This window comes from Asterias rubens, chromosome 18, assembly GCF_902459465.1.
Source record: "Asterias rubens chromosome 18, eAstRub1.3, whole genome shotgun sequence".
Classification (NCBI taxonomy): domain Eukaryota; kingdom Metazoa; phylum Echinodermata; class Asteroidea; order Forcipulatida; family Asteriidae; genus Asterias; species Asterias rubens.
Window position 1 is genome coordinate 1,809,508 of NC_047079.1, and position 144,179 is coordinate 1,953,686.

The window sequence follows — 144,179 nt, forward strand, 5'->3', positions numbered from 1 at the left end:
ATAACAATGATTGAAAAAACACCCTTGTCACACGAAGTTGTGTGCTTTCAGATGCTTGATTTCGAGACCTCAAATTCTAAAAAAAATCTTATGTCTCGAAATAAAATTCGTGGAAAATTACTTCTTTCTCGAAAACTACGTCACTTCAGAGGGAGCCATTTGTCACAATGTTTTTTTAATATTTGTTTATATATTTTTTGTTTATACTATCAACAGCTCTCATTTACTCGTAACCAAGTAAGGTTTTATGCTAACAATAATTTTGAGTAATTACCAGTGCCTTTAACATCATAATTAGAGGATCTCAATGACTGTGGTCCTTTTCGAACAACGACTTTGGCTTTAATACGATTCGGCTTCAGGCTCGTCCTCTCGTCTGAAGCCCTGATCGCGCATGCAAAGCACGCTCAATACTGTCAAAACAACTGCGGAGCCAAGCTAGCCTGAGTGTCGAATCCAAAGCCGAAGTCGTGGTTTTGAAAAGGGACTTAGGCCGTGTCCGAAACGACGACTTCGGCTACAGCTACGTCTAGATCAGCGCGTCTACCAGTGTTAAAGAATAGGCAGACGCGCGCAATCTAGCCGTAGCTGTAGCCGAAGTCGCCGTTTCGGACACGGCTTTAGATAATGAGGAAGCCTATTCTGAAAGAGCAGCCTGCTTGTAATGTAAGGGGAACAGCCTGTAAACAGAAACAACGAGGACTAACAACAACTCTACAAAGACGACTAGACTTGTAACATCAAAGATCTTCTTCATACAGGAGAAAGTCTTTATCCTCGCCGTTCTGCTGCATAGCCCCCCCCCCCACCCACCCCTCCTTCACAGGCCCCAACCTCCCCTCTCGAACTAGCCTTTAGTCAAGGCGCATGCGGCACACCGGATAGCACGCACAGCCCCCAAAAATGTAACGCCCGAAAAAAGACTATCACCGCGAGCGGCGAAGCCTCGAAGCGCCTTTACCAACTCGTTTTGGGGCCTTATGGTTTTCTTTACATTTGCCAACGATTTTGGTGGGAGAAAATGTAATGCATAATGCATTAGCGTAGTGAGTTGCTGGCCAATGAGAAGTCACAATTACTTGCATGACGTCACAAGAACGTTCGATGCAAATTCGTTAAATTTTCTCCCACCAAAATCGTTGGCAAATGTAAAGAAAAACATAAGGCCCCCCAAAACGAGTTGGTAAAGGCGCTTCGCGGCTTCGCCGCTCGCGGTGATAGTCTTTTTTCGTGCTTTACATTTTGGGGGTTGTGCGTGCCATCCGGTCTGCCGCGATCGCCTTGACTAAAGGCTACTCTCGAACTGAACAACAGCGATTGAGCATCCTCACATTACACGGTTTAAACAATCATTCAGTCCCGTCAAACAATCATTTATAATGACAGCAATGATTTGAACGTTGGACGTTCTTATACGTTTGTACATTGATCATAAATTTTGCTCTTTCAGTATTGGATATGGGACATTAACATAATGTGTACCGTGACTATCAACCTTGTACATCGATATGGGAATCTGAACATCAACAGGGGTTTCATAGTAGTTTGGTCAGGAGAGGGCAGCAGACAAATCTTCAAGCATCATCTGCGTACAAACTCAGTGTGTCGATATTGTCACTGGTAAATGAAACCAACTCATACTAAATTTAAGCAAACAAAAATGGTCTAAAGATGGTCTTCAACGCTGGGGCTCCAGGAAAATTCAAATAGGATTTGAAACTTCGCATGGTGGAAATACGACATGAAAAGGTTTGCGGTAACACCATGTACTGACTATCTCTAATGAGTTGGGGTGGTTCTGAAATGAACCGCAGGATTCTCACGGAGGACAAGGCTCTGCCCATGAGTTTCTCCCCGTGCGGTGCACCTTTTATTGATCTCGTAGCGAAAGGTCGGTGGGTGAAACACCCTCTATTGTCTTAAAAGTCCATTGAGTATTGAGTAGTGTGATCCCTTTGCAGCACAGATTTGGCTAAACTGGGATGGGTGCAGCGTGGCTTCACAGCCTTGAGGTGCAAGTAAAGAAAGAAAATAAACAAAGTGGGGTCAAAATAAAAAGAAATGGACAAAATACAGCAAAACTTAGGTGCAGGTTAAAAAGCTTGACTTGAAGATTTAGAGGAGCCTAAACCAACCGGTAGCCTTATCCCGTTAATGCCAGGCAGGGCGTGTTCCATCCCGCATTTGATATAATGGCATAAAAATTACTATTCCTCAAACTTATAGTAATTATACTAAGCCCGGGAAGGGACAGTGGTAAGAAAAAAAAATATGCAGGGGCTAATTCGTTCGCACGGTTTAGTAATCCGTTCGAACGAATTAATAATCCTATCGCACGGTTTAGTAATCCGTTCGAACAGGTTATTAATTCGTTCGAACGGATTACTAAACCGTTTGAACGAATTATTAATCCGTGTGAACGGATTACTAAACCGTTTGAACGGATTATTAATTCGTTCGAACGGATTACTAAACCGTGCGAACGAATTAGCCCCTGCATATTTTTTTCTTACCACTGTCCCTTCCCGGGCTTAGTAGATTGGTAAGTTTGCAATCGCTAAGAAGATTTTTTCCCCGAATTGAATCAACAGCGCCCTCTTGCTTAATCGTGAATACTTTAACAAAAAAAATAATAATATTATAGTTACAATTATTATTGAGGCGTCTAAAATGCGATTGCTGTTACTGAGACTGAATATCGCCCTCTTTGTGTTTCGAAGCGTTTGGTATTAGACTACCACATTGCATTAAGAGGAAATAAGCACAATGGAAACAGGCCTTTTTAGCTTATTGTGTTATCGTCGATAATTCCTCAGATTCCACTGTTGTTAATGATTCTCGTATGTATGAATTCTGAGGAGATTGTCTTATAAACTAAAAAGAAAAAAAGAAAGAACATTTACCCCATGCTTGTAGCCCAAACATCCGACGCCAATAATTAAAGTTTCGTTTAAAGACTCTGGACACTAGTGGTAATTGTGAAAGACTAGTCTTCTCACCACTAGTGTATCTCAACATATGCATTAAACAACAAACCTGTGAAAATTTGAACTCAATCGGTCGTCGAAGTTGCGAGATAATAATGAAAGAAAAAACACCCTTGTCACACGAAGTTGTGTGCTTTCAGATGCTTGATTTCGAGGCCTCAAATTCTAAATCTGAGGTCTCGAAATCAAATTCATGCAAAATTACTTCTTTCTCGAAAACTACGTCACTTCAGAGGGAGTCGTTTCTCAGAATGCTTTATACGATCAACCTCTCCCCATTACTCGTTACCAAGTAAGGTTTTATGATAATAATTATTTTGAGTAATTACCAATAGTGTGGGAGAAGTGCGGGCCCTTTTGAAACTACGTTTGGGCCCGTTTCGATGCCCCGTGCAGAAAACTGACGGAACCCATGCCGAAAGTCATGGATTAAAACACGCTTCAGGTTTAGTGTGTATTAAAAAGGAACATAGAGGGCGCTCAGCGCATTCACTGCATTGGAAAGCAAGTCATATTGGTTAGTTTTCGCGAATGAGAATATTAGCATATTATTTGTGACGTCAAAATTCGTATCGCATTTGCATGGAGCATGAACCAGGCTTCAAGTAGGCCCCAATTTGGGGAAAGATTACGGTTGTTGCCATATATGGTTTCTTGACCAGAAAAACTTGTGATAACCAACGATAAAAATTGAGATACCTCAATTAGGTGATTTTTATATTGCTATACCAAGTTAGTAATTAGATCATTAATTTACCTCAATTAATGAGGTCCTCGAAATAGGGGGAAATGCAGGGTAAATAGGGTCATGATATTTTTTGGGTAATTTCTAATTTCATTCATTCAGTCACATTTATTTCATTGTGGGATGGCGGTCCAAGTAGAGGTCTTTAGACCAGTGGAAACATGAAACCTAGTTTTAGCAAAAGTCCAGGGTCCAAGTTCGCAGGTTGGCTTAGCGGTGAGTTTTTTGGTTAACAACAACCCATACAATTGTATGCTTTATTGAGTGAAATAAGCAAAGATTTCATACGGCTGCACACAACTAACAAGGCAAACACAAATCCAAGATGGCCGCTATCGTGCCAAGAAATCATTTGCACCACCAGCGACAAATATTGAAACAGAAATATCGGATCTAATCAGTTTTAAGAAAGCGCCGAGAGTTTTCTCCCTGGGGATTTCTGAAGGCTAAAAGGTTTTGATTTAAGGCACAAAGATGCACTCAACACCCAGCAATAATCTCCCGTCGTTTATTGTAAATATGAGGCCCTAGATATTTTGATGGAAGACTGTGTCAACCTTGGTGTAATTGCTGTGGACGCAAGTAAGGGCAGATAGTGATGATATTGACTGCAAACTCTATTTTAGAGGCCCGAGAGGGAAGAAAAGGGGAAGGTGTGGAAGTATCATAGTCGCAAATTAATAAACAGTTATATAATGTTTTAAAATATGGATTCGATTTGTCCCTAGCTACCGGTTAATCTCGGTGGTCTAGTTGGTAAGACACTGCTCTAGAATTGAAAAGGACATGGGTTCGAATCCCACCCGAGTAGTATGCTAACACCCATCGACGTAGATGGATTACAAGCTTTGCAATGCACAGGATCGTCATATCGAACAGTGATTGGTTAGCTTAAACCTGAAAGCTCACATATACATTCATACCAGTGCTGATACTGAATCTAAAAGTTCACAGATTATAAAGTTCATACCAGTACCATTACTTAATCTGGAAGTTCATTGCAGTGGAACAAAATTCACATACCAGTACCAATCCTGATTTTAATAGCTCACTGATTATAAAGTTCATACCAGTACCAATCCTGAAACGAAAGCTCATTGTCTAATAAAGCTCGTGGCAGCCCAATCCTGATTCTGAAACCTCAGTGATTATAAACAATAGACTTTGTTAAAACTGTTGTCTTCATCATTATTCATATCTTAATTAGTGCAATGGAAAGGTCGGTCGAGGCGCCCTTTTCCACTCCAGTAGTCTTTGTCAACGAGACTAAAGGCCGTGTCCGAATTGGCGGCTACAGCTACGGCTACGGCTAGATTTACGCGTCATCATGCGTTGAGGTATAGGACTTTCTTAACAACACCCTTAGCAACAGTCACAGCCGTAGCCACCAAATCGGATACGGCCTTATATTACGGAGAAAGACAAATCCTCATGTTTCTCTCCAAAAAAAGCACAAAAGTTAGCACCTATTTCAAATGTAATATGACAGTGAATGTGGCTGTTTATCTAGAAAATCATGGGCAATGAGAAAGGGTAACATCCACGATCACAGATAATTTGTTAATTTCATATCAGTGAGTGAGGTAAGGTCGATACATCAACATATGCTGTCAGTTACACTCACCTCGTGGCTGTATCAGGCCATTGCAACAAAAATCATATGTTTGTCGTCTTATCAAACTCATAAAACAGACAAACAATTAGGGATTTATGTAAGAACTTTTGACTAAACACAACATTTTTACGCTCGTGGATATTCTCGGCCCATGGGCAATTTAACCGTTAAAACGGTAATGGCAGTGTAGCACCCGTACTTGTTTTCGTACTCATACGATACCACGTAGGCCTACTAGTACTTAAACTAGTACTACTTCTCTTAAAAGTATTCCCTCACACTCTTAGAACACGTACTCAGACTCCGTACTTTACTAGTGCCTACACTCGTACTCGTAGTTCCCCACACTAGACCCTGCAGTCGTACCCAAACGCTGTACTCGCCCTCACTTGATACTCTTTTGTCCTTCCCTCAATCGTACTTATACTCCCTGTCATTCGTGCTATTATCTAAAAAACTTGGGTTTCCCCAAACCCTTACTCGTATGCATACTCATACTTGAACTACTCACACTCACTTGTACTCTTAGTCATGATCTTACTCGTACTTATTGATTCATTAGAACTCAAACAATTAAAATTTCCTCCGTGCCCATACCAGTGCTTAAACTATTCATACCCATACTCGTACCCGCACTCGATGTCGTATACCTGTACCCTTTCTGCCGCTTTGTGCGCTTACTCTTACTAATTGTGTGGTAATACTCGTACTCGCTCCCGACTGGTACTCTAGTGCTTGTACTCATACTCTTACTAATTGTGTAGTCTTACTCGTACTCGCTCCTGACTGGTACTCGTACTAGTACTTGTACTCATACTCTTACTAATTGTGTAGTCTTACTCGTACTCGCTCCCGACTGGTACTCTAGTGCTTGTACTCATACTCTTACTAATTGTGTAGTCTTGCTCGTACTCGCTCCCGACTGGTACTCGTACTCGCTCCCGACTGGTACTCGTACTAGTACTTGTACTCATACTCTTACTAATTGTGTAGTCTTGCTCGTACTCGCTCCAGACTGGTATTCGTTACTCGTACAAGTACTTTTACTCGTACTCGCTCCCCGACCTGTACTCGTACTAGTACTTGTGCTCATACTCTTACTAATTGTGTAGTCTTACTCGTACTTGCTGCAGACTGGTACTCGTTACTCATACAAGTAATTTTACTCGTACTCGCTCCAGACTGGTACTCGTACTAGTCCTTGTACTAGTACTCTTACTTTTTGGGACGTCGTACTCGTACATGTTCCCGACTGGCACCCGTACTATTATTTGAACTCTTATTCGATCCTGACTGGTACTCGTACTAGTAGTTGTACTCGCACTCGCTCCTGAATGGTACTCGTGTTGGAATCTGTACCCGAACTCACTCCCGACAGGTACTCGTAGTACTTTCGTACTCGAGTGCTTTCCGGTGTGCTCTCGACTTGCACAAGTGATTTGTGTTGTTGTATTGGATTTACACTCATACTCAAGTAAAACAAGCTATGATTATTGCGCATTGTTTGAATTCTCAATCTATCCTCCCAAGCCCATCAATCATTTAGTACATAGGATTTGATTTGGAAGTCAGTCCTGGAAGACAAACAAAAAGGCAGATCATCTTAAATGGTGGGAATATAAGGGGAGAGAGGAGTGTTGGAGAAAACTGAAGGTAAATAGTGAACAGTGGGTGGGTCTCCATCATTTTGTTTTACCGTAGCCTTAATTTCCTGATGCACGGAGCGAGGCCATGCCCATGACTGACTCCGAGCCCCAGCAATCCGCGGCTAATGACGGCGCTATGGAGACCAAATCACGCTCAAGTATTCTCCTGTCCGAGTTAATCAGGAGCGCCATTACACACCTTTGGTAATTGGCGAACTATGGGGGAGATCTCGGGGCAAGAACCCCTTCCTGTAATCCACTATAATTATCTGGGGACTATATAACCCGTAGCCATAGCAACAGTGTAGGAGGTCAACCTTGAGATGGTTAATGTAAGAAATTATGCAACATTTGTTTTGGAACTAAGTGTTTCGCCTACACTCATTCAAACTGTCTATTTATAGACGAAATCAGCACCGTGAAATGAAATGGTAATATAATGTACATGTAATTAGTTCGTCAAAACAACTACTTGGAACAATAATGAAAAATCTGTTGACGTGATCTGAAGAGTCCAAGTCAGATACTGTGTGTTGTGCGGAAGGTTGATATTATTAGTAGTTTTTAATTTGTGGCAGTTAAATCAGTTTTAATGGGGGATGCATAATCTACTAACTAAGTCCCCATAATTGCTACAGTGAGCTAATGACGTTGGCGGTGATTGAAGAAAATTTCCCAATACGTTATTCAAGGACTGTAGACTAATGCTTGTAAAATTTAACTACGTTGTCAGAAAAGCTATCAATATTTTACAATAACATTATTTTCACAATAATTTTTATATAAGAGCAGATACATAACCTCGTAAAATTTGTGTTACTCGGCCACACCGGTGTCATTCAAGACTGCTGAGATGGGCTGGGTGCGGTTTTGCGGCAATAACCAATAACTGTTTCGGTAAAACTAGTGCCGTTGGTTGACCGATGACCATTGACCAAAACATTTATTGGTTACGACCGCAAGATCTACGGCTAAACGTCCCATCCAAAAGACGAAGCAATAGCGTAAGGCTTTATCCTAATTGACAGTTACGGCTACGGCTACACCCGTTGCTAAGGGTGTTGCTAAGGATATGGACGCATGATGATGAGGCGAACCAACCAGCCATAGCTGTAGCCGCCTATTTCGGACACGGCCTTTTCAGTGTGCAGCTCAATGACACAGTTAGTGCGGAGACTGGGAGCCGAACCCGCACTCTAAAACATTTTGGATCAAAATTGACCTGGATTCCGGGTCTCGTGGTGCCTGACCCATTTGTGGGTCAGTATGACGCATGATATGCGTCTAAATTACTAAGAAATGGGTCAAACTGATGCAGAGCCAGATTGAGTTGAAGTCCAATAAAACTAGCTCTGGGTCAGGTTGACCTAGACGTGTCGGGACCATAGGACCCGGAATCCGGTTCAACTCAGACCTGGACATTTTCTGACAACATCAGACCTTCGACCAGCCGCGTGCACTAATCTTTTGCACTAATCCACCGGGGCTGAGTTCACAAAGATAACCCTAACTTAAGTACTAATCCTTTGACTCTTTAGGAGCTATGAAAGACTTTTTTAAAAGGCTGGTCCTACATGTAAGTTAGGGCGAGTGTCCTAAGTTAGGACGAGTAACTCGTCCTTGCTCCAGATAAGACTAGTCTGAACTCTTTGTGAAATCCACTCCTCCTGTACACTCAAACCATCGACAAGTTCATATCGTTTTCGCACTGGTGGTATGGAAGGAGGGAGGGGCGATCAAGGCCCTCCCTACTCCCTGGTCGAGATGGGAGGGGTGTACATCACATAGAGTTGCTCTCCCACGGCTATTTCGTGTACGAATCTCAGTTCAAGTTGGAGAGGTAGTGCTTTCTGCCGCTCTACCAGCCGAGCTCCTATTGATGATACCCAAGTCTACACCCGTATGTAAGAGGGTAACCCTGTCTCAGCCCCAGGAGTAGGTGGCAACGGCCCCTGGAAAAATAGTTGATTGTAGCCCACACCTTGAAATGCCTTTCATGCCTTGTGTGTCTGGAGAAAAAAGTAGGGACTGCTGCAGATGTTTTTCAATGTTAAACAAAAACAAAAAATAATATTATTACTTTCTTTCTCTATAATAATCAACCACACTGTTTAATGTTTCATAACCTCCTCCCGAGAAACTCATGAGACCACATCCCGCACTTTCCTAATTTGAGAGCAGACGTTCTGTACAATTTAATTTTTTTAAAGGTGATATTATTATTGATTATTTTTTTCTTTCTTTCAATAAACAATCACATTGTTTAATGTTGTATAACTTCTACCCCTGGCAACTCCTGAGACCTCATCATGTACTTTCCCTAATTTGAGAACCTGATCAGATAATGGAATAAAATGCGTGGTGTGACGTCAATATATTCCCTGTGATTTCCCAAGAGGCAGTGGAGTTCAAATCCCAATTAGTCGCATTGCATGAATAATGGCTTCACCCTCTCTCCATTATTATGAAGAAGGCTTTCCTAAAAATATACATTGTTCTTGAACACGTTTTGTTTATTGTTTCTTTACCACTGACAGATTAATTTTGAGCACGATCGTAGTATAAAAAAACCTGAAATTGATTAAAATTTTCAAGGAACTTATTATAGCTCCGTGACACCGGGGAGGTGTTGTCTCTTCGAAGCATTTAGTAAGGTAAATCACCTTTGACCCCGTCTTGAAATAGCAGCATGAACGAGAGAGCATCAAACGACCGCGCATACAAGCGAAAGTAGTCAATTGAACTGAACACGGCGGAAGACTGAAACCGCCACACCTGCCAACCCACACACGACGCGCGGCCGTATATTTGTGTGCAAATTTGTACCTTTCAAAATTGCAGACCATGAACATACTGTAGCTATAGCTGCTTATCATAACATAGGCACAATTGCCATTTGCCAGTCTCGAGTCACTAGTGGGTCAGGAACCAAGAGACCAATGAGGGGGATACGTTGATTTAAAAACAAGATGTGTCCCTTTAACACTTTGTTTTGAAGGAATGTGATCTTCCTAAGAACAATATCTTTAATCCCTAATCTAACTTTTTTTGTAAATGTGAGTCCTTTTTTCCAAGCCTCTGCATAGGCTCAAGGCTCCGGGCTCCTGGCTCCGGGCTCCGGGAGGCAGGCCCCTGGCTCCGGGTTTTTGGGATCCAGGCTCCGGGCTCCAGGTTCCGGGCTCCGGACTCCAGGCTCCAGGCTCCATCCGGGCTCCGGGCTCCAGGCTCTATCCAGGCTCCGGGATCCAGGCTCCGGGCTCCGGGCTCTGGGAGGCAGGCCCCTGGCTCCGGTTTTGGGATCCAGGCACCGGGCTGCAGGTTCCGGGCTCCGGACTCAAAGCTCCAGGCGCCAGGCTACAGGCACCAACCGGGCTGTGGGCTCCATGCTCCTGGCTCCAGGCTCCATCCAGGCTCTGGGCTCCAGGCTCCGGCTCCTAGCTCCAGGCTCCAGGCTCCGGGCTCCGGACTCCGGACTCCGGGTTCCTGGCTCCGGGTTCCGAGATCCGGGTTCCGGGTTCCGGGCTCCGTGCTCAAGGCTCCGGGCCGCGCCCGGATTCAAGGTTCAGAGCACCACTTCTGACGAGTTTCCATGCAAAATACACACAGCTCCAAAATTGATGACGACGAGCCCTAGTCGGATCCTGAGCCTGGTCCATGGGTTAACTTATAAAAAAATGCCCCTGATTAAGTTCCGGCAGGGCATTTATCCATTAAGGTTGATACCGTTAGTCTGACGAAGACAAATAATTTACGAGGTGCGGATGAACCGAACGAGTTTTTTTGGCGTCAGGTGAGAGTTACATTATTATAATAGCTAGGTACGTAATAAAAACCGCAACGCTCAATACAAATTAATTTCTTTATGAGTCGTTATAAAACCCACACGAGTTAGCACTGCAAAAGTGTCTTCGTCGCCAACTTTTGGCAGACTCGTTCTGGAACGAGTATGCCCGTGGCTGGGTTGGGCACCATTTGCAACAATTTTTTATCTATACTTTTTTATCTATTCACTTTTTTGCATGCACAGTTTTCCTGTGCTTTTTGTCTGTGTTAGCCGTGCCCATAATTTTTGGATAATAATTACCTGATTAAGCTGCATGCCTAAAATATAGGCTTGACCAGTCATTTTATCATGAATTTATATTTATATCATTCACTACTAACAGTATTTACGCCAGACTCTAAATAATTGAGTAGAATCCACCGTTAAAATATAAAATGAGTTTAACCTTTACAATGTTCTGTCTTGTCCCATGGATGAACGACAACAAGCCGCGCTCTCCGTTACAATAATGACGTCAGAGTGTGCGTGGAATGACGTCACTCTATAGGCTCAGCTCTGAATACAAGTTGCTTTGGAGACGGGCCGTTGCTTTGGAAACGCTTCTCAAAGAATGCAAACACAGTCGATAGGATTCTTGCAGTGGACTTTAGACTCCCGACAAGCCGTCTTAAGCGACGCATATATAATACATTTAAGGAAAGAGCTTTTAAAGAGCCTGCGGGTGGAGGCTACTTTAAGAGCTTAATGTAGTCATCAATATTGTAGGCCTATTACAAATCATCAAATTGTAGGCCTGTCAAAAAATCAATGACCAGATTTCCGAAAGTACAGAAAACTTTAACAGAAAGCACACACGTACGCATTAGTAATTTTTTGGGCAAACATTATAATAGCTGCTACGTGACAGTCTAGACTACTGCTTTCGAATTTAAAGGATTCGGGTACTTTTTCAAAATGTCCACAGATTTACATTAAACTTACAGGGTTTGAAGATAATGATAGTGGAAAGCTTCCCTTCGAATATTACTAACTAAGTTGTGTAGTTTTTGAGAAATGAGTAAAACAAGTCACAAAATCATTTTGGTCTCATGAGACCAAAACTATTTTAGCATGTAAAATCCCCATAACCAGTTATGATATTATACCAAAACCATAGCATAACTGGTTAATACGTTTTTACATGCTAGAACTGAGACGAAAATTATTACTTTTACTCATTTCTCAAAAACTACAGCACCCCAGTAGGTAAAATGTCAAGGGAAGCTTTCTACTATCATAATCTTCAAACTGTGAAAGTTTAATGTCAATCTGTGGACATTGTGTTTTTTGTTAGGAAAAAGTACATATACCCTTTAAGCGCTGACATAAGTTGATTCCGAATCGTGTTGATGATGTATTATGCATTAAACAAAATAATTGGTAATACGAGGGCTACATACTCCTAAAGGAGTTGAAATGATTTGTAACGTGTCACGGTTATTTGAGGTAATGGTTAGTTAATGGCACATGTCGTGTTTACTGGCACGTCCACCGATGGTCATCTATTACGTTGACGTTTCATCATTCCAAACCTGTCCATCAAAATCACTCAGTCGGGCATGTAATGCACGTTCTAAAAACCGTTTATAACGACTATCAAACGTATTATAACGAAAAGACGTTAAACATCTTCGAAAGTTTGAGCCTAGGCCTATCTGGTTTCCAAAAAGTTGATTTTTGCGGAAATATTGTAACTGACTAATCAATTAGTTTTCTCCTTGTTGTTGGGCGAGAGGTTGTCTTCCTCCAACGCCATTTCGGAAACCTCTGATGGTCGTCTTCCACGCATCCCTGTACAGCATCATCGTCCTAAGCTCCTTGCGTTGCGTCCTTCTTCAGCTGATCTACGAATGTTAGTCTCCTCCTGCCCTTGCTCCTGTTTAATCCATGGGTTACCAAAGATATAGGGGGCTCACAGCTATAGCTTTGGATGGCGGACATAGGGGCCTTATTATTAATGACGAATGGCAGGAAAAGACAAAAGTTATGATAGATATTTCAACCCTCGAAATTGATAATGGATCTTATCTGTATAACACTAATCCGCAACAGATCAGTGAGCATTTACGGGCCTGTTTACTTATTTATTTTGTATTTTTACGCATTGGAACAGTAACCTATTGTTGTTTCAGATCACGATATTTTAGGGAGGTTTTAACTTATTGACGAATTACTGTATTAGTGAATAAAGTGCGAAAATATTGTCTTAAAAGATTACGGCACTATTTACGTAAATATGTAAGTAAAACGCACCCAGCAATTTATTTTTTAACAGCCTTCTTGGGTGTTCAAATAACACATGTATTTTTTTTTAGTTTTTTAAAACTTATGGTATGATTTTTGTATGATTCTATGTGGGACAACCCCTTTTTGTAAATTTCCCCACTTTTTGCCATGTACTTAAATACTAAAATATATTACTAGGCTCACTCATAGATGTACTCCAAAGTCAAATATAGGTCAAAGTCAAACCTTGAAATTGTAAGTATTATTAATGATGACACATCAGTTATTTGAGAAGTAAATACACTAAAGTATAGGCGTGATATCCCGGGTAAAGCAATATCTGTGATTGATCACGTAGATTATAAAGGCCCTAAGCCTTAACTACAAGGTTGTACTTTACTCTGTTATAAATGAACATCAACAATTGATGACTTCTTCAGGTTTTGAGCCATTGCATTGTGAGGTATCAAAGATGTACTTGAGTTTGCGGGTGCACAGGTTTGCTGCGTAGATTGTTTTTTATAGAACCTTTATAGAGCAGTTTCATAAAGCATGTAAGAACAAGCTGCTAAGCACAGGAAATTCTTGCTTAGTAATTGCAGATTACCAGCCAAAATGACATTAAGTGTACATTGTTGTGACTGTTGCCCCACCCAAGTGTTGTTTGGCAAAGAACTTTGTCAAACTGCCGAACAGCTTTATAAAATAAGGCCCTTTCCTGCTTGTCCATGGCCCAATTTAAAAGGGTTGCTTATGCAGATAAAATTACTGAACAATTTTCTGTTCAGCAAGAATGAACAGGAAACCAGTCACAAATTGTACTTGTGATATAAGTTTGACTGTTCACCATATTCTGGGAAGCACGATTTTGTTGTGCTTAGCTACTTTGTGTGATTAAGCTGCTCTGTGAACATGAGTCCTATGTCAGCAGGACATGAACACTTTAATCTGAATTTATTGTGAGAGAAATGTGTAGTCTGTGGCCAATAAATGAGTTTATAACACCCACATGTGCAGTTTACTCTAATTTACTCTGCGGAAGGTAGAGTACCTCAATAGTGTATTAGAAACATGGTTAAAGGCACTGGACACTTTTTGTAATGTTAGCATAAAAACTTACTTGGTAACGAGCAAAGGAGAGCTGTTAGTAGTTTAAAGCATTATGAGAAACGACCCCCCTGCAGTAACGTGGTTTTGAGAAAGAGGTAAAAAAAATGAACCTGAAAATAACTTCAGGCATGAAGCCTTTTTATCAGGCATCTGAAAACACACACAATATTGTGCAACAAGGGATTTTTCTTTCAATACTTTCTTGCAACTTTCTTGTTCACAGATTTGATTTGTTTGTGCAGAACATGCACAAGAATACACCAAGTTAAGAGGGTATACTGGTCTTTGACAATTACCGAACAATTACAGTGCTTTTAAAGAGCATGAGAATTAGAGGAGGCAACTTAAATGGTAAGCTTTTGTATATTAGGGTAAAAGTGAGAGGAGGAAGGATTGCTGACCAAAATGTAGATGACCGAATACCCGAGGTGGGCTCAAGTGGAAGCCTATAGGACTAGGCCATCTCCACTAGCGGGATTTTAAATGTTGTTGAGGATTCAACGGGGAACGATAAGTGGTCCAAACATTCAAGAAATAGTATTTAATTTACAAATTGTCTTCATTTATTTGCAACCACAGGACAATACAAAGTATGTTGGATTGAAATACAACAATCTAAATAAATATCAAGGCGCTTACAATACAGGAACGTATCTATTAAAAACAAAAACCCCAAAACAAAAACAAAAACATTACCAATACACCTAAATTAAGGCAAGTATAGAAAAGGGAAGAGCCAATAAAGCCACTTAAGAGAAAACAAGAATTGTAAAAGTAATACACACAAAAAAACACTGGAGCGAGCGGGTCAAAATAGGTCAGAAATCTCAAATAAGTGAAAGTTGCACACCAACCACTTTTTGCCTCACAATCAGAGGTTTCATCATTTAATACCACTTTGCTGTTGTGTCAGTAAATTTGTAATTGATGTGTACGTGGTTTGTGCTGCCCCCACGCAATCACTTGCCAATTACATTCTGAAATCCGTGACTTACGAAAAGGTCAACTTATTTGTGTAATTTGCAGCATTATCAATCGCTAGAACCACTCCCTTAGGCTCCAAATGCACTTCAACGGATAATAATATTATAAACCACATTGCTAAGCCTCGTACAGGCTGGTTCAATGCCTTTCCCAAGAATACTTTTTTATATAGCTCATTCCTCAAAGGAACGTCCCAGAATTGTGTTTTTTTTGCTAATAAAACAGTTGATGACAGTGTCACTTTATGTAATCCACCATTACAAAAACTTACAAACCTGTACAGGTTTAAGATCGATCAGTCATCTGGGTCACAAGAAAATAGTGAAAAACCGATTACACATTTTGCACAAAATCGACTAAAAAAAATAATTAAACGCTTACCGAGCGATAAACTCCAAAATGAATATAATAAATAAAACTAATTTACAGTTTGGATTGTATCGCCCAGTGAGTGTTGTTATTCATTTTTGTTTGTTTGAATCGATGTCATGCAAAGTGTGTACTCTGTTTTCACTATGATTTCTTTCTCGTGACCGAGATGGCCGATCGCCGCAAACTTCTACATGTTTATGTATATGGTGGAATACTTAAAGTGCTTACACTGCCGGGAACTGTTTTGTAAGCAAAAACCAATTATGTAATGTTCCTTTAAGTTTATTTTAATGCTTTGCAAGGTTGGCAAACAATCTAGAAAGTATGCACTGGGAAGTGGTTATTCTTTTCCCTCTGACAAGAAAATTGTTGGTTCTGAAAAGAACCGGGCGGCGTATAACATAGATGTTTTCTACAGTTTACCGTGGTTGTATTCACACTATATCCAAGTAAAATAAATAAATATCCACGTATCAGAAAAGAATGAAACATGCAATACGCCAATTTATAGAACATTTAAAAATGTTCTTCTTATTTTTGTTGTTGTTCAAATCCGACTAAGCTCTTTTAAATTGAAGTTAGGGCAGTGACGCAGAGGTTTATTTGTGTCTTTGTTAAATGTTGTTCTTTGACAAAAAGAAAATTCCCGTCTAGTTTGTCTACTAATTAATAAAAATCTTCATAAAATATGCATATTGTGTAGATTTAATCATTTCATCGGTGATAAAGTACAGTCAGATATTAATTTTGCGACGTATGATAAACACTGTACTATACTAAGTGCTTTCTGAGTCCTATCTGTGGGGGGGGGGGGGTAGGCCAGCCTTGTGCCTATGATTGCGTCTTCTGTCAATGCAGAAACAGCATGACAAAATGGTTGAGCAAGGTAGTTTGTAGCTTAAAATATCCGGTCATATTGAAATGTTATTGAAATAGAAATTGCTAATGGCAATATCTGCAAGTTGTGAAGGTTCCCGACTTATTATATGCCAAAAATAAACGTCCCTTTTATAATGAACCCTCCACTGACATTACAGATTTCTCTAGAGGTTATTATTTTGTTCGACTATTATAATTGCAAACAGTGGTTTCCGCTCAAAGGTTGTAGGGCAAGGAAAGAAGTATGAAGATTCTAAGACATATTGGTTTTCTTATATAACCAAAATTAGCGTGTTGGATAATATTTTACATACCCAAGGCGGAAAAAATAGTGTAAACATATAAATGAAAATGAAAAGAAAAAATCAAATAAATTGTTCAAGGTTTCACGGCAATTGTTTATTCTTATTCAACCTTAGAATGAGCGTGTTTAACCAATGATTCGCTTATGTGGAGCCATAGTAACAAATAACTTACAAATAATAAATAAAGTAAATAAATATATAAAACGAAAAACCAACCACTGCCGACTTTGCTATTTAGTATTTTTAAAGGTGAAACAGACTGAACAAAATTTTGTCTGTTCGATTGATTTTCTCAACTCGTATTTTAGATGAAACTATTTTTCTAGAGGATTATCACTCTGGTATCTCTAAGGTTGAAACTTAGAAGTGATAAGTTTGAAGCCTCTTTTGGAACCGAATATTATTTGAATGTTTTTAATATTGCTGAATTCTGTTGTAAAAATTCTTTCTTCTGTTTTTACTTAAATATTCTGTACTTTCTATTAATCTTTAATTATTAATTATTTTTTAATTGTACAGCGCTTTGTGATGTCTGTTACATTGAAGGCGATTTTGTTTATTTTGCGGAATAACGTATGTCACACTAAAGACTTGTTCATATTTCCTGACTATGCGAATACGAAATTTGACGTCACAAATTCGCTACGAGTTTGGAAAAGTAATTAAACATTCGCAGCACTGAACATTCGCAGCGAAAACACGGCTGTGACGTCAAAATTCGCTTTACATTGGCATTCTCAGGAGGTCAGCTCTGAGTAGACAAAAATACTGAATAATATTAACGTTGTCTATAGTGTAGTAGCGGTAAGCTCTGCATGTTTTACACGCAATTAAGGGCAGCGGCTGAGGCACGAACACGCTGTGCATGACGTAAGATTCGTTCATGGTGCTCACGTATCCAACGAAATAATCACCATAATGATTGGTCAATGCGGACCTGATCGTCGTCATAAACCATAACTGTTTGTTGTAATTTCCACATTCTATTCCACATTTCGCAAATAAAATGTTTCCGCTGTGCACGTGGCACGAGCTTAGTGAATTATACAGCGCGTTACTGTAAACTTGCGTTACTGTGACGTCATATGCACGAAGCGCTTGGCTTTTAGCACTAGACCAAAATTAATCCATGCGTTAACATCTCAATAGACCTAATTAATATCATCCTTTCTTACCCATACCGTTGAACCATAATCGACAATGCACAGGTAAGAACGTGGCGGCATGGTCACCTGGGCCCAACTTATTTGCTCTGCTTACCGCCGAATTCCGCGGTTACGATCACAAGTCACCGCTTACCTGCGAGCGCCGAATTTCTGCGCTAGCTGTGTATTAAGCGTAGAATGCCTAGTAAAATGGAGTCCGCATGCGCACAAGCCAAAATTCCCGCTAACCCGTGAAATACGCTTGCCCGTCAGCGCAGACTCTTTGCTTACGGTAAGCAGGGCCATGAAATTGGGCCCATGTCATTTCAACAAGGTGAGGTGTTCCCACACGTTAACCAATCAATACGCTACGAGCATCAACAGAGTGCCTCGTGACACTCTCCACACACGTGTTCATAATCGTTCACGGACGACACTGTTATCCATTCGGTGGGAAAATGCATGCCAAATCAACGGGGAAGATTTTTGTTTTGTTTTTGTCAGTGAACGACCACCACGCTCTGTATACAAATGCAATTCAGTCATGAAAAATCGTCGTACATAATGAAGAGAAATAGCTGACGGTGAGGCTGTTAGTAAAATGTGGATTTTCAGGATTATTTGTTGCTGTTGGTGTGACATCATTTCTGTTTCGCCTGGTGCATTGAAACAACTGTGTCATCAGTGTACGGGACACTCTTGTCAAGTTCATCGTCTGTTGCCGTATGATGGATGAACCGGGCGGTGGTTTGCTAATTGCTTCGTGGACAACCTCTTTCCCGCACTCGTTCTCTACGTTGAGTGTATGTGTTTTTTAACCCATCGCCATCCACATTCACAAAGGGATGAATCACGGCGCGGTAATGGAGTAATTCGTCACAATTATACCTTAAAAACAAATCAAATCAAAGTATCTTCCATGCAAGTGTCTGCGCTATCGCAAAATGGCGTCGACAGATTGGAGGACAACTTCTGCTTCGGTTTCCACCGAGCACGTTCCAATTTCTTTCACTTCAACAACACCTCCCGAACTATGGGAGACGGAACACGTTACAACAGACAACGTTGCAGTAAATACAACGACAGAGGATATTATTACCTTGGAGCATACAACATCTACCCGTGGAGTAACAAATGAAACCCAGTTCGATGAACAGTGGTCGACTTCCCAGACGACTATATTGGGCAACAACACGTTTCACCAGTCGTCAAACTTGAGCACCACAACGCTAACCACTGAAGGAGCAGACGAGAATTTTACAACGCCACAAGATTTTGGCGGGAGGTCTGTTTTCACTTCGTCTGTGGTGACGGCAACATTTTCTGAGATCTTAAATGAAACTGATGTTGCACCTACGACCAACTCGATGACAGCTTACGGTAAATTGCATAAAAGAATTACATTTATCATAATTTTCTTGTATTTGTGTGTGTGTAATATTTTTGTTTACATGGGACGATATTAAAGGGGAGTCGACACTGTTGGGAAAACAGACTTGTATAATGCATATTTTCGTTATTTTCATGTTGTAATGCCTTGGAATCAAATCGTCAATGATAGAGAATGCCTCTCAAATGGCTGTTCTCGTTACATAAGGGTAGAAAATGGTGGACGCTAAAGCCCTATATTAATTTTGTTTTACTGCTTTGCGAACTCTTGAATGAGTTAAAACATTGTGATGATGCAATGGCTGTGATGCACAAACTGCTGTGTACGTTTTGGCCAATGGTTTTACCAGAATATATTCATTGATCTCCGTTATACTAATGCAACGTGGTTTCCCTACGAAGGCACTGGATCCAATTGCTCCATTAATGAGTCATGTATTGTACTTCGCTGACCTGGGAAAGAAACCCTTTATTTATTCGCATGTCTTTTGCATACATTGTTTTTACATTCCTTGAGCGTCCTCTTTGTGTTTCTTTATGAATATCCTTTAATTTGATCTGAAAAATCCACCTAACCTGCACGCTATTCCCAGCATTTGGTGTGTGATATGGTGTATTTCCCTCATTATTATTGTGTCTCAGTTGTATACGATGAATCTCGGAAGTTCGTGAGATGATTTTAGGGTTTGGTACTTCCGTACAAGAGGGAAAAGGTGTTTTAAAGTAATGTGAACATTTTCGGATACCCTTTGTCACATATCATGCACCGTATAACTCTTCGCATAGCCAGGCGTACATTTGTTTAGTAAAAACTGCTCCTTGGCTAGCAAACACAACCTATTACTTGCGATGTTGGCTACTACAAACTGAGCAACTTGTTTTAAATGCTCATACTTCTTCCATTTAGATGTGAAGAGCACATTTTTTAAATGTGTTAATATGAGTGTAACTTTTTTTGCCTATACTGGTTGTGATTGCTACCATTAATGCATCATATCTTCATTTATGACAATACATGTTTAAAATCAGGAGTACTAAATATTCCTGGGGCAAGTAATACACCCACAGTTTATGAGCCCGGTTGGCTATTAAACAGGTATTTGGCCGAATTTGTTTTTGACAGGAATGCTATCTAATCTTGTTAATGTGTTTGTTTACCATTTAAATAAGCTTTGATATTTGAACACTTTTGAATTTTTTGTAATTGTCGTTTAAAATATCAGGCCCAACCTCAAAATTTTGATAATTAAAAACACTTCAGCCGTTGACAGCGTGCGTTAAAATGACAATGCTTTGACGTCATGCTTGTGAATTTGCTTTTGTTATACCTGCACACGCTGCAACAAAGTGGCTATACAAATTGAAGATCTAAACTATGACATAACATGAGTGGTGAGTATGACGTGACAGAGCTTTTTGCGAACCTTTCAGAATAGCACTGGATCAGGGTATTCGAAATGATTGTTTTTTTGACACAATTTAAATTTGTTTGTAGTCGTATTATATTATATGACTCGATTTCTTTATTGATTGAAAACACTTCAAATGAATATCAGCAAAGATCACGATTTGCCTTTTCGCTTAAAGGCAGTGGGCACTGTTGGTAATTACCCAAAATAATTATTAGCATAAAACCTTACTTGGTAACGAGTAATGGGGAGAGGTTGATAGTATAAAACATTGTGAGAAACGGCTTCCTCTGAAGTGACGTAGTTTTCGAGAAAGAAGTAATTTTCAGCGAATTTGATTTCAAGACCTCAGATTTAGAATTTGAGGTCTCGAAATCAATCATCTGAAAGCACACAACTTCGTGTGACAAGTTTTCTTTTCTTTCATTATTATCTTGCAACTTCGACGACCGATTGAGCTCAAATTTCCACAGGTTTGTTATTTTATTCACATATGTTGAGATACACCAAGTGAGAAGACTGGTCTTTGACAAATACCAATAGTGTACAGTGTCTTTAAGAGCTAGGTCTGGTCAGTGTAATCGAGTCCAGTCATTTAGCCCCAGTTTTCCACATGACGTTCAACAGTACTCATTATGCAATCCATTTGTCATGAATAATGATTTAGTCTCTCATCTGAATCCATATAATGGAAGACGGCTTAAATGGATGCTCTAAATAAAAAAAAAGGCTAGTAATGTAAACAAACCAGCGATTACTGTCTTTTGCAAACCCAAATAAGCAGAACTACTGACGCTTCAAATGTTTTTTAATGAATTGTTTTGCAACAGCAATAATGGTTCGGTCTTGTGACAGAAAGCCATTTGCGTCATCAAAATATTATAAATAAGTCAAGAAAACAAACTTGGAATATATTCTGTGTATTTTTGACTTTAGTTTTACCTGACTAATGCCGTAATTGCCGGACCCAGCCTGCGGGTATAACTGGCGCCGTCTCACCGGGTTCAAAACCACGGAGTAAATCCGTAGAGTTGGGGTATTGGTGGCAGAGATTTATAAAATGAGATGTGATCGACTCGTCTGAAGACGAAATTGCAATACGCACCTTTAATTTATTATTTCTTTCATACGAAATACATTTCTGTTGCTGTTTGAATGCTTTGCTGTTTGAGTCTACTCATATTTCGTCGACTGATTTTAATTTAAAAAATATCTATCCAAAACGTAAGGACGACTGAAATTGAACAACCTCATTTTAGCCAAAGTTTTCAACATGAAGTTCAACATTACTCAATACGCAATCCATTTGCCAAAAATACAGAATTCGCCCATAACAAATAGTTCAGTTTGACATAGGCCTATGATAAAACAGTTTCAAAATAATTGTACCTCACAAAAGATGGACCTACATCCACCCGCCCAACTCATAATTTTTTTTAAGGCGGTTCAAAGCCACTTGTTGGGTAACTTATCCCCTTTGATATAATGCTGGACACTGTAGGAGTTGGGTCTACAGACGCATTGTCTCAAGCCTGACATTGTCCACACATCTCAACTTGCAATGGCTTATAAATTTACGATTTGTTGTGTGTCGCGCCACGTATCTCCGTTTGGTCCTTGTTCAAACACCTTCAATCTTGGCGAAATGACCCGATTATTTGGTTTGCTCAAGTAGAGGCTCAGTTTCTCACTCGGCAGATAACTAGTCAGTTGACCAAATTCTCATATGTTGTTGTTTCATCATTGCAACCCGAAATTGCACAGGAAGTTAGAGATTTGTTAATTTCCCCACCTGCTGAAAATCCATATGATAACCTCAAGATAGAACTAGTAAAACGTACCTCAGAGTCTGAACAAAAAAGACACACCAACTACTAATCTCTGAAGAACTGGGAGATAAAAAACCATCCCAAGTTCTACGTCGTATGAAACAGTTGCTTGGCGAAAACAACTTGGAAGACAACATTCTTAGGCAGTTATTTTTGCAACGGTTGCCACAAAATGTGCAACTCATTTTGGCTTCCTCTAGTGATGCTCTTGACCTAGAACAATTGGCTCTCATTGCAGACAAGATTCTAGAAGTAGCAGTTCCACATTCGGTGTCCACTGTCAATGTAGGTGCTGCAGCTACTCAATCAATGAGTGTGCCGCAGTCATTTGATTCGCGCTTAGGTGAACTTCAATCACAGGTTTCACAATTAACCAAGTTGGTTAAAAATCTATAGATACCAGTGAGACCATCAGCCCACACTCTAGATCATACGACAATTGTGGACGTTCCCAAGAGCGCCGTTCCCAAATGCCTCTCGTTCACGCAGTAGTTCAAAGTCGAACCAAGAACGAGCTAGTACAGAATGCTGGTATCATTGGCGATTTGGTAACAAGGCACATAAGTGTGTAAAACCATGTACTTTTGTTGAGAATGCACAAACTCAGGAAAACTAGAACGCCAGTAACTTAAGGCGACAAGTGTGTCTGGCAATCCTCAAAGTCGTCTCTTTTATATCACAGATAGGATATCTGGTACTAGATTTTTGTTTGACACAGGTGCCGAAGTTAGCGTGTTACCCCCAACTAAAACGGACAAAAAGAACTCAAGTCCTTATACTTTACAAGCAGTAAAAAAATCCTCTATTGCCACCTTTGGTGAAAAGTCTATGACAATTGACATTGGATTAAGACGAGCATACATATGGATTTTTATTATTGCTGAAGTTCCCTTCCCGATTATAGGTGCAGATTTTTTTAGCCAATTTTCCTTGGTCGTGGATGTAAAAAACTATAAGCTGATTGATTCACAAACCGAACTCGAAATTTCTGGTAACAAGACATCAGTTTTGTCTCCCAAACCAATGTTTTCGATTCCCGAAACAGACAATGTTTTTCTCGATTTGCTTAGTCAGTTTCCAGAACTAACAAGGCAAAATTTTGATGGAACTGCTATCAAGCACACTGTTACACACCACATTCGTACAACCGGTCCACCAGTGTTTTCTAGACCTCGGCGACTTGCCCCAAATAAATTGCCAATTGCTAAAGCTGAATTCAATCATATGTTAGAGTTAGGCATAATTCGCCCATCTGAGAGTGCTGGGTCATCATGTTTGCACATGGTCCCAAAGAAAACGGGAGATTGGCGACCTTGTGGTGATTACCGTTCATTGAACAATATCACAGTTCCAGATCGGTACCCCATCCCACATATCCACGATTTCACTGCTTCATTACAAGGCAAGACAATATTTTCCAAAATCGATCTTGTTAAGGCCAATCACCAAATTCCTATTGAGCCATCAGATATTCCCAAAACTGCCATCACGACACCTTTTGGTCTTTATGAATACGTTCGAATGCCAGTTCGTTTGAGAAACGCTGCACAACATTTCCAAAGGTTCATTGACCAAGTACTCCATGGACTGGATTTTGTATATGCCTATATAGACGACCTATTAATAGCAAGTGTAGACCAAGAAGAACATCAACAACACCTCAAAGTAGTTTTTGAGCGTTTGCGAGATTATGGAGTAATAATCAGTCCGGGAAAATGTCAGTTTGGCGCTAATTCATTGGAATTTCTAGGACACAACATTGACAGAAAATGGTATTTTACCATTGATGAATAAAGTCAAAGCCATTGAAGATTTCCCAATTCCTGATTTCATTCGTAAGTTACGAGAATTTCTAGGGTTGATTAATTTCTACCGCCGGTTTATACCGGACTGTGCAGAGATTCTGCAACCTCTAACTGATCTGTTGAAAGGTAAATAAAAAAATCAATCAATTGTACTCCCTGATACAGCTTTACAAGCCTTTCAGAGAGCCAAAGCAAGTCTAGCCAAAGCTACTTTGTTAGTGCATCCCGACTCAGAAGCTACACTTTGTCTAATTACTGATGCATCGAACATAGCAGTTGGAGGAGCACTCCATCAATGTGTTAATAATGTCATGAAGCCCATTGCTTTCTTTTCGAAGCGTTTACAGCCAGCAGAAACTAAATATAGTACATTTCGTCGAGAGTTGCTAGCTGTATATTTGTCAATTCGACATTTTAGACATATGTTAGAAGGTCGAGAGTTTTATATCTTAACAGATCACAAACCCTTGACATATTCTTTTTCGATTACGTATCACAGTTTACTACAGACATACGGTACGTGAAAGGTAGTGAAAATTGGGCAGCAGATGCACTTTCCAGATTACAAATTGAAAGTGTAACTAAAACGATCACACAAATCACTGCAGTGAATTTCGGTGCAATTGCTAGTAAACAAAAGACAGACGAAGAGCTTATTAAGCTACGTATATCGTCAAATCTTCAATTCAAAGAATTGCCACTTTTCACTACCCATGGTACTATAACATGTGATATTTCCACTACTTATCCACGTCCTTACATACCCAAAGAATTTTGGCGTGATGTATTTAATTCTATTCATAGTATATCCCATCCAGGAATTCGTGCTACTCAACGACTCATGACTGAAAGATTCATCTGGCCTTCCATTAATAAAGACATTAGAACATGGACCAGAAATTGCGTTCAATGTCAACGCGCAAAGGTACATCGCCACTCAGTGACACCGTTAGGTACATTTGACACACAACACGTTCGTTTCAATCATGTTCATGTTGATATCGTTGGTCCATTACCACCATCTCGTGGGTTCACTTATTTACTCACATGTATTGATCGATTCACCCGTTGGCCTCAAGCAATTCCTATTTCTGATATTTCCGCCGAAAGTGTTGCAAGAGCATTCGTTGATGGCTGGACAGCTAATTTCGGAGTACCAGCGACTATCACTACCGATAGAGGTAGCCAATTTGAATCAAAGCTTTTTGAAAGTCTATCAAAACTTTTAGGTTGTAATCGAACCCGCACAACATCATACCATCCACAAGCAAATGGAATGGTAGAACGATTTCACAGACAACTTAAATCATCGTTCAAAGCTCAGACTGAACCAAATCGCTGGACAGAATCCTTATCACTGATATTATTGAGTATTCGAACATCACTTAAGACTGACTTAGGCTGCAGTGTAGCAGAACTAGTGTATGGTACCACACTCAGTCTACCCTCAGAGTTCGTAGTTCCGTCTGTGGATTTGGAATCTGTTGACCCAAGTAAATATGTTGACCGTTTGCGTCAGCACATGTCAGAACTTCAACCCAAACAACCTAGATACTCTAAACATTCAAGTCATGTTCCAAAAGAATTGCTTACTTGTACACATGTTTTTATTCGTGTTGATCGCGTCAAGAAGCCATTACAACCACCGTACAATGGTCCATTTTGTGTCATCGAAAGAATGGACAAATATTTTATCATTGACGTTAACGGCAAACATGACTCGATAAGTATTGATAGGTTGAAGGTTGCACATACAGATTTCGAATCCACAGTACCACTTCCAGCTACAGCTGAATCATCTCCTAAATCCAACACTACTCCACCATCTCCTAAACTGAACACTTCTCCAACATCTTTTACATCAAACACTATTCCAGATGAATCTACAAGATACACTCGCTCAGGAAGGCGCGTACACTGGCCAAGTAGATATTTAGATGCATTTTGTAAATAAACCGCACATAGTTGTAAATATTAAAGGACTACTTTCATTCATTTATTTAATTTAATTTTCCGATCCCATGTCAAAACTCATGTGATCTGGAAGGGGACTAACGTAGTGAATTCCTTTAAGAATAAATAAAGCTTTCTTTGTGCACAAAAGACGCACGCTTTTGTTCCCTTCTTCTTTTGAAAACTGCTGAGGTGTAACGACAACGAGGGGCGCATAGCAAATGCTCGTCCACTTCATCGTCAGCTCTGGTCAGAGAAGGTTCTCAATTATTAAGGCAGTTTTCTTCGCTACTATTTTTCTTAGCCAATGTAGCAGGTTTGGACTTGGCTTGGTGGTGTTTGCCCCTCACAGGGATGAACCTGCTCATTGGTTAAAGTTGTAAGTAATAGATATTAATTATTGTTAATTAGTAATTACCCCGCCTAGGCAGTTGCAGGCATTTTCCCATAATTTAAGGCCTCGGCAGTTGCAGGCCAATCTAATTTGTATTGTTGGTAAAGTTATAAAATTACTGGACTCTTACCACAAAAAATACACCAAGTGATAATACTGGTCTTTGACAATAACCAAAATGAGCCCAGTGCATTCAAAGACAAGGAAGGGAAACATTTGGAAATTATCGTAACAAATGTTCAATTTGAAGAGAGTTAGTTTTAGTCACAATCCATAATGACTTTAGGCTGTGATCATCTAGTAATAATAAAATAATAATAATAAGACTTGTAATGCGCACATATCCACTGTGTGTTCAAGGCGCAGTAAAACCAAAAACAAAACACAACACAAAGAAAAACAGACACAACAAAATTAGTCATTGAAAACCTGTGACATAAGATAAGTTTTGAGAAGAGACTTGAATTAGCAACCCCCCCCCCCCAATTATACACGAGCATCTAGTGGCAATTACGTCAAACTTGGCGGCCATGCTTCAATGAAAATTTTTTTTTTGCCCGGGAATTGAAATGTGGAATTTGGCCCAATCCCCATAGACGATTTTCAGAATGATTGCTCAGGACGATTAGCTCGCGCATCTCAATCTTGCGCAACACATTACCAGATTAAATTTCGTGACCTTGGCCCGTTATTTTCTCCTGACTCCGATGACCGATTGAGTCTAAATTTTCACAGGTTTGTTATTTAATATATAAATAGTGGTAAACGAAGTGTGGGCCTTTGGACATACTGTTTACCGAAAGTGTCCAATGGCTTTAAAGGCAGTGGACACTATTGGTAATTACACCAAAATAATTATTAGCATAAAACCTTTCTTGGTAACGAGTTATGGGGAGCTGTTAGTATAAAACATTGTGAGAAACGGCTCCCTCTGAAGTAACGTAGTTTTCGAGAAATAAGTAATTTTCCACGAATTTGATTTCGATACCTCAGATTTAGAATTTGACTTCTCGAAATCAAGCATCTGAAAGCACCCAACTTCTGACAAGGGTGTTTTTTTCTTTCATTATTATCTCGCAACTTCGACGACCGATTGAGCTCAATTTTTCACAGGTTTGTTATTTTATGCATATGTTGAGATACACCAGGTGAAAAGACTGGTCTTTGAAACTAACCCATATAGTGTCCAGTGTCGTCATGATCAAAACATGAACCTATATTTTCAAAGAGTCGCTGAAGCAGAAACGGTGCTTAACAACTTTCTGCTAAAAATAAAGCAGAAATGAGCAGAATACCAGCCGCAAATTGTACATGTGTAATGGTAAAGTTTGGCTGGTAAGCATAATTTTGTTGTGCTTAGCTACATTTTATGAAATTGGCTGTTGGCCTAAATGGAAATAATATGAATACAAACTTCAACACTCACATATATTTCTTCTGCTTTACTCTTCTGAAAATGTCGCATGCTTGAATTCAGAGAACCACCTTAAGTGGCAACTATACCACATACAATTGCCTAAATAAAATACACTACAATAAGTATTTATATTGGTTGGAATATTCGATTAGATGCTCGATGTATACTTTAGAATCAAATGATCAAACAATGTTAGTCGTTAATTAATTGACACTTACGGACATTTTTAATGTACGGGTCTTGTCTTAAAAGCTCGAATAAGCATCAATGAAATTTAATACTCTGATCCCTAAGTGAATTCCGATGTAAACGGGAAAGACGTTTACTTTACTATATAAAAAGAAAAAACCTGGCAACAGAGTCTTCAGTGCGTGTTTCCGAGCAACCACCATTTCAATAAAACAAATATCAGGGATTTGACAAAGACAGGGAAGTGAGCATTTAACCTCTTGTTATATTGTATGTTATGAGGAAAACCTATTGAAAATATTATACTCAAACTCAAGGCAAATGTAGCATTAAAGGATTTGGGTACTTTTTCAAAATGTCCATAGATTTACATTAAACTTACAGGGTTTGAAGATAATTATAGTGGAAAGCTTCCCTTCAAATATTACTTACTGAGGTGCTGTAGTTTTTGAGAAATGAGTAAAACAATGTCATGAAAATACGTTTGTAAATGATTAAAACAATTTTCGTATCATGACACAAAAATTATTTTCATGGCATTGTTTTACTCATTTCCCCAAAACTACAGCACCTCAGCACGTGATATTTTCAGGGAAGCTTTCTACTATCATTATCTTGAAACTGTGTAAGTTTAGTGTTAATCTGTGGACATTGTGTTTTTTTGTCCTACAAAAGTTACATAGACCCTTTAACTTGTACCCTTTAATAATACCTATATGATGTTTTACTAAGTTCTTTTATGGACTGAAATTTGTAGACTTAATTTAATTGATTTACTTCCAAAGTGTTTTTTCTTTTCCTCAGTTGTTGTGATCAATGAGTAAAATTAGGGGGTTGGGGGGGGGGGGGGGGAGGGTTGAACACAATCATGCTGCAGGAAACAAGCACTCCATACATGCATGGTGACGCGGCGATGCAGCCGTAGCCATAGCCGTGAACACCCATTCGTATATGGTCTATTATTCGTGCACAATTTTCATTTGTAGCTTTCAAATTCGTCACAAACCTCTCGAGAGTCAGTATTTAAAACTTTAGAGTGTGATTATTAAGTTTGTCCGCCACCTTGAAGTTGCAAGAGATAATGAAATGAAGTCTATAAATGTTTGAGTGAGAAATTACAACTTTCTCATAAACTACTTTACTTCAGAGGGAGCCTTTTCTCAGAATGTTTTATTTCATAAACTTATCTCCATTCCTTGCTACTTAGTAAGATTTTTTGCTAACAATCACTTTGATTAACTACCAATGGTGTCCAGTGCCTTTAAGTTTTGTTCAAGGTGTATTTTTTTTAAACAGAGCTTGAACTAAGTTTTGGAAACTAGCCCAAGGACTTTGTGTTTTGCGGCACCTAGATTCATAATAAAGGGGCAGTTCGTGAGTATCACAACCTAAAACTGAATTGAAACGTAAACCATGCTGGTACATTGAAAAACAAACTCAATTATGTTCTACTCTCTAGTTTCAGTAACAAATACATTATAGTATTATTAAGGGTGTATGGTTGGGATTGGATCACGTTCTCGATCAAACACCATGGTGTTCATTTAAAAGTGCTAATAAATAGAATATTAAATGCTTTGGGTACTTTTTGTATGACACAAAACACCATGTCTCAGGAGACGAACATTATATTTTTGGAATTAACAAGTTATTCGCGATCGACTCATGAAGTTGAATTAATTCTACAGGTAAATTATATTACATACATCGTCATTCACAGTTAGTTATTAGGGATTCATGTCGTTGTCAACAAAATGATCTACAGAAGGTATGGGCCTATACCCTTTAACAGTGTCATGTTAATTCATTGAAAAAAAAAACCTGGCACATAATAATTTTGTGATGCCCTCAATAAGCACCGAACCTGATTTATGTTGAAATATTCATAGGTTGGATATGTGTAACAAACTAGGAAAAAACCCATTTGCGTCACCCCTTTTACGTTTTATGTTATTTGCGTCATCCCCTTTTACATCTTATGTTATTTGCGTCACCCCTTTTACGTTTTACGTAAATAATATATCGGTATCTTTTTATTGTATTTTTACCAGATGAGTTCAAATTGGCGCTATTCGTCACGTTATCAATTGTCATCGGCTGCTTCGCCATCACAGCCATATCACTCCGCATCAGGTAAGAGTATACGCCAAAAAGAAACCCGGTGTAACGTGCTGTTATATATCACACTGTTCACCCTGTTACCTTGCTGAAACCACGAGTTGGGATTGCGCTGGGGTTTGGGATCGGGCTTGTGTTCCGGGCTTTGGTTCCGGGCTTTGGTTCCGGGCTCGGGTTACGGCTTGGGTTCCGGGCTTGGGTTCCTGCCTCGGGCTGGGGCTTGGGTTCCGGGCTTGGGCTTGGGCTGTGGCTTGGGCTAGGGCTTGGGTTCCGAGCATGGTTTCTGGCCTGGGCTCCGGCTTGGGTTCCGGGCTCGGGCTGGGGCTTGGGATCGGGCTTGGGCTGGGGCTTGGGTTCCGGGCATGGGTTCTGGCATGGGTTCCGGCTTGGGTTCCGGGCTCGGGCTGGGGCTTGGGATCGGGCATGGGTTCCGGGCTTGGGCTCAGAATTATTGCTTGGGCTCAGGGTTCTGGCTAGAGCTAAGGTTTCTGGCTTGGGCTCCGCTTTTAGTTCTGGCTTGTCAGGCTCCGGCTTAGGCCACGTTCGCCTGTTTCGAAGCAACTCTTTGAAGATCTTTTATACGACAAACTCAAAGCACTTTGTCATCATTGGCACAGCGATTGTTAGGTGATATAGAAACATTGCGATACCTATTACATCAGTGGGTTTCAAACTGTTGTTCATAGAATGGACACGAAAAACACTCTATGATCATGTTTGTGGCAGTGCTTGCTGGCGATATCGAATAGAGATTACAAAGTAAACCGCCAATATGGGGTCGAGGTTGTAATCTTAACCGTTCTTCTGTCTGTTGTTCTTATTCTGCAGGAGTAAATTTAAGAAGAGGAAACAAGGTGCGGAGGAGAGCAAGAAGAGGCGACCCAGAGAGGTAAGATCATTTATGCATATGTTAGGATACACCAAGTGAGATTACTGGTCTTTGAAAATGACCAAATGTGTCCTGCAGTCGTTTTCACCAAACTCTTCCTTACTTAGGATTATTCTGAGGACTTAGGACGAGTCCCAGCCCAGCACTGTAGCATGCATACCTTAAGATTTAATCCTAAGTTAGGACGTGTTACTCGTCCTAACTCGAAATAGGATTAATCTTAGCGTTTCGTGAAATCGGCTGCAGAGCCTTTAAATTACTTTTTGTTTGTAGTTTATTCACTCCTGTTTTTATTTTCGGACGGGGTGCAAACATTAAAGGAACGTTACAGAATTGGTACGTAACAAAATCACGAAGATCACAGATTTATATCAAACTATCACGGTCTAATGATGATAGTAGAAAATATCCCTTGAAATATTTATGACTGAAATGTTGGTGAGAAATAAATTAAACTAATTATCGCTCAGTGAGCATTTTTATTAATTGTTTTCGTCCATCGATGTCATGCAAAGATGTGTAATCGGTTTTTCACTATTTTCTCGTGACCCAGATGGCCGATCGATCTCAAACTTCTACAGGTTTGTCAGTTTATGTATATGGTGGATTACATGCTTACACGCCAGCAACTGTTTTGTTAGCAAAACCAATTTTGTAATGTCCTTTAAGTATTGTAACTTCAATAGATGAAATGAGTTGCCTGATACGATTTTAAATTAAGAAACTACCCTCTCAATGTGTATGTGCGTGCACTTTTAAGAAAAAGTTTCAGAAATGGAGTATTGTGTTCTCGACCTCAAACACTCAATTTTTCTAGTCCATGTCTAAACGAGCTTCCAAACCAAGGAGCCACACAGCCTAAACAAGATAAATAAATAAATAAAATACTAAGAAACGGGGCGTGTGAGATTTACAAAAATGCTGTAACCACTTTAAACAATTACAGTTTTTCAGAATCGTCGAGCGTAAACGGAACGCAAATAATTGAACGTCTTAACAACTCGGATAAGCGCGAAGGCACGGAGATTTGGGCGGCAACGGTACGAGCGTTGTTGGCACATTGCTATTTTTTTTCACCAGTGTATTGTAAATTGTTATTCACGAGCCAGCAACAGCTGCAATGACGTATGCTTTTTGTGTCTTCCACTTAGCCCAACCGCAATAAATTATTTCAAGCGAAGTGCTTCAAAATTGAAATACTGACATCACTATCAGTTGATGACTAACTTTTACTCGGTTCTATATTATACAACAGACACAGACAATGTTTACGAATTTATATGTGTTCTGGGCATTTTTCGGGTCTTGAAGCAAAAGCCGCCGAAATTAATCAAGTGTTTGATTTGTGTACAGCATTACCCGGCCAGTTTTCCGGTTGTTACATGGAATGTTCATCATTACTGATTGCTAAAGACACTTATTCAAAGGGTTCTCATATGAAAGCGAACACGTTTTCACTGAGTCAGCATGATATCATAAAATCGCAAACCCTTTTCACTCGGCGGCCTCTTGTATACAATCTCGACCTTTTGTTTTATTTCCCGGGGGAGGGATGAGTTTATTACGACACCTAAACCCCAAGTAAAGAGACATGGCAATGCAGATAGTGTTTTTTCATTCTTTGATCTAATTTGTAGGACTTGAAATGTTTATTGCGGGATTGCGTCGGTTCACGATGATCCGTTGAACATTTGTCTCTGTAGATGGCGCAATTATGCCAGCTGTTGGATGGACACATCTTGGTAATTACTCAACATGATTTTCAGCACAAAAACTTACTTGGTATTACGTGCAATGGAGAGTCGTTAATAGTAAAAAACCATTGCGAGAAACAGCCGTCGATTTCACAAAGAATTAGGACACGTCTTATCTCGAGTTAGGACGAGTTACTCGTCCTAACTTAGGATTAATCTTAAAGTCTGCATGCCCAGGGTTGGGACTCGTCCTAAGTCCTAAGATTAGTCTTAAGTTTGTGATATCGACGGCAGCTCCCTCAAGTAACGAGTTTTTTAGAAAGAAGTGCAACACTCTAAAAACAGTCCTTAACACATTTATTAAACATAAGCTTTGTACCCACTTTTTCCGCATGTTTAGCCTTTACATGTTCAGATTATTGTGTGTGTGTGTTTGAATCCTACAAACGTAAGCAGGTGTCAACATGATAAACATGTTTATGTTTAACAAGTGTACACCAAAATAATGTGTTTAAACTCTAAGCACTGTTTTTACAATGTAGTTTCTCAATCAAAAAAGATGGTAACTTTGATGAACAATTTAGCCCAAAAGAAATCTTCACAGATTTGTTATTCCATACTAAAGTTTGGATACACCAGGTGAGAATACTTTGTCTTTGACAATATCCAGCAATACAGTCCTTGTAACATCTGCAACCTTGCGTTAAAAACAGTTTATACCCAAAGCTTCATGTGCAATTTTTGTTACAATCCAAAATCTCGACTTAACCTTACACTTCATGGTCTGTACATTTGTGTACAGGTTAGTTCATTCATGAGTTTTGATGATTATTAAATCAAAACGGCACTGATTAATTGTTCCTATCGTCTGGCGCGAAAATTCGTCTTGGGTAATGAACAATCATATGACGTCATGCTTCAAATGTTGCTCTGAATGAGTATCCAACGTGGGAACCCACGCTGGTGTTTACTGGAAAATGGGTGCTTCTCGCTAAAACTTAATTTTATCTTGAAGCCACTCTTCTTTAAATGCAGTGGACACTATTGGTAATTACCCAAATTCATTATTAGCATAAAACCTTTCTTGGTAACGAGTAATGTGGAGAGTTGATATAAAACATTGTGAGAAACGGCTCCCTCTGAAGTAATGTAGTTTTCGAGAAAGAAGTAATTTTCCACGTATTTGATTTCGAGACCTCAGATTTAGAATTTGAGGTCTCGAAATCAAGCATCTGAAAGCATACTACTTTGTGTGACAAGTGCGTTGTTTTCTTTCTGGCAACTTCGACGACCGATTGAGCTCAAATTTTCACAGGTTTGTTATGTTATGCATATGTTGAGATACACCAACTGTGAAGGTTAGTCTGTGACAATTACCAGTAGTGTTCAGTGTCTTTAAATATAGCAGGAGTAAGATTTTGAAGAAAAACAAAGTTATGCAAAAGGATAACAAGTAATCAATTTTACAGTGCTGATTGTTTGCGTTACCCGTATTGTGCAAGTTACATGATTTTGTACTGGCTGGCCTCTGTCGACACGCAAAACTCACGGGGGTCTAGTGGTTGGTTTCAAGGCACTGAAATTGGGAAATGTCAAAGACCACTATTCTTACTTGCTGTATCCCGACACATGCATAAAACAATAAACTGTGACAATTTTGACTCAATTGGCCATGGAAGTTGCAAGAGAATAGTGAAAGGAGAAAACACACTTGTTGCACAAAATTGTGTGCTTTCAGATGCCTAAAATCATTAAAATACTTCAGGCCTATAACATTTTAATTATGTTAGAAATAAATTACCTCTTTCTTAAAAACTAGATTACTTCAAAGGGAACCGTTTCTCACAGTGTTTCTCCATTGCTTGAAAACAATTAAGACTTTTCGATAAAAATAGTTTGAGTAAAAGAGAGTCCAGTGCCTTTAAACAAGACATCGGCCATAGGAAACAGAAGGTGACCTCGGAAAGTACGGAGTACCAATTACTTAATCACTTAACGGTGCGTTGCAAAACGGCTACATAAAGTAATTAGATTGTTGTGGCGATATTTGCGACGACAGGAATTGTGTATTCTGTTACCTATACGGGAAAGAAAAATAAAGAGAGAAAACACATTATGATGGCCCTGCTTCTTGGTTGGGTGGGGTCAGTGTACCATGATGTTTGGGATGCGTTTGCGGTGCGCTTTGTACACACGCCCACTTACGGGGTACTTTTGGAACAATGCTACCCCACAAGGCTTTGTTTGTTAAAGTGGTACCCCACAGATAATTTCATAAATAAGGGAAATAATAGAACAACAATAGCAGGAACCCATATAGGCCTACCATATCCGTGTGTGCGTGGGTAGGTATCCACATTCAAACCGGGGACCTATAACAAAAGGGACACTAGGTTCACGATTGCTATCACAAAGGAAATCATTGTGGTCCCCCCCCCCCCCACCCCGGTTGCTATAGATTGCAGGTGTTTGAGTAGGTATATTCATTTAAATCAGGGAGCTATGTCAAAGGAGGACAATAGGGTCCATGGTTCGGGAAAGGTTCACAGTTAGAAAACGTGTACAAAACCAATGGAGATGTTGCATAAAGTGAAAGTATAAACAAAAGAGGTACAAAAGTCCACGGTTGCAGTCGTGTCCGCACGTGTCCGCTCCCAGTTACGGGTTCTGATTCTTGGTTCTTTTTGGATAATGTGAATCATTGTTATACAATTACAAGTTGTATATTCATTGCAACAGGAGAATAACATGGCGTCATCCACGGACCAAAGGTCCCCTTGTGATTGACATTGAATCAAATGATAACCCAAAGACAACGGCGCCCTTCCATTTAAAAATCAGATGATAAACTGCTCCCAAAGTGACTCCATTTGGGGATGTTTGTCTTCATTAAATATTATGTCGAGTTTGAGGTAAAATGGACGGTGCTGTGTTTGCCAACCAGCCCAACAAATAAATCATCAATATATTTAAATGGCAGTTCACCATTAGCGGTAATGGCGGCCTTCGGCGTCGCAGCATGAGTGCACAAAAACAATTAGATCATCATATATTTTACGGTGCATTATTACCTGAAAGGGTTTACACCAAAGAGTTATACTAATGAGGTTTTCCTTAATGGAGAGGGTGGCTCAAAGCCGAAGACAACATTAGAGTTTGTTACTGCCTCGGGGCCATGCACCTTAATGAAGGCTAATTGTTTTAAGTGACCATGAAAACGGATTGTGTTGTGACTCGTAAAATCTCGTTTTTTTATCATTAAAAATTGACGAGCAGTTTTTTATATATAGGTTTTCTCGGTCAATTTCGGAAAATGAGCAGCCAATTTAACTACCAGCCTATTCTATTTCGCATGAAATCGAATGCTACTGAAAAGGGTCATTCGATTTCGTTTTATGATTAGTCAAATGTAATGTTGCGTCATTCGATTTAACAAAATAATCATTCAATTTAACAATTCATCAAAGCAGCATTCAAATTCGCAGACGTTTCTTGAGGTGTGTGTGTCACGAAAAAGAATGACGATACGCTAAATTGAACAGAGTGCTAAAGGAATTTGACTCGACTCAAAACGAAATTGAATGACCGATATCTGAATTTGAAACGCAGTAAAAACCGGAGAGGCAAAATAGCTTTTATTCGAACGCATGAAAATTAAATTGGCTGCTCATTTGCCGAATTTGACCGAGAAAACCAATAATAGAATTGAAAAATTTAAATACATTAACAATTATTAATAAATGCCTCAAACAGTTTCGCTATTCTAATTGGTGGAGAGCGCGTCACGTGGGGGTGTTTAAACCTTTGATAATGACCAGTGTTTATAACCGCATGCAAAACACGGACGTCGTACATGTACATGTAACATGTACATACCATGGAGGCAGAAACATACAGAGCTCGAGCACATCGGAAACGGATAGGTTTTACAGATTTTTAAAAACTTTACTTCGACTTTTAACCAAAAAGGTATTTATAAATGGGAATAAAAGGGTAGCTACTAGTTTGTTCACGGCCGTTTAAAACAGGCAAGGTCAAATTGCCGTGTGATAAAGGCCTAGGCCTACGCCCGTAAGATACACACATTGCATTTGAGGAGAGAGTGTTCAAAACTACCACTTGCTGTACAATGTTGATATCCAAAAGAGAAAGATCTAGAAATAATGTTTGAACTGCTTCACATGAATAGAGCGAAGAATAGTAACTTAGAAATTGAACCAAGTCTGGCAGTGATCAATCAGTGATAATAACGTATCGAACTAAGACCATGCTGTGATGAATCTCATATCAGTTGCGGATGCATGTACTCCTCGTCCATCATAGTTTTATAAAACACTATGCACATATTATTATACAGTCTTTCCCGCACAGCCACGGCCCATTGAAAAACTCATCTACTAAAGGACTGAGTCAATGTTCAAAGCAAAGCTTTGTCACGAAATCAAATCAAAGAGTCTACACCGAAATGCCTACGCAAAAGATAACATGATCAGGGTTTGTTTCGTAGACGTAGTTTTAGCTGTTTTCAGGGGAAAAAACTGTTGACTTTGATTATGAAAGAAACGGCTCAAGTTGAAAAACACCCGCCTTGTTTTTTGTGTGCACTTGTTCGCAACACCTCCATAATTAGCCTTGTTGAGATAGCTATGGTGGACACGGTTATTCATTGTTGGTGTATATTCCCCCACTCAAACTATTATGGACAAAGTATTATGTACCCCATGATGGCTTATTGAAAGCTTGTAACTTTCTCGGATCTATAAAAAAAAATACATTTTTAAAGTTTAAGCCCATTTTCGGACCCAGCATCTTTAATTGGCCCAAACCTCCAAATACAAGAGTCAACACAGCTGAAGCTTTAACCGATAATGACCATAAAATCGAAAGATTGACAGCAGAGCTTAGGACACCCTTCCCGAGTCGACATAATGGACCAATCTGCCCACAGCCTCACATTTTGTTCTATTTCAGAATTTCTTGTCCATGCAGTGTGGACAAAATCAGTGTCTGGTTTCGTGCACTATTAGAACCCCCGGGCTCTATGACAACGATTGTTGGGTGTTCTAGAGTTTGAAGAGGTCTTGTGAATTCTCGAGTTTCCTTCATGATCAATCTCCGATCTTCAGAAATCATTACGGCATTCTCTATGCTTTCCAAGGCGCAATTCGAGAACTCTGTATAAGCGAGAACTCTGTATAAGCATGGTTAAAAAAAAATCATCTGAGATCATCACTCATTCTGCCGCGCGTCTGTTGTTACAGCAATGGGTTTGACGGGGCGGGAGTTATGTAGACTTGACTCAAGTCACATGCGAGTCCTTTTGCTATACGGCCTGTTTTCTATTTGGCGCGATATGTTAACTGTGCCAAACGCTAGGATTAATCCTATCTCGAGTTAGGACGAGTAACCCGTTCTAACTTAAGATGGGTTCAATGCGTCCTATGTATTTGGACACGGAACCTAACTCGTCCTAAGTTCTAAGATTAATCCCAAGTTAGGAAGAGTTTCGTGAAATCGACGGCTGGATATAAAGTGTAAGCAGAGGCCTACGGGGGTTCGGATGAGTGAGTTGTGGAATTGGTGCCGCGTCTAGTAACTGTTGTTTTTGAAACAACGTATTTCAATAAACACAAAAATATTCGATTTCATTTATTTCCATTCTCAGATAAGGAGCCCAACAAACCTCGAATAATGACCAGACATGAATATTAAATCAAAATTATTTAGCAAAATTTATTACTGATGTTCCTGAATGATGAAATAAAATTACAATATTCTTTAAATGATTTGAGGTTGAACTAAAACAAAATTAATTGAGTGGGACTCAAACAAACGACCACCGGTTTAACGTGCCGGGCTTCACCAACTAAGTTATGTTTGCGGTATCTCTTTTTTGGCAATATCTTTGAAGACGTGCATGTTTTTTTTGAGCGTGGGTCTCTTTATTAAGTTGCTTTATGATGCAAATCTGACTGTCAATAAATCTGGTCTCTCACAAAATTAAAAATTTCTGAATATCACTATTTCGTTTTTTATTAGACGGTCGTAAAAAAGATGGAAATGATTGTACGTATTTTCGACAAAATTACTTAAGGACAAATTATACAAATGTAAACAGTGTGGACAGAAAGCACATGCAACTCTCTGGGAAATCAGTTAATTGAAGTATTCTTTAAAGGCAGTGGACACTATTGGTAATTACTCAAAATAATTATTAGCACAAAACTATACTTGGTATCAAGTAATGGGGAGAGGTTGGTAGTATAAAACATTGTGAGAAACAGCTCCCTCTGAAGTGGAGTAGTTTTCGAGAAAGAAGTAATTTTCCACGAATTTGATTTCGAGACCTCAAGTTTAGAACTTGAGGTCTCGAAATCAAGCATCTGAAAGCACACAACTTCGTGTGACAAGGGTGTTTTTTCTTTCATAGTTATCTCGCAACTCCGACGACCGTCAAATTTTCACAGGTTTGGTATTTTATGCATATGTTGAGATACACCAAGTGAGAAGACTGGTCTTTGACTACCAATAGTGTACACCTTCTTTAAAAGAAAGAAAAACAGAAGAAGAAGAAAAAATATAAATACACACAAACAAAAAGAAAAAATTGAAAGGAAAAACAATCTGTGAATAATCCTCTTGTGTGTGTTAAGTCATTGAATACAAGTAAATGTTTGTTTTGAAACAAATTCTGATTGCACATTATCGGCCGTCATTTTAATATACAATTTCAAGGAACGTCTGTAAGTAACAAGTAAAACAACGCCACAATGGACATAATGAAAAGCACACACACGTTGTATTTTAAGATCAATTCTTTATGAAAGTTCCATGAAATCCACTGACAGTGTAAGCAATAGTTGAAAATTTAAAGCCCGAGGAAAATGTACAATGAAACATTGTTTTTGTGGAATTTTCCGAGAAATATATTCCCAAAAGAACCACTAATTATCAAATGCCCAATGGTAGGATTAAGTGACGTTTACAAACATGCATTCGGTACTTGCTTGAGTTAAAGGGGTGTGGTTGAATTTCAGTCACTGTGTTATTAAAACAAAATTAGTTTAGCAAAAGTAAAACATTAAAAATGATGGATGTGGCACCAAATGTAGAGTCGATCATCACTCAAATATTTGTGGCGGGAAATTGTTGTTGACTGCGTGCCTTTTAGTTTTAATGTCTGACACGTTTCAATGACGTCACCGTTTCTATGACGTCAAAGTCCATCGTACATCGTGAGAGATGACTCCACGCTTTCTTTGTTTGCCTTTTTTTATTAATCTTTTAAAAAACAGGCTTAATGAATAGTGGCATTTGGTGTTCATTTTAGGGAGGACTTTTATTGAAGAACTAGTGCGTTGTTTGGTGTAAATAATTTATGCCAACTTGTTTACTAAAAAGCACTGAAATGATGCGGCTACTACAGGAAGCTTTTATACAGAACTCATCACTTGATCTGTAGTTAATGCAGGAAATTTCTAGACAAAATACTTATATTTGTGAACAAACATGTTATTGCCACACCTTCAAGAACTCTGTACCAGGTTACTGCGGAAATCAACCATAAATGCTTCTCTCCACCCATGAGTGCATTCCCCCTCTCCTCAGCGCACTCTTTGTGTTGCCCGTGTGTTTGTATGGGATGACAGCAATGTGTGTTCCTTGTATCAAAGTTGCTTTAGTCCGATTTTCACAAAAAAGTTTTTCTTTGAACAAATTTTGACAGCAAGATGCCGTTTCAAAACGAAAGGAAGAAACAAAACAAAACATGAAACAATCTTTCGCATATATAAAATTGTAATAGGACAAAGTATACGTTAGGATAGTTTAAACCTTCTCAAATCTATAAATAAAGGTATTTCAAATAATCAATTTTGCGGTCCAATCGGACTTGGCTTCAAAGGAAAAGTCTGTAGGAAAAGGTCCACAGACACGGGTGGGATTTGAACCAGTGACCTTCATTAATCTTGTTGCACTGGATGCTATTGGTAGTTACTCAAAATTATTGGTAGTATAAAAACTCACTAGGTAACCAGCAATGGAAAGCTTTTGATGGTAACACATTATAATAAAACGGCTCCCTCTGAAGTAACGTAGTTTTTAAGAAAGAGATAATTCATTAAAAAGACTTCATAATACCCAGCCTGATCATACCTGAAGTCTTTTTTCGGCATCTGAGGGGGCGTTTTCCTTTTTATTCTATTGCAACTTCGATGACCGATCGAGTCAAATTGTTCACAAATTTGTTGTTATGCATAATGCTGTTAGACACAAAGTTAGAATACTGGTCTTTGTCATTTACAAAACATGTGCCCGGGCATACAGTGCCTTGAAATAAAACTTGAATTTGCTGGACACTGCAAGAGAAGCAATCTGGTGTCAGATTGGTGCCGTGGCAACCAACACATGGAAAGAGGAGAATATAGGCAGAACCAACGATTCAAAAAGATACGTGACATGTGAGGACAATACGTGACATGTAAAGGACATAGGCGAATGCATGCTAGACATGACCATTTGGTGGAAATCATTGCAATACATAATTGAATGGTTCTGTTTTCTTCTGTTTTGCTAACCATCCATATCTCCTCTCTCCATGTGTTATTCCATAATTGCAGGAATCGTCTCCTAAAGAGGGGAAACCACCAGTAAGGCGAGTGACCATAAAGATGGGAAGGCGTACATCTTGTAGCGCCAAGAATACCACAAAGCCTCTGAGACGCTCCCATAGTCCATCATTACAGTCAAGGGCCAGGATACCTAAGGTACAGGAAGGCACCCACTAATACCCAAATGCCACCCTCTTGTACCCAACATCCTCTTGCACCCATTTACACCGAGATGTGTGTACATGTAAAACAAGGTGACCAAATACACATGCCCACTTACTAAACCCAAATACCCATAAAATCCATCGAAAAAGACTTGAAAATTCAAAGATGCTGGTATTTGCTGATTTAAAAGAAGGCACCAAAAGGGTATATAAATCCCAAAAACCAGGTGGTAGTGTAGGCATCTTGAGCAAAGGCACCATCAGGGTTATGTACACTATTGGTAATTACTCAAAATAACTTTTAGCATAAACCTTACTTGGTATCGAGCAATGGAGAGCTGTTGATAATTTAAAACATAGTGAGAAACAGCTCCCTCTGAAGTAACGTAGTTTTTGGGAAAGAGCAAATTTCTCACTCAAATATTTGAATTTGATTAGATTTAATAGAGGTCTCGAAATCAAGCATCTGAAAAAACTTTGACAATTACCAATAGTGTCAAGTGTCTTTTAAAGGGTTAACCCTTTTCAAGGCACATCTGATGAATCACAATCACCCGTACAGATTGGGAATGATCTTGACATGAAAGGAACCCACACCTACATAAAGCCAAGGCAATAAAAGATAAAGCACCAACTACCTATAACCTAATCGAATGCATTCTCTTCACAAACTCAGGTACACGTTGAGAACAGTCTAGATCGTAACCGAACACTGGATGCACTCCTTGATGCTGGGACCTACCCATCTCAAAACAACAGTTTCCCCCCAGGGGTCAGGCAGCATCGCACCAACAGTGACTTATCATCATCCAAGACCAAACTCTTGGCCAAGAACCTCAGCCATGATGCCAACGAGCACGCCTATGATAACCCAGCCATCTCCTTAATCGAGGAGATTCCGACTGAGACGTCAGTTCTAAGCGAGGAGAATCGCATACCTCTAGGACTAACAAGTGATGTTGATGTTCACCATAGCAACTTGGTTGCCATGACGAGGGACGACTCAGAATCGGATGATGCCTCTCTAGAGGAGAAGAGCACCTGCATTGAGAGCTCCGAGACGGAGAGCTTGAGCGATGCTAAGAAGCGCTTTAAACTCAATCAGTACTTTGGGATGCGATCCAACCAGCGGAACGACTCAAAAGACTCGGGGTATGTTGAGAGTTTCATTTCACAGGATAGTTTGCGACTGAGAGCAATGGCTTCTTTGGAGGAGGGCAGACCTCTTGCAGATGACCGAATGTTCTCTCACAATCACGACAGAATCATGTCGAGACTTGGTTCAATCGATCCGGGCCTCTTCATGGCGAGTGTTGATGAGACCTCGGCGAGTATTAACCTCAATCGATCCAGCTCGGTGAAGTCCGAGTACCAGGAACGGTTTATCTCACCGAGTAGCATCAGCGTGGATGGAGTCATGGGAATCAGACGATCCCGCTACAGCGTCCCATCCTATCCAAGTCAAAACCCGTACTATTTCCAAAGAAACGCACCCAATAGTCGAAGTCCCTACCATGAGACATATAGCACTCCCTATATGCCATACCAGACCAGTTTGAGGCATTACCAAAGCAGTGACAGTAGTGTGTATGACTGTTACTCAACACAGAGCGACTATGGCTCTATGAAGAGGAAACACAGCCATGGCAGCCGGGTCCTTCCCAAGAGCCTCAGTTATGACATGGCTCTCCACAACTACCACCAAGCTAGTACCTCGCCACGTCGCAATGGCTCTTATCAAGAGTGCGCAATGAACAGACGAGCCAAGCGTTTTGTTAAACGCCGCAGTCTCGGAACGCAAACGGCAGACCCTGACCTGAGCCAGGATTCCACTGTTAAGTCACTGGTGCAGTGGGACTACGACAGCTTAGGAAACCTTGTCGCAAAACGGATAGAAGGTCAGGAAATGGATTTTATTGGACCCGTTTACATGGCAGAAGAACTCCAGGAACCTAACAGGCAAAATGCAAATTGTGTTATTGAAATTGATGGTTCTATCGATACTTCTGTTTAAAGAAAATAGAAACAAAAAATTAAAAATTATTATGAATTCTCTTAGTGAATCAAGATAAAGCACATTGGTGAAGTTATAGAGCACCATGACTTGCCTGCCCCAAATTAGATTAAAACATACTTTAAAATGCGCAAGTGAATGGAACGATTCATAAAATAGCCCTCCCCTAAAAACATAAAATGATGTTGTTGCCCCCACATGAAAATGCCGGATTACTGCATAGGTCAAGGAAAATGCCAATTAATAACACAACATGAACATTTTTGGATCGATATATCCTTCATGGCAAAGCTTCACAGCGAGGTGGTGATATTGGCAACACAAATGAGCAAGGGGGTCACCGGAAGTAGCGATGTGGGCTGCCTCATTATTGAATTGGAAGGGTACTCAGGAAGATTACTCCTAGTAAGGTTTGCGGTAACACCATGTAAAGATGATCTCTAAATAAGTTGGGGTGGTTCTGAAAAAAACCCATAGGTTTAAACTCGAAACTGATGATGCGGATTAGCTTGGTGATGCACGAAGGCGGTAACTGGAGCTTGATGACGCTTCGGAACACTGGATCCTACCCAGGTTCCTTGGGCTCATTGGTGCTCAGAATGCTTAATACAATCTTATACAGACACCAGTCATGTACTGTACCTTCCATTAAAGCCAATTACGTTTATTTCTGAATGTTTAAACTAACAAGCCTTAATTAACAAAACTGTGTATTCAACGAGTGCTGATACGTTTTCCCAGAGTGATGTTGATACAGTTGCTCAATGTTTATAAAAGGCCTTATGTGAATTAATTTTTAGTACAATAATAAGTTGTTTTCAGTTGGGGCATTCTTTAATTTCATGAGGTGAAGTAGATAACTAAGACTTTTTCATTTTAGTGATTTGGGGGGGGGGGGGGTGCCCTAAACCTTACCAATAGGAAACTATCTGCAAGAAATGCAAGGCTTTCAACAAACTTGTGATTGTACTGATTTTTCAAAGGGTGTTATTTAGTTTACAGGTCTATGTACAAAAGATGTTTATAACTACTATTTTTTCTTATCACTTGCCTTTTATATTACCATTATTTGAGAAAAAAAAAACACGTCTACATTGTTGCATATACATGTAATGTCCACATGTAAGTTGGATGGTGTGTTTATTGTAAAGCTAGAGAGTAAAAACCAATTCACTCTTTCAAAACCCAGTGTTGTGATTACATTTTTAAGAAGACTTGTGTTAAAGCCATTTGACACTTTCTGAACAGAACAAAAATTAAAAGTTCACAGATTTACGAATAACTTACAGGGTTTACAGAAGGTAATGGTGAAAGACTTCCCATGAAATATTATTCCATGAAATGCTTTACTTTTTGAAAAAACATTAAAACAATTATCAATTCTTGATATCGAGAATAACTGATTTATTTTAAACACATCTCACGACACAGAAATACGTGCGGAAACAAGGGTGGGTTTTCCCGTTATTTTCTCCCGGCTCCGATGACCGATTGAGCCTAAATTTTCACAGGTTTGTTATTTTATATATAAGTTGTGATACACCAAGTGTGGGCCTTTGGAAAATACTGTTTACCGATATTGTGCGATTGCTTTAATTTATACATACAACACTCATGCCGTGTCAATAGTCGGAAAAAGAGCAGTGACAAGTGCTCTTTTCAAAGTATATGCATGACAGATCGTTGCATCAAAGTATATTGTACAGACATCTTTAATTTCAAGTGATATTCATTCATACTGTATAATTGTTGCCTTCTGTATCTGATATCTTCATGCAATGTTTCATGATTACATTATTGTATACATTTTATTGTAGCTACTGAAAGTGACCTTTTTTCCTGTACCATACTTTTAACTTTGTAAAAAGAAAACAGTTATTTACCTCTTTCAATTTAAAAAAATGATTCTTTATTGTTAATGTATTTCCAATCATAGTTGTTTTCATCTTGAAAATAAAAAAAAACGACAAAAATACAAATATGATTGTTGAATTATTACCATATTTTGTTCTTTCAAGTTGTACAAGTGTTTGATGGAAACTCAACAGTTAACAATACCTTAAAGGGTTTGGGTACGTTTTGTACAACATAAGAATTCACAGATTTACTTTTGTAAGCGACTGGACACAATGGGTAATTACTCATAATAAATATGTCAGGCCTGAAGCCTTTTATTATGCATCTAAAAGCACACAATGTTGTGTGATGTCTGACTGTGTTTCATAAGTTAATTTATAAGAGATGTTAAATTTGCATCGGGGATAAAGAATATTATTTTTTTGTTTTTTTAACCATACAACCGTACACCGATGTGTGTTACCACTGTATACTCAGTACTTTCCCGAGTCTTGTGAAAAAAAAAAAAATGTTGTCGTGAATAGTCGTGAGTGGCACAATTGGTTCACCAAGCAAAAAATCGTGACTATTTTTGTAGTAGTCGTGGCGGCACAATAAACCGAGTAGTTAAAAAACAGTAGTCGCGACTTGACGAAGCAATCAACAGTTGTGACTTCAACACTAGATGCCTAGGCTTTAACGATGATCAAGCTATGTACTTCGGACTAGATGGAAAGCACATGTTAATGAACCTAACTCACTTCTGTGGAAGAGTAGGGGCTAACCCCCAGTGTTTCTGTTTCATTGCAGGCACCATTTGTCTAAAGCTTTCCCCAGGCTTCCGAATTTATACATGTAGCTTACTTTTGAGGCATCCTCGGTTTCAATTTAAACTAATAATAACAATAAAAATACAGTCTAAGGTTTTAATTCTATATTTTATTTCTCCTATATTTGTACTGAAAGAATGCACACACCACAAACAGAAGAAGACACATGTAATTTCACAGCACTACTGGTAATAATAAACCTGGGCTGGAATTAACACATTGTAAACAAAAGCTCAAACAACACTGGAGAAGTTCTTCAAATTGTTCATATATCTCATACTTTGACTATAACAATTAGTGCATCAGAAAACTCAGATTGTTTTTTAAAATTTTATATATTTAAGATAATTTCTTTTCAATAGAACTTTTCTCTTTGAGTCAGTAAAAATAGACTTGTTACCCTTGGGGAAACAATTATTTTGTTTTCAATGGCCACAAAAACTGCAAGGAGCCAGTGCTGGAAGTCCATGTTTTACAAACATAAATACTGGGACACTTTTAATATACAGCTGCAGAGCAATCAGGTCTGCTGTGCTTTAAATCTTCCCAAGAAGGTGTTTCAATAAGTATTTCTCTCAAGAGTAATAAATTATTTTCTGTTACCCCTAAAAGAATACCTTCTAATCGTTCTTTCCAACCCATCTTTGAAATATTTTCCTTTTAGATTATCTTTTCTGTAATGGAAGTCTTTTGGAAGGGCCTAATGGCAACCTGTCATGTGTTAGGCTAGGCTCATACTTCCTGTGAATGTGTATGCGATACAAAATTTGACGTCACAATTAATTCGCAATGAATAGATAGCAGTTGAACTGCCACGAAACATTCGCTGCGAAAATAGTCATGTGACATTAAAATTCGCATTGCATCCCATTCGCAGGAAGTATGAACCGGGCTCAAGCTGTAAAAAATAACTGTTGCAGGAAATACTTGCAGGTCAATATTTTTAAGAGACCTGCACAAGTTATTCTCAGTCTGATCAACATATACTGTACGACTCACCCATAGTACTACAAAACACTGTAATTTACACCCCCAAAGCTTGAAAAACTTTAACGAATTACTTAACAGAGCTACATGTAAAACAAAGCAAGCTGTGTTTAAATTGAGCTAAGTAGGATTTGACACTGCACAGTGGAATAACAATATGGAAAGGTTTGCCGTAACACAATGACTATCTCTTAAATGAGTTGGGTGGTTCTGAAAAGAACCGTTGGTTTCAACTCAACCTTTCGATCAGTTTGATCTGATTGTTTTCTGGAGAAAAAAAAGAGCTACTGTGGCTAAGGCAGGCTGACCATGCAGCAACAATATATTAGGGCTCGGAATACCCACTGGTCCACTCTGGAATGGGTACAGTGAACTTAGAACTTACATGTACTGTGGATCTAAACATGTCTAGCAGTGGTACCACTGTGTTCCTCCCAATGTAAAAACATGACACGCTACATTTGAGTTTGACTGATTCATTGCTTAGGTTTTCAACCAAAACAAGTTCTCTAAAGCTTGGCAAAAGGAAGACATTATTTCTGTTGCTGTAAGAATAGTTCTGGCCAAGTGAAAGTTCTGAGATGCAAGCTCTGCGGTCATGTGGATATTTCCTTGAAAATATTAACCCCCATAAATTGTGAGTAAAAAGATCCCTCCTGACAAAGCCAAAAAGCTGTTAAAAAAAACTCAGCCTTACAATAAAAACCTAAGCAAACAAGCTAAGCTGGAACAGTTTCTCTACAACATGACTTTTTTGCTTACTTCATATAATTTGATTCAGTTAACACATATTCGTGCAATATTTTAATCCTTACGAGCAGATCAAGCTTATTGCGATGGTACAAAATTAATGTACTACATTAGAGACGTTTACCAATTCATCAGTTAAGTACGATTCAACTCGACAAATGAACCTTCTGTTTCGGAAACAAATTACCAATGACAAATCGGACCATAGAGCAAGGAATATGGCTATACATGGTCTAACACATAGTCACAAATGTTGAAAATGTTTGTTGCTAGTTAACTTAAACGGCAATTAGATTAAATGGCGTCTCTGTGATTAAGGCTAGAGTCGTAAATCCCTCTGTTTTAATTTGATGGTGATCATGGCTATGTATGAATGCCACACAACATTTGTCAAAAAGAATTACACACGGGCATACTTGTGGTTCCTACTTGGGTTTGGGTTGAGTATGAAAAGCCCATATTAAGTACAGTGTGACTGACTCAAGAAGCTAATTGGGTTGTTAATTCTCCTTATATTGATAAAAAGTTCTACTTTACTTCTCATGTAATTATACCAATACTATTAATGTATTAACATCCAAGTTAAAAACCCAGGGGTTTTGCTGGAACAGGTTTCAATCACAGTCGTGACAGGAAAGAAAGACTATAAGACAACAACTCAGGAGCACAGCAGTTCCAACAACAAACTTTCTAGTTTCTTTTAAATTAAGGTACACCGTAAATCAATAATCTACACAGACTGGTACCTTTACTGAGAGTTTGGTTACACAGTAGCAAATGGCACAGGTATAAGACCAATTAACATGGCTGCAGCACAGCAGACCCTAACATTACTGTTAAATCTATTGCCATTTATTAGGGTGGGATTTCAAATTATTTTTTTACTATTCCCTATCTCACCTTTTTGGTTTGAGCCAACTACAATGGCTATGGTCAAACTATGCACACTGGATTGTACCACTTTCCAACTGAGTGATGTTCATCTCTCTATTTCAGAGGGTGTCTGAATTTTTCACCGGCGTAAACAGCATTTGCTCCAAGCTCCTCTTCAATTCTGTAGTTGACAGAAATTGTTTTAAGAGTCACAAAAAAGACATGAAACAAGGTCCGTCTTTGAATAAAAGCCTACATGGTAAATTTGTTTTTAACAAAAACAACAAATGAGAAAACAAACTTCATCTGTAGCAAACTGCTTACCAACCAAAAGGAACCTACAGTATAAATGCAACAAGTAGGTAGGCCTAGTGACCCAACGTTTTAACCCTTGCAGAGTCTTTCTCAAACTTTGTGTCAAACAATAATTTGATGGTGATCATGGCTAAAAGTGTTGATCTCCGCCAAGGAAATACTGTCCGGTTACTTCTTGCCAAATACTGTCCATTCCTGTAATTTCTGCACCCTGACACTATTTGTGACACCAGACACTATTTAACACCACGCACTTATTGCACCAGACACTGTTTGGCACATATACCATAATTTCCTGCGGATAAGATGCTTGGCGGATAGGATGCAGTACAACAAATCTCTGAACAAAATATTTTAGGTCCCAATGTATAAGGCGCATTTCTGTACAAGACGCACCATGATAACCGACGTAGGCTTGGCAGGTCCCATTCACTACGTGTACATCAACACATACAGGGTCACTGTGATGACAAGAACCCACGACTTATGCAAAGAATGTATGTTAGGTCACATTATTACCTTAGTATCTGGTTGTACTTGGCCAGGCGTTCAGAGCGGCACGGGGCACCGGTCTTAATCTGGCCGGTGCACAGCCCAACGACCAGATCAGCGATGAATGTATCTTCGGTTTCACCGCTGCGGTGGCTCACCATGACACCCCATCCATTAGACTGAGCCAGCTTACACCTGCAGTCAAAAGCAAGAGTAATCATAAAGAGGCATTCATAGATATGTACGGGGTAGGGGATTTTGAGGCATGGCATGGTGAGGTATTTATATACATTTGGTTTGCGGTAACACCATGTGTGTATCCACTTGCTAGGTACATATTGTTCTTTTGAGAACTTGTCTAGCTTGATATTCTACTACTGCAGAGTAGATTTTCGGAATTCGGGAGACTTCTCAGTTCTGAAATGAACTGTCTAGTAAGCGCCCAGGTAGTAATTAAAAACAGGACAGTTCTTTTCAGAACTGAGATGTCTCCCCGTTAGATTTTGAACCGTTTCATGAAACTGTTTAACTCATTTCTCAAAAACAGCACCTCGGCAAATAATATTGTAAGGGAAGCTTTCTACCACCATTATCTTTAAACCGTGTAAGTTTAATGTAAATCTGTGGACATTTGTTTTTTGTGCCGTACAAAAAGTACCCAAACCCTTTAAAGTTGGGGAGGTAGTTGTTTCTGCTCTACCAGCCAGGCTTCTGATGGATGAAACCCAAGCCTGCCTCCTATGAACTGTAAAGGGGGTAACCCTGTTTCAGCCCCGGAAGTAGGTGGAAATGGCCCCTGGAAAAATAGTTAGTTGTAGCCCACACCTTGAAGTGGCCCTAGGCCTTGTGTGTTTGGTGACATGCGTACCCCCACCCCCTAAAAAAAACCCCAGATAAAACCTTTTACCACTGACATGACAGTATAATTAATGTTTGACTCACGCTTCAATAGACTCCGTCACGGATCCGATCTGATTGACCTTCAGGAGGAGACAATTGCATGATTTCTTCTCGATGGCTGTCTTGATTCGTTTTGGGTTAGTGACGGTAAGATCATCTCCAACAACCTGAATGTCAGTACGGCTGGTGAAGTCAGACCAGGATTCCCAATCGTCCTGATCATGGGAGTCTTCGATGGAAACAACTGAAATAAGAACAAATCTGTTACGTTATCTCCACTTTTTTTTTTTTTTTAAATGCAAGTTTGTCCCAAACAAGGCTTAAAGCCACTCTATGTAAGCAGGTAAGGGGCTTCAAGAAGAAAATGGTTTAACATGAAAACAACTCAGGAGAGCTGGAGGCAGGAGTTGATATTCTTCTTAAAACAGTCCAGATTGTAGGATGGGGGGAAACATCCATCAGGCAAGGCGTTCCAAAGAGATGCAGTATGCGGCATAAAGCTGTTGGAATGACTCTTTGTTCTACATCTCAACAAATCAAGAGTGTATGGGTGAGAAGAAGCAGAAAGTCTGGTTTCACGCTCAAACACCCTCATAGGAGGAACTAGGTCGGACACACTGGTGGCACAAAATATTTGTAGAGAAGACAGAGGCTGGCTACAGACCTACGGTGGGAAGAGGTTGTAACGTTGACCCCAACACTTCACCAACAAGATTAACAATACACTTCTGCACCCTATCTAATAAAGATAAATGACAGGCAGAAGCTCCAGCCAAGATGTAACAACAGTATTCCAATAGGGGACGTATAGTTGTCTTATACAGGTAGAGAGAGTTTGAATGGTGAACCAGTGGACTCAATTATTAAGCAGAGAGTATCAGAGCTCAATAGATGACAAAGTGACCAACCAGTGTAAATTGAACCTCCGTGGTTGTTCTTTCATCAGAACCTACCTGGGTAATCTTTGATGAAATCCAGGTACAAAGCTGTCAGCTCTTTACCAGTCAACTGTAAGAATAAATCAAACAGTCATAATAATTATACATATGTATATGGTTTAACCAGAGAGCAGAGCTCAATCGATGGGTTGCATTACGCGTCATCGACCGCCATCTTTGATGTAAAACAACGGAAAAGTGCCACATATGGAGACGCCTATTGCCACCCATCTATAGATGATAATATGGTTTGTTTAAAAAACTCCTCATTTCATGTCTACTTGCCAGGGTTGTTTAGTTTCTTACTTGAATCAAAAGGCTTGTTAGGCAATTGCATAAGAGTTTTTAATGTGGATAACCCGCAGTAAAAGCTCTGAAATGTTCATGGGATTTGAGGCAATGCATGGTGAGTATCAGTATTAGGTTTGCGGTAACATGTGTGTATCTACTTGCCTTGTAGAATATGTTCTTTTGAGAACTTGTCTTGCTTTATATTCTACTATCGCAGAGTAGATTTTTCGGAATTTGGGCGACTTCTCAGTTCTCAAAAGAACTGTCCTGCTTTTTAACTACTACCTGGGAGGAAGGTAGGAAATCAGCTGGGACTACTACTTTTGCTTTAATGGATCAAGAGGACTTCTTGTATTAACCTCACTACCTCATCAACGTTTCAATTAGCTTGCTCTAGTCATCGTCAGGAGACTATTAGTTGTACTTACGAATTTGGAAGGATCGGAGTCCTTGTTCTTGAAGTCCAGATCGTATTTTTTGTCACGGTGGAACTCGGACGCAGCAACATCCATACCGATCTTGACCTTGTCTGTGTAGCCAGCTCTTGCAATGGCTTCCTTCAAAAGCTCAAGTCCTGTCAGAAAAATTAAGACTAAGAGTTTATCCCTTGCTCTCAGGCATGTGTCAGGCCTATATGCTTCGTTTTTGAAGGGGCAAGGGCACCGAGGCATGTTCTCTTTGGTAAAGGGCATCCGATGAGTACACAAAATTTCTACTGTGGAGAGTATTTCTAGGGCACCTAGGGAATGACAAGGAGGCAATCGCCTTCGTTGCCTCTGTGAAGTATCAAAGCCTGTGCTTTTTTTGACTGCATTCTACTACTTTTGATCTTCATGGGGAGTCATGGCCGAGAGTTTAAGAGCAACACATTCAAGTTCTGGATGCTGAGTCAGCAAAAACAAGACAAAAAAACCTGTGGATGTTTTTATCAGGGATTTTATGGAAGCACACGTACATGTTTCTTACAAATGCGAGTCAAAGTTTTTACAAAATTATTTCTATAAACTTTGAACGAAAATTTCAATAAAGTTCTTGACAAACCTTCACGATTGTCCTGAATGTTGGGAGCAAATCCACCTTCATCACCGACATTGGTTGCTAGGGAATTAAAACAAAGTATCAAGACCACGTCAAGATTAATTTAACCATCTAAGTTCTTAAATTTAAGATTTTAGATTTAATATGTTAAATTTGAACTCACATCATTGTAAGGGTAAAACAAAAATTAACATTCTTTTTTTAATATAAATCTTTGCGGTACCTGCTGCTAAAATGTAGGCTTCGAATAGCCTATAAAAGTAGAATATAATGATCCGCCCTGTAATGACTCGAAATTGAACGGTTTTCCTTATACCATGAAATTTCAAGGCATATTTGTGTGGAACATTGCATGTATATTCTACTTTTAAAACATCAGTCTAACCATATGCATTTCATAAAAAACATTTTCAAACACATTTCATAGACCAACACGTCAAATCCAAGGCATAGTGTCCTTTTAAGCTGTTTATACATTTTGCCTGAAAAAAAGTTCAGGCTCTGTGGCTCTTTTGTATGTTCTGTAAACAAGTGATGTCACCCTTACACAGTCTTCTGTACAAAACTTGCCACTTGATGTAGCACAATGTATAGTACCATGCATTCTAAGCCATGAAACGATATGGAGTAGTCAGACAATAAGAAGGTACAATGTTATTTTGACTTTACCATCTTGTCCGTATTTACTCTTGATAACCGCCTTCAGGTTCTGGTAAATCTCAGCTCCAATTCTCATGGCTTCCTTGAAGGAGCCAGCACCTGATGAAAAGGACCACATATTTAAAATCAGTTCTCGTTATTAGATGTTTCTTGCATCTTGCATTGTTGTACTCTCCTACAAGCATTGCTGCTGTCCTAGAGAGGGTGGGTTGCAAAATCTCAGTTGTGTTGTGTGCTTGGTCTGTCAAGATTGTGCTTAAGATGGTGATTTTGTCAACTTATTGTACCGCTCAATTCTCACCTGGTGTATCCCAACAAATGCATAAAATAACAAATCAATTAAAATTTGGACTCAATTGGGCATCGATGTTGCAGGAGATCTATGAAAGAAAGAACACCCTTGTTGCACAAATTTGTGTGCTTTCAGATGCATAATAAAATGCTTCAAACTAAAAGTCTTTTATTAGTTTCAAATATTAATGTGAGAAATCACTTCTTTCTCAAAAAACTATGTTACTTCAGAGGGGGAGCCATTTCTCACAATGTTTTATATCACTAACAGCTATCCGTCAAGGGTCGTGGGTTCGAATCCCACACGAGTAATATGCCTGTGAGATTTGTTCACAGGACTCGGGGAAAGTACTGAGTATACATTGCTAACACACATCGGTGTATGGGTAAAAACCAATATTAATAGCTCTCCGTTGCTCATTGCAAAGTAAGTTTGTTATGCTAATAATTATTTTGAGTAATTACCAATAGTGTCCAGTGCCTTTTAGACTCACCTGTTGGAAGGAGCATAAACTCCTGCATGGCAAGCTTGTTACCGGCATGGCTACCACCATTGATCACATTGAAAGCCTGCAAGAAAGTGTTTTAAAAAAATTAATAAAAATTAACAGAAATTGTGCGCACGTGTACTCCACGTCACTAAACCATTCTACGAGTACACAGCTACAAATGTACATGTACATGCAGCACAGAAATTCAGCACTTGCACATAAGCGGAGAAAGGTGATCCTAAGCACAGAGTTTGGCGTAAAGCAGAGCCATTAATTGTGCCCTGATGTATTGTTCCCTTTGGGCTATGTCATTGAGCTCCATGGTCAATGCCTGATTCTTTTTTAGTTTGGGTTGTCTACCCTGCCATGTCTACCCTTCTGAATCATGTACAGATGTAGGAACTAAATAAATGCATGTGTGTTTCCATGACACAAAGAAGCTTTTTAAAGGGAAGATACACGTTTGGTAAGTGTCAAACACCAGTCTTCTCACTTACTGAATCCCAACATAAGCATTAAATAACAAGCCTGTGAAAATTTGAGCTAAATTGGTCTTCGAAGTTGCGAGAAAATGATGAGAGAAAAAAATCCTTGTTGGGCAAATTTGTGCGCTTTCAGATAGGAATAAAAGACTTCTGGCTTCAATACCAAGTCAGTTTTTAAGATATTTGTTTTGAGTAATTACCAAACATGTACCTTCCACTTTAAGCTTCATTGTAAGGTAATCGTAATATATAACTAAATAGTCTTTTTAAAGCCGTACACTTCCTCCTTTCCAGGACCTGTAACAACACAAAACAGCCCCTTTCACCCCCCCCCAACAAAGAATAGAAGAACAGGAAGCAACTGGATACAAGATTAGGGGGGATTTGTTTGTACTTACTGGTACTGGAAGGATAACTTGTTTGTTTCCAGCAAGTTGAGCAATGTACTGGTACAAGGGCACACCAGATGAAGCAGCCCCAGCCTTGCAGACGGCTAGAGATACACCCAAGATGGCGTTCGCTCCAAGCTTGGCTATCAATAAAAACAAAACACAAAATAATCAGACATGCAACTTTCTAATGCACTTCACCTTTGTACAGTGTTTTTCAGCTGAAAAGTTGCATGCCTGATAAATACTTGTAATGACACTGGAGTTCTCAATTCTCAATGCATTCTCATGTTTTTCCCCTTCCAGCATTTGGTTTTGGTTACATTGGTTAAAATTGCAGAAAAACAAAATGGATGCAGTATGATAAATGTCTAATTCAAAAAGGAAGCACCTTTAATTTGTTATTCATTTTGTTGATCATTATTTTGATTAAAAAAACACTTGCAGTAAAAGTGCTGAATTATTGTCTCTATTGTGCAATACGATAAAAAGCAGAAAACATTAAAATGCATAATCGAAACAAAACCCCAAAGATAAAAAGGGCAAATGACCCAGAATTAGACAAAAAGAAAAACTTTGTGCAATGTCTAACAGTACATGTCAATAAAATGGTTACCAGTTACTGGCAATCTCAGGTAAGACAGAACATTCTAGTTGAAGTATTCTTTCATAATGAATGCTCTGGATTCATACTTTATGAAAAAATTGAAAGCAAAGAGAGGTTTCCTGAACTACATGGATTGTTTGCGCCAAGACAATTATACTCTGCTTTCTGTTTACGTAAAATCTCACTAATGATTCTTTTGGAATGTCATGGCTGTTCGATCCGGTACATCGGACTCTAAGCCAAATTCCATTGAGCTGCTTTAAAGACTGTGGACACTATTGGTAGTTACTCAAAATAATTATTGGCATAAAAATTTACTTGGTAACGAGTAATGGGGAGAGGTTGATTTATAAAACATTGTGAGAAACGGCTTTCTCTGAAGTGACGTAGTTTTCAAGAAATAAGTAGTTTTCCACGAATTTGATTTTGAGACCTCAGAATTAGATATTGAGGTCTCGCAATCAAGTATCTGAAAGCACAAAACTTTCTTTCATTATTATCTCGCAACAGATTTGTTATTTTCTTTAAGCAGGAAACTATGGTTAAAAGCTTTCTGCTAAGCAAAAATAAGCTAGTCATAGATTGTACAAGTAGCATGGTATTTTGGCAGGTAAGTAAAATTTTTCTGGTAAGCAAACAACTGTTTAAGCTAGCTACATTTTGCATCTAGGAAGCTCTATGAAATTAGCCCTGGTTTTCAGTGCCAAAGTGTGTTTTCAAGTCCTGGTCAAGACACTTAAAGGCAGTGGACACTATTGGTAATTGTCAAAGACTAGCCTTCATGTCCAGTTGGTGTATCTCAAAATATGCATAAATAACAAACCTGTGAAAATTTGAGCTCAATCGGTCATCGAACTTGCGAGATAATAATGAAAGAAAAAAACTTGTGATATAATAATGAAAGAAAAAAAACACCCTTGTCACACGAAGTTGTGTGCGTTTAGATGGTTGATTTCGAGACCTCAAGTTCTAAATCTGAGGTCTCAAAATCAAATTCGTGGAAAATTACTTCTTTCTCGAAAACTATGGCACTTCAGAGGGAACCGTTTCTCACAATGTTTTATACCATCAACCTCTCCCCATTACTCATCAGTAAGAAAGGTTTATGTTAACAATTATTTTGAGTATTTACCAATAGTGTCCACTGCCTTTAACCATATCTGCTTCATCCTTGGGACGTAAAATGAAGGATTCAAAGTTTTGCATTTTAACTTACACTTGTTTTCTGTGCCATCAAGACTGAGCATAAACTGATCCACTTCTGTCTGTTTGGTAACGTCTAAATTCTGAGGAATGAACAGAATTGTACAAACATATTTGTAATTATAAATTATCAACAACTATGTCAACAAAGCATTTATAATACAGTATTGCTGATTATTCAGGAGGTCCAAAGCCTTTAACAGAAACAAAGGAAAATTGCGTTGAACAAAGAACAAATTATTACAGCTGGGTTTGAACCCGGACCTCCCAATTAATGTGCCAGAAGTCGCGGGTTCAAATCCAACTCTGGTAAGGTTTACTATTCTTTAAAATATAAACTATTTGAAACAGGGTCCCCCAGAACTAACCTTGGCAATCAAAGCCGGAGCGATGATGTCGTTGATGTTCTTTATGGCTTTATCGACCCCCTTGCCAAGAAACCTCTTTGGATCTTTGTCTCGAAGCTCCAGGGCCTCATAGATCCCAGTGGACGCACCGCTTGGCACAGCTGCCCGGAAAACCCCTATTAAAAAGAAGGACTTAACTTAGCGTGTTGAACAAAGAGAAGTTTGTTTGTTTGTTTAGATGTTCTCCCCATTAAGGGAACTCGGCAAGGTTGGTGTAGCCCAACATTATGCATAAAATCCGAACCTGTGAAATTTTGAGCTCAATCGTTCATTGAAGTTGCAAGAGAAATGAGCGAAAGAAAATGTATTAGGCATTTGAAAGCATACAATTGTGCGACATGGGGATATAAACACCAAGCTGGCAATAGCCAATCTCTCTCATACATTGTAGACGACAATACTTATTCTAGTCATTGTGAAATCAGCAGTTAGCTTGGGGGATTCGAACCCACAACCTTGTAATTGCAAGGCATGCAGTCTAACCACTGGACCACAGTGACAAGTTTACTACAGTGGTGCTCTACCAACTGCTAGCCCCTAGTGTATGTTGCTGGTCTCCCTATTTTGTCAATATATTTGTTTGGGGTGCTACTTGTCAGTTTAGCCATCCCTTAGTAACATGTAGCTGCCATCGAACCAGGAATTGCACCAACATTTACAATGCACAATATATAGAGGAGGAGTTGCAGCCAGGGAAAAAACCTTCATGCTCAAGCTTGCTGTATGCATCAGGGGAAAGTATGCACAACAGCACTGTTTCATTTCTGGCATAACTTAGGTAATATGAGATTTCACAATGTGAAAAGTCCAGGAAAATTGCTTCCTGATCTGGAATCCCTCTTGTTCTATACATTAAAACCTCTCAGATGTTCTAATTCAGGAAGTTTGCAGACTCTGTGTATCATTGGAAATACAAACTACAGGTTTGGACACAATGTGGACAATTAAAATGTAACTATTTCTCCCTTTTGTAATTGCTTTACTTTTTTAAGGCTAAAGGAACATTAGAGAAGATCTTGAAATCAGGAAAAATCCTGTGAAATCACTTGTACAGAGCCCGGTTTATAGAGCTGCTGAAGCAGACAACATTGCCTTCAAATCTTCTGCTAAGTAAAAATCAATAGTAATACCAGTCATAGTTGGCATATGATATGATATCATTATTGGTAATCTTATTCTGGTTAGTATTTTGTTTTGGAGTTAAGCTACTTTGAATGCAGCACCATAACTTGGTACAAAAACTGCCTACAGCTTTTTGTCTAATATTTTTGACATTTGCAAAGGTTTTACCCCTGCAAAAAAAGGAACGTCTGGTAAGCTTTAGTGAACACTACACTATTTGTACAAATCTCCGTATTTGGAGAATAATCTAACGATAGGTCTGTTCACTAAGGGACTTTGTACTTAACCCCATTATATATTGATATTCCCAACTTAATAAGAAAAAGTTTTCTGATAACTGAATATATGAAATCATTTTTTTTTTCTTTACCCTTTTCAGTTGTGAGGTCAACTTCGACTGTTGGGTTGCCCCGACTATCGAAAATCTGACGAGCGAAGATCTTTGTGATAGGCATGATTGTTCAGTCTAGCTGATCTGAAAAATAAGCAATAATAATACTGATAATGATAACAAAACACATGCATGTAAAGAAATACAAATTACCAATTAATTACTACATATTCCTTTGAATTCTTATTTAAAGTCACCTGGAAATATAATTTTTTTTCTTTCAAACATAAGAGTATATGCTTACGAACAATAATTTTAACAATTTTTTTTAGTAATTGTTTGTCACGATTTATATGTTTAAAAAATATATAAAGTTGTTTGGGGGGCTGACTCCGCCTACCCCTTTTGTGACGTCAATCGAGGCAGACTTTGCCTGCAATGCGTAAAGTAAACACACGTGCAAAGTACATGTACGTCCAAGTCGTGAGTTGGTACATTTCAAAAAGTGTTTTTCTGCATTCAGCAGCAATACACCTGGTCGGCAATGAAACTTACAAACTCACGACTTGGTCCGTACATGTACTTTGCAATTGTGTTTACTCTACGCATTACAGGCAAAGTCTGCCTCGATTGACGTCACGAACAGCGCCCTCTCGGGTCGGGTCTACTCTTAAATTTGTAAATAACATAAGAACTGATTTTTTAAAACCTTAGTTAACTGTTTACTCACATTCCACTCATCAAAACACATATTTTAGTGACAAAAGCTTTATTTTGAAAAAATACCACTTCCAGGTGACTTTAAACATTCTTGTTAAATTTATGTAGTTTTTTTGCTTGGGTAAAACCATGGTAAAACAAGCCATCAATTAATAAATAGCCCAATAAAATGAAGGCAACTGCTGGCTATAGAGTCATACACAGAGTCTCGAAGAACACTTGTAGTCAATGCAGATGTTTCTTCCATGTACATGTATGGCTTCACCGGGAAACCATACTTTCTCGTTTGCTGTGAAAACAGGAAAAACTCAAAACAAATGGGGCCAGTTGAAGTCATCGAAGATCGGTGTGTGGTGTGAACATTTCAATGTCCATCAAGTTTTAAAATATGTTTGCATACTTCATATTAACAAATGAAAATAATTAGGGCATCGGTTGATTTAAATGGCATCATTATTTTTTCCCAATTCAAAGAAAAAGGCATAATACTAACAGCGTGAAAACTAGAAAGCGGAGGATATATAAAATTAAAAGTTTAAATTTAGTTACAAAATAAAATGAAACAAAAGCTAACATTAAATTAATTTAACAGTCAATACGGGTAATCTTCCGGTCGTCGCCACCAATTTATCCGCCGTTAATTAACTCCAAAACCACTGAATTTTTTTCTTACCTGAGAAGAAGGGTTAACGCATATATACAGTCAGACAGAAAATAGTTAAACTCTACACTACCATATCGGCCGCATACCTTTCCCATGTAATAAATGCAATGGTACCCGCAAGCGCTATCTGCGCTATACCCGCAACACCAGGCATCCACCATTGCCCTATTTAGAAAACTAAATTTGGCACGTACGCCAAGATAGAAGTGCACACCCAAATATGTTACCGGCTTCACAAAACTGACAAAAACCTCTAAAGAAAAAAAAAAAGCATACTCCCAAACTTAGCAAATTTAAACACCGAATTATAAACAATTGTAGTGTTGAATATAAAACAATTTAAAGACCTAGTTTACCTTTTTTTGTTGATAATCACAAAGAGTGTTCGAGCTTTTCTCACGGCTGATCTGGATTTTTGAGGCAGAGAGACCGGTAGGTCGCAATCTTTCACCCTTGACCTTTAATGGGCTTTTAATATTTCAAAAGTGTTAAAATAATCAAAAATATATAATCTAAATAAATAATTTTAAATCAACAAACCCTAATGTAAAATAGTGTTTTAATGAATGTGTTAATTATATTGTGGAACTTGTCAAAATGTAGATGTAAACATTTCTTGCGGTGTTCAGAAAAAAATAACTGTCTGGAACGAGGTCACTACGTGGAACGTGAAAGTGTAGAGTTTGATCCAAAAAGTGGTTCAGATTGGTAACGTTAATCTTACTTTTTCTACGTGAGCTATACTTTTTCTGTACTTGTAGTTTACACCGATAATATAGATGTATTTTGATTGTATTTTATTCTCTCAATCTTTTCAGTAAATTCAGTTTAGTATAAAAAACTTAGTGTTTTTATCCGCTGTGCATCGTCGTGTACGTAAAAATCTGCATCATGATTGATGTAGTTGCGATAATCGTTAACCCTCCATCCTCCCGACGGTCGGGAGGATGGAGGGTTACGATTATCGCAACTATGATTGATGGTGCATGCATCATCCTATTCCTAGTTGCGATAACGTAACCCTCCTGCCGACGGCGTAGCCGGAGGTTTACGAAGCAAACGCAATGTGTGCAGGGCGAAATGGTTAAAAACGTACAATTTCGACAGCTAGTCAGCAGATTTGCTGCATTTTTACCACTTTTGAAAATCATGACACAAATTCTAGAAACATGAACTTGATCCTCAATAATCATGATAATAGTCAATGACAATGTCTAACTCTAAATGAATCCTACAATTATTACAATATCACTCAATAAAACACCATCGAGGAAATAATTTGAAGAAAAGGCAGAAAAACTTACCAGATTCCCGAGCGAAAGACCCAGGTTGAAAATTCGAACCTGAGGGTGGTAAGTTTTTGTCGTTTTCTTCAAATTATTTCCTCGGTCAGTAGTCACAACAAACAAGCCGACATTGCATCCCAACCGCACTAAAAGCTGACAACTGACAACGCCTGACGACAACCGCAGTAATTTGTTGGCTTTTAAAATTAGTGCGACCCACGCATTCTCTATCTGTTACTTGTTCTATAAAGTGTCTCGACCCTGTTTTGGATTAAGGGTGCTACATGTATGTACAACAAGGTGTTTATTTTATTATTGTCATAAATGACAATTTTGATTTGCTATTAATAAATACCTTGGACGGTTTCAAGTCTCTGATTGGTCAAAACCCGGTCACGTGTGGGAGTGTTAACGGTGGTAAAAAGACCGGCTTTGGAAAATAGTGAAGAAGTGGCCACTAGATCAGCATACATTTTGTTAACCTTGCGCGTTGCACTGTATCGCATGCTTATTTATATCCCTGTTAGTTTCATTGCAACTTCGCGCACTTACGCTTACGCGCGCTGCAATTGTATCAATTTTGAGTGCGCGCGTGTAACATGTGCGCGGGTATAAACTCATGCGTGCGTTTTAATGCACAAGGAACAGCTATCGTCCAATCATTTGCCTTCCTTTGACCCCAGTGAAGGCGCTGAACAGATCATTATTTAAAAGAGTCACTGGTCTCAAAGATCAGTTATGTGATTAACGCACGAAAGAGATGGGAACCATCAAAAGCTCAAATATGGCCCCTGAACATGTGTGGAAGTATCGCCGAGAGAAAAGTCACAAAATTTTAGCCGTTTAATTCGCTAAAAAATGTATTTATTAATGGGAATAACAGTGTTCGTACCCGGTCTTCACTGCATGGTAATGACCTTGGTTGGTGGCTGGCGCTGTTAACAGACCTCGCGGAAAAGTTTCCGTATGGCGCCACCACTTTTTCATTCGATATAAAATAATATAGGAACTTATTTACCCGATTGATATATCCCTTTTTGTAAAAATGAGTGAAAAAGTGGTGGCGCCATACGGAAAGTTATCCGACCTCGCCTCCGGCTCGGTCTGTTAACGTCCGGCTCGTTCCGTTAACAGCGCCAGCCACCAACCCGGTCATTACCACGCAGTGAAGACCGGGTACTCGCACTGTTATTCCCTAATTAATATCAGTAGTAATAGTAATAATAATGTATTTGTACAAATGGGAAAATTACTCCCTGTGATTTTTACCATTGCAGCTGGTTTATTAACGTCTGATCAGAAATAGCAGCCATGGACGGCACGGCAACCACTCCTAGCGATTCATCGCCCAGCCAGCCTGGCTTCATAGTGAGATTCTTCAGAGGGATTGGCATGGTAAGAGGAGTTCTAATAATTGATAATAATATCAAAACCCAAGCTTATTGCAGCCAAATATAAATCATTCATTGGTTTTGATATTATGACGGTATTGGGGTAATAATCTTGGCCGAGTTTTAGAGCTGCAAATGCTGCATTAACCTTGGCAGTTTCCAATCATGGTGTTGGCCAGAAGAGTGTCAGGGTGTCTAGATCTGTCATTTATATGTAAATGTATTGTAAGTGAACAATTTGGATACTCAGTTTTTCAATTTTAAGCAAATTTGGACACCCTTGAACACTAAATTCTGGCTGACACCTTGTCTCCAAATTTCTATTCAGGAAGTTTGTATGATGGTACTGCTGGCCCAAGTAACGTTGGCCCTCTCATGCCAGTGGTAAAGTGCAAGGGAAAAAGGGGTTTGTCCGTTGTGCCTCACACTTATAGTGATCTCCTGTTCACAACGACTCATGCGTAATTGCGTGACACGTACGGTAGTTCTTGGAGTGTCAAGTTGCTGATTGAAGGCTCAAAGCATTTAAGGCAAGCTTGGGCGGTTCCAGAATATTGGGGCTCGGTTCCGGTTCCGAAAAAAAGCTCGGTTCTGAGACATACCCGGTTCCAATTCAATATAAAACATAAGCCGCCCGTCCCGAGCTCACACACACACAATTGAGCCGATCTATTTTAACTGAAAATAACCATGTTAATCAGACATCGGTCCCGAGCTCACACACACACAATTGGAGCCGATCTATTTGTAACGAAAATACCAGAATACCCACCCCAAGTCAATCAGACATCGTGCCACCGAGCACCTATTCTCCCTGCATTTAAACAAGTCTTTGATTTTGCCGGCAGTACGTCCGTTGTGTAGCAGTACGGACGTAGTGCAGTACGGACGTAGTGCAGTACGGACGTAGTGCAGTACGGACGTAGTGCATGCAGTGTGCCGTCTCTGTACATACAAGTGTACATGCCTGTACATGCATACAGTACTGTGTGTTTTGTGCATGGGGCAAGCTTTTATGAATATGGATATATCGGCAGCCAATCACAACGTGCTGTCTATTTGGACTTTGGACTCTGTACATGTATATGTATATGCATGAGATACATGTATACATGTATACAGGTGGTGGTTGTGGATGCCTATGCATTAGAGGGGGCTGTGCACTGTGTATGCAGCCACACGTGATAGTTGATACTCATGTCGGCTTGAAGCCTTTGCACACTGTATCTGCGGTCACCGCTTTCAACATCAAGTCTCAATTTGTAGAGCTGGTTCGTCGCAGGGTCGGCTCCACAGAGTCTTTTATAATTGGGACTCGGTCTTTTAAAATCGGAACCGACAAAAGCGGGTACCCCGGTCCGGTTTTCAATTTGGAACCGGGTAGAACCGGGTAACCGAAGGAACCGCCCAAGCTTACTACATGTACACTGTATGTGTTGCGAGTTTACATTCAAGGTTCAAGGTTCAACTTGCTGATTGAAGGCTCAAAGCATTTAAGGCTACATGTACACTGTATGTGTTGCGAGTTTACATTCAAGGTTCATTTTATTTACCACAGTATCAACAAATAAAATACATTAAGAGCAATCAGTTTAAAGAATACAATACAGTAAAGATGTGATCCATTCAGAATTAGAGCTTATAGGCAATGGTCCCTAAAAGACATTGTCTGCCATGAAGATTATGGATGCCCATCAAATTATGAATGCCCTTTGTCAGATAGGATCAGACGAAAAAAAAATATCAAATGGAAATGTACATTCTAACCCATTTGAGAAAATGACTGTAGATTGTCCTTTTGACATTATGAATGACTAGCTTGGTGTATGTGTTTTACCAATAGGCATTATATCCATATACGCATTCACACATTAAAGGCATTGGGGGTGGATTTCACAAAGAGTTTTAGACTAGTCTTATCTCGAGTTAGGCTGATTTACTCTATCTAGCTTTTAGTTTTTAATATCTCCTAGGACTACACTGTAGTCCTATTGTAAGCTAGGACTAGTCGTAACTGTTTGTCTCTTCCAGGTTGGACTGACACACCTCTTGGTGACAGTGCAGGCACTTTTGTCAGTCCTGGCAAACCTGGATTGTTGATGTCTTTTTGTTGTCCTCAGTCGTGTAGTACTTTGTCTTCTCTTTTACTGCCTGTCCTCCTTTTTTATATCTTGATGTATCTCCCTTTTTAATGTTTTCCAATCCAGATGTTTATATTTATATAGGCCTATTTAATGTTTTTAAGAGCTTTATATCGTTTACGTATAAAATTTTTGTATTTTTGTATTTTTATGTGAATTGCCGAATAAATAATAATAATAATAATAATAATAATAATAATAACTGTTTGTGAAATCGACTGACTGGACACTTTTGGTAATTACTCAAACTAATTGTCGGCATAAAAAATTACTAAAGGTAAAGGTGTCCAGTGCCTTTAAGAGAAAACCTGTTGATTAACTTCCCTAATATTGGACTACAGGTACATGTAGTCACTGTTTATAACACATGGCATTTGTGCTTCTGTTGCTACAAAAATGCTGTGAGGATCCTAGAACCCAATTTCATTCAGTTTTCCAGCACAAGATCGTTTCATACAGAGAAATATTGCTTACCAGTACAACAGGAAACAGTTTACCAGCCCCCAAAATAATGTGATGTATCATGATTGTGACTGGTATACAAAAGTTATGAAAATATTCCCATTTTCATAGAGCTGTTTAAGCAGAATAATGTTGTTTAAAAATGTTCTGCTATGCAGAAATGAGCAGGATACCAGTCACAAATTGTACTTGTGACATGGTGGTTTTGTTGGTAACCTAATTCTGCTAAGCGTAATTCTCTTTTTGTGCTTAATGAGCTTTATGAAATTGGGCCTTGGTGCTAAGATTCTACTAACCATTTGGTATATGACTGGCCTATGTAGGTTTTATTTCATATTCCATTCCAGAGATACCAAGTTCTTCTGGACAAGTCAGTACCGAAGCCAGTACTCAGATGGGTCATCTCAGCCGTCTTGTTAATCATTTATGTACTCAGAGTATTTCTTCTTCAGGTAAGACTTTGAAATAAACTATTAGGAGAATGACACGCACAAAAACACAATGTCTACAGACAAAAGTGCTCTGGCAACTTAAGGCTTGGAGTTACATGGCGACCACTGGGGCCAGTGGTTTCAGCTGCCCTAGTCCTGGCCTTGCTGCCCCATCAAAAAAATTAATTTTTATGTTTTTCGATATCATGTTTGTTGCAATGTGAACAGGGCCTCGCCCTCAGTCACAAAGATGAACTTCAAAGCCTGAAACCGGGAATCTGAAGGTCCCGTGTAGTGTGTACTGTGTAAAATACAAATGAAATAACTCAGTTACTCTTATCGCTAAAGAGAAGGGGTTTGCCCTGGTGTTTCTGGCAGTGGTTGCTGAATGCATCACAGCACCTTGTAAACCCTTATTTAATGCTACATAAGACCAGTTTTATGATTCGAAAATATAAAGAACATGTCTTTGAATAGGATGTGAAACTTTCCATGGTGGAAATACAATATTGAAAGCAGGCTGATGGAAAGGTTTGCGGTAACACCATGTAATGACTATCTCTAAACATAGACGATCAGAGCATACTGATCGAAACGTCCAGTTGAAACCAACGGTTCTTTTCAGAACCACCCCAACTCATTTAGAGATAGGCATTACATGGTGTTACTGCAAACCTTTCCATATGTATGTAAATATTCATCTGCATTCAATCGCCTTAAGTTCCTTATTAGTAGATACTGTAATAGAAACGCTGTTAATATTTTGTATGATTTGTGTTCCCAGGGTTGGTACATTGTGACGTATGCGCTTGGGATATACCATCTGAATCTCTTCATTGCCTTCCTGTCACCAAAGATTGATCCTGCTCTAACCGATGATGGAGGTATGCCTTAAACCTAACCATCCCAAAAACCTCTTTATATCCTCTTTGCCAAAATGAAGTAGTGGGAAGAAACTAGAACTTATAAGGGCTGTAGGCCCAAATAACAACTAGGGTTGGGCAATTAGTTGCGCCTTCAAAATCAAGGTAAAAATGTTTTACTTTTTGTTCATTTTTTGTTTTAAAAGCTGTACTGTGAATTCCGAAGCATTTTAAGTTTTTTTTTTCATGATTTTCGTGAATTGGATTGAATTTATAGCTTGAGCATCATGCATAGGAAGAACCCTGGGTATATTCGTATGAAACTGATTTCAAGTGAGCTTTCAGATGGAAAACTATAACTCAGTTTTGATCATTTTACATCCGAAGTTCTGACCAGATTGTGGTCTGTTTCTGAGCTTTGCTCTGATAAGTCAATTAGATTCAGATGATCGCTAACTCATTCCCATCTCTGTAATATAGCACCATGTCCATTTCAGCATAAACAATATTCATGATATTCATACTTGAGGTTGAGGGTCAGAGGTCAGCCAGCACCCCTTGAATTGTTCATTTGTTTTTTGGTTTGTTTAGTGGAGGATGGTCCTTCATTGCCAACAAAATCCAACGAGGAGTTTAGACCTTTCATCCGGAGGTTACCAGAATTTAAATTTTGGTGAGTGAAATAATTTGAGTTTTGGGGATTAATGTTAACCAGAAATAGGGATTACAGTGCTCTCCCCACCTTGGTTGACGCCAGAAAAGCCAACTGGCACTAAGGATTCCCCAACCACCATTGGAAGAATTTTCTCTGTTTCCAACCACCACACATTTTCCAAATTGCAAAATTACACTGCATTTTCCTTTTAAAGGTTTTCAATTTGATGATTACATGAAGCCACAAATTTTGAGGCCTTGTTTGATTTCAGTCTATTTATATGATCTATCATGTACAAACTGATCCATCTCGCAATGGTTTCCAGGGCTTGTGCGTGTGCCTACTCCACGTTACTAGGCATTCTATACTTATACAGCTAGTGCAGAAATTTGGCGATTGCCGTGCAAGCGGAGAATGATGATCGTAAGCGCATAATTTGGCGGTAAGCAGGTAAGCATAGCCATGAGCCGCGTGTGGGCCTTGGGGTTTTCCTCACACATCTAAAACTGAACACTTCTTCTTGTTTCTTATTCACCATCCTGTTATTGGCGCTTGTACTGCTTCATGCCTATAAAATAAACAATCTGAATAAATATTATTGTTTTGTTCTTTTCCCCTGCTTTTCTGTACAGGCTGTCTGCAACGAAAGCAATTGTCGTAGCAATGTTTTGTACATTCTTTGAAATTTTTGATGTCCCAGTCTTTTGGCCTATACTTGTTATGTACTTCATCATCCTATTCAGTCTAACAATGAAACGGCAAATAAAGGTAAAAACATTATCATTTAAAAAGTCACCGGACACTTTTGGCAACTACTTAAAATATTAGTTAGCATAAAATCTTACTTGGTAACGTGCAATGGAGAGCTGTTGATAGTATTGTGAGAAACTGCTCTCTCTGAAGTAACATAGTTTTGAGTAAGAGGTAATTTCTCAATCAGGAAAGCACATAAATTCGTGCAAAAATTATGTTTTTTTCTTTTCTTATTCTCTTGCAAAATTTGATGACCAACTGAGTAAAAATTTTCACAGGTTTGTTATTTTATGCGTAGGTTGGGATGCACCAAGTGCTGGTCTTTGATAATTACCAAACATGTTCATTGCCTTCAAAAAGTCTTGATCTAGAGTTTTAGTTTGGGAATTTTGTTGTTCATTCCAATCAAAAGTCATTAAGTAGTCTGGTTGAGTCTTTTCAAGTATCACTTGTGCTAGGGTTTTTCTCATCATGATGAAACTCTGTGCTTCTTGCTCAAAGCACTTATCGAAGGCAATTGCTTAAAGACACTGGACAAAACCAGTCTTTTCACTTGGTGTCGTTTGTATCTCAACATATGCATAAAATAACAAACCTGTGAAAATTTGAGCTCAATTGCCCTCAAAGTTGCGAGATAATAATGAGAGGAAAAACACCCTTGTCACACAAAATTGTGTGCTTTCAGATGCTTTATTTCGAGACTTCAAAATCTAAATCTGAGGTCTTGAAATTAAGTTGCTGTAAAATTACTTCTTTCTCGAAAATTATGGCACTTCAGAGGGAGCCGTTTCTCACAATGTTTTATACTATCAATCTCTCCCCATTACTCTTACAAAGTATGTTTTATGCTAATAATTATTTTGAGTAATTACCAATAGTGTCCACTGCCTTTAAGTATAGGTTAGGAAAAGGTCCTACAGTTCAGTCAAAAGTCTAAACAGGCAATGCATGATCAGTTCTCCACAGTTTTTAACAGCAATGACACTTGTGCCCTTGAGCAAAAAGTCTGCATTCACGTGAAATGCAAAACCATTGCCATAAGCAACAGCTGATTATCTGCCATTAATTGGTGGATTCTCAGAACAAATCATTGTTTGTATTACAAAAGGAAAAGGGAGATTTTGAGCGTGAAATCCAATACCACTGTCCCTCTTTGTAGGGGGAAACAAAGTGTAGCACAAGTACTACATGCCTGTGCACGCTAGACCATGTAGACTATGGAATGTCCAGGTGAATAAACACATCAGTCGGTCAACTGACAGCTGAAGAAAAAAAAAATGCAAAGGGATACTTCAAAGTTGTTCTGTGTGATTTTAAACATCCACTGTGAGCCAGTTTGAAAAAATTGTGTGTGTGCACGTTATCCGACATGATGTGGTAAAGTCTGCTGCCACCCAGTGGCCCTGAAAGTCTTCTATTTTAACAAAATAGTATTGACTCTTTTGAGTTCAATTCCAAAGAATGACCAATGCACTTAAAATATTATTACCTCTCGTCATTGGGCCATATTTTTAATTCCTGAAACAATCTCAGATCCCCGGGGAGTGTACAACCTGTTCTGCAAGTATATGTAGTGCACTAAGCTAACTCAACCAAGAACCATCTCTGCCCTCACAGGTACCCATTTACCTCTGGGTGATGAGAAGCAATTATACAGTTGCGTGTCTTGCTCAAGGCTAAAACTGTCAAAAACAGGATTCAAACCCACACCCTGATGACTCAGCAACCAGCCCTTGAGTCCAATGCACTAAATTACTTGGTCACGACACGCCATTCAAGATGTACATATTGTTTAGAAAACAAAAAATAATTGCATTTTTAATTTTTATTTTGTTGTAGCATATGGTGAAGTACAGGTATCTCCCATGGAGTCAAGGCAAGACAAAGTACCGTGGCAAAGAAGACACGGGCGATGTGATTCGCTAAAATCTAGATCTTCAGTAGTAGCCCATTTCATAGATCTCCTGATAATCACTGAGCGGAGACATCTGCTTAGCAATTTTACTTGGTCACCACCCAACTCTTTAAATCTGTGTAGTTTTACATATGCTTCGGCTGGCTGTCTGTCTGTTTCATATTACGTCCTTTTGCGCCTATAGGCAGGTCTATGAAATTGGCAACGTTTAATGCTTATTGTTTTTTGTAAATTTTATGTGTTTGGCTAAATCAGGATAGGAATCTACACTCTATCCCACATATGTAAAGCCCTGTCATACTTTATAGAAATGAAAAGTTTATGTAAATTGAACGGTGTCGCCAGATATTCTGTAAAATGTTTACAAGTTGAGCACTATTGAACTTCAGCAGAAGTGTTGGCTTGAATTTGAGATGTTTGGCATTTGCATTTGTGATTCAGTATGAACCAGTTATTACTGTTTTTCTGCAACAGTTCTTAGTTGCAAACATAGCATGAATCGATAAGTAAGCACCAGTATGGACTGAGGCACTAAGGACTACCAACACCCTTCTACAAGCCTATGTTTAATTGCAACACCATTTTCAAACACCCCTTGTTTCTGCACCATCATTTTCTAACATCCATGTGTTCCAACACACCTACATGTTCCAACACCCATGTTCAAATGCCCCTATGTTCAAACACCCCATGTTTCAACATACCATGTTCCAACACCCCTATGTTCTAATACCCCTTTGTTATAACACCCCATTATTCTAACACCCCTTTGTTCCAACACCCCTTTGTTCCAACACCCCATGTTCCAACACCCCATGTTCCAATACCCCTGTTGTAACACCCCTATGTTCCAACACCCCTTTGTTATAACACCCCAATGTTATAACATGGTTATAACACCCCTATGTTCTAATACCCCTTTGTTATAACACCCCATTATTCTAACACCCCTTTGTTCCAACACCCCTTTGTTCCAACACCCCATGTTCCAACACCCCATGTTCCAATACCCCTGTTGTAACACCCCTATGTTCCAACACTCCTTTGTTATAACACCCCAATGTTATAACATGGTTATAACACCCCTATGTTCCAACACCCCTATGTTCCAAACTCCCACATGTATGTTCCGACACACCTATGTTCTAACAACCCTAAGTTCAAACACCATTATGTTTCTACAACCCTATAATGGCATCAGCATTTTCCAACACTCCTGTGTTCCAACACCCTATATTTCAACACCATCATTTTCTAACACCCCTATGTTCCAACATCCCTAATTCCAACTCAACTACATGTGTGTTTCAACACCCTATGTATGTTCCAACACCCCTATGTTCCAACACCCTTTGTTCCACACCCTAGGGCCTATGTTCTAACACCCCTATGTTCCAAAGTCATGTGTCTAGCCCAAGTTAGAATGGCTTGCCAAGTTTGCAGCCAACTGTTGTCTAAAATTGTTCAATTGTTCATGTAAAAATTATATTTTTGGGGAAGTTTAATAATTGCAGCTTTAGTTTTTCTACACTGGTGGACAGTTGGATGTAGATATTTAAAATATTTAACATTTTTGCTGTATAGGATTAACGTCTGATAAAGATTGTGTGTTTGGGATATGTGTGGGGGCTTTATACAAAACATTTCATGCACAGTTCTTTATTTAAAATAATTATACCCTCGGAAGATGTAAATTTGTAATTGTTTTTTATTGTTAATTTGTCTTCCTTTTGGTTTGTTTTGCAACCATCAGTAATACTTTGTGAAATAAACGAATAAACCAAAAGAATACAGTCACAGTATAAGCTATGTTAATATGCTGCCTGAATGTTTGTTATGAGTACAAGCACTATTACTGAATTTCATTGTAATGTATGAAAAAGGGACCCATCTACTAGCCCACCTTGATGAGCTGTTAATTGCTCTCTTTTAACATCGGTCTTATCACAGTCGCCATTACACTATGATGAGACAAATGTTAAAAGAGGGCCATTTACAGTTCAACAAGGTGGTCCATCTACATGTACATCTATTTCCCCATCTTGCCTTGCTTTGAAGGAAAACGAAGATGGCTGGTTTGCTAAATTGTGTATCAAAAGGTCAGTACTTCAAGGTCCTTAGTTGCATTTATGTTTGTCTGTAATCATCAAAATACTTCAAATATGAAATGTCTATCAATCTGAAATAGAAGACAATCAAAAGCCACAACAAACCTTGCACAACATGCATTTTTCTTTGTGCAAAAGAAAGTACATGTACATGGAGACGGTAGATCTACCGTCTACATGGTTCAGTCCATCTACTAGACCTCAAAAAGATGCAAATGAAATTTAATATTTTTAATTATATTTTTTTTCAGCAAAATAAAAAACTAATGCATTTGTATGAATTTGCTTTTTCAGCTGAAACCATTATTCTATTCAAATAAACTTTTAACCCCAGAACAATAGGCCTACCAAGGATTTGATGGTAGGCTTTCCAAACAAAGGTTTTCAGATGATGTCAGACATCCCCCCTTCACCCCTAATACGAAAATAAGGCGTGTCTGCTGAGCTTTAGCTCCGAACACACCAAGGAATTGCATGAAAAGAAAAACTAAAAGTAAAACGAAAGAAGAAAAATATTTACACAGGGCTTGTCCGGGAATTGAACCCGGGACCTCTCGCACCCTAAGCGAGAATCATGCCACTAGACCAACAAGCCGATGTAAAATGAGGTTGGTGCATTATATTTATACCATGAAATGAGAATCGATTTATATTTCAATATTTCAAATAATTTATTTCAGTTATTTCCCCAGGCAAAGTTTTGATAATGATTTATTTGGATGTTTTGACCAGAACAAATATTGAAACTACGCATTTTCCAACTCGAATCTCATACCAGCTGTCAAATAACAACCTTGTTCTCCTGCGTCAGAGCTACACCGTTTTGTTCACGCAAACGTTCAAGAGGTACGAAGAATGAGCCCGAACAGCGAAACGAGGTTGATAAAAGTCACATGATATATTTGTGTCACGTGCCTCTAGCTTTTCTTTAACAAAACTTCGACCGTGTGTAGTGTAGGTCACGTCATGTCCAGTGTAAAGAGCTGCAGTCGAAGTCATATCGGTCATGGTCATATTATCTACAATCTAGACTAGTTTGTGTTGTGTCGAAATCCTACCATTGTCTTGTCTGTCACACATAGTGTATGTCCTTCTACGGTAAGTAAGTGAGTTTGTTTTAGCAAATAAGTACAAGACACAACAAGAACTAGTAGTAGAAGAGTTAAAAGTGAGCGTGATTTCTCCCTCCCGGACCCTGAGTCCCTGACACGTGACGTGCACTGCTGACTGACTGAGGAGTTTCTGAACTGAGGCCTGACTGAGGTGAGTGAATGAAACCTATTCATAAGTACCCCAGACAGTTTCTCCACTCCTATTATTGGTGGAGAGCGCGTCACGTGGGGATGTTTAAACGGTTGATAATGACCAGTTGACCAGTGTTTATAACCGGCTGGCTTCCGTGCGCGTGTCACTGTCAGGCGCGTAAGATTATCACGCGTTCAATCTACTTCTAAGCGCGCGCGCATAACCTATTTCTAAGCGCTACGCGCACGCACAACCACACAACCCACGCGCAACAGACTCTTCACAAAGTTTTTGAAAAAAATATTTCAAACCTCAAATTTTGAACTGTCAACAAAGTGTCTCTAATTGTATTTTTTTAACGTTTTTTAACAAAAGGGCATTTATGAATGGAAATAAAAGAGTAGTGACTCGTTCCTAAATGCCATTTAAAACCTTGGCCCTTGCAGGGTCGTTGTTGTGCGCTAAAGGCACTCGCCTTCGGCTCGGGCCTTCATTATCACACGGCAATTCGACCCTGCTGGCTGCAAACGGCCGTGTAAGAACTTGTCGCTACCCTTTTATTCCCTTATTTAAAACTAGGCTATTTTTTATAATTTTCGGCTCCCAAGAAATAATAGCAACATGTGTGACCTATGAGCCGCTAGGATGGGTACCGGTCAACTTGGTCCCAAGCCAACTCGGTCCCAAGTCAACTCGGTCCCAAGTCAACTCGGTCCCAAGTGAGTCAACTTGGTCCCAAGTCGATTTTTTCCTTTGACCAACCTTAATGTTTGGTAAATTATTTTATTGGTTGGTACTGTTTCGTGTAAAGTTAACTAGATAGATAATATTATGTTTGTGTAAGTTTACTTACTTATTGTTTTCAACCAACCTTTGTTTTATTTTATAGTATTTTATTGGTACAGTAGGCCAAGTTTTTTTGAGTTTTTTAATTTTTTTTAATTATGTGTAAAAAAGAAGTTAGCTAGAAGTTTTGTTTATTATTATTTTTAACCAGTTGACTTGGGACCAGATTAACCAAACATTGTTTTTCTCATGGTTTAATTATTAGAAATCAGACTTTATTTTATATTATTTATTGCATGTGTTTTTTGATATACCCTGGACATTGGGGTGCACACTTATCTCATTTCATGTAAATTGTACAAAGTCAAAGGACATAATTTGTTTTTCCAATTCAAAGAACTTTCCGACCAACAACCATACGGTCCGAGTTGACTTGGGACCGAGTTGACTTGGGACTGAGTTGACTTGGGACCGAGTTGACTTGGGACCGAGTTGACTTGGGACCGAGTTGACTTGGGACCAAGTTGACTTTCTGGTCTATCGATGCCTATTCTAAAGATTGTTCAGTTGTTGCTATAATGTGCTTTATATCTTTTTTTACAGAGACGGATTTGTTGTAAAGTAAGGCAGTGTGTGTTGCATCTTGTATTCAGTGCATCATTATCAGTCAGCATGGGTTGGACTCCATATCAATTCTTTTTAGCCGGTATGATGCTTGTGACTGGCTCAATTAACACACTCAGCACAAAGTAAGTTGTCCATATGTAATAATGTAGGCTTTAGGTTTGTTTGTAAATTGTGAATTGAGGTGGGGTGGGGGGTGGGGGGCTAGGTGTATGTTTATTGTAACAGTTTGGTATTGTTACCAAGTAAACACAGTAAAAGGTCCATACTTTTAATTCTGATACTGACAATTGACATAACTGAGGCTAAATCAGATTCGGATAGGATGTAAAGCTGTTGGTCCCGTCGCCTCATACTTCAAAGACATTATAGCTCCACATGCCTCGCAGGAAATAGAACTACTGTGTGCTTTGATATGCCCCTAGGAGTGTGATTTTAAGCACTACACTGTTTATAAGGACATTGTAGTATTATAGTGTTTAAGTGTTCACTCTCGTAATGTACATGTAATCTTCTATTTTCTCCTCTCTAGATGGGCGGATGTTCAGACAGCAGTTGGAGATCCCAAGTATGGCAATGAACCACACGCATTCTTTCATCCGTTTTTTCAGGTGAGATGTTAGTAATAGTAATAGATAAATAATATTAGTCATTTATAAAGTGCCTTTGCCGACAGATTATAAGCGGTTCATGCTGTCATCGTCAAGTCAGAACAACTATCATATCACATGCTGTGTGTTTTGAGGCATCGCTTTGTGAGGCATCAATGTATATTCAGTTTGCAAAAACACAATGTTGTATACATACTGCTTTGCTATACGTGTATGTATATTTGTTCTTTGATCCTGTTAGGATTTGGAATTTGGAATGTAGATTTAAAGTGTAGACTTGAAAAAAAATTGCCTGCTTATTTACTTCTACAAGCACCTGGGCGGAAGGTGTAATACGTCGGCCAGGACTGTACTTCATTTGCTTTAGTGGATCGAGGTGGCTTCTTATTAATTTCACTGCCACAGAGTGAGTTCTCAACTTGTCTCAACATGTCCACAAACCTGCCAATGTCCAAAGAGGAAAGCACTGTCTAACCCTCAGTGAAGGTGGTAGAATGTTCCAAAGCTAGGCACAATGGGGGAAAAAGCTACAGTACATATCACCTGCTCGCGTTTGTAAGCTACAAGACTTTCTGGTAATTTGTTGTGTACATTGTAACTTGAGCTACTTTTAAAGAAAAGAAGAAGGATTTTGAACGAGTAGATAGACCCACCTTGGCCTCAAAGATTGACCAAGATTGACAAAAACAAGCCTCAATACTTTTGTCATATATCCAGAAACTAGATCAATAAACAACATGAACAATTGCATATATATCGATCTGTACTGGATAGGCAAAAGTGGCACTCAATCATAATCAGGGTCACAAAAGGTCAGTCCTGACTCATAGGTCGACGACGATGATAATAACAATGACAGTTTTTTGCAGTGTGCCATATCTGTCAGAAAGACACTCCTGGTGGATAGAAAAAGGAACTCTGCTTTTAATATGATGATACTACACCTCTGAAATTGAAATTACAAGTCCTTTTGTAGCTTTTGAGTGGGCAGCATAGCAATTATCAGGGGCAATGCATGTTGAACACTGCGTTGGATTGTACTTACTGGGTTTTAGGCAAATCCTGAGATGGACATTTACAGAGTTGATAAGGATTTGATTCAGTGATTGTTTGATGTGCAATCCTTTGAGTTTAACAAACCTGTATTATCTACCTACACGACCTACATGTACTATACATGAACATAAGCTTGGGCGATATTGATTTATTTTATTCACGATATATCGCCGACAATATATCGCGATATTCGACATCATCAGTCTTCAAACTCCAAGTGAAAGTTGTAGAAGAGACAGTCATAGCATAAGAGAGGTGTTCTAATGACCTATTCTTCTGATTTTACTTCAAACCTATGGGGTGCAAGATGTCTCAGCTAGCAAATGCATCGCGATATTTAATCGATATCGTGATATATCGCGATATATCGATATTTCGATTAAAACCAAATCCATTCGATATCGAAATCGTTTCCAAATTAATATCGCGATATTTGATAATATCGTGATATCGCCCAAGCTTACATGAACACAATGTGTGTATTGTGTGAACACAATGTTTGTTACTTTGTACAGTTGGCCTTGGTAGGACTATTGTAACCCAACTCAACAAATAAATAAATGTAGATTGATTGTCCTTTATCTTGGATTTACTAAGAGCTGAAGGATACAACTTGATTTCCTGTCCAAAGATTTGTCTTAAAGGAAATGTAGAAACTGCTAAGCAAACACTAGCAGGAAATAAGTCATATCACACTGTTTAAATGTGGAATGGTAATGTTGTTGGTAAAGTTATTTCAAATACTACTTTTTATACAGGCTATTTGCCTCCGTACCCCAGTTTACATTGGAGCCCTTTCTCCCAAATTGCCATCAAGTAGGCTACTTGATTGGATGATTTACTTGTTGGTTTTAGACCACTCTATCTGACCACTATAAAAGTACGTGGCCAGCCCTTCAAAAATAAGATAACCTGAACTTTACGGTAATTTTATGGTCACAATTGATAGCCTTCAAATCATTACCAAATTTATAAGGCTGTAAAAAACACAGTCCCCCAGTTCGGTTAGCGGAGAAAAGCCTTCGAGCAGGAAAACAAGCTTTTAAAGAGTGACACAAAGGTCAAATTAAGTTTTGTGTGCACTCATTTTCCAATTGAAAGGTTCCTTGTGAAAGCTGCAGATGAAAGTAACAAGTCTCTATCTGTACACAAAACAATGTATTTCATAGTTCACACTTGTAAAATAGTTTTTTTTTTTTTTTTTTTGGGGGGGGGGTAATCATCTGATGACACAAATGTAGCCCACATTTTTTATTTATTATTATTACTTTTTTTTTTTTGGGGGGGGGACATCCGATGACACAAATGTAGCCCACCTTGTTGGCCTGTTATGGCTCCCTTTTCATTAAAATACACCATGAAAGAGAGCCATCAGCCCAACAATGTGGGCTACATGAACCAATGACATATGGTTCAAATGGGTCTGTCCGTTTCTATTTTGTAAATCTTCATTTCGTTCCAACCCTTCTACATGTTCTATACTCCTAGGGAGCCAAAATGGTTTAAAGGCAATGTATTAATAACTGTTGTTTTTGTTTAATTAACTGTTCGGTTTATGAAAGTCCTATGGAATATATTATATTTCCGCCTAATAAGGTGCTAAAAGTGCATGAAAAGAAGAAGAAAAAAGAAAACAATTAAAAATACAAAAAACTACTGAAAACCTAAAAAATATAGAACTTTCGTACATGAACATTAACCTGTGAAAATTTCGTTTCAAAGGCTTTTGAGATTTGACGAATTGGAATACACAACCGTGGTAATAGTTAATCAGGATAATAACTCGGGGGGAGAATCAAACCAATAACCTTTGCCATGCTAGAAAAGCAGATGTCTTACTAGTCACTATCATGTAAAGGCAAAACACAAAAACAAAACAAAATATTATTCTTTATCCCCGTCGTAAATTAACATTAATAATAACCTGTTTTTTTATATAGCGCTTTTCACACCTGGTGGGCGTCCCAAAGCGCTTCACATTATGACCCTGGTCACTGAGCCTTAAATCACACCTTAAACCATCTCAGCTCCCTGGTGGGGAGTATGCAGCCTATATATGCGCTACTCGGCTAAATCAATCACAAGAACCATCTCTGCCCTCACAGGTACCCAAGTGTCTCGACCGGGATTCGAACCCACACTCTGCTGAACAGAAGCACCAGAGCTTGAGTACGGTGCTCTTATCAGCTCGGCCACACACCCCACACTTAACAATAAGTTATTATATTTTTTTGATTGTAAATTTGCTATCTTTTCCAAAAGGCTTCCTGTATGTTTCTTGGAGAGCTATCCTGTCTTGTGGCGTTCAAGATGCTTTTCTTCTACCATAAATACAGAAAAACAGACAAGGATTTTGGGCCGCAGAAATTTAATCCTTTGATTTTGTTGCCGCCAGCTATGTGTGATATGTGTGCTACTTCCTTGATGTATATCGGTAAGCAATTAAGACATTTTTGTCTAGTTTCTGTTTCAAAGTTTATTTTTCTAGTTTACTGCTGGCGGTATGTCATTGTTGTCTATATGTAGTGCATCAGGCTCAATTCAGGGTTCCAATTTGGTGGAAAAACCCAGAAGACCACATGGCTTGTACATGTAGCTCAAAATATTGACTCGACCAGAATTGTTCAAAGTTTCATAGAGCTGCTGAAGCAGACAATGGTGCTGAAAGGCAGTGGACACTATTGGTAATTACTGAAAATAATTATTAGCATAAACTTTACTTGGTAACGAGTAATGGGGAGAGGTTGATAGTATAAAACATTGTGAGAAACAGCTCCCTCTGAAGTAAGTTTTCGAGAAAGAAGTAATTTACCGCAAATTTGATTTTGAGACCTCGGATTTAGAATTTGAGGTCTCGAAATCAAGCATCTGAACGCACACAACTTCGTGTGACAAGGGCTTTTTTAATTTAATTATTTACCTCGCAACTCCGATGACTAATTGAGCTCAAATTTCCACAGGTTTGTTATTTTATGCATATGTCGAGATCCAGCAAGTGAGAAGACTGGTCTTTGACAATTACCAATAGTGTCCACTGTCTTTAATACTTTTCTGCTAAGCAAAAGTAAGCATTACCAGTCGCAAATGGTACAAACGTGACATTTTGTTTTGGCTGGTAGCCATCTGGTAAGCATGATTTTGTTGTGCTTACCCACTTGTTGTTTCCTATGAAATTTGGTCCTGTGCAGTTGAATGGTTTCAATTGGTTTGTTAACTCGCTGGCAAAAGTCACTGAGAGTGTAGAACTTTTTGGAAAGGAATGTAGAGTTTGGTAAAAAAACTTTCCTTATTTATTGTCATGGTGAAGACTAATTAAAGAGACACTTTTTACTTAAATTTTTGGGGTTGAACAAAGAATTGTCTAGAGTGTGATTCGAACCAAAGACCTCCGGAATAACGTGCCGGCTATCTAGCCCTATGTTGGCGGTGTCCCTATTTTGTCAATATCTTTGTTCGGGGGTGCCAGTCAGAAGCCATACAACCGTTAACTGCTGTGTAGCCAGGGATCACACCCAAATTAGGATACAACCTGGGAAGCGGCAGCTAGGGGATCACCTTAAGGGGCCGGATGCGACTTTTTGTTTCAGATATCATCATAAACCACTGAAGGGAAACTGATTTGGTAAATTTTGAAATGATTTTTGGGGTTGAAAAAAGAATTGACTAGAGTGGGATTCGAACCAACAATCTCCGGATTACTTAGCTGTAATTTTTTGCTCCCAAATCCTTTTTCACAGGTCTTGCATTTACATACGCCTCCAGTTTCCAAATGCTGCGAGGTGCAGTTGTGATCTTCACTGGTTTACTCTCGGTAGCCTTTCTCCATCGTAAGCTGCTTGTTCATCATTGGCTTGGGATGCTGTGTGTTTTACTAGGCTTAATCCTGGTTGGATTAGCAGACATCGATGAGTTAGAGAGTGGAGACCATGATATTAATAGTATCATCACAGGTAATGTAATTAATAGTCAAAGAATCCTATCACTAGCTGTGCCCTGTATAGTTAGCCTGGGTGACTAGTATACAAATATTGACTGCTATGGCTAACACTATGACTCCTGAGGTGATCGGTGTGGGGATCACAGAGGGAGTCAAGAGTATTAACCATAGCGAGAGTTAAAGTAGTCAACCTTTGTGTTATAACACCCCAACAGACTATTTATCATCCTCGTACAAGTAACGTTCGTATGAGCATTTCAGATACACAGATTGGGCTTTAAGGCAGGTACATTGTACTGTGCGCGCCATGTGATAGTTTTGGACTAAACATGGCAAACAACTATCACACCGCCGCCGAGTTTCTAGTCAAACTACATGTAAGACGTACATGTACCATGTGACGCGCTCTAAACCAATGAAAAGGCGGAAAATTTGTGTAATGCGTGTTACAATGAAATTTACTACTCGGTTAGTTTGCATCAAATAGTTTATCGAGACTACTTTTTAATTCCCAATATGCATTGTGGCATAAAGTTTACTGCAGGTGCATTAAGTGAAATCGGTGGTGAAAGGATTGAAGGAGTGTGTCACTGATGTCTGGTTGTGTTTTGAAAGCAAATTTTGTATTTGTCCCCGATGCAAATTTACATTTAACATCTACATGTGTGTTAAATCGTTTGCAGTACCCGCTGCTAAAGCAAACTGCCTCCAGCTACCTGGCAACCTCAGTGGTCTAGTTGGTATGACACTGCTCTAGAATTGCAAAGGTCGTGCCTTCTCTAGCTGACTGAATATCTCAACTTTCTTCCCGCAGGTGATTTATTGATTATCATGGCGCAGATCATCACAGCAACTCAGATGGTCGTGGAGGAAGCATTACTGAAGAAGCACAAGATACCAGCTCTGCAGGTCGTTGGCTGGGAAGGTGTGTAAAACCCTCAAAATCAAACATGTACTTGTAAGGTGTCATGTTCTGTATCTGTATCTGTTCGGTACTGCACACAAACTCCACTAGCGTGATATCAATGGTGCAGGGATATCAATGGTGGTCGTGTGGTTAAAAGCATCAAATTCAAGTTCTGATGTTTATTAAAGTCATCTGAGTGTGTTTGGGTCCTGGGGCCACTTTACTTAGCAACTACAATTGATTTGCAGTTAAGATCAATCTTAGATTTTTGTGAAATCAGCCCCTGGTCATGACACTTGTGTCCTTGAGCAAAATACTTTACTATAATTATAATGTATTTGCTTCTCTTCACCCAGGGATATAAATGGGTACATGCGGGTGCAGAGGTTGATATTGTGTATGAAAAAAGCCTTAAAGGCAGTGGACGCTATTGGTAATTACTCAAAATAATTATCACCATAAAACCTCACTTGGTAATGAGTAATGGGGAGCTGTTGATGGTATAAAACACTGTGAGAAACGGCTCCCTCTGAAGTGACATAGTTTTCGAGAAAGAAGTAATTTTCCACGAATTTGATTTCGAGACCTCAAGTTTAGAATTTGAGGTCTCGAAATCAAGCATCTGAAAGCACACAACTTCGTGTGACAAGGGTGTTTTTTCTTTCATAGTTATCTAGCAACTCCGACGACCAATCAAGCTCAAATTTTCACAGGTTTGTCATTTTATGCATATGTTGAGATACACCGAGTGAGAAGACTGGTCTTTGAAAATTGCCAATAGTGTCCAGTGTCTTTAAGAGCGCTCTGATTTCCCAGGTTGTATACACCCAAGGGAGCTGAAAAAGATTAAAGGAATGTTATTGGTCCAATGACCAGGGCACTAATGTAAAGCGCATTGAGACTATTGTTGTGAAAAGCACTATTATAAGAATTTGTTATTATTATTTTTATACTTGGGGGGGGGGGGGTGGGGACAATGACCGTAAACACTAACCATAAAAACATTTGAGCTTCAGTCACCATTTTCACTATTTCTGAGTGTACAGTACGGCAATGATACATGTACGTACTTACTCAAACAAAATTACGAACATATTTTGATAACTGCCACTAAAGTCGTGTTCCAAGTTGTAACAAGTTGACCATACAATAATTAACAATAAGAACCGTGTATCATACATGTATGCTAGTAGATGCTTCAATAACAACTGCTTGCAAAGTCTAATAAAGCTTTACGCACATACATGTAGAGCGCTAGATTTTGGGAAATAACATAAAAAAGGCGCTTGTAAATGACAATAGTCGGTGTTTAGCATGGGTAGGGTAGCTGGTTCCTGTTCAGGAATTTTTTGCTGCACAACGTGTAGATTCTGTTTATGCAAAGTGTGGTAAGCCGAAGCTGGGACCGAAATTTACAAAGTTATAAAATTACATACTACAACTTACAAGTGATTATATTATAATAATGATAAATCTTTGGTCCTGCCAGCCTAAATGCCACACAAAATGATAAAATAAATGTAAAAAAAATTAGAATAAGCTGAAGAAGTTCTTGTACGTGTACAAAATGTTAAAACTGTCTCCGCAAGAATCAAGCCACTTTTGAATCAATGAAAATATTGCAAATCTGAACATGACTAACAACTGCTGTACATCCTTTTAAGAATTTGTGTTATTTGAATAAAATCCAGGTTTCTTTGGGTTCTTCATCCTGTCTACTCTTCTTGTGCCTTTCTACTTCATCAATGCTGGCCAGCTGAGTGAACTTCCTGATCATGTCTTGGACAACGCCATCGATGCCTTCTATCAGATCAAGAACAACACTTTCATTCTGGTCGGCACAGTTGGCACAATCGTTTCCATCGCCTTCTTCAACTTCTCCGGGGTCAGCGTGACAAAAGAGATGAACGCCACCACGAGGATGGTGCTGGACAGTCTGCGCACCATGGTTATCTGGGCCGTGTCGCTCATCGTAAGGTGGGAGAACTTCGAGTGGCTGCAGTTGCTCGGCTTCTTCAGCTTGATTCTGGGCACCTTCATCTACAACGATGCTGTATTCGCCCCGCTGTTACGGAAGTTCAATATCTTACCTCCTTTAGCCACAGAGGAAGATAGCCTGCGGGAACCCCTACTCAGCCCATCTGAAAATGATATTAATTACAGTACAAATGGTTTGAAGGATCACGAGACGAGTGGAAAATACCTACCGATTAATTAGGCGCGTGGTAGAAGTTTGATGGGTTTCTTGAAATATTTGCAAAGGACTGTTGGACTGATTTTTGTTTTACTTTGGGTGGGATTTGAACCCATGCGTCACCATATTCTTAAAAACCCACACAAAACACATTGATACATTGGCTGTGGCAGTCTTGCAACATGTCCAATGGGAGACTTTTGGATAGTCCTTTTTAACAGTTCTCACCAGTAGTGAGCGTGCTCACACCTATGCGCGCAATACTGAGCGTGCTCACACCTATGCGCGCAATACTGAGCGTGCTCACACCTATGCGCGCAATACTGAGCGTGCTCACACCTATGCGCGCAATAGTGAGCATATGTGGCCCTGCTTAGAGCTGCAAAAAAGGATCGATATGTCTGCTGTCGCAAGCGTCTCAAAGTCTCCCATTAGCATTCAAATTTACTTTACTATTCCTCTTGATGCACTGGTATAATGCCCTTTTGACTCAATTCACACGATGTCACCATTCTAACAACCTTGTTTGCGCTATTTTGGAAGCCAATTTTTCCCTGTTTTTCTTCTTACAAGTTCTTATATAGCGAATTTCACAATAAACCGTATCAATGCGCTTTACATTAGTCCCCTGGTCATTGGGCCAATAAACATCCCTTTAATCTTTCTCAGCTCCCATTAGGGAGTATACAGCCCCAAGCTGCCGTGGCGCTCCGAAGGCTTTTCATTCACAATATCAACCTGTACCCTCGCAGGTACCCATTTATACCCCTGGGTGAAGAGAAGCAATTATAGTAGAGTATCTTGCTCAAGGACACAAGTGTCATGACCGGGATTCGAACCCACACTCCGGTGACTTAGCACCAGAACTTGAATTCGATGCTCTTAACCACTCGGCCGCGACACTCTACACTCTGTGTTATACACTGTAGTTTTTTAGGCTCCATGCCGACAGCTTAGGTTATGACATCATTTGCAAGAGGTATATCAATCAATGAAAACGTTTAGCAGATTAATTAGTCTTAATCGAGTGCCCTGAATCAGGTGTCCAAACTGCCGTAAAAATTTTCATTAATTAGGGAACTTAAAATCTTTCAAGCAATAAAAGCTTGTTAACGTGTACATACATGCATGGACCGTTACCATGCTACCACCATTGTTGTGTTCCTCGTGTGTGCTATAGTGATTATCGGTAATGATTACCATGAACAAATCAACCAGAGTATTTCTCTTTGAGTCTACGTTTGGCCGTTTTGGGTTTAAATCCCATTATGCTCAAAGGTTTTACTTCTTCTGGCTCCAAAAACTGGCATATAATTTTCACAGGAAATCATCCATTTCATGCATTGATCAAAAGCATTTCTTAAGATAGAAACTGAATAGTCTTAGGATATTGTAGGTAAAAGACAAATAATATACTTTTCTAGCATAAATGATCAAAGAAAAAACTAGGCTTTTGATAAAGTGGAGCCAGTTTGTGTGAATTGAGCTTGGCTTAGTGTACAGTGGAATTACATCACACTTACAAACAGGATAAGGAAGAGAAAAGATGGCCGTGGCATGGTTAATGTCAACTTACTGAAATAAATGGTACTTTTATTCAACATGACACAGGTTCAAAAATCAAGATCTTGGGAAAGACGCCATTTTGTTTATAACTTTTTAACAAAGAAAACAAATTGATTTGAAAATTCTTAAAAAGGAAGAGACAATTTATTTTTTATCAATTAATAAATCACAATATATTTTTTCAAAAAGTTATCAAATATAAGTAGTCAATTATTGAATACTTTCATGTAAAAACAGTAGGATGAGTTAGTGAATCTTTAGTTTTTTTTTTTCTTTTTTCTAGTGGGCAAGTTTGAAAGAAAATTGTGAACAGAATTGTTAAAGCAATTTAAGCCATTTTATTCATATCGGTTGGGAAATCTTACTGTAAACATTTGAATAATTGATCAATTCACAAAGCAAATGTTGTCCTGAAAATCTGTCAATAAAACGTATTTAATTTAAATGAGAATTAAGTTTCACCAGATGCCAAAATTGTTCATAGTTTGACCAAACTAGGATTTGTTCTTGAGCTACGTTTATGTTGATTTTATTTTTGTGCACACATGATTGTGTTCTCCCATTCTGATTTGTTCTTACCAAAGTATCTATAATTCATTGTTCATGTTTAAAGGCATTCAACATATTCAAGACCATACATTTTCACCATTCACCAGTTGAATTTCTGCTCCCTATTCACAATTGATGAAAAGAAGATTGGTTGGCCAGCCTCTTGGTGCTGGCTTACAAAATCCAACAATGTCTGTGACCTAATGAAGTAGAATGATAAATGGTGTTTGAAGCGTCTCCTTTGAAGACGAGCATAGTATACTGCTCGGATTGTCGTCTTTTCAGAGCCAACACTCATTCAAAAGAGCTTTTACATATCCTTGTACCCGCAAGTCTACTATTTATATTTATACTTATAGTTTAATTAGAATGATGTTATTTGTGCTAAACTTTTTAAATTGAATCACTTCTTTTGACTGTTGAACGTTTATATGAAACAGTTCATTGATTTCTAAAAGAAATTGAATGAGCCAGGTATCAAATTGAATGACTTTTGGTTGAAATTGGCTGGGAAAACCTATTTTTAATTGAATTGAAGTTTTGAAATAAACTTTTTACATGAATTGCATATGAAGTATATTGCTGGATCAATTTCCCAATGCATATGTCATGTTTAGTTAAAAAATTGTTAAAAATAGCAGGATTAGCTTAGTAGTTAGTACATTCATAAATATCACAGACAGTTTCGCTATTGGCGAGAGCATGTCATGTGGGGGTGTTTCACGTGTGATATAAACACGGCTAGAAGTGTTAAGCTAAGCTTAGATTATGTAATTTATGCGAAATGCAATAAATACACTGCTAATCAAAGTACAACTGTTAGTTTGCGCGCATGTACGCACAGCGGTTGAGCGTGATTCACGAAATGGAGCATCAGAGATCGTGAAATTTTTGATTGATTTCTTTTATATTTTTACGCTTTTTAAAGGCAGTGGACACTAGTAGTAATTACTCAAAATAATTATGATCATAAAACCTTTCTTGACTACAAGTAATGTGGAGAGGTTGGTAGGTTAAAACATTGTGAGAAACAGCTCCCTCTGAAGTGATGTAGTTTTCGAGAAAGAACTAATTTTCAACGAATTTGATTTTGAGACCACAAGTTTAGAATTTGAGGTCTCGAAATCAAGCATCAGAAAGCACACAACTTCGTGTGACAAGGGTGTTTTTTCTTTCATTATTATCTCGCAACTTCGACGACCGATTGAGCTCAAATTTTCACAGGTTTGTTATCTTATGCATATGTTGAGATGCACCAAGTGGAAAGACTGGTCTTTGACAATTACCAATAGTGTCCAACGTCTTTAACAAAAAGGGCATTGATGAATGAGAACAAGAGAGTGGTGACTTGGTCTTGAATCTTAGTTTAAAACTTTGGAGGGTAGTTCCTTTATCGCTCAGCCATGACCCTGTCGGTTTTATAAACAAACGTTCAAGACCGAGTCAATACTGTTTTTTCCCTTCCACTCTGTACAAGTTGATTAAGGAGAATAATTTCTGTGTTTTGCTCACAAGTACATTCTTTGTTTTTTTTCAAAGTAGTGTCCAGATTAGCGTGGCAATGTTCTACCAACTGACAGATGTGACTATAGTCTTTTTCACACTGCTACGCTTTTGTCCCCGTGAAAGAGAGCCCTGTGTAGACTCCGGGAGTTGTTTTAGCCCACGGTTACCCCGGCGCACTTTCCCACTCCTCAGGGCTGGATGTTTTCTTGGGTATGCTTGGTGGATTAGGGGTAAGCAATCCAAGTGTGAAAGGTCCGGCTGTTATCCCCTGGGGTTTGGCCCTGGGGCCGGGAACGGAGTAGTGTGAAAATCGCTAATATAGGGTGACATAGCTCAGTTAGTCGAGTGACTGTATTTAAGGTTCACGTCCCACTTTTTTAAAATTCACTCAGTAATTTTTCCCTTGTGGTTAAATTTTACCATACTGGACAAAATTTGAGTTGTAAATGTATTTTTTTGAAATTTTAAGAACTGCCAATTGTTTAGTTTTTCTTGTCATATGTTCCAGTGTGAGGAATAATTAATGATTAAATAAACAGGTTGATAGACGGAATACTTGCATCTGAAATGTATAACTTATTTGTTTTTGCTTTTTGAGTCCTTTGGTAAAAGAATCTACAGCTTCACTAGCAGATTCAAGACACTGGACAATATTGGTAATTGTCAAAGACCAGTCTTCTCTCTTGGTGTATCTCAACATATGCATAAAATATCAAACCTTTCAAATTTGAGCTCAATTGGTCGTCAAAGTTGCGAGATAATAATGAAAAATAAACACCCTTGTCACATGAAGTTGTGTGCTTTCAGATCTTGATTTCGAGACCTCAATATCTAATTCTGAGGTCTCAAAATCAAATTCGTTGAAAATTTCTTCTTTCTTGAAAACTATGTTACTTCAGAGGGAGCGGTTTCTCACAATGTTTTATACTCTCAACATCTCCCCATTACTTGTTACCAAGAAAGGTTTTATGCTTATGAGAATTATTTTGAGAATGATGTGTTAATTTTTTAGTATTACGGATGAAAACTTCACATATTTTGTTGTGTTATTAGTCACTCCTCACATTGAAGAGTATCACACGAGGGGAATATGTAGCAGAAGAAACAAAAGTTGCTACAAAAGTTACAATTGCTATTATGATTTGAACATTTAGCGAAATTATACATGCACTTCACTTGGGTTTAAAGCAATTTTAGTTGGAATCAACCATTCTCATCTGATGCATTGTCTCTGGTTCCCTTTAGAAGGATATGGGTACTTTTTTGAACACACAACACTGTCCACAGATTTACATTAAAGGGAGGGGGTCAATGTTTCGTATTGTCAACATACATGGCACAGTGGGAGATTTTTGGACGGTACTTTTTCACAATTCTCGCTTGAAGTGCGCATGCTCAGAAAAAGGTTTGCTGCTTCAGTCTCCCATCATCAAGAAATATACAATAAGTCACATGTGAAAGTTGCAGCTGAAATACCTGCAGAGAAAACAGCAAAAACTGTCACATTATGTTCATGTAGAATGCATCCACAATTGGCAAAGTGATATGTACCGACCTCATCTCTGGCTGCAGCAGGGGTGAATGGACACCGACCGATCCCCAAGAAACGATTCATGCATGAATCATTTCTCAGATTCAAATATCTTTATAACAAGTGAGCTACCAAATTACATAATTCTTTTTTGAACCTATTATTACTAAAAGTATGATCCTAATTAAAAAGAAAATAAACCAATCACTCAAGCTGATATACGTTCATTTTATACACACATATTTTATTGCTTATTCTGTCATTTTCAAGGACGTTTAAAACAATTTAGCACATTATCTTGAATTATTTTAGTATAAATGTAAGTTGTTTCAAAGGGATGGATAATTCTGCACGATGAAGTAGTATTCCAAATCTTGTAACTGTATGATTTGCATTTCCATTGTTTGTTCATCACTCTTTGGAAGTCACTGTTACAATGGCTTGTCCAATTAGAGCTTTAATTTTTAAATATATTTTGTTGTGTTTTACTTGACTTAGTCATGACATTTTAAATGTCTCATGATTCAATCAACTTAGATTGTATCACAACTCGTATTATTTCAAATTATATTATTTTTATGCTTTGTGAGTTCAAAACATATATATAAAATTCTGTTATAACATACTCAAATTCTATGTTGTTCCAGCTGCTATTAAAATAACCCCGATTGCAAACTTACTAGCAAAAATGTGAACCATTTTACGCACATACAGTCTGAACTGAGTGTTCTCTCACATGACTTGACCCTCCTCACTACAGAGCAAGACACTCGTCATACCCACTACAGAGCAAGACCAGGTCATACACACCCCTGAGGAAGACACGTGCACACACTACTGAGCAAGACGAGTGTAATGATACTTACGGAGCAAGACACGTGTCATATCCACAACAGAGGAAGACACGTGTCATACACACTACAGATGCAGAGCAAGACACGTGTCATACACACTAAAGAGCAAGACATGTGTCATACACACTTCCCAGGTACATGTAGGCATCAGTTGATGTTTCCAATCTGAACACTTAATAATGTATTTGAATCTGGCAAAAGGGTGGATGTTCAGTGATTTGTGTTTGTTGAGGTTCGACACATTATCATGCACAGCATTATATGCTGATATATAAAAAATAATAATAATACTATCATTATTTTTTTATATATCAGCCTAATTACATTAGACGCATACTTGTGTCGATTCATAGTATTTCGTAATCCAATCTGAAAAAGTTAATGTCTTTTAAAACTATTATTACAAACGAATGTACACAATCAGTATTTTGCTTGCATAAATTCCTGCTTCTAAAACAAATTTAATTTAAGAAAACACCAAATTTGAAAATACAATCACAGTTCAACCATGGTTTCTGAGTTTGATGCTGCGATAACATGCAGGAATGCCATCCGATGTTATCATTCGGGAACAAACATTAACCTTTTAAATCTTTGTCAGTCAAAGGTAAACCATGGTTACTGGAGAATTGTAGTGGAACACGAATTCCTCTGCATGTACTAACAAGTTTAGTTACTTGAGTTTATATCAAAAGGTTAATTTAGGAGATACAACCTCGAAAAATGACCAATTTAAAACACATACATGAGAGAGCTGGTAATCAGCAGACTCCTCACTAAACCTGTTCCAAGGTTTGTCTAGTTGACTCTTTAACAGCAGGGTACCAATTCACTCACTCATGCATTCTTTCAAGCGACACTTTCTACTTAAAATTTAAGTCACCCCATTGAAACAAATTATCACGTTTACAATCCCCAACTTCAAAACACAACCTAAAACTGGCTATGATTTTAACTTCATTCACCGCACTTTAGTCTAACAGTACAAAGACTCACACGGCCTCTCTACTTGATACTTGTTCACTAACTGCGTAAAAAATCCTCATCCGTGTCATCTTTTTGGCATATCTTTTGTTGAGTTTCTCAAACCCTGGCGTTGATGATCTTGACAAAGTCTGGCTTCAGAGATGCACCTCCGACCAGAAACCCGTCAACATCTGGCTTAGTGGCCAGCTCTTGGCAGTTGGTAGCACCGACTGATCCTGAAATGCAGGTAAATAGCAAAACAAAATGTCATTAGTTTCCATATGAAAGCTTTGAGTCAAGAAAATAGCACTTTTGCTTACTTAAATTTCTGCTTTCAAAATAGGACTATTTAAAAAAATTGTTTTCCATGAAATTGAAAAACAGAGCGAGGAAGGAAGTGGTTGCACTTAAAGACTAACTAATTACATTAAAAAACCAGCATGAGCTTTTGTGGTACCAACTACATGTACTATGAAACCTCATGCAGTTTTCAAAGTAAGTAGTTAGTCTTTAAGTGCTACCACTAACTTCCTCGCTATGTTTTTTTTAACTTCATGTAATTTTTTTGTTTAAATAGTCCTAGTTTGACCGCACAACTAGCATAAAATCGCCACTGCATGTGTTGGTTACCATTAATTTTCCCACGCTTGTGTGAATCACGCCCCCCCCCCCCCATAACTAAATTTCACACATTTAACAACATCGTGTTCTCAGGACCATGGAACCCCTGCTTATTTCCCTTGTGTGAAAAGGGATTACGTATGACTTGATTAAAAAAACACCCATGATAATCAAAATGTTCACCTCCATAAATGATCCTAGTTTTCTTTGCCACAGCGGCTGAAGTGTTGTCCGCAAGCCACGTCCGCAGTTGAGCATGGACTTCTTGTGCCTTATGAACAAAAAGATAAAGCATTTGTTATTTTAAATGTATGCTACTTCACTTCACGACATTAAGATTACTCAACCAAACACAGAATTAGGAAAATAATTGACAGTTAAATAAATGAAGTTTAACCCTTTGAGGGGAAAACATTTCTATGATACCATTTATAGCATAGGAAGAATTATAATTTCTTAAATGCTTACTTATATTTTTATTTTTATTTCTTAATCCCTAATGTTATGTTTTAGCCTTGTCCTGCTTGTCCATTTTCTTGTTTTCTTTCTTGAAATTTTTAATCCGTGGCGTATTTTACCAGTACCTCGACTAAACTCAGCCCCTTGGGTGCAATGTTTGATTTAAAAAAAAAAAAAAATTGAGCCAGATCCAAAACCTCTCACCTACAACTGGAAATAATCAACTTCATTGGTTGGATAAAACTTGCCCGTGTATGACACTTTTTTTAATACTATGGATGGAAAGTTAAACACACCGTTAAATCATTTTAAAGATTTAAACCAAACATTTAAAAAATTTCCTCCATCACTTTTTCACATCTCTTTTCACAGAAGCGCACTAAGGGGGGGGAAAGGTTTTGTCATGGCTTTATTCAGTCCCCTCACTTGTTTTTTTGTTTTTGTCGTCATGGCAATATCTTTATGCTAGAGCTAAAAACAAAATTTGTCAATAATTTAGCACAGCTATCATGTGAATCTAAGCAAAAAGTCACTCCCTAAGAAACTATGCAACCGAATGTTCCTTATTTTCCATCCAGTCGCGTAGGGGTAGTTTAGTACACTGAAATTAGCACTCCTTTACCAATATAGCTTTATCTGTAGATCCCAATCAGTCACATTATCTAAGGTTCAAGAAGCTCAATCAAGGGACATATTCCTGCAGTGTTAGCATTACCTGCTCTGGTGTAGCCGTTACCCCAGTTCCGATGGCCCACACTGGCTCATAAGCAATCACGACCTGATCCCAATCAGTCACATTATCTAAGGATCAAGAGCAACAAAATAGATGGGATCAGCTGCAAAGATATGGGATCCAACATGATCTAAAGAAACAGTATCCACCAAACATGCTGAGCACTTTCAGTTTTTTGTGGGCTATTTTATTCAAACATACAGCATTCAAATTTTTGGGGATAAAAAGTGATATCTTTTTCCATAAACGCAGTACAGATAAATGTTTCTCGAAATGCATCATTCAAGCAGCTGTACTTCTGTACATTTCACGATAACCAGTGTTGTAGCCACGGTGACTCACAATTTTTGCCCAGCACTCTGAGAAAAAAAACATTATGCTGCCCAGCACAGATTTCAAATACTGTCCACTTTGCATTGGTCTGAGACACAGCTAGTGATAAGGAGTGAGAAATAACAATCCAAAGGCCTCTCAACTTATTGCTCGGCCCCATAACACGAACAGTTTGGAAACCTGCCCCCACTTCAGCAATAATGGCCCCATGATTAAACATGAATAATTTTGTTGATCCCCTTGCCCTCAGTACACTTCCAACAAAATTTGATTCACTGCCCACCACTAAAATTGGTCTATCTACTAGGCCTGGGCGAATTATTTGAATATCCGGTTAATGGCGAATAGGTTTTCCTATCCGTACCCGCGAATGCCTTTTTTTTCTTAACCAAATATCCGCATAGGGCGCGAATACCTATAAACCGGATAGTTCTGTTAGTACAACCAAGTAACCTGATATTCTTTTAATATCCGAATATCCGCGGACGTCAGGCGACAACTGATAGAAATGTTTCGTCTGAATCCTTATGAAACTTCTATTAAGACAGCATAAAACAGCATAAATTAAGTATTTAACTGTGCTCACCTCCGTGAAGAGTTAAAACAATGACATTTCTGACGTAATTTGTTCAAAGATTACGAAAGTTTTCCTTCACGTAGAGACAATCACGATAAAAAGAAAAAGCAAATCGCCATCTTTAAATTAAATCCGGTTATTTTTATGAATGAACCGAGTGACACTGTCTAAAACTAAAATCAATCCGCCCATACGATCTCATTCACAAACGAACAGCGCCCTCTAGCGGCGAAAAAACTATTCGAATATCCGGTTAATTTCGGAGAGTTGGCCAGCGGTATCCGAATATCAAAATTTCACTATTCGCCCAGCACTACTATCTACAACCCTGTCGATAACGTCTCAATGCAATTTACATTAGTACCCTGGTCATTGGGCCAATAACGTGCCTTAAATCTTTCTCAGCTCCCTGGGGAGTACGCCCTGGGCTACCATGGCGCTCCAGTGGCTTTTTCATACGCAAAATCAACCTGTACTTTCGCAAGTTACCATTTATACCCCTGGGTGAAGAGAAGCAATTATAGTAAATCATCTTGCTCAAGGACACCAAGTGTCATGATGGGGATTCAAACCCACACTAACCACCAGATCCATATAGAACCTTAAACTTCTTGTTGCTTACCAGCAATAGCCTTTGTCTGATGGAACACAACATCTGTCGTCTGACCCTGCTGTCTTTGTTCAAGGGTTTCACCAATGCAAGCGATGACCTTTAACCCTTTGCTTAGAGCGTGCTTGACCTTTTCTCCAATAAGCTGAGGGTAGAAAAAAGATACTCAAAATTTAAACTTTACATTTTTTCTGGCTTTTTCATTTATATGAAAAGTACATGTTTAAAGGAACTGGACACCATTTGTATTGTTAAAGAAAGACCAGTATTCTCACTTGGTGCATCCAAACAGAGAATAGTGAAAGAAAACAACCCTTGTTGCACAAATTTGTGTGCTTTCAGAAGCTTCACAAAGGCTCCAGTCCTGAATTCTTTAAACATTTGAGTGAGAAATTACCTCTTTCTCAAAACTATGTAACTTCAGTCAGTCAGAGGGAACCGTTTCTCACAATGCTTTGTACTATCAACAGCTCTCCATTGCTTGTTGCCAAGTAAGTTTTTATGCTTAACCATTATTTTGAGTAAAATTCCAATCACCCTAGTGTCCAGTGCCTTAATAATTGTTTGATGTGTGATTAACTTATGAAGGTGCACCAAGGCTAAAGACCAGAAGCAACAGAAGCCGTTAGGCCTAGTGTCCAGTGCCTTAATAGTATGATGTGTGATTAACTTATGAAGGTGCACCAAGGCTAACGACCAGAAGCAACAGAAGCCGTGGCCTCTGTGTCATTCCAGACCTGCATGAAGGCAAACTGCCTCTATTTCCTTCATGAAGAGTCAGTCCTCCACACGATGTATCTTGATATGAATTGGATGGGACGTAACTGCTTTTGTATCTTTTGTACGCGATATAACATTACAAAAAAAGTTGGGATACAATACTTTTGTTCTGACTCCATGATTTGATACTACACATGTACATTACCTCATCAGTTTCCCCAAATTTATGACGCCTCTCAGAGTGACCTAGAATGACCCAGCTGAGGCCAAGGTCTAGCAGCATTGCTGGACTGATTTCCCCTGTGAAAGCACCCTTGTCGACTTTGTAGCAATTCTGGGCAGCGGTGGAGATCTTTGCCGGCAGACGTTCTTGAACATAGCTGAGATATACAGCTGGTGGGGAGACTACAACGTCTGAAATCAATTCACATAAATTATACAGTTATAGAACCAACACAATGACGCATGAATCAGGAGCGAGAAGTAAAACAGCTCGCTGAATATATAATGCGGCCTCTACAGAAATCGCATCATAATCACGCGCATCAATGAATATCCTGACACACCGATGATGTTTATTAGCGCTTGCCAGCTCCAAAATTGTTCATAAAGGTACACCCCGATCACAGCTTTTGTTTTACTTTTATTTAATTAATGGAAAACAACATACTTTACCAATATCTTATTATTTATTAATAAAAGAAAGGGAAGAAAATGCTAATTTCAGACCCCCAAAATACTGATTACACGTATGATGAATATTGAAAGAGAACTAGCCTGTGTATCAAATTAAAGGTCGGCTTTAATGGGATAAATTACAAAGATCTAATCAAGAATGATGTGAAGATCAAGATTAAGCTTGTTGTTTATTTTTTAATTTAACATCTCAAATTCACAATACTGCACATGCTACACACAGCACAAGGTTCACTGCCCTCTGTTGACATGGCGGTTGTGTCGATTATTAATTTACCTGTGTTTTCGGGTACTTCAGCCTCCTTCAGAAAATGCAATATTTCATCAATGCTTGCTTTGCTACCGTTCATCTTCCAGTTGCCACCGACGAAGAAGTCTCTGCCACTTGCCATGGTTGAGCTGGAACACTTAAATAAGCCTTTTCAACTGCAGAAAAGATGATTTTAAGAAAGAGTTATTTTGTCACGTCCTGCACGTACAAATACCAGCCCTAGGGAAGTATATCACCCAGAAGTATCAACACATTTGTCTTCACTTATATTTCTTGCACCAGACTAGACTCAGTTGACTTTCGCCCGACGACTCTTGTATCGCATTTTGTTCTGATACGTATTTTACTTCCCGGAAGTTCCTGCCAATTTTTTGAAGCCAAATTATATCGGTGAAAATGTCAAAATGTGTTTATTCCTATAATTGTTGCCCGTCTTGTGACTTTTTTTTTTACTTCTTCAATTAACAACGAGTTGTTTAAATAGTTTAAATACTTGCAAAGTAAACAGTCGTCGATAGCCGTGCAACTATTTGAGGGCAAAGGTCATTTAAATGCTAACCCGCGGGAAAAGTTTGCAAAACATTGTCTGTATAGTCTGATGCCAAAAACCAATCTCGCTCTCGATAAAGCAAAATGGGAACCATAAGTCCAGGCACCACGGTGTTCTTCAGATTGTTGTTATGTAAGAAAAAAATCAGACACGTGAAACTGAATGTGACAGATGACTACACTAATTTCAAGAACGTACAGAGCAAAGAGTAGATGGAGTAGATTGTCATGGTTTTGTATTCCTGCTGATGGTGAATGAAGTAAATTACATGACTTTTGAGCCCGGCGTATATATCCATATCTTTTTTAAATATTGAATTGGTTTGTTATTTTATGACATATAAAAATATAAAATAAAATTATATAATAAATCACTGATTTTTTTTGTGTTTCTATTTGTTTGTGCATCATGGTTCGTGTTAGCTAGTATAAAAACAAGTTGCTGATTCATCTTATTCTTAGGCCTACTGTTTGAAGGAACATTACAGAATGTGTTTTTGCTAACAATAAAGTTGCTGGCAGAATAAGCACTTAAGGTAATTCATCACATTATACATAAACCGAAAAACCTGTAGAAGTTCATGAGATGGTTCGGCCATCTGGGTCACGAGAGAATAGTGACAAACCGATTACAAATTTTGCATGCATCGATGGCAAAATAAAAATGAATAAAATGCCCATCCTGAGCGATAAACTCCAAACGCGAAGTTAGATTATTTATTTCTCATCAAATATGACATTTCAGACAGAAACATTTCACGGGATGTTTTCAACTATCATTGATCATTAGACCATGTGAAGTTTTATGTAAATGTTTATTTGATTTGTTTGTTTTGCAAGCTACAGAAGTCATAGTCGTTATGAAGGATCACAACGAAGCGAATGGAGTAGATTCTGGAAAGCGAGTTTTGAGGCCACGTAAAGTGGCTTCAGCTGTCGAGAGCCATAGTCATACTCCTACAGAAACTATTAAGGAGGTGACAGTAAATCAGGTATGAAATAATAACACCAGAGTCTTCTAACCAAATGCAACACCGTTACAGTAATCTTTTGAAATTGGCAGTCAACTCAGATATCATTCTTTGACTGAGTTTGTTACGATTACAAAGCAGCCAAGTGATTTTACTTTAAGACACTGTACACTATTGGTAATTGTCAAAGACTAGTCTTCACAGTTGGTGTATCTCAACATGCGCATAAAATAACAAACCTGTTAAAACTGATCTCAATCGGTCTCCACTATACATGCAGGCTAGGCTATTCCATGGTAACTGCATGAGATTCTATTCCATTTTATTATACACATTAGGAAAAATGGTAGCTGAGATCAAGAGAAAGCCCATAAAAAAAGGACTTGACAATGCATTTATTACTGGTTAAAGCCATTGGACACTTTCGGTAAACAGTATTGTCCAAGTCCCACAAGTCGTGTATCACAACTTATATATAAAATAACAAACCTGTGAAATTTAGGCTCAATCGGTTATCGGAGTCGGGAGAAAATAACAGGAAAACCCACTCTTGTTTCAGCACGTTCCACCGTGCCATGACGTGTTTAAAATAAATCCGCAAGTCTCGCTATCGAGAATTGATATTGTTTTAATGTTTTCTCAAAAAGTAAAGCATTTCATGGAATAATATTTCAGGAGAAGTCTTTCACCATTACCTTCTGTAAACCCTGTAAATTATTTGTTAATCTGTGAACCGAAAGTGTCCAATATGTCCAATGGCTTTAATATTATGTGGTATTTGAGGCATTTCATGGTGAGGTATTTTGGTTTAGGTAAAGACTGTGTATTCAGGCTTGCTTTAAGCAAGACATTTCTATTCGGAACTGAGAAAAGTTCCTCCATTCCGAAAGTCTACTCTGGAGTAGTAGGATATAAAGCAAACAAGTTCTCAAATCTACCTGGCAAGTAGATAACAAACGGTGTTTCCGCAAACCAAATATATATATTGGTTAATAATGGAGGTATGTTACAGCACTGGAAAACCACCTGATTTTATCACTGCTTTTGCTAATTTCAGCCAACAGTTATCTCCTGCAACTCATCAGCCGATGAAAATGCTAACATATGGAAGAAGACACTGGCCCAGAACGCTCCGAAGCCGATTGCCACCAATCCAATCGGACTTAACAGTAACAGCATGCTACACAGACTCTATAATAGATCATGTAGATCTTCACACATCAACAAACTCAAACAGGTAGATTTTGAATTCAAATTATTTAGTTGGCAAAGCATCCAATTGGAAACATCACACCAACTTTTTGTAGAGAATTTAAGTTTGTGTTGTTTCCATTAGGATGCTTTGCCGACGAAATAATTGTCTTAAAACAATGAAGATATTTAAGACAATTTTTTAGACAAGGGAGGGAAAACCCCTATAGAGAAAATCAATGCTGAGTCAGGTAGGGGCTGAAATGCCCAATCCAGGTCTGGATATCGAACCGGGGTCCACAGGAGGTGAGAGGCAGGAACAGAAACCACTGAGCCAACCGAAGAAGAACCACATGTTGGTAATCAGTCACATCATCAAACTATACCCTTGCTTTGTACCTACATGTATTCCTGGGTAGTTAGAAACAATACTACATAGTTAAAGGAACACGTTGCCTTGGATTCGACGAGTTGGTCTATAAAAAGCATTTGTAACCGTTTTTTTTATAAAATGCATATGGTTGGAAACATGTTTTAAAAGTAGAATACAATGATCCACACAAATTTGCCTCAAAATTTCGTGGTTTTCCTTTTACTGTGCGAACTGACACGGTCGACCATTTATGGGAGTCAAAACTTTGACTCCCGTAAATGGCTTACCGTGTTATTCAACGAGGTAAAAGGAAAACCGTGCAATTTCGAGGCATGTTTGAGTGAACCATTGTATTCTACTTTTACAACATCTTTCTACCCATTAGCATTTTAAAACAAACTCGACCGATCCAAGGCAACGTGTTCCTTTAAATGTCTTGCCCAAGGGTTTAGAAAGTGTAATGACTAAGAGTTGAACCCACACTCCGATGACCTGGCCATCAGAACATGATTTGGATGCTCTTTATTAACGGTCAGCCCTGACATGCTCAAAACTGTGTAATCAATAACTTACCGTTTACTAATGGTTAATCCTTCCACCCTGTTCATGCTATTTAGGCAGTGGTACAGCCGTACGTTGAACAGACTTTAAAGAACTTCAGGATTCAGTCTACGGCAAGTCCATTTGATCGACGGGTAACAGCTATGGATTGGCACCCCACCCTCCCTAAAACACTTGCTGTAGCCTCCAAAAGCGGTGACATTGCTCTATGGAGTTATGAGAAAACTGCACAGGTCCATTTAATTAAGGGGGTATGTATTCATTGTGATGTAATAGGTAATACTCAAAATACTCCACTTAACTATAACGCTTTGTTTGAAACTCCTTATTCTGTTCATAGTAGAATTTTCCTGAAAAGAAAGATGATACTTTTTTCTTTTGTTGAATTAGTAGTTTCAAACATTCCTTATTTATGAGTTTACCTGATTTTTGTCATTAAATTTACTCTATTGTTAGATGGGCAAAGGTGGTTCAGTGACCTCAATGACATTTGACCTTGATGATCCAAGTGGAGTCTACACTGCTTCCATTGATGGAACATTTTGTCGTCAGTGCCTTGAAGGAAATCGTCAAAACTCACATCAAGTCTTTCTCAGTACTGGAAATTACAGGTAGGAATTGCGTAACACCTTTTGTAAAACTTGATGACTTCTAAACAAACTGTATCTTTGGTTTGTGGAAGAATACATTTCCCCTCTAGAAATCTTCTCTAAATACTTGAAGCAACTTTTGATCATTTCTTCAACTGCAGTGGTAAAAGAATCTGTACATGTACTTGTTATACGATTGATGCAATGTAAAACACTACAAATTAAGGAGATCGTTTGTGTCTTTAAATGTTGGAACCCTTTCCAATGTTGTATAAAATTTGTAAATGGGTTACAAGATGTAAAGATTTAAATTTTGACAAGAATATTTTCTTTTGGAATTAATTGTTTTGGTCACAGTCGCTGGTATTGCTGCACTGGTGTCAGCTATGCAAGGAAACTACTTCTTGCTGGTGACAATGTTGGCAATATGACGATGATGGAGAAGGAAGGTGGTAAGGTATGTATACAGAGAATAATATTCAGCCTCGCTGCCATTGGCAGCATGCAGTATCACCCAATAATTCTGCGTGCATGTCTTTCATTGGTTATTATATCTGCGAAAAATTTGAAATGCCATGTGAGTTTTCTAAAAGTTCTTTACGCCGAAACCTGTGCTTATAAAGACATTTGTATTCACTTGTTTTGTCACCCAACACTGACCGCCAAGTTTTTCTACAACTTTCCACACCGCACATTCCAGCCTGTGCGCAGTTTTAATGGCCAATGCAATGGATCAGGCGCGCAACCAATATCCCTTATATTTGAATACTTTCAAATCACACTTCCAGGGGAATGCACACTGGAAACGAAATGATGAACAACAGTTTGAAAACTACTGATGTCGCAATTATGTAAATTTTATTTATATATTCACAATTTCTGGGTCAATGATGAGTAATTTTTTTTGAGTTTTTCAAAACCAAGATGATAGATCTGCCAAAGGTACTCAATGTTTATACGTTGTTCATTTGGTGTCTTGGCTCTTTCCACACGACAAAGTCAAACTACATGTATACGGTCCTTGGTCTCGGGCGCCACTTGTCTTTCATGGCAAGGACGTTGGTCAAACTCAAACACCTTTTACAAGGTGCAAAGTCCTGAAATTTGATAAAAGACAGTGGACACTATTGGTAATTGTCAAAATCCAGTCTTCTTACTTAGTGTATCTCAACATAAGCATAACATAATAAACCTGTGAAAATTTGAACTCGACTGGTCGTCGGAGTTGCGAGGCGAGATAACTATGAAAGAAAAAAACACCCTTGTCACACGAAGTTGTGTGCTTTCAGATGCTTGATTTCGAGACCTCAAATTCTAAACTTGTGGTCTCGAAATCAAATTTGTGGAAAATTACTTCTTTCTCGAAAACTACTTTGCGCCACTTCAGAGGGAGCCGTTTCTTACAATGTTTTATATTATCAACCTCTCCCCATTACTCGTTACCACGTGAGGTTTTATGCTAATAATTATTTTGAGTAATTACCAATAGTGTCCACTGCCTTTAAAAAACATCTAATGTTTTTAGGGACAATCAAATGATTTTTGAGAGAGAACTTATCAAAACATTTCTCAACGATCTCATCTTGACACTTGCTTTCTTGATGAAGGAGTCGTACACACGTTCTCATAAACACGTTCAAAGGTTTCTTTTCAACATCATATAACGGCATCATGTGTTTCTTTTGCGCGCATGCGTGGTAGCTCCAGCTACACGAGTGTCCTTAATTACGCAAGCAGTGTTGCATTCACACAGCATGCACGGACAATCGTAAAATGTTATGACCAAAAACCTGATCTAAAAAAGGAGCCCCAACCAACGGCCATTTTAAAGTGCCACATTTCAAGTTTGAACCTCTGACTCAATACATTTTTTCAGGCTCTCTGGACCAAACGCCTCCATAAATCGAAAGCCAACCATTGCGAGTTCAACAAGCAGTGTGATTGGCTGATGGTCTCTGCATCAGGCGACAAAACCGTCCGGATCTGGGATGTGAGAATGATTTCAGATCGTAAAAGCGCCCTCTATGAACTACCTCATAAGAAACCGATTAACTCTGGTGAGTGAATAGTCTGGCAACATAGATCACTGGCAGTGGTGTTCAGGATGTACATAGTTATTGAAAGATGTAGAATCTTTCATAAACAAGAAGAGGTGACTGGGGGTCATTGAGGTTGGGGGAATCAAATGGTCCAAAGCACGCTTTTTGGTCAGCCCATTCCAGTGCCCAAAACCAAGCAAAAAGACAGTTTTAAAGAGCTGCCCAAGAAAACAAAGATATTGGCAAACTAATTATGACTGCCAGCATAGGGCTTAGTGTGGCTAAGTTTGGAGAGCGATGAACATGTTTCCGGAGGTTGCAGGTTCAAATTTCGCTCCAGTAAATTTTTCTTGTTCAATGGACAAAAATAGTCAAACATTTGTTAAACTCAGAAAATTGCTGCTCTGCAACATATTCTTGCTTGTTTGTGTACATGTATCCAATAAGCATACCTTGTGCATTCTCATCCTTCACAAAGTTTAAAAGGGATATCTTTGATATGAGTGCATTGCTTTTTTTACAGCATGTTTTAGTCCAGATGGGACAAAGTTATTGACAACTGATCAGCACAGTGAGTTGAGGATTTACGCAGGCCCCCTATGGGACAGAATGGAACAGTCCATAGCTCACCCACATCGCTTTTTCCAACACTTGACACCTATAAAGGTAATGATTATAACATTACATGCTAATGTAGAGGCACAGAAAGGAGGCTCTCTATCAATAAAGCTTTCACAAAAGTACTACAGAATCCACATGTTGAGGTCTGAAGTATAAAATGATCTCAGCTGCATTTAAAGTGATTTTAATCCTCAAATCAATAGCACACAATGCAAATACCACAAACCACAAATCGGTCACTCATTTGAAATGCGAAAGCAGGCTGCATATATACATGTACATGTATGACCTCTTTCCTTTCAAACGGATGACAGTGTATGGTTTTTACAATCTTTTAAAATACAATTCTAGGTAATTTTACATCTGAAACCTGATTCATCTTTACTAACATGAAGGGGGGGGGGGGGCTCCAAGGTCAAATTCACATTGTGCATTTTATTTAGATGCACTTGTTTTCAAGTAAATAGTAGAACTGGCAATTGAAGCCTGGTTAACACTTCCTGCCTTTGCGAATGTGATACAAAATTTAATGTCACTGGGCTGTTTCTGCTGCGAATGGAGTTGAGAGCATTTCCACTCTTCCGAATATTCGTAGCGAATTGTTGTAACATCAAAATTTGTATCGCGTTCACATTCAAGGAAGCATGAATTGGGCTTAGTCTTTTTACCCCACCTTAAACCGGTGTAAAAATCTTTTGTTTTTGATAATATCTTCCATGGAAAATATCAAAAACAAGGGAAAGTGAACCTTGTTAACTTTAAGATAAACCACTGACAATGGCTCGGACATTCAGTGTACTTCAGTAAAGTATGATACAATGTCTGAAATCGGGTTTCTTGTGTGAATCGCCATACTGTACTTTAGGTTTAAAGTTGAAAGTCATGTATGCTGAAATGCATAATAAACACAAATTGATTAAGACGATGAATGATGAAGACATAATTATATTGACGTTTCAGGGTTCCTGGCATCCCATTCATAACCTTGTGATTATTGGGCGGTACCCTGATAAAAAATCGCCCAGTTACCAAGAAGGAGAAAATAGAACCATCGACGTCATTGATGGCAGCTCGGGTGAAATAGTCTGCCAGCTGTTGGACCCCAATGTGCAGCCAGGGATAGTTTCAGTAAGTTTTGTTTCAAATTATCTTTTGGAACTTCATCTTTTAAAAGGGCCAATTTGTTTTCCTTTTTGCACAGGGGCGCTTTTGAAAAGTCTTAAATTAAATAGGACCAGTAGGCCAGGATAGAAGTTGTAGGCCTCCTGGAACCCTCACCCAAAAGGGGCAAGGCTATTTGCATCTTGCAAAGGGATTTTTCAATGAAAAGTCTTGAAGTAAATGGAGATGCTCTATAAAGATGCACAAACCAAGGCCAAGACGAGGAGGCAACTATTACATTTAAACCACCCAACTTCAAATTGAGACAAGAATGCAGGGTGAACTCATGGTTTATGACAGAGGCCTGGCAGATGTAATAGTTTGGTTGTCCATCATGTTTTGAATCCTAAAAAGACAAATTGGGCTTTATATAATTATGGGTTGTAGAGTTTTTACTTATCAAGTTGATCGGATTGGTTCAATAAGTGGTGTCTTTTCTTCCTTTCTCCTGTGTTGACCTGGTTCAAATCCCACCTCCGGCGAGGAGCTTTTTTTTTTGCATTTACTGGACTTTCGTTTTCAACCCCAATAACCTGGATTTTCCCCAGTTGGAGGTTTCCTCTCACATCTAAAAAAGAAACCTTACTTTTCGTTTTCTCATCACCCTCCTCTGTTATTGGCGATTGTGATGTTGGATGTCCAACGAATGGTAAAATAACTCTTTTCTTTTTCCCCCTCTTCCCCCCAGCTGAATCAGTTTAGTCCATTTGGCGATTCCTTGGCATCAGGAATGGGTAAGTTATACTTTTATGATTTTAAAAACTTTAATACCAAATGAAAGTTTCCAGTCAGCAACTTTCTAATAAAACCAAGACAATGGTAACCAACCAACCAGCCATGTCTGGTATGGTGTAAAATTCTGGGCCCAGTTCACAGCACTGCTTGACCACTCCACATCTGTATTTCAAAATATTTTCAATTTCTCTGCATGGTATAACTGTTGAGAACTTTTTGGAGTTTCATTATCCTTTAAAATATCATTGTCACAATGAAACCTTGACTTGAAAAACTGACAACAGAGGCTCTCATAATAAGCACCACGATAGTCATGGAAGTCACATAATATCATCAGCCCCGGTATGCTGGAGTCATGGAAGAAGATCCTGTTTGCCCCAGCCTCGCTACCATGGGCAGCTCGCCGTACTGATACCTCTCGTCACTTGGGGGTTAGTCCCCTGCATGCCTTGCTCGATCATAACTCCTGGAACTGACAAATTTAAATATGGTAGAATATAGCCCATTTAAATGAGCGCCTATATTCATTTTTTTTCACGCGCGCACGCATGTACATGTACATGTATTTTGTCTTAAAGAATGTTTTTGTTTTTGTTTTTTAAAAATCGTTTTCGCGCCATGCGTGCTCTCACTTTACATGACCAATTTAACATGAACCAATCAGCTTTAATTCTCAGTACATCCCATCCAGTCCGGCAGCCAAAATACAAAATTTGACCCTAACCCCAAAATCTCTGATATAGTTTTTTTCTCTGCTGATTCTTTTTTTTTCAGTGTATATAATGGGATCTAGGGTGGTGTGGACCTGTAAACATTGAGCATTTTTACACATTCAAAATGGCGTCCAAGATGGCCGCCATTAACGCCTTTCGGTAAACAGTATTGTCCAAGTCCCACACTTCGTGTATCACAACTTATATATAAAATAACAAACCTGTGAAAATTTAGGCTCAATCGGTCATCGGAATCGGGAGAAAATAACGGGAAAACCCACTCCTGTTTTCGCGCGTTTTGCCGTGTCATGACATGTGTTATAACAAATCCGTAATTCTCGCTATCGAGAATTGATATTGTTTTAATGTTTTCTCAAAAAGTAAAGCATTTCATGGAATAATATTTCAAGAGAAGTCTTTCACCATTACCTTCTGTAAACCCTGTAAATGATTTGTAAATCTGTGAACTTTTTTGTTTTCTTTGTACCTATAGTGTATAATGTATTTTTATGAAACGTTTGGGGTGGAAGCCTCTTCGGTTGGGCATCCTTAGATGTTTGGTAGATACGTGCGCTATATAAGACTTATTATATCAAGTGAGTCTGTATTTTGACATTTTATTAAAAATTAATTTCCTCAGGAGGAAGTGTTCTCATCTGGACAGATGCGGTGAAGCTGGAGCAGATCCGCCATGATAAACTGAAGAAGACTCTTTCCGAAAACGGGCAGGACCCTGGGAAGATAGCTAACCCCATCCCGGACCTAGCGTTGCAGAGGAGGCGACAACGACGTAGACGTCAGGATGACGATGATGATATCGGTGCCATGAAACAAAGACTTAAAGGAAAACTTGCCAGGAAATGAAAAGATTAACGCTAACCTATTATAGAGCCTTAATTAGGGCAAAGAAGTAAAATGAGACGATTTATCAATGAGCGTTGAAAGACTTTTACATGTTCGATCACCAAACAAACAAAAGCGGGTCTCAGTGTTTCTTCATTCAGGTTTTTATATACAAAGGATCGATGCATAAAGTAAAGAAGTGTTTATTTTCATAATGCTGTTTGTATCTAAATATATTTTTTCATACTGATAACTGCCAAAGCTATAACTTTTATTAATGTTTCAAAGAGGGAGTCATGTTTTTTTTTGTTTTATCGCGGTGTTGCCATAAAGAACTGTTTTATTAAAGGAGTGAAAACCCACCAATTAGGCTTGATGTAAGAAAAAATATGATTGAAGGCATCCAATCACACTTTAGACTTTGACAACTGCGGCCCTCACCAGCCTAGGAAGGCATGAGGGGCCGGGTCACTTTGTTTGTTTGCAGTTTTTTTTCAGGAGCAGAGAAAGGGACATGTTCGGTCGTCAGACAAATACACCGAGTGTTGTTCCTCCGACCAGCAGGTGGCCTATTTTATAGGTAAAAGAGGGCGCTTTGTAATTATCCATCCTAGGTTCGAAGACAATAGGGTGCTTTCGTAAGACGACGGCAGGCACACACGACGGAAGGTAGCATAACACGGTAGTCCAGATGCTCACGGTCGAGTGCTCATGTCCTGTACGTTGTGGAGCGCTTGGTTACATATAATAGTCTCTTTCCCGCGAGGGTCCTTTTTTTCCAGTCCAATCGCCTAAACAACGTTTGCGAAGCTGGCATTCCCCAAACTTTTGCCTGGCAATTCTCGGGAACACAATAGCTACTTTTGAAATCGAATATGATAAGATACTTCTCACACGAGAAAGGGGCTTGATTCAAGTCTATCACGGTTCAGTGCAAGGCTCCCCAACCATACAACGTGTACAGACGACAACTCCATTGGCATACAGACCGTACGTTGTTTCACCATAATACCGGTTCCTACAGCTGTTCAACGGGGACTACTTTAGGTTGGCGCGTGTATCGATCGATTTTTCTTTCTCCCGTACACTGATCTCTGTTATAATCAGTAATCCCATATAACGTGGAGTCTGGTCAAAATATTTGAGTCTGGCGATTTCAAAGTGATTTCAAAGTGAACTCACACTGCTTGAAGATAAAACGGTAGAAAGTTTCAATTAAATTACTACTTGCCGAGGTTTTTAATTTGTTGAGAAATGAGTAAATCTAAAATCGCAAAAACAGTTTAAGCTTGTTTAATGGATTCACCATTAAACATTCAAAAACACAAAAGCCAAAACGATCGGCTGATACGGCGTTAATGTTTATTCCTTAATTGTCCTTATTAAAATAATCAAGTGAAACCTCACTGTGGACGAAAGTCGGTGCAACTAGGTGACAATGTGGTACATATGTAATTTTATTGGAACTCAATTAGAATGAAAGGGCTGCTCAAGCCGCACAGTTCAAACACCATCCGTCTATACTTGGCGTATTTGGTTACATTAGTTATCTAGAGACAATACTTTGTATTAATATATGTACCAATTCATATGTTATGTTTTCTAAAGTTATTTCAAACATTACGATTTACTAATTGTGTTTTTTACGGCCTTTGACTTTTTTTGTTTAACATTACAATCAACTTTTTTGTTTAACATTACAATCAGCGAAACTTTTGTTTGTTTAACATTACAATCTACTTTTTTTGTTTAACATTACAATCAACGAAACTTTTTTTGTAAAAAGAGAGTTCAAAACAGAATGTGTCTGTTTGTATCGAACTCCTATGCGAAAAAAATAAAGTCACAGTCGAAGTGGGGAAAATTACATAATTCTATCCCCACGGTAAAATGGTTTGTTTTGTGTTGTTATTCCTTCGCACAGACATACTGTTTTCAGGCCGCTTTGATTGAATCTCATCAATATTTACGAGGAAAACAAAATCGCTGTACAAGAATTTACATTCCTCTTGTTGACCTTCCTCTCTGTAAACATGGCAAACATTTTATGCAGAGGTGATTTACCATTGCTCTTTCATGAAAAAAAAAAATGAAAAAAAAAAACACTTACAATCATAACTACGAGAAAGAATTATACATTTCACCACATTGAGACGTGTTTGGTATAACAAAAACAGCTCAAAACTCTGTATCCTTTTGATTACAGGTGATCATTAGTTTATTATCAAACGTATGGTTCATTAAAGGCAGTGGACACTATTGGTAATTACTCAAAACAATTATTAGCATAAACCTTACTTGATAACTAGTAATGGGGAGAGGTTGGTAGTATAATCTTTGCGAGAAACGGCTCCCTCTGCAGTGGAGTAGGTTTCGACTAAGACGTAATTTTCCACGAATTTGATTTCGAGACCTCAAGTTTAGACTTTGAGGAGTCGAAATCAAGCATCACTTCGTGTGGCAAGGGTTTTTTTTGTTTTCATAGTTATCTCCGCCGACGACCAAACGAGCTCAGTTTTTCACAGGTTTGTTATTTTATGCATATGTTGAGATACAACCAGTGAGAAGACTGGTCTTTGACAATTACCAAAAGTGTCCACCGGCTTTAAGCAAGATATCAACAGAAGGCAACTGTTACCATTTTTTTTCAGCAACGAAATAGGACAGAGTCTTTTTCAAGCACTCGTCATTTTAAAATTGGAAAGATCACATGACTAAGTATGATATCACACCCTTTGAATTTTACATTGAACATTATACTTACATTTTGTTCCCGAAAAAAGGGTTGAAGTCAAATAAGGATAAAGCAATATTTATAGCACCCTAAACGTAGCAAAACATTTGTCAAATTATCTTCATAATAAACATGTTTGCAAAACTACACTGTCAAATGTAACATACATTATAACAGTAAAAGGTGTCTGCTACTAATTCAACAAACAAAGGTTAGTAATTATTAGTAATGAATTATTTAGTAATTTAGTAATTATAAATCAGTCTAAAACAAACTGTCCCGCCTTCATGCTACAACTGATTGTTGTTATTTGTTAAACTGTAAAATATAACTTTAGTTTGCGTAAAAAAAACGTTGTATGTTTCTCTGATTGATTTAGATTTCGTACAACAAGAATCCAGTAAAAGACGAAAAATGGCGAACGTCACTGTATACTTTACCGCTCACAGCTAAGTGAACTTGATCTTCATTGAGCAGAGGAATAACCGCACTGCCACTCTCTTGATCATAATTTGCAGCGTATACGGACGTTGTAACAACAGGGTCATTGTTTTTTCTCAGCTGAATCTCTAAGACAGGCGCACTGTTTAACTTCAGAACTGAGAACATAAATACGTATACCCCTGCCACAGTGCATGTAAATGTACCACTATTCAAATGAAAGTTAACCCCTGCCGCTGAAAACAATAATTCTTCGAAGGGCAGGGGATCCCAGCCAGTTGTAGGGCTATACGCGGTATTCCTAACTGCAGTGAAGGCGGACCGTCGCGTACTACATGCTTCACCAGTCTGTCCAGCTGGTCCAGGTTCACCTCTCTCCCCCTTCAGACCATTCGTCCCAGGCAGACCTTGAGGTCCTTGTTTCCCTGGTTGACCGACTCCTTGCTCTCCCTTCAGTCCATTTTCCCCTTTAGCACCTGGCTCACCAACCGGTCCATCTGACCCCATGTCTCCCTTGGCACCGGGTTGACCTACCCCACCAGGAGAGCCTGCTTCACCTCTTGGACCTGCTGTCCCATGCTGGCCATGGTTTCCATTTGACCCGGGAATTCCCGGTGTACCGGCTGGCCCCTGGCAGCAGGAGTTACACGTCATCTCCGGATCAGGTGAAACTGCAACTGTAGCCACCATGACATGAACTTGTAAAATACCAATAAGAAGGGTCACTGTTGTTATGGATATCTTCATCTGGAATGTAAAAGAACAAACGATTAAAACATGCAGACATAGAGGGCGCTGCTTTAGCGGCGACCATCAGTTTTTAGTCAGCTCAAATTTTATTCACGCTTAATCCGTTTTGGCTGTGTCTGTGCAAGTACTTTTTCGCTATATTGTACTTTAACCATGTGGGAGCCAATTTGACATTTGGTGGAATGAACATGGGTGTGTGTAACCCAATGTATTTGGCCGTCTTAATCATAAGGGTTCTGTTGTGTTCCTCTGGATATGGCATAGCACAACAAAATGGCTACCGCTAGACTCTTGAGTACCTACTTATAGCCTACAGCTCGCTTGAGCGTCAACATATTGACTTTTCTGTTTGTCACACCATGGGTCATATGGAGTTGGTTTTGCAGAGGACGAAATAGCACACAGACAGAAACCACGTAACTCCAAATTGTGCAGTACTATAACATATAAATATCCTTTAATTCCCAAAATCAATAAAAGTGTGAAGATGTCTCCTCGACCAACAAGCATTAGGAATTGATTCTAAGTAGTTTATTGAAAGTACGGTGTGGTTTTCATTGTTATCATGGTATGTTAAAGGAACGTTACAGAATTGGTTAGAAACACCAATCGTGAAGATCACAGATTTACATAAAACTTACACGGTCTAATGATGATGATGTAGAAAGCATCACTTTAAATATTTCTGACTGAAAATAGCATATTTGATGAAAAAGAAGTAATTAAATTTTGCGTTCGCAGTTCATCGTTCAGTGAGCGTTTTATTCATTTTTGTTTTGGCATCGATGCAATGCAAAATTTGTAATTTTTGTTTTACTGTTCTCTCGTGACACAGAAGGCCGATCGGTCTCGAACTTTTACAGGTTTTGTCGGTTTATGTTACGGTTGATTAAATAAAGTGCTTACACTGCCAGCAAACTGTTTTACTAGCAAAATCGATGCTGTCATGTTCCTTTAAGTGTAAAAAACAAAAACAGTTTGAAAAGGATTGTCTTACTTGGGACTAAAAAAAATATCGGAGAACCACAGAGACCTTGTGAGCAACATTAGTCCATGAGCTTATGGTGAGCCGTAAAAAATGAATGATTAGAAGATATGCCACCTAGCTAAATACCTTCAACGGATCATACCTAACAAAACAATAATCGTTGGCAGATAGCGGCCATCTTGGATGAATAAAACGCAAACACTTAAGTTATGTTGTTTCTTAAACTTTGGCCGTGAAAGTCATAAACCGGAATTGTTTCAGATGGCGGCCGTCTTTGAATTCAAAATGAATTGATGTTGATGTTAGACCTGTTCCCGGTCTGGCCACTCCAGCTCAGAGAATGGCCAATCTCGAAAAGTTGTTGCCACCAAACTTTGTCAGATGGCGCCATTTCATGACCAGAAGATACCGAGCCTGGCCGGAAAACTAGTGCTGGATCTGTGCCACGTTTATGTCCACACCTGATCTGATGATTTCAGACCCTGGCCAGTTGAGGCCGAACCGACTCAAAGAATGGCCCCATTGAAATAGTAGTTTGCGAAAACCAAACGACATTTTGACCTACAACTACCTATAGACCAAACCCACCAACATAGGTAAATCAACGAGCTCTGGATTAAAGTGCAAGAAAGAAGAAAACAACACCATCTCTTTTCTCGATGCCCAAGTCACCAGAATAGAAGACGAGACCCTTGCTCACACTGTACACCACAAGCCCACACACACCGACCAATATCTACACAGCTCTTCATTCCACCATCCTCGCTTCAAGTCTGCTGCCCAAAGCACTTTGGTCCGCCGTGGCTTTCAACACCTGCGACCAAGACTGCTTGAAGCAGGAGCTTCACCATATCAAGATATCACTTCAACCCAACGGATGCAGATCTTTCAACTTCAGCCAGTCCAAACCAAGCCTCCCACATGAAGACAGACCAGAATTCAAGGCAACCGTCACCGTCCCTTACATCGGCCACGCATCACACCAACTTCAACGCATCTTCAGCCAAGTACAAGTCAAGACCTTCCACACACACCCCAACACGATACAAGAATCTCTTCACAAACACAATGACAAGCAAGGCACTCAAGCCAAGCCACGCGTTTATTGCATTCCTTGCGAATGCGGTAAAGTCTACAGCGGGGACACCGGCCGCTACATATATCTACCAGAATCAAGGAACACCAAGCATACGGCAGACTACGACACCTAGACAAATCAGCGATCATCAAACACTCACACGAGATCACGAGGCACGAGGCAATCGAGCTCAAGGCTAACAACACAGTTCCACAAGACATCAGATTCTTAACCAACGACATCTGGTCACCACTTCTCAAGTCCACACTTCCAGCAGCAGCACACCACAACACTGACACACTCCAACGCACACCCATCAAGCCAGCAACCAACTCACATGCTTCACCGGCCAAGAACTGCTTCGATCCTTCCCGCCCAAAGGTGCATCTCTCCAGCCATACAAAAGCTCCACCCCCACCACCACAAGTCCAGCATTCTCATGAAGATGAGCAGAGTATACTGTTCGAAACGTCGAGACCAAACCGGCTCTTTTCAAAGCCACCACTCCTTCAAAAGAGTTTTTACTCATGGTGTACCCGCAAGTTTACAATTCATATTCATATTTATAGTTACCCTTGAAGTGCAGTCGTTATACAATGAGATATCTTGCCATAAGCTGGCCATCATCCTATTAATTTGTTTATTCGGGGACCCAATCAGTAGCGAAACAATCGTACACTGCGGCATAGCCGAGGATCATACCTGTGTTTACAATACAACTTGGGAAGCGGCAGCCAGGGGATCACCTTAAGGGATGCAAATGCAATATGTTTGTGTGAGATTGGCTTTGGGTTTTAATTTGCCATTTATGGAAACCCTTTAAAGATTTAACCATAGAGATGACTTTTTCTACAACGTGTCGTAAATTTTTATAGTTAAACTTGTATCACAGTTTTTAACAACTCCTTTTTTCTTCACAAATGCAATATGTTTGTGTGAGATTGGCTTTAGGTTTTAATTCGCAATTTATGGAAACACGAAGGCGAACTTTGACCCAGGGTAACGACCCGGAAATTAAGGTCGTACGATTTTAGTGTTAACTTTTCAAACGTTTCCCAAGTCTTTATCTATCCGATGCCCAAGTATGAACGTCATAGCTTTTATATTCGTTGATATACAACAACAAGCAAATGGTCATTTTTAAACATTAAAAACCTTGTCATGACCTCATCAATGACGTAATCATTCCAAAAAAGTGGCGGATTCATCTACTCACTATTGCCTATGTACATAGTAAGTTTTAAGTTTGTACAAGCTTTACTTTTGTTTAAAAGCTCAAAAGTTGTTTTGTTGATGTAAAGTGTAAACGATTTTAGTGTTAACTTTTCAAATGTTTCCCAAGTCTTTATCTATCCGATGCTGAAATATGAACATCATAGCTTTTCTATTGGTTGAGATACAGCAACAAGCACATGGTCATTTTTCAAAATTAAAAACCCTGTCATGACGTCATCAATGACGCCATTATTCCCAAACTATGGCGGTTTCTTCCACTCACTATTGCCTATGGACATAGTAAGTTTTAAGTTTGTACAAGCTTTACTTTGGTTTAAAAGCTCAAAAGTTGTTTTTTTGATGTAAAATACACGAAGGCGAACTTTGACCCAGGGTAACGACCCGGAAGTTAAGGTCGTACGATTTTGACGTTAACTTTTCAAATGTTGTTCAAGTCATTTTCTATCCGATGCTGAAATATGAACATCATAGTTTCAATATTCGTTGAGATACAGCAACAAGCAAATGGTAATTTTTCAAAATTAAAAACCCTGTCATGAAGTCATCACATCAATGACGCCATCATTCCCAAAATATGGCGGTTTCTTCCACTCACTATTGCCTATGAACATAGTAAGTTTTAAGTTTATACAAGCTTTACTTTGGTTTAAAAGCTCAAAAGTTGTTTTTTTGATGTAAAATACACGAAGGCGAACTTTGACCCAGGGTAACGACCCGGAAGTTAAGGTCGTACGATTTTGGCGTTAACTTTTCAAATGTTGTCCAAGTCTTTATCTATCCGATACTGAAATATGAACATCATAGCTTTTCTATTTGTTGAGATAAACCAACAAGCAAGTTGTAATTTTTTAACATTAAAAACCTTGCCATGACGTCATCAATCCAAAAAAATGGCAGTTTCATCTACGCACTAGTGCCTATGTACAAAGTAAGTTTTAAGTTTGTACAAGCTTTACTTTTGCTTTAAAGCTCACAAGTTGTTTTTTGATGAAAAAAATGCGAAGGCGAACTTTGACCCAGGGTAACGACCGGAAGTTAAGGTGATACGATTTTGGCGTTAACTTTTCAAATGTTGTCCAAGTCTTTATCTATCTGATGCCCAAGTATGAACATCATAGCATTCATGTTTGTTGAGATACAGCGAAAAGCAAATGTCATTTTTCAACTTTAAAAACCTTGCCATGACGTCATCAATGACGTCATCATTCCCAAAAAGTGGCTGTTTCATGTACTCACTATTGCCTATGTACATAGTAAGTTTTAAGTTTGTACAAGCTTTACTTTTGTTTAAAATTGCTGGAGAAGGTTCGCAGCGAAAGAAGAACACGAGGGAAAAACAAACAAAAAACTAGACATAGTGTTTTGTCTTAATTACAAAAACACGGTGTTCGGTTGGACGTTACGTGATGACGTAATTCAAAAACATTGAACCAAAAAGATGTTTTTTATACAATGTGTCATTATTTTATAGTTAAACTTGTATCACACTTTTGAACGCCTTGTTTCTTCACAAATGCAATATGTTTGTTTAAGATTGGCATCAGGTTTTTTGTTTGCAACTTATGAAAGCCCTTTAAAAATCTAGCTCACCCCTGCACTTAATGCTGTACACAGATTTGATAATCAACAGCGCCCTCTTTGTTGGCCAAAAAGAGAGCGCTGTTGGGAATTCCCAAAAAAACTTTCGCGCCATATGATTTTTACAAATTTAAAATGTTGTTTTATTGTTATTTAATACCCGATAACGTCATTTTGAAGGTTGAATTATCTGTTGAGTTTCAAGGTTCAAATCGATCTCAATCTTGAGTTATGCCGTAGATAAGCTCAAAAGTTGTTTTTTTGATGGAAAAAACACGAAGGCGAACTTTGACCCAGGCTAACGACCCGGAAGTTAAGGTCGTACGATTTTAGTGTTAACTTTTCAAATGTTTCCCAACTCTTTATCTATCCGATGCCCAAGTATGAACATCATAGCTTTTATATTCGTTTAGATACAGCAACAAGCAAATGGTCATTTTTGAACATTAAAAACCTTGTCATGACCTCATCAATGACGTCATCATTCCAAAAAAAGTGGCGGTTTCATCTACTCACTATTGCCTATGTACATAGTAAGTTTTACGTTTGTACAAGCTTTACTTTTGTTTAAGAGCTCAAAAGTTGTTTTGTTGATGTAAAATACACGAAGGCGAACTATGACCCAGGGTAACCACCCGGAAGTTAAGATCGTACGATTTTAGCATTAACTTTTCAAATGTTGTCAAAGTCTTTATCTATCCGACGCTGAAATATGAACATCATAGCTTTTCTATTCGTTGAGATACAGCAACAAGCAAATGGTCATTTTTGAAAATTAAAAACCCTGTCATGACGTCATCATTGACGCCATCATTCCCAAAATATGGCGGTTTCTTCCACTCACTATTGCCTATGAACATATTAAGTTTTAAGTTTGTACAAGCTTTACTTTTGTTAAAAGCTCAAAAGTTGTTTTTTTGATGTAAAATACACGAAGGCGAACTTTGACCCAGGGTAACGACCCGGAAGTTAAGGTCGTACGACTTTGGCGTTAACTTTTCAAATGTTGTGCAAGTCTTTATCTATCCGATGCTGAAATATGAACATCATAGCTTTTCTATTCGTTGAGATACAGCAACAAGCAAATGGTCATTTTTCAAATTAAAAACCCTGTCATGACGTCATCAATGACGCCATCATTCCCAAAATATGGTGGTTTCTTTCAATCACTATTGCCTATGAACATAGTAAGTTTTAAGTTTGTACAAGCTTTACTTTTGTTTAAAAGCTCAAAAGTTGTTTTTTGATGTAAAATACACGAAGGCGAACTTTGACCCAGGGTAACGACCCGGAAGTTAAGGTCGTACGATTTTGACGTTAACTTTTAAAATATTGTCCAAGTCTTTATCTATCCGATGCTGAAATATGAACATGATAGCTTTTCTATTCGTTGAAATACAGCAACAAGCAAATGGTAATTTTTCAAAATTAAAAACCCTGTCATGACGTCACCAACGACGTCATGATTCCCAAAAAGTGGCGGTTTATTCCACTCACCATTGCCTATGAACATAGTTAGTTTTAAGTTTGTACAAGCTTTACTTTTGTTTAAAAGCTCAAAAGTTGTTTTGTTGATGTAAAATACACGAAGGCGAACTTTGACCCATGGTAACGACCCGGAAGTTAAGGTCGTACGATTTTGGCGTTAACTTTTCAAATGTTGTCCAAGTCTCTATTTATCCGATGCTGAAATATGAACATCATAGCTTCAATATTCGTTGAGATACAGCAACAAGCAAATTGTAGTTTTTCAACATTAAAAACCTTGCCATGACGTCATCAATGACGTCATCAATAAAAAAGTGGCAGTTTCATCTACGCACTAGTGCCTATGTACAAAGTAAGTTTTAATTTTTGTACAAGCTTTACTTTTGCTTTAAAGCTCAAAAGTTGTTTTTTGATGAAAAAATGCGGAGGCGAACTTTGACCCAGGGTAACGACCGGAAGTTAAGGTCATACGATTTTGGCGTTAACTTTTTAATTGTTGTCCAAGTCTTTATCTATCCGATGCTGAAATATGAACATCATAGCTTCAATATTCGTTGAGATACAGCAACAAGCAAATTGTAATTTTTTAACATTAAAAACCTTGCCATGACGTCATCTATGACGTCATCAATCCCAAAAAAATGACAGTTTCATCTACGCACTAATGCCTATGTACAAAGTAAGTTTTAAGTTTGTACAAGCTTTACTTTTGCTTTAAAGCTCAAAAGTTGTTTTTTGATGGCCGAACACCTAACAATATTAACAATAGTTGTTCGGCTGTTGGCCGAACACCTAAAAAAACCGTAACAATAACAATAGTTTTTCGGCTGTTGGCCGAACACCTAAAAAAAAACATAACAATAACAATAGTTGTTCGGCTGTTGGCCGAACACCTACAAATCAGAATGATGGTTTGGAAGTGTCGTGGCCGAGCGGTTAAGAGCACCGAATTTAAACTATGGTGTTTCTGATCAGCAGAGTGTGGGTTCGAATCCCCAGCCGTGACACTTGTGTCCTTAAGCAAGACACTTAACCATTGGTTCGTCCTTCGGATGGGACGTAAAGCCGTTGGTCCCATGTGTTGTGTAACGCATGTTAAGGAACCCAGTGCACTTTTCGAAGAGAAGGGGTTCGCCCCGTGGTTCGTGGCTGTGGCTGCTGTATGCGCTGTAGTACCTTGTAAACCATTACAAGGTGCTAAATAATTGGGTCTCAAAATTCATCGCTGCAATTACCTATCTTTCTGAAAGTTTGTATTATACTCAGCGCCTTGAGTACATTGTTTGGTAGATACGTGCGCTATATAAGACTTCGATATTATTATATTATTATTATAGTGTAACCCTTTGTGGCAAAAATGCAAACGGCCTTGAACATTCGCATGTTATTTGTAAGGATATTTGCAAAAATATGTGCTACATCGCAGATATTTGAAAAGATGTTTGCACATAATTGTACAAAAATGTTTCAGAAATTGCAATATTTGCAAAGATATTTGCGATTAAATACCTCATAATATCTGCCGGGGCCCAATTTCATAGAGCTGCTTATGGCAAGCATAATGTGTTTGCTTAACGTAGCAAAAAAAATGCTTTAGCGTAAACCTATATCAGTAGCGGTTGCTAGCTTAAACACGTTAACAAAAATGCGCGCGCAACATTAAGATCGTTTGCTTCAGCCAAAAAAGAGGAAAGTGCTGACAAATTGACGGGCGAAATATATGCAGTGTGGCGACGAAAGCATTGGTAACGTTGGTAAAGCGTGCGTAAGCGTTTGCAACGTTCGTAAAGGCATTGGCAAGCGTAATATATTCGTAAGATAGTGGTAAGGAGAGGGCCGAACGAGGACGATCGATGGGTGAGACCGAGATAAAAATAGTCACTATCCAACCGTCATTTTGGACGCCATTCAACGCGAAATTCAAATATTCATGTTCGCAAGAACATTCGCCACTCTGTGAGAGCGGCAAAACGAAACGCTTCCGTACATTCAGCGAATGTTGTGAAGACGGTAATTCGCCATCGATTTGCGTAAGCATTTGGTAAGCCATTGGTACAAATCGCAACTTTTGGGCTAATTCATCGCGAATTTCAAACATCCATATTCGCAAGATATTCGCCCAAGTGTGAGAGTAGCATTAGGATGCTTAAACAGAAAATTGAGGCTTTAAAACCAATGACATTTGCTAAGTGCGCCCATTAAGCACAAAATCGACTGTTAAGCAGCTCTGTGAAATTGGGCTCCGGTTAATAAGAAACACTTACCTTGAATTTGTGAGCTTCTAGTCCTAGACTTATCGGTTCCTCTTATACGATACGATGCAAAGTTGTTATGAGCTCTGCTGCTGGTGCAGCGCGTTTAAATACTGGTGCGTTTCCGTTGAAGTTACCAGCAGTCTACTTAGGGCTTTGGTTGACAATTATCATATAAACACCCAATCAAACCTTCGTGTAGAAAAGCAGTGACTTACTCTTACACTGGTTTGAATGAGGCTGTCAATCACATATCCGTTTCAAAGTCACTGATTGCAAGTAGTGACTTACTCTTACACTAGTTTGAATGAGGCTGTCAATCACACATCCGTATCGAAGTCACTGATTGCAAGCAGTGACTTACTCTTACACTAGTTTGAATGAGGCTGTCAATCACACATCCGTATCGAAGTCACTGATTGAAAGTAGTGACTTACTCTTACACTGGTTTCAATGAGGCTGTCAATCACATATCCGTATCGAAGTCACCGATTGCAAGCAGTGACTTACTCTTACACTAGTTTGAATGAGGCTGTATGTTACTAATGCGTTCAAATGTGCTAAACTCTTTAGTGAAGAACACATACCTCATGTGTATACATGTACATCCGCCTTCTGTAATCGTCTTCCGCGATCCTCGTAGTTATATCCGCTATACATCGTTGCACTTTAGACTGCTTCATAAAGTACCTTGCCAGTTTCCCCCCATTTCCGCTCATATTACGTTAAAGGGCAAGTTTAACCCAGTAAATGTCGGCATGAAATATTTAATCGATGGAGATACGGTTGCAACCGGTGCCATATTGTGCTATACATCATGCTTATCACAACATAATGACGATTTTTTCGAAAAGGTCGTTGGGTGCTCAGTGCTTGTTCCAATATAAATTGCTAAAAACACATGTTTCGTTTAGAGCGCCACAAATAGTTAATGGCTCACAGGATTTGACCGTTGGTCCATGAGGAAAACTAGTTCTCACCTTACAAATACCCATTTTTCGGAATTTTTAGTTCACATGAGTAACTTAAAAAGAGTTTTTCCCCCAGGTTTAAGGTCATTATTCAGTATGTAGGTTTTTACTTTCACTCAATAAATGTACAAAGAATGCACCGGCATGGTAATCAGCTTCAAAAGTTGCTGAACTAGCGATTGCGTTCCCTAATGAGATTAATTGATAACCTCAATTGTTTAATTGTTACACCGACATATAATTTCGGTTTATTGAAAGTTTGCTTCGTTCATTCGAGGTTTTCTCGAAGTAATACTTGCAATACTTGCAGTACTTGCAATCTACATTTCATGGCTTCAGCAAATTGACGCGTGGATATTTCTTGCAGACGTAGTTTTCATGCAGTTTACTTATCACCGCACAATGAATTGTTGAACTGTGGGAACAAGTCGTTTTTTTCTCATGATGAATCTTGCTTGCGTTTTGTTGCTTCTTGTTGCCCTGGCTGCTATCTGTCCTACTGACTGGCAGCGATACGGCGAGTCATGCTACACACTGAAACTAAACCAAATTTTATTAACTGGCATGAGGCAAGCGATACCTGCTGCAGACTCAACGTAGTCCTAATTGTCCCAAACTCAAATATGGAACATTTGGAGTATGTTCTCTGGATTAGTAAGTGGAGTTCCAACCCGTCATATCTGGACGGGTTGTTATGATACACACGAGGATGGGAATTGGCACCCGTGTCCACTATCGAGTGAATTAGACGAGTATCAAAATTGGAAAGAAGGTCGTCCTAAAGTGAATGTCAGCACACACTGCGCTGTTTTCGCAAAAAATAATAATAATGGCAATTGGATCGATGATGATTGTAAAATTAGACGATACGTCATCTGCGAGCGTACACTTCAAACAACCGCCTCGATATTCTGCCTTCAGACTGGTTCCGATGGTCACATCAAGTCCCAGTGCCGTATTGGTCACGTCCTGAAGAAGCTACGGGCTGATGGTGTGGTGTTGTGCAGGAAGACGTGCCGATCAGAGCCGCGATGTCGCTCCTTCAATCTGCTGATAAGTAAACCCATACACTGAGAAGTGGAGGCTTCGAATGAAGAAACTCAGTTGATGATGAGCCAAGCAAGTGATATGTGAAATACTGATTATAGATTGGACTATTGCATGATTTTTAGATTGTTTAGCCAACTGAATTAAGTGATTTAATTGACTGTGGGTTTAAGTAATGATTACTCCGATTTACCCACTGAATATTGTACATAATTGTAAATAGTTGTTGTAGTAAATATATTATCTAAATTCAATATGGTCTCATGTAGTCATTTTTTTCGTGTATTTTATTTAGTTCACTCCGGGTCATCACTCATTAACTCTTTTTATACAATATTGTGGAAAGTGGTGACAGTGATGCACTTGGTATTGTTAAATACCTTTTTGAAGGGCCAGACCAGGCTTCGGACTCATGATACCCAAGCCTACATCCAATAAGAACGAGTACGGCCTCTGGAAACAATAATTGTAGCCCACACCTTGAAGTGGCCTTCAGGCTTGTGCGTCTGGCGAAATGCATTAAAAAAAGAAAATAAAAAAAAGAAAAGAAAAAAAAAAGACTAGAAGTTGTCATCACTGTAATTTCTTAGCAACTTTTTATTCAAAAAGCAAAATAACTTCCAAATCTGAATTTACATAAAAACGGGAGGCAGTATGGACTAAAAATCCATGAGTGTCGCTATTATGACCAAACCATCAAACCTTACACTTAATTCACCAGAATAAACGGGAGAGGAACCCTAAATTTAGCCCAATGTGTCTCCTGTACATGCAGCAATGTTTTAAGCATTAAACTTGGGTTGGGTGAAAACTAGGCCGAATCGGCTGTGGAATTTGGAGGGTTTAAAGAAGCCTGTAACACACAACAACTTTCCCCAGAATTATACCCCAAAAATGTTACCCTGCCGCATGTACACAGAAAAACACTGTCAAAACCAAGGGCCCTACAAAAATACAAGTATAATAAGCATATATGAATGAGGGCAAAAATTACCAAAACTCAACTTTGTTATACTATAATGGGGTATGAAGCGTTCCCATTGAGTCATCAGGGTTACTATCATGGGGTCCCATGGGAACACCATGGGAATACCGTGGGGTATATAGTGTTCCCATCGAGTCATTGGGGTTAATGGGACCCCATGGGAGCCTCCATGGGATCCTACATGGAACCCCATGGATCCTCCTATATGGAACCCCATGGGATCCTCCATAGGACCCATGGGATCCTACATTGGAACCCATGGTATCATCCATGGGATCCTACATCGCTCGTACAATTCAACTTGTAAGGTCTTATAAGATTCTGTTAAAGTCACCTGGAAGTGGTATTTTGTCAAAATAAAGCTTTTGTCATTGAAGTATGTGTTTTGAGGAGTAGTAGTAGGCATCCGTCCGTCAATACTGACGATGGATTGCGCCCGGGGGTTGTCCTCTCTTTTGCAGCTGCGGCTGCAGCTGAGAAGTCAAAAATATTGCATGGCAGTCTCTGCCACAGTTGTTTCAGACATACGGGGATGGGGCTGACACAGGGGTAGGGGCTGCTACTCGCAATTTCCTCCTCTGCCTCTTCTCCCGCAGCAAGGAAGTGCGCCTCTCTTCTGCGTGGTTGACCCCTGTGGCAACTGTCTGCCTCCAGGCGCTGCGTTTTTGTGCAGCTTCCTCCCGGCTGTCTATGCCGGCCTGCCTCATGTCGCGTCTACATACGTCCTTGAATCGTAGGTAGGGGCGACCAATTGGCCTGGAGCCTGATGAAAGTGCGCCATATAGGATTGCTTTTGGCAGCCAACTGGAGTTCATCCTGTGGACGTGACCGAGCCACCTGCTGGCTCAACATGGCGAACATGCTGGTGGAGTGGGCACGTTCCGGGACTTCAGTGTTTGAAACTTTTTCCTGCCATGTAATGACCAAGATGCGGCGTAGGCAGCGCAGGTGGAAGCTGTTTAACCATTTTTCTTGTCTGATGTAGGTGGTCCAGGCCTCACTGCCGTGTACCAGCGTGCTGGTGACGCATGCTTGGTAGACCTGGAGTTTTGTTCACATGGCTAGGTTCTTATTTAGCCAAACTCTCTTTGCCAGCCTGGCCATCACTGAGGCGGCCTTGGCAAGACGGGTGCTCAATTCTGCGTCAAGTGACAGTTTGCTGGAGACTGTTGACCCGCTTTGCACTTTAAGATTGCTTCCTGTACAGGCCATAAAAATAATAATCTGATTATACGTTTAAAAGGGTTTAAATATGTTTACATTTTTTATTCACATAAGAGCAGAATCATCTTATTTTTAGTTGGAAAACAATGTTTCTGTTTGTTCTGTTTTTAGGATTACAACTTAACTGTGTTACAATTGAATATAATGGAAAATGTTATACAGTTACAACTACTACAGCGAACGTTGAACGTAAATCAAAAGTTAAAGGGTCAAAGTCTTATGTTGCCTATCATTAGAAAGGTGAAAAATAAAACCAAATGTGAAATGATGACATGTTGCTGGGCTTTGCCACATTAATGAGAATGAGACAACGTCACAAATCACACGTGCCGACATTAGCAACTGTGTGTTCCTGTGTTATGAAACAAATTAGCACTGTAATTCCAGCAAGCAATACTGATCTTAATCCACTTATTGAGTCAAGAGGTCCAGTAACGAGTCTTGCAAATACCCAAGCATGGTGTTTTTCAAGAGATGAGTGTTAAATATTGATCATAGCTGTTCAACTTGAATTCGTTAAAGGCATTCAATACCTCCCCGTGACACATCATAACTGCTAAAACTTTGGCATATGCCTTTACACTTGTTAACTTTGAGATTAGTATTTTATTTAAGTAAACTGCATTCTTCGACATTCATTTATCACTGATTTTCACTAAATTGTGCAATTACTATGAATTTTAGGTACTCAAACAAAATATGACGTTTGACGTAAAAACCCCGATTTTTTCAGAAAAGGACATGTGCCTTTAAGAAGAGAAAACAGAAGATCAACATATTTTTGTTCACTATTTTTAAATGTTTAAAATATACCCTTTTCCCAGACACAGATGTGGCCAGAAGGCACTTATATCTCCCCTTTCGTTTTATTTAGATTTCGTACACCAGGAATCCACTAAAGGACGTGTAACGGTTAGTACTACTATATATATGACCGCGTACAGCTAGGTGAACTTGATCTCCATGGTTCAGGGAAATCACCGCACTGCTGCTAAATGAATGATAACCTTCAGCGTTAACAGTCCCTGAAACTATGGTGTTACCATTCTTCTTAAGAAAAACCCATAGCTGAGAATTACTTGATGTTTTTAAGACTGAGAACATGAAGGTGTAAACCCCAGGCACAGTACACGTAAACATGCCATTGTCCAAGTTAAAATCAGTCCCTTCCTCTGAAAACAACAACTCTTCGAAGGGCAGAGGATCATAGGCGGATGGAGGGCTGAAGACGGTATTCCTCACTGCAGTGAAGGCGGACCGTCGCGTACTACACTCACCTGCTTCCCCAGACTGTCCAGCTGGTCCACGTTCACCTCTCTCCCCCTTCAAACCATTTATCCCAGGCAGACCTTGAGGTCCTTGTTTCCCAGGTTGACCGACTCCTTGCTCCCCCTTCAGTCCATGATCCCCTTTAGCGCCTGGCTGACCAGCCAGTCCATCTGATCCCACGTCTCCTTTAGCCCCGGGTTGACCTCCCACGCCCGCATCACCTCTAGGACCTGCCAGCCCGTGCTGGCCATGGTTTCCATTTGACCCAGGGATTCCAGGTACACCGGCTAGGCCTTGGCAGCAGGAGTTACATGTCGCTTCTGGATCAGATGAAGCTGCACTTGTAGCCACCATAAACTGAACTTGCATAAAAGCCAAAACAATGGCCACTGCTATGGTACTCTTCATCTGAAATTTAAAATATATTAGACTAAACAAAAATCGATTAGGCCTTTTTGGTTTAAATTAATCATGGCCGTTAGCTTGGAGAAATTCTGTAAAACATGCGTATTTAATGCTCAGATATTATTTGTATCAAGCAATAAAATCTCGGTTTTAAGTAAAAACAACTCCTAAGCTTCAATTTCAATTTACTTAAAGGCAGTGGACACTTTTGGTAACTACTCAAAATAATTATTAGCATAAAACCTTACTTGGTAACGAGTAATGGGGAGAGGTTGATAGTATAAAACATTGTGAGAAACGGCTCCCTCTGAAGTGACATAGTTTTCAAGAAAGGAGTTTTTTACACGGATTTGAGTTCGGGACCTCAGATTTAGAATTTGAGGTTTCGAAATCAAGCATCTGACAGCACACAACTTTGTGTGACAAGGGTGTTTTTTCTTTCATAGTCATCTTGCAACTCAGACGACCAATCGAGCTCAAATTTTCACAGGTTTGTTGTTTTATGCATATGTCGCGATACACCGAGTGATAAAGTGTCAAAAGCGCCTAGATTATACAGTGCAATAAACTCTCAGTTAAATATAAAATCGTTACTGTTAAAAACATTTTTTTCTTTTGTTCTTCTGTTGTACAGGAAACATTTTTTTTAAAATTTGTAATTAGTTATTAAATTACCCTTTTTAGTTTACTGTAACACTAACTGCATAACTCTAAGTGAAATCATATAAATTTAAACATGATTTGTGTTATACAAAAAACTGTAATTAATTTGTATTTTGAAAAATTGCGATTAATTACTGACACTTTTTACAGTCATTATTGAACACAACACAAAATGATGTCTTGTATATATTGTTTTACCTTATTTAATGCGCTATGGACAGCAACTAAAAACGCAATGAAAAAAGTTTATAGAAACTAAACTTGAGGCATTGTTACTGATTCAGCTAAGAATGTTCTCTTAATGAAGTTCTAGCCGTAAATTCGTAATCGTAAATTCAATGGATTTGTTCTCAAATTTGTTGATTAATGTTATTTTGTCTTGAATTAGGACAGCAACATCTGTCAACATGTGTTAAATCTTCCAAAGTTTTAGTGTTTTCGTTCGAAGGCATTGATGTTGAAAATTTTAAGTTATCGCATGTTTTTTTTACAATCACATTTTAGTCGTGTTTCTGGAAAGTAAGCTCCTGATGCTGTGTGGCATGAATGCTTGCAATGATGAATCACAATAAATACAAGGCTAAGTTTTGACAGACGTGTAATAATGTTTCAACGTTGGTACTGCCACTAAACATTTGTGTTGTCTGATATTTTCAATACATAGGTTTTCTTTTTAATATAACACGGATTTGGGTTCGCAGATTGAAAGAAGGTGGTTGTGCCAACATTACTTTTATCCCTTTGAACTGACAAAATGATTGAGTATGTCATTGTTCACCCTACTACAATTCTTTGTATGTAGTTTATAGGTCGACCAAAAACGGGGTCAGTCACAATATTTTGCAGAGGTTATAGTCTTTGTTTGGAAGCAGTTTGAACCAGCTTGTTAATGTAGTTTTTTTTCTAAATGAAGTCAGTGAAAGTGCCTTAATTAAGTTATACAAAGGTCTTTCAACTAAAAACATTGGTGTTAAGTTTTATTTTCTCGTCACCTACATAACATGATATCCCTTTGCTGCGATTGTAGTGTAAATTTTAGTTTATAAACGAAAATTAAAGCATGAAAATTAATCTAATTTCAAGTCAAACAAAACGATGTTTTTTGTTCAGGTTTGATTCACTTTTACCCTGAGTATTTTCGAGATCGATGACAGAATGTTGAAAGGGTACACTATGTTTTGACGAACACGACTGTCCATCCAGCACAGTTCGATAGCAATACCTCGTTAAAAATGAAATTCTTAGATATTAACATTGTCCACAAATCTTAGCACAAGCAACCTGCGGGATTTGTAAGAAAGATCCGTAACAGGTAACGATAAACAGCCTGGTTTCGTTGGATTAAAGGGTTTTGGTACTTTTTTAATCACAAAACAAAATGTCCACAGATTACTTTAACTTACACCGTTGAAGATTATGATAGTAGAAAGCTACCTTAAAATATCATTTGCTGACGTGCTGTAGTTTTTATTTTCATGACATTGTTCTACTCATTTCTCAAAAACTACAGCACCTCAGCAAGTAATATTTTCAGGGAAGCTTTCTACTATCTTTATCTTCAAACCGTGTACGTTTAGTGTAAATCTTAGATTTTTTTGTCATACAAAAAGTACATAGGCCCTAGACCTTTCAATGCAACTTCTTGCACATGGATATGTACATCCGCAGTACTGCCACACTATAAGGTGGCAGAGCTAGGGCCGAGAGTTGAGGCTATACCACCGCATGGGAACTTCACAGTACCGCCACAGTCTACTAAAGAAAATATGCACTTAATGCATCAAAGACAAAGCCTGGGCCCGGCATATCACAAGAAACACTTACCTTGATGTTGTGTTTGTAGTCAAAGACTTCTCGGTTCCTCTTCTCCGATAAGATATGCAACGTTGTTATGAGCACTGATGCAGATGCAGCAAGTTTTAATACTAGTGCGTTTCCAATGACGTTACCCTCGGTCTACTTTGGGTTTTGATTGACAATATAAGCAGCCAATCACATATTCGTAATGAATTCACTGACTAAATGCAGTGACGTACTCTAAACACTGATGTGAATGATGCTGTATGCCTTAAATGGAGTCCATTGTTAAACTAAAACAGTTTGTTGATGATTGTCAGACTTGGGACTAAAATATCGGTGAACCACATAGATACTCAGGAAAGCTCAATCCATCTTAACCAGTGATTATCACGTTCTAAAAGGGTATATTATATATGTACTGTTTTCCTGACACAAACACAACGTCCACAGATTTACTTTAAACTTACACAGTTCGAAGATTATGATAGTAGAAAGCTTCTCTAGAAATTTTACTTACTGAAGTGTTGTAGTTTTTGAGAAATGAGTAAAACAAATAATTTTCGTATCAGTTTAAGCATGTAAACACGTATTTATGGATGCGTTCGTTTAGCTTCCCCGGGTCGACCCCGGTGTGTGGCGTGTTATTTTTTTCCAGGACGAACGTGTGCAGATAATTACCCATGTTCGTTCTGGGAAAAAAATTACGCCACACACCAGGGTCGACCCAGGGAAGCTAAACGAACGCACCCTATATAGGTGACTTCCGGGAGTACTATTTCAAAGGAATATGCACGGCCATTTCACACTTACGATCAAACCCAAGGAAAAACTTATGATGTGAAAAGGGCTTTTCTTAGTATTTTAAAAAGATCGACCAAAGGTTCCCTGGGAATAACTATAGTGCGAAAAAGATGCATGAGATTCCACACTTCACTCAATTCAATTTGGCGGGTTGAACCATGGAGGAAGGAAGAGAAGGAGCTCGAACGAAGGGACTTCAAAAGTCGAACCTGAGATACCGCGGTCGTTTAACGACACCTCGTAATCACCCACATACCTTATACAGACAGTGGGCGACCTGGCGTATGGAGTTTCCGCGTGCGCACTTGGTTCTTCACTCAACCATGGTGTCGTATGGATATAATACAGAACAAACTTGTGTACACTTGTGCCCACCAAATCGAAAAACACAATTGAATACCAACCACCCTCGTGTGCTAATACCCAAATTTTGAACCACCGCTAGTAACCGGAAAGTCACAAAAAATGTAAAACTATGCCATGATGTTTCCACGACACACCACAAACGGTAAATGAAAACGTGTATATTCACAATTCTTGTCTCCAATGATTCAACTTTACAAGCAGGCAAGAGCGCAGACTGGCGGTACCACACGTTCTGTACAAAGAGATTTAATCCCGCTCGTTAATCGGCCGTCCAGCTGGAGGTCCCCAATCTTTTTCCACTGGTCGTACAGGGGGCATTGTCAGAGTATTCTTTTGTTACTCTGCGGTTTTGCGGGTCGTTTGAGCTCCTTCTCTTTCTTCCTCCACGGTTGAACAAACCTCATGTGGTTAAACGTGTCGAGACACACTGCACACGACTATCTCTTCTGTCAGCAGGTATGCCCATCCTTTGTGTGCCACAATTGGGCTACAGGTAAATCTGGGCATGGTCGTGGTGTGCCCTTCCGACCGCCTCTCGGACAATAAATATTTGCATGTTCCACAGTAATGAGGGGACAGGCAGTGCTCCTGGTGCAAGAGTATCGAGTGACCAATCAAATTTCAGGTTACACGCCCGAGCATTTACCATACGTCCTATTTTTGTTTCCGTACGTCCCTTCGTTTACGTTCTGGTACAGACCTAAGAAGACTAAGGCAATTATTTTGTGACTTGTTTTACTTATTTCTCAAAATCTACAGAATCTCAGTTGGTAATATTTGAATGGAAGCTTTCAATTAGCAATATCTTCAAACTCTGTAAATTTAATGTAAATCTGTGGACAATATGAACAATTTGTTCCATACCTCCCACCTGGACGATGATTTAGAACCCCCTTGCAAAACAAGTAGAAGGACGCTTTGTTTGAAGCCGTTTTCGTGTGCTGGATGTTAGCTATTTGGAGGTCTGGTTCGCCTCTGTTTATCTGTTTACACTGCAGTTGTATAATTAGTTATTTGTACATTCTATTAATGTATTTTTTGTATACATGTGCAACCTTTGTTACATTTCTGTTTGTTTGTCATTTTGTCAAATAATCTTTATATTTTTTTTTAACATTTTGTATTATTATTATTGTCTACGCCTAGCCATAACTAGTATGGGCAATTCCAACGTTTTCTGACATTACATTTTAGACAGCTTTCAGAAGTTCAAGAGAGCACATACATACAAAATTATTCAGATAGCGCCCTCTCGTGAATCATCCTCCTTTACCTAACGTTTTTAGGGAGCTTTCGATTTGGTCCGTGCAGGGGCCTCTTATTTACAGTCCCATCGCCTTAAACATCAGACAACTTTTGCGCGGCTGGCATCCCCCAAATTTCCGGGTCCACGATAGCTAAATTTGGTGTCGGACATGATAAGGGACCTCTCGCACGAGAACGGGACTTGAATCAAGTGTAATGGTGACATGGCCCACAGGTTCACGGTTCAGTGCAGTGCTTATACAACCATAACAACGCGTACAAAATAACACCAGTCGGTCGTGCGTTCAGACCGAAGGTTGCTCGACCCTGACTCGTCATTTAAACTCTGGCAGGACGGAAACTAGTTCAGGTTGGCGCATGCACCGACATTGTTTCGCACCCTTAGCATAGATAGGCCACTTTTGCATAAATATGCGTGTTTTACCTTCTTGCCCACATGGTCGCAACCAACCAAGCGTGTATAGAACCCTGTAAGTACGTCTCTATACGCGAGCTCCATGCGTTGTGCGTTCAGTCCTTGTCTTTGTACACCACCACTGCACCACAGGGTGCATTTTTGGTTGGAATTGAAACACGTGAGAAAGTAGGTAAAACAATTGCCTCATCTTCCCCGGGAAGAAAATACGCTAAGAAATGGTAACCGTCCCCTCGCTCCTCCTTTCGCGAATCGGAAGTTCATGTTTTCACCTGAGAGGGACAGAACATACTCATGGGCAAAACTACCTTGGACTCCGAATCTTTGGCCACAACGGTTCCTTCCGGGGTTACTTAGGTTTTGGGCGGCTAGCAGGTTTTTTTTCGGGAGCGGGAAAAGGGACATGTTGGGTCGCCAGCAGAATATGGCACAGTTTGGTTCCAAAACCAAGCTTGTTTTCGCGCACACAATCAACTAACGATCAAATCTATGCACACCACACCCAGTACATGTGTATAATATGGCCTTTTGTAATTGTCTACCCGGACAGGATGTCGATAGGGTTAAAATATCACCAATCACATCGCCCTTTATGTATACTTGTGTACAGTTTGTTGTGTACCTACAGCGCCCTCTATGTATATTTGTGTACAATTAATTACTGTGTACTTTTATCTGAAAGTTGGTTGTGTGTACACCCAAACTTCTTGGTCTTAGAACTAAGACTAGCCAGTGTCATGATACCCGTATACATGTACGTGTCATTACTAAGTCCGTTGACCCTAGTGGGCGGCGCTAATCTGTTACGAATGATCTAGACTGATCTGGCCTCTCGAAAATAGAAGTTAGTTTTAGTAAGTACTTTCCAGAAAACACCGGAGGAGGTGCTTGTGACAGAGTTAACCTTTGACCGAGTGCAAGCAGTGGCGGGTGTCAAAATGTGTACCCGATTTTGCTTCGTCTTCTTCAGGACATTCATCGGAGTGAGTTTATCTTGTCATAGCTCATTTAGTCACATCGCCAAGGAGCTGATTTACCGCCCCTGACTTTTATCGTTTTAGAGCCAGTGAATGTGATCCTCGATGTATCTTCTGTTGCTGTGATCCTCGCCTGTATTTCATCCCGGTGTGACATATTAGCCCGTAAGATAATTATTTTGTATTACATCTAATGTTAATGTACACTTGTCAATCATTGAACGTTTGTTAAACCGAATCGGTAACCGAAGTGGTGGTAAGGGGTGTCGTGGCCGAGTGGATAAGAGCACCGAACTCAAGCTCTGATGCTTCTGTTCAGCAGAGTGAGATGTCATTAAACGACCGCGGTACCACGGGTTCGACTTTTGAAGTCCCTTCGTTCGAGCTCCTTCTCTTCCTTCCTCCATGCTCGGATGTAATTGACTGATTTTCAGGAATTTCATTTATATTGAGATTACAAAATGGCTTTAGCAACTTTGGTTCCCACCTAATTTTCACGTTATTTTCGTTTTCTGTAAACTGTGTCTGTTTCCTCCTCATCTTCTTTAGGAAGGAGAGAAAATGTACAAGCATCTTGGTTAATTTGTCGAAGTGTGGACAGATCAAGACTTTCTAGAGTGGCTTCTGAAGTGAATCCACGTTATATTTTACTGACCTGATCTGTCCACACATGTCATAACGTGGTTTAACAAAATGAAGGCCTTGGATAGTACATGGTTCGAGCTCTGTTCTTTTGAGAAAATCTCGGTTCCATGTGCATGCTTTCTCAGTACAGGCCTGGGTTGTATACTCTAGCCGATTTGCTGCATCCAACTTGAACAGTATTGCCGCAATATGACTGCACGCTTCTCTAAGGCTGATTAAAAAGCAAAAGAAAAGGCAAGACTTGTTATTAATTTGGTAGCCTATAGATTACGTGCCCAAATCTACATCTAGACTACTCGTGCCCCCTGGCAAGCTCGCCCCTAACATTGGGACCCCGGCAAAGTCGCCTCTGGCTTGGGTATTACATTACCCTAAATTATTTCTCAAGTCGCCATAGTCAATTTGCAATTCAACTGCAATTATGTTTCATAACGAACATTATTTAAACAAAATAACAATTAACACGTACTGAAACTCTTCAACCTTGCCCGTCTGAGATCTAAGACCAAGTGTTCCAGTGTTCTTCTCAGGGAAATGCTATTTGCAGACGATCCTGCACTAGCATCCCACACAGAGACAGGGCTCCAGCAGTTGGTGGAAAGGCTTTCCTACGCATGCAAGGAGTTTGCCCTCACCATCAGCATCAAGAAGACCCATGTCATGGCCCAAGATGTCGAAAACCCACCCTCCATCTGTATTGGCAACACGACTCTTGACTGTGTGGACTCCTTCACGTACCTCGGGTCAACAGTCTCCAGCAATCTGTCACTTGACGCAGAATTGGTGTGCCAGGTTAGGGTTAGGCCAGGCTGGCAAAGAGAGTGTGCTAAATAACCTAGCCATGCGAACAAAACTCCAGGTCTACCAAGCATGCGTCACCAGCACTCTGCTACACGGCAGTGAGGCCTGGACCACCTACATCAGACAATAAAAACGGCTGAACAGCTTCCACCTGCGCTGCCTACGCCACATCTTGGGCATTACATGGCAGGAGAACGTTCCAAACACTGAAGTCCTAGAACGTGCCCACTCCACCAGCATGTTCGCCATGTTGAGCCAGCGCTGCCTCAGATGGTTGGGTCACGTCCACAGGATGGACGCCAGTCGGCTTCAATCCAAGAGCAATCCTTTATGGCGCACTTTCATCAGGCTCCAGGCCAATTGGTCGCCCCTACCTACGATTCAAGGACATCTGTAGACGCGACATGAGGCAGGCTGGCCACTACTTGCAGTGGCTGCGCCCATAGCTCCGTTTTGGGTTAGATTGACGTCGTACCTTATGCATACATATTAAGAGAGGCGTATTCGGAGGGACAGAGGTTATAATCACTTTGTATAGTTGGATTGGGAATTGTATTTAAAATGAATGATGTTCTTAAGCTCCAAAGATTCATAACATTTATAAGATTCTATACTTTTATTATTTGGATTGTTTTTTCTTTGAGTCTTTATTTGTTTTTTTCTCCTTTTATTTGTGTCTCCTTTTTTTTGTATATCTGTGTTTTGCCATTTGTTTCTTTTTGTCCATGCCCTTTAAACTTCTTTTAAGTGTAACTATTTCCTTGTTTGTTCGTTGATGTTTTTGTGTAGTTTGGTAATTCCTTATAAGGGAGAGAATTATTGATATAATGTATGTTTCTTGGTATCGATGTTAAAGTTTAGTTGTGGATGTAGTATTGTAGGCCCATATTATTTTTGTTGTTCTTTTTGTTTTGTCTCTTCATTTCGTTCTTTTTATAAACTGTTGATATTGTTTTCCCCCTTTAGCCATGTGTCTTCGTTTCGTGCATGTGACCTCTTAATAGTGACCCTTGTTTTGTTTTCTCGGGGAAGTAATGTTTAAATTTTAACTTTAAATATTCAATTTCTAGGAGATTTTACATCCGAGTTTTGCTTCTAAAATAGCCCTTGACTCCCCTGAGAAAATCGGAATGTGTATTAAGCTCCTTAGATACTTGAGTGGGGGTTGGGTGTATGTGGGGTGTCAATTACTCTAGGGACACACATGAAGAAATTAATGTAATCAATTAATTAACACAAAACTAAACAATTCACACAAAGCATAAGAGATGGGGGGGGGGGGTCTACAGAATTCTACCCTGAATTGTTGAACACGTTTGGTAATTTGTCAAAGACCAATACTCACTTCGTGTATCCCAACATATGCAAACAAATAACAAGCCTGTGTAAAAAAAATGGACTCAATTGGTCATTGATGGCAAGAAAAAGCTGGAATAAAAAACACCCTTGTTGTTAAAAAGTGTGCTTTCAGATAGTAATAAAAAGCTTCTTAGTAAGAATTTACCTCTTTCTCAAAAACCGTGTTACTTCAGAGAGGGAGTCGTTTCTCGCAATTACTATCAATAGCTCTCCGTTGCTCGTTTCCAAGTAAATTTGTATGCTGATTTATATTTTGATTATTTACTAAACGTGTACAGTGTCTTTAACAAGCTCACCAACAATAAATAAATAAATAAATAAATAAAATTGCGCAAAGTGGCTTAAAATTGTCCCCCCTAGTATTGCAGGCGATCGGCGGCACTAATTTTTTACAAACTCCCGGGAAAATCCCTGGAGTTTTTAACCCCACCGTCACCACAGCAATTGTTCTCACTATCCCATTTTATATATGTAACTTCCGGGAGTACTATTTCAAAAGGAATATGCACGGCCGTTTCACACTTACGATCAAACCCAAGAAAATACTTATGGTGTGAAAAGGGCTTTTCTTAGTAGTTCAAAAAGATCGACCAAAGGTTCCCGGGAATTTTTCCGGGAATATCCCGGGAATAACTATAGTGCGAACAAGTTACATGAGATTCTACACTTCACTCAATTCAATTTGGCGGGTTGAACCAACGTCATGTGGTTACACTTGCCGGGGCTCTAAGCTGTCCCACTGCACACGACTATCTTTTTTGTCAGGAGGTATGCCCATCCTTTGTGTGCCACAATTGGACAATAGGGATACAGGTTAATCTGGGCCTGGTCGTGGTGCGCCCTTCAGACCGCCTCTCGGACAATACAGATTTGCATACGTTCCAGTAATGAGGGGACAGAAAGTGCTGCTGGTGCAAGAGTAACGAGTGACCAATCAAAATTCTGGTTACACGCCCGAGCATTTACCATACGTCCTTTTTAGGTTTCCGTACGTCCTTTCGTTTAGGTTCTGGTACATCCCTAGGAAGACGAAAATTATTTTAGCATGTAAAATCCCATTAACCAGTTATGATATTTTACCCAAACCATGGCATAACTGGTTAATACGTTTTTACATGCTAAAGCTGAGACGAAAACTATTTGTTTTACTCATTTCTCAAAAACTACAGCACCTCGGTAAGTAAAATTTCAAGGAAAGCTTCTACTATCATAATCTTCAAACTGTGTATTAGTTTAATGCAAATCTGTGGACATTGTGTTAGGAAAAGGTACATAGACCCTTTAAACTTCTTTTAAGTGTAACTATTTCCTTGTTTGTTTGTTGATGTTTTTGTGTAGTTTGGTAATTCCCCATAAGGGAGCGAATTATTGATATAATGTATGTTTCCTGGTTTCGATGTTAAAGTTTAGTTGTGGATGTAGTGTTGTAGGCCCATATTATTATTAATATTATTTATTTGTCTCTTCATTTCGTTCTTTTTGTAAACTGTTGAGTAGTGTAAGAAAAATGGTAGTGTTAGGGGTGTAATTGGTTGTCACAAGAAAGTTGTTCATTTGTGTATTTACCTTTGTGGGTATTATTATGCTAAAGATTGAAATATGAAGTACATTATAATATAAAGGATATAAACATACAGAGGGGTATGAGACCATGTCAATCTATCCTTGATGAATACAAAGTAAACTTATTATCCACATAAATGTGGATTATTTTGTCCCCGACTTTTGGGTATAGTTTTAATTCAATCGGCTCTGTTATTGTTATTGTAGTAATTTTGCTAACTCAACTGCACAAGTATTTTCCCGCTAAGCCGAATGTAATGGTAATTACCTAGTCGACTAAAATAGTAACGCACTGCTATGCACACTTATTGTATTGTACTGAGCGCATATAATTTACGTGCTCGCGGATAATAGTGTCTCCACATTGCCTACCAATCAGGAGGTCTTTGTCAAAGAGCAAATCAGACAAAAACATTTTTATAACCTGATGAATTTGGCATTAGTGGTATTTTGGTTCCCCTCTCAACAAATCAGGTACCTCCACGAACAAACCCATAGTCACCGTCAATAGCCGCGCCGAGCTACTCGACCAATGGCTCGTAGGAGGCTGGTATAATATCCTCCTCAACAATAATCATCGGTACTAAAAATAGCAGAGGAGATATCCGACTAAAAAGGCTTGAGTAGTCTCAGCCAGTATCAGAGTTTATCCGACTGGAAAAGGAAGAAAGTAAACAGCTTTGCTTTGTTGAATTGATTGTTGCTTCGTTTCCAATAACGCTACGATTTTAGAATCTTGGACCCTTGACTTATTGATCGCGATTTATGGAGCGTCACGTCCCACGATACATAGCGTTGTTGTAGTACTAAATAAAGCGAGTTTTCGGAACATGCTGTGTGCCACAAATCTATCTACTGTTTGTTAACACCGCTTTTTTTTTCGGGGGGGGGTAAGAGCGTCGGCCTCTTTTTAGATTTATTGGAAGTACGAGGTCGCAACCCACTTTCAACCTAAAGTGATCCCACGGCGACCTCCTTCACCAAGCAACAGGTGGCCTGTCTCCACCACTCATACACTGACCAGAATGTAAGGAGAGGCTGGGCTCGATTTGAAATGCTTTATACAGCACGGTGACTTACTTCATTCAATGCAAATTTGTTTCGGTTTTGTACTGGCACCCAGCCTCTTCGACCCTGCGCGGCAATGAATGAACCGATCCGGAGAACCATGCTGAGTACAACACGAAAGTAACCCGACCAAAAAGGGCGGATCGAATGGCGGGTGGGCGGGCTAGGGGCAATGAGTGAACCAATCCGGAGAACCATCTGCGGAACACTGTCCAATGAGTCACCTGTCAGAAAGATTTCTAGGAAGTCTGGTAACAACATCGACCAGTGGTTGACACACGGTCGCCGCCCAAACTTCCTCCAATCAGATGACTCGTAAGTGGGAGTTTGGGTCTGGGTTTTGTAGACTTGCAACCCGACGTCTGAAACCACATAAACGTATTGATTTACACACACACAACCGTGTTGAATTCCACAAGGATACCATGCCACTGGACCTTCTAATTTCCATCCAAGATGGCGCGGGTTACGCTTTTAATAGTATAGATTGAGACCTTAAGGGTACAATTGGGCGCTATGGGCTAAACCATGGTTTAGATTTCGTGGTCTTTCCTAAGCATAAGCCATTTTTTCCACACTTTGTCTTTCTCTCCCCATGGAATACAGCCCCTGGGAAACCCCAGGACTTTTTTGTTCCCTATGGTTACCCCGGCGTACTTTCACACTGTGTCCCTATTCCATGGGGTGCTGGTTGCACATTTCAAGAATACCCCAGGATTTTACTGCTTACCCCTATTCCAAAGCAGGGGTGGCTATTCTCCGGGGTATGCTCATTTGCTCAGGTGGCATGCCAGACGCGAACTTGGAGGAACATTACGTAATTCTGTCAACATTTCTTGGAACTATAAATGTAAGGTGTTATTCACCACCAAAGTAAAGTAGGCTTACTAACAGCCGAGTGATTTGTCAACTTGTTGGGCTTTGCTCCCCAATCCTTCCCTTTAAACGTGTTGTAGCAAAATTATGGTAGGGTGCTATAGATCAACGGCGATTACCCCTTTTGGGAAATGTCTGTATTCGAAAATGATTACCCCCTAAAATCGTTGTTCTCGTCAACTAAGCCTTATTATTTTATTTTTTTAGGAAATATTGGGCTGAATTATTTGAAAATTACCAAATTAGAAATACACATTGAACACTACATGGGCTAAAAACTTTTAAACTCCGGCATAGGTCCACATTTAAAATACACTGTGGGAGTAATATTGTATTTAGACAATATATAAACAATATATAATTTTCCAAAAGATGAAGTGCCCACTAACTGGGGAAAGGTAAATTTCTAATCTCAGGCTAAATTGTGTAAGACGTAATTTTATTTAAAAAGACTCACAGTGACATTTGCATTTGCATGACGTTTTTGAAATTGGATAGGTAACTTGACAGAGTATGATATCGGAGCCCTTCTGTAAGTGAATCTAAATTTCAAAAGTTTGCAATTATTTAATGAGCCTATGAGTTACTATCGTTTTTGTAACTTTACAACGATGTATTTTGTTATAATAACTGACCATATGTACTATAAACAAACCAAGCTATCAACAGGGGACGACTGTTGCCAGTTAATTGATTAATTATTTTTTATTTTATTATTTTTGCTAGGTTACAGCTTTTCCCACCAATTTAAAATGTGGAAATTTGTATTGCTTTCATTTCCTTAGCATATTCTGGATTTGTTTAGGAATGAACATTTCGATACTTGTTTAGCAAAGAGATGTTATCAAGTCTTCTTCAGAGCCTCGTCATTTTGAAATTGGATAGATCACGTGACTTAGTATGATATCGCACCCTTAGAATTTGACATTGGACATTATACATGCATTTTTCCCTGTAAAATGGTTTAAGTCAAACAAGAATAAAGTAGTATTTATAGCACCCCGAACGTGACAAACAAAATTGTCAAATTATTTTCATAATAAACACGTTTGCAAAACCACGCTATCAAAGATAACTTTATCAAAATGATAAGTGTCTGCTACTAATACGTTACAAACAAAGTGTATTAATTATACATCAGTCTGAAACAAACTGTCCCGTCTTCATGCTAGCAACTTATTTTTTTAATATCTTAAATAATAAAATATAACTTTAGTTTGTTTAAAAAAGCATTGTCTGTTTCTCAGATTGATTTATATTTCGTACAACAATAATCCAGTAAAAAAGACAAAATGGCGACTATCACTGTATACTTGACCATACACAGCTGAGTTTTCATTTCTGTTTTTCATTGTGCCGAGGAATATTAACCACACTGCAACTCTCTTGATCATAATTTGCAGCGTAAACAAACGCTGTAACAACAGGGTATATGTTTTTTTCTCAGCTGAATCTCTAGGATAAGTGCACTGTTTAAAGGAACACGTTTCCTCGGATCGGACGAGTTGGTCTAACAAAAGCGTTTGTAACCGTTTGTTATAAAATGCATGTGGTTGGAAATATGTTTTAAAAGTAGAATACAATGATCCACACACATTTGCCTCGCACTTGCGTGGTTTTCCTTTTGCTTTGCGAACTAACACGGTCGGCCATTTATGGGAGTCATTTTGACTCCCATAAATGGCCGACCGTGTTAGTCGACGAGGTAAAAGGAAAACCACGCATTTTCGAGGCATGTTTGTCTGGATTATTGTATTCTACTTTTGAAACAGCTTTCTAACCATATGCATTTTATAACAAACGGTCCCAAGGCAACGTGTTCCTTTAATGTCGATACTAAAACATAAAACGTATATCCCAGTCACAGTACATGTAAACGTACCATTATTCAGTTTAAAATTAGTCACTGCCTCTGAAAACAATCAGCCATCAAAAGGAAAAGGATCCCAGTTGGTTGTTATTTTTCAATCCCAATTTCCCATACAAGTTATATGATTCAATCCAGGCTAGAAACCTGCCCCGATTTACGGATACATTGTATCTTTAGTATTGAAGTGTTGTATGACACGTTTGAAGTATTTTTCAGCTGTAACTTGGTTTTATAGTTTATATTTCGTACAACAGGAATCCAGTAAAGGACGAGAAATGGTAAGTGCCATGCACTTGACCTCGTACAGCTAAGTGAACTTGATCTCCAAACTGCAGGGGGAAAACTGCGCAGCTGCTTGCTTGGTTTGGAGTTGGAGCATTAACATGGCCTGTAACGATGAGGTTATTGTTCTTCCTTAGCTGAATATATAGATGAGACCCACTTGATGTTTTCAAGACTGAGAACATAAAGAAGTATATCCCGGGGACTGTACAAGTAAATGTTCCATTAATCGAGTTGAAAATAGTCCCTTCCTCTGAAAACAACAACTCTTCAAAGGGTAGAGGAGCGTAGATGGATGGAGGGCTGAAGTTGGTAATCCTCACTGCAGTGAAGGCGGACCGTCGCGTTCTACATTCACATGCTTCACCGGTCTGTCCAGCTGGTCCAGGTTCACCTCTCTCCCCCTTTAAACCATTCATCCCAGGCAGACCTTGAGGTCCTTGTTTTCCTGGTTGACCGACTCCTTGCTCTCCTTTCACTCCATGATCCCCTTTAGCGCCTGGTTCACCACCCAGTCCATCTGACCCCTTGTCTCCTTTAGCCCCGGGTTGACCTACCTCACCAGGGGAGCCTGCATCACCTCTCGGGCCTACAATCCCTTGACCATGGTTCCCATTAGATCCAGGGATTCCCGGTATACCGGCTGGGCCCTGGCAGCAGGAGTTACACGTCATTCCCGGATCAGGTGAAACTGCAACTGTTGCCACCATGAACTGAACTCGCATAAAGGCCACAACGAGGGCCACTGTTATGGTGAACTTCATCTGAAATTTTAAAAGTGTATAAACAAAACAGATTAAAACTCATGCAGATTAAACCAATTATTTTGTCAAAACTGCTCTTGTTGGGAACCTGATTTGTTTCTAACGAGTTGATTACCGGCAAATTAAGAAATGTAATATTATCCTATCTGGAACCCTCAAGTTGTGTCGACAGTGTGCAGGATGAGGTGAGGGCACAATACAGTGCTAGCGTATTGTTCCCGGGGAGGCCGGACATGTTAAATAATGCAAACAGCGTATAATACAATGTGTTTTTCATGGTAAATTCAGTTAAAAAAAACTCTCTTTCATTTCAACGGTTACAGTAGAAAATGTTTTAGCGGACTAAAGTCTATTAACTTGGCTTTGATTTAAGTTTCGCAAGGATTAACGAATTCATATAGGAGCGTTTGGGAACATTTTCCGGAGTGTCTCTTTGCGCTGTTTACTTTAGATAATATTAGTTGGATTGCTCCCCATAAGGTGTAGCCATGATTAACCTATTGTTTTCAGTTTGAGCAGAGCCGAGCAAGGGACTGTTTTGTAAACTCAGGTGTCGTTGGGATTCGTCAATTTTGTTTTATATGCACATACATCACTTTCAACAACAAACTTGGGGCGTATACACTTTCTACTTTCAACTCTTTGTCAACCTCGGAGTCTACCTACCAAATTACCTTATTATGAAAGAGTAGTGTTTAAGGGTAGTTAACAATTCTACAGAATCGATCCACACATACGGCTGGTCCGAAGGTTATGAATTGTTTTAAAGACAACCGTAAGCTCCGGTAAGGGTTAACAAAGGTTGCTTTTGACTTAGTATGGAGCGGGTCATTTGGGGCTGGCCCGAGGTGCATGACGTCACCACGAGAAGGGCGAGTGATCTTTCAATTAGCTTTAATTGTCAGAGGCTCACCCGAATGAGCACTGCGGGGTCGACACAGGGAAGCTAATCGAACTTTGGTTGTCACTAGCATGTTGCAAAGAGAAAAAAACACAATTAAGTATGGGGGGTAAGGAAGCAAGAGAGCAGCGTAGAAAAATGACTACCTCAAAACTGGGCTAAAGTTTACCGTCCAAGCCAAAGTTAACTATTCTAACCAAAGAAAACTAAATTTATTTGACTAGACAACTCTTCCTAAAAGACTAATTCTGCTTAATGATAATACTTAGGACGATTTGATAAGGGAACTTTACATTATGCATTGAATCTGCAGCGCCAACGATCGAGCGTGTCTGATTACTTTTAACATGCATCGAAAAGTAGAAAGCGAATGCAACTCAATCCAAATTGAAACGGCAAGTTGGTGTGAAGGAAGTTATCATTATTCCCCGTTTCGTAAAAGAATGTGTGCAACCAAATTTGATATGTTCTCGACAGCACGATCAAGCTTAAGTTGTGTCTAACTTTGGCCGAAATTTAATTGATTTTGCATATGGTGATTCTAAATCGACTGCATGCAATGTACATGTATGACCAGAAAAATCATGTTCTTTAAAAGTAATTATGTAAATCGACCCACAAGAGCCAAACTTAGTACAAATGTAGTTATTAGTTTTGTTGTATAAATTATGGAAGATGATCGTCCCAAAAGAGGAATAGCATATTATTACCAATGTAAAATAAAAACAGGTTGCATGCCCCGTGAAGGGTTCCAAGAGTAAAAACCCTTGTGGGTAAAAAGTGCAACTGCCTTGTAATAAAATACCGTAAAACACACGGCTGGAATCTGGAAACGAAAGCTTGAGTCCGGCAGTAGAATAAGGAACACTAACCTTGGTGTTGTGTTCTTGTCGTCCAAACCTTCTCAGTTCCTCACTTCCGATAAGATGCAAAGTTGTTATGAGCACTGATGCTGGTGAAGCGCGTTTAAATACTGTTTCATTTCCATTGAAGTGCTCATCAGTCTACTTTTGGTTTTGATTGACAATCGACGAGTAACCAATAAAAAATACGTGTTGAAGTCACTGACTGAATGCAGCGACTTCCTCAATTACTTGTTGGGAAAGGACTGTATGTTACTCTACACTATATAAATATGTGGCGAAGTCACTAAAGTAGTGACTTGCTCTATCATCGGACGAGGCTGTATGTTACAATTGTGGGTCAATACCGTGTTCAAGTCACTGATTTGTGTCAGTGACTTACTCTCACTGGTTTAAAATGTGACTGTATACATGGACACCAATGGTGTAAAACTATAAAACTCTACACTAGATATGTATGTGTTAAAGACACTGTTTTGTGGCAGTGACTTACCCTATCACTGGTTTGGATGGGGCCGTTTGCTACCAATGGAGCTCAATTTGTGTATGCCTTAGTGATGGTATGGTACTTTTACATGTAAATCCGGCCTGCTGGGTTGCATGCACAGTTGTGTGATTGCTTCCTGAAGTTCCTGACCAGTTTCCTTCCATTTTCGCTAAACTGATGTATTTCTCTGATGGTTAGGAGTTCAAGTTTTTTATAAAATAATAATAATAATTGTGTATGCAATATTATATACTGCACAGTGGTTTAAAACCCTATATGACCCCGACATCGACAAGTTTCTGTACAATAATCGGTCAAAATACCTTTATAATCGGTCAAAATACCTTTATAATATCTCAAGCATGTCTCCATGTCATCTTTAGGTAGATAAAATGTGGTTGTCCATTAAAATAATCCACAATTTATCGATCCGTGTCGTGATTCACGAATTATTGTGAACATTTTTATGATGTGGTTTTGAAGTCAACAGAGGGCGCTATATCTTCTGTGTGTAATGTTAATGTACACGATGTTTTTGGTTAAAAACAGCGTTCTGAAAACTTAGTTTTTGGGAGTGAAGGCGATCTTGCGGGATTTCGGCGCTATTTTATTTTCAAAGCTAAGTAGTCACTCTATCATTTTATGGAAACAAATACAAAAAATATGTTGGCCGTTGGTGGCCGATTGGGAAAATATCCAACGTTTTGATTTTTGTTTATTTTCCTTAATTTTGCGATGTAAACAATTGCTTTTTTGAAAATTCTCATTTTCAGGAGTAAAAACTAATTTTCGCTAATTTACCGTGAATTTTTAGCCACAACGAATGGTTACTTTACTAATCTATTACATATTTTTAGCATTTCGTCCAGGCCCTTAATGGCTTATTTTAAAGATGTATGGCGGTATTTTTTTTTATAAGTAGCATTTTTTGACATTTTAGTCGAAGATTTCAAAGCATTTTTGCCGTATCATCAAAACTTCGGTCCGTATTTAATTTTCTACAGTGCGAAAGGTCACTTATACAGGTAATTTAAAAGCAACATTTGTTTTCTCAAACAATTTGTATATGCCTACCCAGGTATTTTTTTTAACATAAGGGTTTGTGATTTTTGCTGAATATAAACGGATGTCACAATATACGAACTACAATTCCTTAAAAAAACAGGGTAATAAATTTCAAAAAAATAAAAATTCTTCAACAAATTAGTTCTTCTTGTCCAAGTCACCAAAGATATGTAGTTATCTCAGAAAAAAAACTCGGACCTGATGTCTGGGTCTTAAACCACTGTGTACTGTTCAGATGGTTCTCTTTAATATGTTAACCACCCTGTCGACAAAATGTTGATGAAAACTAATTTCAGTGTTTTTTTCTCAAATCAAAATGCAATGACAATGTATTAAGTCGAATAAGCCACCAACGGAGCGACATGAGGGAATTTTCAACTGCATGTTTTTTTTTCAGTGTGTGAAATAACCGTGACTGAACCGTACATTTATTTCGATGAAATCTACGTTATTAGACCGGTATTTTACGAAAAATCTGCACCCGGAAATTTTGATCTCCATTGTGGCAGGTGTTTCAGGAGACTTTGTTCACCTCAAGATTCATTCCCCATATTCGGCAAACTGGTTACAAACTACTTGATATAGCACCCTCTGTTTAATCAACCTCACTATTAAAAAGTCCCATGTTGGTTTCACATAAAATAATCTCCGGCATACTGATTTTCCTGGGACGCCGGCTGGCTCCGAGTCCGGGAGAATTGCGCCTGGCCCCTCTGGTGGCATGACATTTCATCTCTTTGAGATAATTTCCGTAAGCGGTGACTGAAGGTCAATTCACATGAACACGCCCACTTTTGATTCAGTCTGCTTCAGACCATATAGCCTGAACGTCTGACGTCATTCTTCGAGGCACGTGAATAACGCCAG

General features: G+C 39.1%; 10 protein-coding genes and 1 non-coding gene across 19 annotated transcripts in view; 5 read left to right on the plus strand and 6 right to left on the minus strand.

Annotated features, from left to right (window-relative positions):
- The first annotated feature begins 7,078 nt into the window (after positions 1 to 7,078).
- Positions 7,079 to 10,573, plus strand: LOC117302561. The gene is made up of 2 exons (XM_033786537.1): positions 7,079 to 7,197; positions 10,069 to 10,573. The coding sequence occupies exons 1-2, from the start codon at positions 7,079 to 7,081 to the stop codon at positions 10,571 to 10,573; spliced, it is 624 nt and encodes a 207-aa protein (XP_033642428.1).
- Positions 10,574 to 18,293: 7,720 nt separating this feature from the next.
- Positions 18,294 to 45,002, plus strand: LOC117302767. Its single transcript, XM_033786791.1, has 5 exons — positions 18,294 to 19,217; positions 30,274 to 30,355; positions 31,169 to 31,229; positions 41,542 to 41,688; positions 42,373 to 45,002. The coding sequence occupies exons 1-5, from the start codon at positions 18,782 to 18,784 to the stop codon at positions 43,708 to 43,710; spliced, it is 2,064 nt and encodes a 687-aa protein (XP_033642682.1). The 5' UTR covers positions 18,294 to 18,781; the 3' UTR covers positions 43,711 to 45,002.
- A 1,463-nt stretch (positions 45,003 to 46,465) lies between these two features.
- On the minus strand, positions 46,466 to 60,774 carry LOC117302199 (enolase-like). Its single transcript, XM_033786016.1, has 13 exons — positions 60,687 to 60,774; positions 58,986 to 59,090; positions 57,455 to 57,609; positions 57,100 to 57,169; positions 55,286 to 55,419; positions 54,406 to 54,481; positions 53,630 to 53,719; positions 52,964 to 53,020; positions 52,351 to 52,496; positions 51,647 to 51,701; positions 50,736 to 50,937; positions 49,821 to 49,988; positions 46,466 to 49,167 (listed from the first exon to the last, which is right to left on the minus strand). Exons 2-13 carry the CDS (start codon positions 59,068 to 59,070, stop codon positions 49,101 to 49,103), a joined length of 1,305 nt encoding a protein of 434 aa, XP_033641907.1. The 5' UTR covers positions 59,071 to 59,090; positions 60,687 to 60,774; the 3' UTR covers positions 46,466 to 49,100.
- Positions 60,775 to 60,977: 203 nt separating this feature from the next.
- On the plus strand, positions 60,978 to 71,572 carry LOC117302618 (protein RER1-like). 3 transcript variants are annotated; one of them, XM_033786598.1, is made up of 7 exons: positions 60,978 to 61,038; positions 62,894 to 63,011; positions 65,934 to 66,062; positions 66,826 to 66,925; positions 67,496 to 67,577; positions 68,192 to 68,327; positions 70,152 to 71,572. In XM_033786598.1, the coding sequence occupies exons 2-7, from the start codon at positions 62,928 to 62,930 to the stop codon at positions 70,236 to 70,238; spliced, it is 618 nt and encodes a 205-aa protein (XP_033642489.1). In that variant the 5' UTR covers positions 60,978 to 61,038; positions 62,894 to 62,927; the 3' UTR covers positions 70,239 to 71,572. The 3 variants fall into 3 exon arrangements, with proteins under 3 accessions (XP_033642489.1, XP_033642491.1, XP_033642490.1); XM_033786600.1 differs by having other exon boundaries at positions 65,958 to 66,062; XM_033786599.1 differs by having other exon boundaries at positions 60,992 to 61,063.
- Positions 71,573 to 72,858: 1,286 nt separating this feature from the next.
- On the minus strand, positions 72,859 to 72,930 carry Trnap-agg. The gene has a single exon. It is a non-coding gene; the product is annotated as a tRNA-Pro (tRNA).
- Positions 72,931 to 73,274: 344 nt separating this feature from the next.
- LOC117302739 (solute carrier family 35 member F6-like) lies at positions 73,275 to 83,740 on the plus strand. Of its 4 annotated transcripts, none has more exons than XM_033786747.1 (8): positions 73,275 to 73,437; positions 73,505 to 73,598; positions 74,970 to 75,115; positions 75,523 to 75,601; positions 78,920 to 79,091; positions 80,395 to 80,607; positions 81,409 to 81,519; positions 83,193 to 83,740. In XM_033786747.1, the coding sequence occupies exons 3-8, from the start codon at positions 75,039 to 75,041 to the stop codon at positions 83,717 to 83,719; spliced, it is 1,179 nt and encodes a 392-aa protein (XP_033642638.1). In that variant the 5' UTR covers positions 73,275 to 73,437; positions 73,505 to 73,598; positions 74,970 to 75,038; the 3' UTR covers positions 83,720 to 83,740. The 4 variants fall into 4 exon arrangements, with proteins under 4 accessions (XP_033642638.1, XP_033642639.1, XP_033642640.1 ...); XM_033786748.1 differs by having other exon boundaries at positions 73,275 to 73,433; XM_033786749.1 differs by having other exon boundaries at positions 73,275 to 73,433; positions 73,536 to 73,598.
- A 5,326-nt stretch (positions 83,741 to 89,066) lies between these two features.
- LOC117302442 (triosephosphate isomerase-like) lies at positions 89,067 to 95,923 on the minus strand. Its single transcript, XM_033786389.1, has 6 exons — positions 95,694 to 95,923; positions 94,926 to 95,134; positions 94,013 to 94,145; positions 92,463 to 92,548; positions 91,472 to 91,559; positions 89,067 to 90,903 (listed from the first exon to the last, which is right to left on the minus strand). The coding sequence occupies exons 1-6, from the start codon at positions 95,806 to 95,808 to the stop codon at positions 90,785 to 90,787; spliced, it is 750 nt and encodes a 249-aa protein (XP_033642280.1). The 5' UTR covers positions 95,809 to 95,923; the 3' UTR covers positions 89,067 to 90,784.
- Positions 95,924 to 96,260: 337 nt separating this feature from the next.
- Positions 96,261 to 108,125, plus strand: LOC117302741 (DNA damage-binding protein 2-like). Of its 3 annotated transcripts, none has more exons than XM_033786752.1 (11): positions 96,261 to 96,487; positions 97,077 to 97,228; positions 98,265 to 98,444; positions 99,389 to 99,583; positions 99,789 to 99,943; positions 100,280 to 100,379; positions 101,799 to 101,979; positions 102,485 to 102,627; positions 103,543 to 103,710; positions 104,432 to 104,477; positions 105,832 to 108,125. In XM_033786752.1, exons 1-11 carry the CDS (start codon positions 96,409 to 96,411, stop codon positions 106,053 to 106,055), a joined length of 1,623 nt encoding a protein of 540 aa, XP_033642643.1. In that variant the 5' UTR covers positions 96,261 to 96,408; the 3' UTR covers positions 106,056 to 108,125. The 3 variants fall into 3 exon arrangements, with proteins under 3 accessions (XP_033642643.1, XP_033642645.1, XP_033642646.1); XM_033786754.1 differs by having other exon boundaries at positions 96,401 to 96,496; XM_033786755.1 differs by lacking the exon at positions 96,261 to 96,487 and adding an exon at positions 96,723 to 96,772.
- An 860-nt stretch (positions 108,126 to 108,985) lies between these two features.
- LOC117302484 (complement C1q and tumor necrosis factor-related protein 9A-like) lies at positions 108,986 to 118,742 on the minus strand. Its single transcript, XM_033786439.1, has 2 exons — positions 118,592 to 118,742; positions 108,986 to 109,956 (listed from the first exon to the last, which is right to left on the minus strand). The coding sequence occupies exon 2, from the start codon at positions 109,954 to 109,956 to the stop codon at positions 109,144 to 109,146; it is 813 nt and encodes a 270-aa protein (XP_033642330.1). The 5' UTR covers positions 118,592 to 118,742; the 3' UTR covers positions 108,986 to 109,143.
- Positions 118,743 to 122,097: 3,355 nt separating this feature from the next.
- LOC117302104 (complement C1q and tumor necrosis factor-related protein 9A-like) lies at positions 122,098 to 127,779 on the minus strand. 2 transcript variants are annotated; one of them, XM_033785900.1, is made up of 4 exons: positions 127,754 to 127,779; positions 126,968 to 127,102; positions 124,084 to 124,483; positions 122,098 to 122,781 (listed from the first exon to the last, which is right to left on the minus strand). In XM_033785900.1, the coding sequence occupies exons 3-4, from the start codon at positions 124,481 to 124,483 to the stop codon at positions 122,636 to 122,638; spliced, it is 546 nt and encodes a 181-aa protein (XP_033641791.1). In that variant the 5' UTR covers positions 126,968 to 127,102; positions 127,754 to 127,779; the 3' UTR covers positions 122,098 to 122,635. The 2 variants fall into 2 exon arrangements, with proteins under 2 accessions (XP_033641791.1, XP_033641790.1); XM_033785899.1 differs by lacking the exon at positions 122,098 to 122,781 and having other exon boundaries at positions 122,800 to 124,483; positions 127,754 to 127,770.
- Positions 127,780 to 139,186: 11,407 nt separating this feature from the next.
- The window catches only part of LOC117302564 (otolin-1-like), a 14,304-nt gene continuing 9,311 nt past the window's right edge, over positions 139,187 to 144,179 (minus strand). The window contains exon 3 of the mRNA XM_033786540.1: positions 139,187 to 139,996. Coding sequence (XP_033642431.1) covers positions 139,187 to 139,996 — 810 coding nt within the window. The remainder of the gene's footprint in view (positions 139,997 to 144,179) is intronic.

Bases quoted from the DNA above. Each gene is read 5' to 3' on its own strand.
- LOC117302561 (XM_033786537.1), top strand. From the start codon at position 7,079: ATGCCCATGACTGACTCCGAGCCCCAGCAATCCGCGGCTAATGACGGC. The intron at 7,198-10,068 runs GTAATTGGCGAA...CTTTTTTCCAAG, and splicing joins AGCGCCATTACACACCTTTG to CCTCTGCATAGGCTCAAGGC.
- LOC117302767 (XM_033786791.1), top strand. From the start codon at position 18,782: ATGGCGTCGACAGATTGGAGGACAACTTCTGCTTCGGTTTCCACCGAG. The intron at 30,356-31,168 runs GTAAGAGTATAC...CTTATTCTGCAG, and splicing joins GCCATATCACTCCGCATCAG to GAGTAAATTTAAGAAGAGGA. The intron at 31,230-41,541 runs GTAAGATCATTT...CCATAATTGCAG, and splicing joins AGAAGAGGCGACCCAGAGAG to GAATCGTCTCCTAAAGAGGG.
- LOC117302199 (XM_033786016.1), bottom strand. From the start codon at position 59,070: ATGCCTATCACAAAGATCTTCGCTCGTCAGATTTTCGATAGTCGGGGC. The intron at 57,170-57,454 runs GTTAGTTCTGGG...TTCATTCCTCAG, and splicing joins CTCCGGCTTTGATTGCCAAG to AATTTAGACGTTACCAAACA. The intron at 49,989-50,735 runs GTGAGTCAAACA...TTTTGACTGCAG, and splicing joins GTGACGGAGTCTATTGAAGC to GTGTAAGCTGGCTCAGTCTA.
- LOC117302618 (XM_033786598.1), top strand. From the start codon at position 62,928: ATGGACGGCACGGCAACCACTCCTAGCGATTCATCGCCCAGCCAGCCT. The intron at 66,063-66,825 runs GTAAGACTTTGA...TTGTGTTCCCAG, and splicing joins TCAGAGTATTTCTTCTTCAG to GGTTGGTACATTGTGACGTA. The intron at 68,328-70,151 runs GTAAAAACATTA...ATTTTGTTGTAG, and splicing joins CAATGAAACGGCAAATAAAG to CATATGGTGAAGTACAGGTA.
- LOC117302739 (XM_033786746.1), top strand. From the start codon at position 75,039: ATGGGTTGGACTCCATATCAATTCTTTTTAGCCGGTATGATGCTTGTG. The intron at 75,602-78,919 runs GTGAGATGTTAG...CTTTTCCAAAAG, and splicing joins TCTTTCATCCGTTTTTTCAG to GCTTCCTGTATGTTTCTTGG. The intron at 79,092-80,394 runs GTAAGCAATTAA...CCTTTTTCACAG, and splicing joins TACTTCCTTGATGTATATCG to GTCTTGCATTTACATACGCC.
- LOC117302442 (XM_033786389.1), bottom strand. From the start codon at position 95,808: ATGGCAAGTGGCAGAGACTTCTTCGTCGGTGGCAACTGGAAGATGAAC. The intron at 95,135-95,693 runs GTAAATTAATAA...AATTGATTTCAG, and splicing joins TGAAGTACCCGAAAACACAG to ACGTTGTAGTCTCCCCACCA. The intron at 92,549-94,012 runs GTAAGCAACAAG...CTTGATCCTTAG, and splicing joins TCAGACAAAGGCTATTGCTG to ATAATGTGACTGATTGGGAT.
- LOC117302741 (XM_033786752.1), top strand. From the start codon at position 96,409: ATGACTACACTAATTTCAAGAACGTACAGAGCAAAGAGTAGATGGAGT. The intron at 101,980-102,484 runs GTGAGTGAATAG...CTTTTTTTACAG, and splicing joins TAAGAAACCGATTAACTCTG to CATGTTTTAGTCCAGATGGG. The intron at 104,478-105,831 runs GTAAGTTATACT...TAATTTCCTCAG, and splicing joins TTCCTTGGCATCAGGAATGG to GAGGAAGTGTTCTCATCTGG.
- LOC117302484 (XM_033786439.1), bottom strand. From the start codon at position 109,956: ATGAAGATATCCATAACAACAGTGACCCTTCTTATTGGTATTTTACAA.
- LOC117302104 (XM_033785899.1), bottom strand. From the start codon at position 124,483: ATGAAGAGTACCATAGCAGTGGCCATTGTTTTGGCTTTTATGCAAGTT.